Source organism: Scyliorhinus canicula, chromosome 12, assembly GCF_902713615.1.
Source record: "Scyliorhinus canicula chromosome 12, sScyCan1.1, whole genome shotgun sequence".
Classification (NCBI taxonomy): domain Eukaryota; kingdom Metazoa; phylum Chordata; class Chondrichthyes; order Carcharhiniformes; family Scyliorhinidae; genus Scyliorhinus; species Scyliorhinus canicula.
This window is the reverse complement of record NC_052157.1, coordinates 20,965,003-21,109,181: the sequence shown is the minus strand read 5'-3', so window position 1 is coordinate 21,109,181 and position 144,179 is coordinate 20,965,003. Positions and strand designations below refer to the sequence as shown.

General features: G+C 48.2%; 4 protein-coding genes across 8 annotated transcripts in view; 2 read left to right on the top strand and 2 right to left on the bottom strand.

The window, feature by feature from the left end:
• ubap1lb (ubiquitin associated protein 1-like b) overlaps positions 1 to 13,355 on the top strand; it is an 88,703-nt gene extending 75,348 nt beyond the window's left edge. The window contains exon 8 of the mRNA XM_038813281.1: positions 12,768 to 13,355. Within this exon, the coding sequence (XP_038669209.1) occupies positions 12,768 to 12,783 (16 nt within the window). The 3' untranslated portion in view covers positions 12,784 to 13,355. The remainder of the gene's footprint in view (positions 1 to 12,767) is intronic.
• kbtbd13 (kelch repeat and BTB (POZ) domain containing 13) lies at positions 13,167 to 14,924 on the bottom strand. Its single transcript, XM_038813282.1, has one exon. It carries the CDS (start codon positions 14,736 to 14,738, stop codon positions 13,374 to 13,376), a length of 1,365 nt encoding a protein of 454 aa, XP_038669210.1. The 5' UTR covers positions 14,739 to 14,924; the 3' UTR covers positions 13,167 to 13,373.
• A 25,820-nt stretch (positions 14,925 to 40,744) lies between these two features.
• rasl12 (RAS-like, family 12) lies at positions 40,745 to 53,168 on the top strand. The gene is made up of 5 exons (XM_038813283.1): positions 40,745 to 41,283; positions 43,130 to 43,186; positions 46,743 to 46,816; positions 50,899 to 51,089; positions 52,188 to 53,168. Exons 1-5 carry the CDS (start codon positions 41,145 to 41,147, stop codon positions 52,576 to 52,578), a joined length of 852 nt encoding a protein of 283 aa, XP_038669211.1. The 5' UTR covers positions 40,745 to 41,144; the 3' UTR covers positions 52,579 to 53,168.
• An 11,016-nt stretch (positions 53,169 to 64,184) lies between these two features.
• Positions 64,185 to 135,917, bottom strand: si:cabz01068815.1 (solute carrier family 51 subunit beta). 5 transcript variants are annotated; one of them, XM_038813838.1, is made up of 8 exons: positions 135,432 to 135,917; positions 99,782 to 99,885; positions 79,720 to 80,091; positions 78,518 to 78,571; positions 77,618 to 77,767; positions 73,228 to 73,318; positions 69,139 to 69,461; positions 64,185 to 65,800 (listed from the first exon to the last, which is right to left on the bottom strand). In XM_038813838.1, exons 2-7 carry the CDS (start codon positions 99,837 to 99,839, stop codon positions 69,164 to 69,166), a joined length of 1,023 nt encoding a protein of 340 aa, XP_038669766.1. In that variant the 5' UTR covers positions 99,840 to 99,885; positions 135,432 to 135,917; the 3' UTR covers positions 64,185 to 65,800; positions 69,139 to 69,163. The 5 variants fall into 5 exon arrangements, with proteins under 5 accessions (XP_038669766.1, XP_038669767.1, XP_038669768.1 ...); XM_038813839.1 differs by having other exon boundaries at positions 64,185 to 64,792; XM_038813840.1 differs by having other exon boundaries at positions 64,185 to 64,477.
• Between the last annotated feature and the right edge of the window lie 8,262 nt (positions 135,918 to 144,179).

Below are 144,179 nucleotides of genomic sequence, written 5' to 3'. Positions count from 1 at the left end.
TGATTTAAAATTGGGATCTTTTCCAACCGAGCCCAGATGTACCCTGGCATCGAGTTCCCCTTCCCTAAGACCGTATACTGGTAGCCAACCTGGAGCAACTACTCCCCAAAAGCCGGCATAGTGGCACGGTAGAAGAGTGGTTAGCACTGCTGCCTCACCGCGCCGGGGACCTGGGTTCAATTTCGGCTTTTGGTGTCTATCCGTGTGGAGTTTGCACTTTCTCCCTGTGTCTGTGCGGGTTTCCTCCCACAGTTTAAAGATGTGCAGGCTAGGTGGATTGGCCATGATAAAATTGCCCTTAGTGTCCAGGGATGTACAGGTTAGGTGGGGTTATGGGGATAGGGAAGGGGAATGGGCCTAGGTAGGGTGCTCTTTCAGAGGGTTGGCGCAGATTGATGGACCGAATGGCTTTCTTCTGCACTGTAGAGATTCTATGATTCTACAACACCCAAGAATCTGACAATTCTTCTTTTACCCTCCCTGTTCATGCTGATTTGGATTTGGATTTTGTTTATTGGATTTGGATTTTGTTTATTGTCACATGTACCGAGGTACAGTGAAAAGTATTTTTCTGCGAGCAGCTCAACAGATCATTAAGTACATGAAAAGAAAAGGAAATAAAAGAAAATACATAATAGGGCAACACAAGGTACACAATGTAACTACGTAAACACCAGCATCAGGTGAAGCATACAGGGGTGTAGTGTTAATGAGGTCAATCCATAAGAGGGTCTTCTACCCTTATTCCAGTTCAAAATGTAGTTCTCCCTTCCCTCCGTTAATTCTGGCACTCTCCCTTTCACTCCCCCTCAGTTAACACTTTTATTAAAATTAATTTAGAGGATGTACCAGTGCCTTCTGCACAGTAGGGATTCTATGATTCAATGATGTGAGCATCACTGGTTAGGCCAGCATTTATTGCCCATCCGCAGGTGCCCTTGAGAAGGTGTTGGTGAGCTGCCTTCTTGAACCACTGCAGAAGTCCCCGAGGTGCAGGTACATCCACAGTGCTGTTAGGATTTAGACCCAGCAACAGTGAAGGAACGGTGTGTGGCTTGGAGGGGAACTTCTAGGTGCTCTCATATGCCTGCTGCCCTTGTCTTTTTAGATGATAGTCGTCAAGGGTTTGGAAGGTGCTGTCTAACGATTTCTCGTGAGTTCCCACAGGCCGTCTTGGAGATGGTACACACGATTGGCACTGTGTATTGATGGTGGAGGGAGTGAATGTTTGTGAATGGGTGCCAGTCAAGTGGGCTGCTTTATCCTGGATGGTATCATTCTTATAGAGTGTTGTTCATCCAGGGAATGGAAGGGTATTCCATCAGATTCCTGACTTGTGCCTTGTAGATGGTGGACAGGCTTTGGGGAATCAGGAGGTGTGTTTCTCAACACAGGATCCTAGCCTCTGACCACCTCTGGTAATCACAGTATTTATATGGCTAGTCCAGTTGGACTCTGGTAAGCAGCGCCGGCCCTAGGGTTGCTGGCGCCCTGGGCAAGCTGAACTTTGGCGCCCTTGGGGGCGGGGGGGGGGGGGGGGGGGGGGGGGCCAAGGGGGGGACGGGGGGGGGGCATGGGGGGATGGGGGGGGCGGGTGGGGGCGGACCCGAGGGGGGGAGCGGACCGAGCGGGGGGGGGGGGAGCGGACCGAGCGGGGGGGGGGGGGGGGGGGCGCCCGAGGGGGGGACCGCCCTGGGGGAGGGCGGCCACCGCGCATGCGCTGGTTGGCACCGGCCCAACTGCGCATGCGCGGGACCCGAGTCTCTGGCGCCCTCTAGCACATGGCGCCCCGGGCGACTGCCCGAGTTGCCGGTGCCTTGAGCCGGCCCTGCTGGTCAGTGGTAGCTCCAGGATGTTGACAGTGGGGGGATTCAGCAATGTTAATGCCCTGTTTAGCACACTGGGCTAAATCGCTGGCTTTGAAAGCAGACCAAGGCAGGCCAGCAGCATGCTTCGATTCCCGTAACAGCCTCCCCGAACAGGAGCCGGAATGTGGCGACTAGGGGCTTTTCACAGTAACTTCATTGAAGCTTACTCGTGACAATAAGCGATTTTCATTTCATTCATTCATTAAGCATCAAGGGGTGATGGCTAGATTCTCTCTTCTTTGAGATGGGCAGAGCCTGGCACCTGTGTGGTGTAAATGGTGTGGTCTGGATGAGGGGGTTTGTTGGGCCTCGAGGACAGGAGATCTAGGCTTTGTAGTTCTGCCAGATCTGGACAGGTGTTGCTCTGGCCATCTCATTGTCTTTGCATTTCAGGTAGACTTTGCAGTCAGAGGAATAGATTTACAGATGAGTGACCAGCTCTGGCGGCATGTCAATGCTACTCTCTTTGTGGAAACTCTTTTCCAAGATGGTTAGATTCAGGGACGTTATCACTGTTGACTTCAGGAAGCAAACTACTGTTCACATCTCTGTCTATATCAACGGGGCCGAGGTGGAGAAGGTTAACAGCTTCAGATTCCAAGGTGTGCACATCACTAACAATCTGTCCTGGTCCACCCACGTCGACGCTACGACAAAGAAAGCACAACAGCGCCGATACATTCTCAGGAAACTAAGGAAATTCAGCATGCCCACATTGACTCTTACCAACTTATACAGATGCACCATAGGAAGCATCCTTTCTGGCTACATCACAGCCTGGTATGGCAACTGCTCGGCCCATGACTGTGAGGAACTACAGAGAGTCGTGAACACCGCCCAGCCCATCACACAAACCCGCCTCCCATCCATTAACTGTGTCTACACCTCTCGCTGCCTTGGGAAAGTGGGCAGCATAATCAAATACCCCTCCCAATGGTCCCAATGTTGCCTGTGCTAGCGTGGCCCCTTTAAGGAGACAAGCTCCATTGACCATGTGACCGGCTCAGGGCCAATCGCACGGGAGTGCATGAACCCTGGCCAATGGGGTTTGCACAGGGCCCTGGAATCAGGGAGCTAAAGAGTAAAGAGCTGTTGTATAATGTTCTGTGCCTGTTGTCTATCTGCCTTTGCCTTTCATCAATTAAACCCCTTTTGTTACTACTGGAAGCCTCCAGTGTATGTCTCCAGCCACCACATTGGCGACGAGAAAAACATTTGATCGCAGCCGACAATCGTCGTGAAACGAGGAGGGAAGGAAGGAACGGTTGAGAAACAAAGAAGCTCCAGCAAGAGTTGGAATCACTTAAACCATGAGTCGAAATGCCCATCATTGGGAAACTAGATCCATTTGACCAAGGGGTTGAGTTATGGAGCCAGTACAATGAATGACTCAATTTCTTCTTGACCACGAGCGAGGTCACAGGCGAGAAGTGATACTTTTGATAGTTTGCGGGCCCCAGATCTACAATTTGATAAGGAACCTCATGTTGCTGGAGGCACCCGACTCGAATACCTTTGACCAGATAGAGAAATTGGTGAAAGAACATTAAAACCCAAGGTCCTCGATTATTCTCCAATGAGGGACCACGAAGAGTCTGTCTCAGCTTTCATAGCCAGATTTCACAGTCTGACTGAGCACTGAGTTTGGACCCTGCTCAGTGACACGTTGCATGATCGGCCGGTTTATGGGACCCAGAACCTTAATATCCAGATGGTTCTGGTGGGGGACCACATTTACGTTGGAAAAAGCAATATAGGTAGGTCAGGCGACAGAGTGCTCCGAAAAAGGCACCACCAAAGCGTGGCTGAAGGGGAGGTTAACCAAGTTTGGGGTGGTATGGCCGTGAGGTCGGCAGCGCAATCAACAGACACAGCTCAGAGTCAAACATGATCCACGGGACAGGATCGGAACCCAAGTAGCTGGAAGGAATCAGGGCTTCAAAGAGAATCAGAGGTGGACTGCTGTCATTGTTTGGGGGGGGGGGGGGGGGGGGGGGCACCAGGAGGAGTTGATGAGGAGGCAAACCCCTACACCCTTTGCTTTGCCTGATGATGTCATCTGGTCCGCCTGATGAATTGAGAAGCTTTCAGTTTATATGGCACAGTCCAGTGAGGCAGGGAGAGCAGTGACGTGGCAATGCCGGCGTTGGACTAATCTGTGAAACAGAGCACACAGCAGCCTCTTACTCCCCTCTGAGAAGTAAGTCCAGCATTAAGTTCGTCCAGCTTGTTTTCGATCGCTTGGACGTTTGTCAGGAGTATGCTTGGGCCGAATTAAGGGCATAAAAACCAAGATATATGTAAATCCAGATTCAAAATCCAAGTTGTTTAGAGCCAGGCCAATGCCATATGTGCTGCATCAGAAGGTTGAAGCAGAGCTAAAGAGATTGGAAGAGTTAAGTGTAATCATAGTTTTTGGACCTCTTGGACACTAAGGATCAATTTATCATGGCCAATCCACCTAACCTGCACATCTTTGGACTGTGGGAGGAAACCGGAGCACCCGGAGGAAACCCACGCAGACACGAGAAGAAAGTGCAAACTCCACATAGACAGACACCCGAGGCTGGAATTGAACCCAGGACCCTGGAGCTGTGAGGCAGCAGTACTAACCACTGTACCACCGTGCCGCCCAATCAAGCTGGTGCAGTTCTCAGAGTGGGCGCCGCCGATAGTCCCTATCCTTAAACCTGATCAGTCAATAAGGTTTTGTGGGGATTATAAAATGACAATAAACCAAGCTTACCGGGTCGATAGGTATCCAATTCGTCGAATTGAAGACCTCCATGCAAAGCTGGCGGGGGGCATCACATATTCAAAATTGGACCTCAGTCACGTTTATGGATTGCACAGTGGCACAGCAGTTAGCCTACTGCTGCACAGCGCCATGGACAAAAATGTCAGCCACTTGAAGTTCTTTCTCGGTATGGTCAATTACAATGGAAGGTGTATTTGAAATGTAGCCAGAACATTGGCACCATTGCACCTGCTGCTAAGGAAGAATCAGTGGTGGCAATGGAAGGAGCCTCAAAAATAAGCCTTCTGAATTGTGAAGTAAGCTATGCTCAGATTGAGAAGGAGAGCTTAGCGGTTAAACTTGATGTGAAGAAATTCCACCAGTATGTTTACCGTCGATGGTTCGACACAGTGATTGACCACAAGTTTTTGCTGGACTTGTTAAGTGAAGATAAACACACACCACCCATAGTGTAAGGGTCTTTCCTGTCGATTCCCTTGTTTCCTCTATCTTTATTTTTGCTGTTATAATTTTAGTCCAATGATGCTTAACGGACATATATCTTCAAGCAGGAGAAGTGAGGAATTCAAGAGTCACAAAAGAGAACACTGGTAGCTTTGAACGGCAGAGCTCAGACTTTGTGGCACCCAAGAGATCGGTGGGACTCGGTTCGATGGTTGGCTGGACACCAATGGAATTGGCAAAAAGGCCGTGTTGTGCCAGATAAGAAACGGTGATTGGGTCTGCCTGAGTGGGATGATTTTTAGAGAGCCAGGGGAATCCTGGACGCTCAGAGGAAAGAAATTGCCCTCTCTCCCCTTGTGTTTTCTCAAAAAAGCTTCATAGCTGTACACAGAATTGGCATGAATCTACAGTGAAAACCTCAAATTGGAAGCCTAGATTGAAGTGAAGGAACATGTGCTCTAAGACAACTATCTGAAACAAATCCCTTTAATTTATTATTTTACCCCCTCTTCTCCTCTCTGTTTTGTCTGTCTTGTGTGCGTGTAGAGCAGTGTTTTTCAAACTTTTTTTCCAGGGACCCAATTTTACCAACCAGCCAACCTTCGGAACCCATGCCGGCTGACCTTCGCAACCCACGCCTGCCGACCTTCGCAACCCACGCCTGCCGACCTTCGCAACCCACGCCGGCCGACATTCACGACCCACCATTTTCTCTTACCTTTAATGCGAGAGGTGAGCCTGCTTGGTTCTCATTTGCTTATTTGCTGCTGACAAAATGGAGGATTCGCAATCATGCTCAAAGCATGTGACGTCAGCGTTCGGGGGGCGTGACCTTCTCACTGCCTCGCTTCAGGCAGGAAGATTACAATGAATTAAAACAAAATTAAAACCGATAAGCAGGCACGCATGCGCAGTGCGCCAGCATTTTTTATATGGTTGTGGCCCTTATTTTAAAAGCCGCTCGCAGCCGGCATTGATAAAAGCCAGCTACTGCGGCTGTTGCGCACAAATTCACGCGATCGGGAACGCTGTGACGGGCGGCTCCGCGACCCTCCCGACATCTGCCTGGCCTAGAGGGTGGGACAAGTTTAAGTGGGGAGAGGGTTAGGAAATAAGATAATAGTCAACCTGTTGTGTTTGCTGCATATTTAATTATAGTTATTGTTTAAAATTAACATAATTGTGTTTAAATTTACAAACTTGGTGACTGGAGTTATTGGGTCGCCAAGGGCTGTTTTTCTAAGAATTATTTCTTAATTTCAATTGTGTTGCGACTCAGGGTCTGATGGGGCTGGAATGGACTAGACCAGGGTAACAATAGACTCAGCGAGGTTGCAGCGTTGGGCCCTGCTGTTGGCGCCACACACATATGTTTTTCAGCACCGGCCTGAGACACAAATTGTTAATGTGGATGCATTAAGTCGCCTGCCCCTATTGAAGAGCATTGCGACACTACCAGTACCCCAGGAAATCTTTCTAACCCTAAAGTTCCTCGACACCAGGGCAGCACGGTAGCATCGTGGTTAGCACAATTGCTTCACAGCGCCAGGGTCCCAGGTTCGATTCCCGGCTTGGGCCACTGTCTGTGCGGAGTCTGCACACTCTCCCCGTGTGTGCGTGGGTTTCCTCCGGGTGCTCCGGTTTCCTCCCACAGTCCAAAGATGTGCAGGTTAGGTGGATTTGCCATGATAAATTGCCTTTGGTGTCCAAAATTGCCCTTGGTGTTGGGTGGGGTGACTGGGTTATGGGGATAGGGTGGAGGTGTTGACCTTGGGTAGGGTGCTCTTTCAAAGAGCCGGTGCAGACTCAATGGGCCGAATGGCCTCCTTCTGCACTGTAAATTCTATGATAACAAAGCAGCTTCACTTGACTGCAAATACCTTTGTGACAGAAGAGACCCAACAAAGTGAACAAGCCCACCTGTGTTGATATTGGCTCCTCCTATTTCCAGCTGCTGCCACCTAACCTTCAATTATTAAGTTACAGACTGTATGTCTTCTGATGTGAGGGAGCGATGGAATTAAAAACATGATAATAGGTTTGTGAAAAGTGCTTTCATTTTGACCAATTCCCTTGCCCTAGATTCCAGAGGAAGTGAATGTTAAGTATTTTGCTTTACCATGGTGAGATTCTAGCCTTGCTTCCCTTTTCTGTAATTTAACGTTCCCTTGATGATTGCCACCTCCTCCCAAAGCAAATTGAATCAGGTTAGGTGGATTGGCCATGTTAAATTGCCCTTATTGTCCAAAAATTGCCCTGAGTGTTGGGTGGGGTTACTGGGTTATGGGGATAGGGTGGGGTGTGGGTGGGGTGTGGGCTTGGGTGGGGTGCTCTTTCAAGAGCCGGTGCAGACTTGATGGGCCAAATGGACTCCTTCTGCACTGTAAATTAAATGAAATCTATAAATTCTATGAAACCCTGCCAGTGTCTGCAGGGCACATCCGCAGTTGGACTCAAAGGTCAAATGAATGATACAATCTGGCTGGAGATACAAGTCTGATCTTCTGAGGCCTGACTTCACTCGTTAAGACAAGTTGACATGTGAAGACGGCGTGATTCTTTGTGGATCACAGGTGGTCATCCTGCCCCAGGCTCGGAGGCCTCTACTTCAAGAGTTACACAGTGCCCACTCAGGGCAGACAAAGAATCATAGATCATAGAGTTTACAGTGCAGAAAAAGACCATTCGGCCCATCAAGTCTGCACAGGCCCTTGGAAAGAGCACCCTACTTAAGCCCCCACCTCCATCCTATCCCTGTAACCCAGTAACCCCACTCAACCTTTTGGACCCTAATTCAGCATGGCCAATCCACCTAACCTGCACATCCTTGGACTAAGAGGAAACCGGATCACCTGGAGAAAACCCACGCAGACACAGGGAGAAAATGCAAACTCCACCCAGACAGTCGCCTAAGGCCGTATTGAACCCAGGTCCCTGGAGCTGTGATGCAGCAGTGCTAACCACTGTGTCACGGTGCTGCCCCATGAAAATGTTGGTGCATAGTTTGATCAGGTGGCCAGGAATAGACAAGGCCATTCAAGTGCTCGTACAACTATGTCACCCTTGCCAAATGCAGCAATCTTTGCTGCCTTCTGCCATATTTCACCCTTGGGAATGGCCAGGGTCCACGTGGATTATGTGGGCCCATTTTTGGCGCTGCTAGACGCTCACTCCAGGTGGTTATCGGTCCAGGAGCTGGGGACCACTACCTCGGCGGCCACAGTCGAGGCAATGTGTTTGCCATTCATGGGCGTCCAATGGCTTCACTTCACCGGTGATTATTTCCAGCATTTTGAGAGAGGAAATTGCATACAAGACACGAGAATAGTCCCCTATCATCCAGCATCGAAGTGGCTGGCTGAGCTGACTGTTCAAACTTTCAAGAACTCCATGAAAAAGAAGTCAGATAAACCACTGTTTTACAACTCAGCCCCTCATTCAGCCACAAGCTGAAGTTGCTCGTGGGCCATGAGTACCGATTTGATCTCTTATTTGCAAATTTGGCAGGGATGTTGGAGGCACGTCTGGCCTCTCAGAAGAGTCAGTAGTCAGAGCAGAGAGAGGACAGGTCATTCTGGGTGGGAGACCTGGTTTGGGGCAGTCATTGCACAGCAGGTTTGCCGGGTTGTGGCCTGGTGTCTTATGTGGTCGATGTTAACGGGAAGTCCGTTAAGAAGCACATCGACCACCTGAGTCGAGAGGTGGTTACCCCAGCGTGGAGTCAACGTGTTCTACGGACACCATGAATACTCCTGTAACTTGGTCCAGGTAAGGGGAGCCAGGGGCTGCCACTTCTGTTCAACCAACTGTTTCTGTCGAAGGCGGCGGGGCTAGTTCGCACCTTGTGGAAGTGATCCTGTCAGAGGTGGCATCAAATGTGGACCACCCAATCACCCAAAGGAGTGCCAAGCCTGTGGCTGGTCTTTCAAGGTCCGGGAGAACCTGGAAGTCTCCAAAAAGATTGACTTTTTGATGGACTCATTTTCCTCGGTTGTCCCTGTTAACAATTATGACTGTTGTACATAGATATGGGGAAACGTAAAGGAGGGGGGGGAATGCAATAGTGTGGCATCTTTAAGGGGGTAAGTGCCACTGACCACATGACCGGCTTGGGGCCAATCACACGGGAGTGCATGAACCCCGGCCAATGGGGTGTTTGAGTGGGGCCCTGGGAGTAGGACCCAGTGTGGACCACGGAACTGAAGAGTAAAGTCCTGCTGTATCGTGTTCTGTGCCTGTTGTCTATCTCCCTTTGCCATTCATCAATAAACCCCTTTTATTTACTCCTGGAAGCCTGCAGTGTATGTCTCCAGCCACCATGTTGTCAAAGTTAAAGGGCCCTTTCAATCGACTTGAAATGAGAAACATGTCTTATAGAATAATACATCAAGTTACGGAGCACGCTAACAATTCTTACCGAAATCAGAGGCTATAAATTGAAGGTAAATGGTAATTAGACCCCAAAGCCAACAGAACCATCCTAAAAAAAACCCTCTAAACAAACAAATACCAGCTGATGCGATGAGGAGTGTTGACACTTCATTTTCCAAGATGCAAGAAACGTACTGCCCATTCCGCAAAGACTGAATCATCATGGAAAAAGCCAATGGCCCCATCACAATTAAAACAAAAAGTTTGTGGAACTGGAGCAGATGGTCTATAATTAGAATTTTAACATTGGCGAGTCGGCAGGGGAGAGACAACATCACCGGCACCTTCGCCTTCAATCTGTTCAGCGTTGCTAGTCAGATTCTTAAATTATCACGGGAAACAAACAGCCCTCCCAAAAAAATCCAGGGCTGAGATCCAGCTCATTTGGCAAGCCCGACAAAGATCTATATATGGAGATATTCTCCTCGAGCTAGTGGAGAAATGGGAAGCATAAAGGATTTGAACAGGATCAAACAAGGGCTATGAAGAAAGCATCCACTACGGCACTCAGTCCACCTCAGTCCAAAGAGACGGCACAACATTTAGCACGATTCAGGAAACTGCTTTTTCTTTCTGTTTTTGTTTTCTTCACTCAAAGGAAGTGTTGCATTTTATTTTTTTTAATTTTATTTTTTAAAATAAATTTTAGAGCACCCAATTAATTTTTTTCCAATTAAGAGACAAATTAGCGCGGCCAATTCACCGAGCCTGCACATCTTTGGGTTGTGAGGGCGAAACCCACGCAAACACGGGGAGAATGCGCAAACTCCGCACGGACAGTGACCCAGAGCCGGGATCGAACCTGGGACTTCGGCGCCTGAGGCAGCTGTGCTAACCACTGCGCCACCATGCTGTCCATTTTGTTGCATTTTCTGACCACAACATTAACAGGCAGAGATAATCTGATGAATTACAATCTGAGAGAATATCAAATATTAACACATTTGCTTCATGGAAGGAAGACTCCTCAGCACAACTGAATGACTGGAAAACCAGGTTGTACTTTTATGTTAAATAAAATAGGCAAGATTATGCAGGTCTGTACCGGGGTGTTTCTTTAATGCATTAATATTTACTCCTTACAACAAAGTTTCGAAAGATATTTATTTTTCTTGCTGTCTTGAGAGGTGCTTTAAATATATTCCTTCTACCATTTGACTAACAATCAACTACCAATTAGAGCATTATTATTAACCCGATATCACATATGAACATACAGATTAGGAGCAGGAGTGAGCCACTCAGCCCATCGAGCCTGCACTGCCATTCAATAAGATCATGACTGCTGACCGCCAATAATCTTTCACCCCCTTGTTAATCAAGAAACTATCAAACTCTGCCTCAAAGACATTCAAAGGCTCTGCTTTCACTGCCCTTTGAAAAAAAGAGTTCCAAAGACTCATGAGCCTCTGGGAGAAACAAATTCTCCTCTTAAATGGATGCCTTCTAATTTTTGAACAGTGATCCCTAATTCTCAATTCTCCCACAAGAGGAAACAGCCTCTCCACATCCACCCTGTCAATACCCCTCAGGATCTTAAAGGTTTCAATAAAGTCACCTCTTACTCTTCTCAACTCCAGCGGATACAAGCATAGCCTGCCCAACCTTTCCTCATAAGGCAGCCCTCTCATTCCAGCTAATATTGTAGTAAACCTGCTTTTAACTACTTCCAACAAATTTTACATCCTACCTTAACTAGCGAGACCAGAACTGGACACAGTACTCCAGATGCAGTCTCACCGATGCCCTGTATAACTGAAGCATAACCTCCCTACTTTTGTATTACTTAAGAAGAATGCTCAGAACCATGTTTGGAGCAAATTGAGGTGCGACAGAAATTAAAATGAAAATCGCTTATTGTCACGAGTAGGCTTCAAATGAAGTTACTGTGAAAAGCCCCTAGTCGCCACATTCCGGCGCCTGTTCGGGGAGGCTGTTACAGGAATTGAACCGTGCTGCTGGCCTGCTTGGTCTGCTTTCAAAGCCAGCGATTTAGCCCAGTGTGCTAAACAGCCCCAGAAATAAACCAGATGCAATGGTTCCAGATAGAAAATGTAAAAATCTTAATGGATGTGATGCAGAGTGTGAATGAACAATGGCCAGAAATGTTTTTTCTTTCTTAAGATAAATACTAAGGGCGGAACTTTCTCTTTTTTTCACAATATGTCAAGTCAGGCGGGAAGAGCAGGCTGTAGGCCATTGGCCCCACTACCGGCTTTTCCCACCTTATTTTCTGACCATTGTCAGAATGGAGGCAGGTCCCACAACATCACGTTGGTGGGGGTGGCTCTGATTGAGCCCCCCCCCCCCCCCCCCCCCCCACCCCCCACCCCCACCAGCAACCTCAGCCCCTGACAGTTTAAGGCACCTTCTTTAAAGGGTGCCCCAATCTGAAATAAGCAAAAATTTTTAAAAAGGATCCCCCATGGTCATGGGCCACCCCCACGGACACAGGACCCCTCCCATGGGTATGGGACCACCCCCCAGAGAATCACACCATCCCCAAGGAATCCCCCGCCCCAAACTTCCCCAAAGGAAGCCCTCCATGCAGTGCCCCCTGACTGTTCTATTTTTAAAAACTGCCATGGGACAGTGCCAGGGTACTGCACAGACATGCGCCCCCCCCCCCCCCCCCCCCCCCAACCCCGGGCCCAGGACCGCTCGCACGTGGGGATAATCCAGCCCGGGATTCGCACTAATGACTTTTAATGAATGATAATGAGGTTCCCGACCTTTCATAGCGGGAACCCCATTATGTCATGGATGGGGTGGGACAATGTTAACAGGAAGTTCCGTCAGCATAAAAACCATTGGGGACTCCCATTGTATTCTCAGCCCTCCCTTCAACTTTCCTGCCTGCCAAAAATGGGGGCAGGTAATGGCCCCCTAAGAGTGGGACCTTCTGTCTCATTAACACCATACACTTATCGGGGGATGCAATGGATATATGCAAAAGCAAAAATAGGCTGGAATTCTCCGGCCGTTGGGATTCTATTTTCCCACTGGCAGCACATCCCCGCCCGCAGGTTTCCCTGCAGCTTAGGGTGTCTTCAATGGGAAATATCATTGACAAGCGAAGGGAAGAGAAAATCCCGCCACCAGCAAATGGCGAGAAACACGCGGCTGGGGACCAGAGAAGTTGTTTTGTGAGCAATTAGGGAATCTCTCTGGCATTACTCACAGGTTATTCTGCTGATGAGCTACAACAGTGTTTAATTAACCTTCCCCCTTAAAGGCACAATGCATAATTGCTTTTATGTCCTCAGGTCGATTAGAGGCTGATTATTGTTGGTGAAGGAAGTTAATCGAATCAGCGAGTGGCTCTGAATTCCCTGCTCCAAGTCAGAAGGAAGCATCATGAAAATGACTTACTTTGTTTCTCTTTCTACTTTGGAGCAACGTTTGAAGTGTGTCGGGCTGGTGCTGAAATGCAGTCCTGCACAAACTACTATTCTTTAATTTTGCGTCTGTGTGCGTGATCTTAGTTTTCACAACAATCGCCTAGCATTCCCGTTCCTAAAGAGAAGAAAACCACGGGGCCACGATTGTAAACGGAGGCAATCGTGAACTTGGGATTCCGAAGACTTGCGGCGTGAATTACCTTCTGACCCCATGAACCATGGTTTAATTCAGTAAAAAAGAAATGGTCTGATTCCTCTCTCAGATCATTGCAGAACCACTTTAATGTCTGTACAGGTCAATGAAGAAAATCATGAGAGCAATCCGAGAGATGAACTTAAACAATTGATTGAGTCCTTTTTAACTGAATGCCATTTCTCCATTCCAACCCAATCTGTGTATAAGTTTCTAGAATTAAAGGTACATGGGGAGCATTATAAATGACTTTAAACTTTTGTTTTTATATCGAGTGGTCAGTTTTGTTGTCGAGTTGTCAGTCTATTCTTTGGCAGCCTAAGTAAAAAGGTATACATAGAACCACTGCGAGGAAATCCAGCCCCTTCCTTAGCTGGCTTCCATTTGTCTTCTTGTATATTATACATCAAAGTTAACATTCTGTTTACTGTAAAAACTGTATCTCCTCTGATGGCCGCTGTAAAAAGTGCCCCTTTGCTGTTTACATACTGACCAGCTAAAGCAGTCCATTGCTGCCTGGTGAGGTTGAAGCAATCTATCATGCACCTCAAGAAATCATCTGCCGGTCCGTTTCTCATGACATACAGATTGTCCTGATGTGCTACCATACAATGGCCGTAGCTTTGTTGCCGTTTTAGCGTGGTTACAAGCAGCCATTCATCTTTAAGGGTCCTGTACTCGTAGACATCTGTGGTATCCAATGGCAACCAAAGGCAAACAAAGATCCTGCCCATAGTGCATGCACACGCTATGCCTGCTCCAGGTCTAGGCAGATGTGCGGCGAAGGACCATGTCTTGGATGCCACATGGTACTTTTCCACAGTTGCAAGAACTGTATTCTTGCACATTCCTCCCATGGCGAAGAGACAACCATCTTGCCCTGTCAACGTTAGGTTGTAACGAAGATCCTGAAGACTTGAGAATTCGCTCCAGCTATCCCTTTCAGCATTGTAGCAAAAACTAGGCTTTACTATCTGCTTGTTCAGTCCATCAACCCCTCCGACGATATAGATATTGTTGTCCAGCACAGTAATGCCTGCGAGACATGTGCTGGCTTTACCTGGTAATGAAGTCAAGGTTGCCCAATGATTTTCTGCCTCATCCAAATAACAGACAGTTCTAGAAATGTCATCCACGTAACCAGCGGAAGGGGAGTGAGTGGTCATGGCCACAAATGTAGCAGGAGACAGGGATTCGATATAATCCAACTGATCTTCAGACAAAAAGCTCAAATCTTCCCTTACGTTAGTGTAAACATCCCTGATAAACTGAGCTGCGGCATGCATCAAGTCAAACACCCCATATGTGTCTGCAGCCTGGAGCATTAGAATGCAGTTATCTGAACTGATGATATAAATAAGGTGCCTCGTGAGAGGCTTCACCAGTAGAAAGGCTGCACATTCAATGGCATCGAGGATTTCGTCGCTGTCCAGGACAGGTTGGCCTTCTTTTAGGACATTCAGCATGATGCTAAATCCCTGGGCCGGTAACCCTTGAAGCTGGATCTCCACCTGAGTGCACTCCCTCATGCCAGACTCAAAGAGAGCCCTGAAGTAGTCGCTGCTTTCAATCAGCATGTTCTTCTCAACTGTGAAAAGCTTGTCCTCCACTTTTACATCCACGCAGCCAACTGCTGGCTGCATCGCTGCCCTGCTTGGATCCTTCGATTATCAACCACTCGCTTCAAATTCTTGGAATTGTAGTCCGGAACAGTATTGAGGGCTCATTCAAAATTGAGCTGATAAGCAAGTAAAGTCAATCCAAGCCTCTGTACCTTTCAGTTTTAAGTTGCTTGTTTACAAAGTCTTTTCAACCACTAATTGCAACCACAGCATTTGCCATCAAGTTATTAATATCTCAGGCTATAGATAGCTGACCTTGCCTGCCACGTGTCTCACACAGTAGGTATTCTTAGGAGAACCCTGAATATCAAAGATTGCACTGCTGACCACGACCTCCACTGGTCTTAATGAAGTTGAATGGTTTTAATTCTGTTTTGCTTCACAGGACAATTTTACCCCAGATAATCACCCTCAATGTCGAGAAAAACATCATCCAAATAGATCATCGCAAGTCTTTACTTGTACGAGCAGGGCTTGCCAGGCTGGTTTTGATGATATTGTGGGATTTCTTTGCCTAAATTTAAGTCAAAGGTTCACAAGCGATATTTTAGATGGAAGAATTTCAGGTAGAAATTGGGCTAGGCTCATTTTGGGCTCCCTATTTTTGTTACAGGCACCCCCAAAAGGAATTCAATTGCACAGTACCCATGTGGTGAGTACTAAAGAGGAAATGTACATTTTTCGAATAGGGGATATGTCACCAACCATACTGGCATAGGCAAAAAGAGTGAAGACCGAGGCCCTATACCTGGTGCATCTAGGGCCCACACATTCTGATGCGGTGATCATTACCTGCCCCTGGTTTTTGTTGGCATTCACCATTTTGCGTGTTTTGCACACATAAAGCAAGGGCAAAAAGGCCTAATTTCTCCCTTCTCAACATTTCTACTGCAGAGGGAGTCATTAGATAGGGTGCTGCTGCATGCAAAGTCCTGTCGGTGGGGTGAATCCTCAGACTGTTTCAACCTACCTCTCCGGGGGGTCAGAATAAAGTTTCAAAATTTAGTGTTTCAAACCCCTCTTCGTGTAGTGCATTCAGATTTAGTCACAAGATGCAGAATCACTATTGGCCTGCCAACAAAAACATTTTCCCCGTGTTTGCGTAGGGTAGGTGGATTGGCCACGCTAAATTGCCCCTTAATTGGAAAAAAATGAATTGGGTACTCTACATTTATTCCCCCCCCCCCAATTTTTTTTCAAAATCAAAATTAAAGGGCGAAATCTTCTTGCTGTTCACATCGGTGGGATCTTCTAGTTCCGATGTCGGCGCAGCCCCACTGTGCATTTCCTGGCAGTGTTGGGTGGATTTATTATTAATAATAATAATAATAATAATCTTTATTATTGTCGCAAGTAGGCTTACATTAACACTGTAATGAAGTTACTGTGAAAATCCCCTTGTCGCCACACTTCGGTGCCTGTTCGGATACACTGAGGGAGAATTCAGAACGTCCAATTCACCTAACCTGCACATCTTTGGACTGCGGGAGGAAACCGGAGCACCCGGAGGAAACACGGGGAGAACGTGCAGACTCCGCACAAACAGTAACCCAAGCCGGGAATCGAACCCAGGTCCCTGGCTCTGTGAAGCAACAATGCTAACCACTGTGCTACCGTGCCATGGATTCAATGGGAAATCCCGCAGCCAGTCAACTGCGCGCCGCTTCCTGCTGCCGGGAAACACGTCGCGGGGAGGCTGGACAATCTCACCCATAGTTAGTGAACAGTAAATTGAAAAGATATTTTCGGAAAACCACCTTTACTCAAGCGGTCCCCAATGTATAGAACAACCCACTAAGCAGGACTGCATTTGTTACTGTTAAATTAGAGATCCAATTCCCTTTTGAAAGTAACCATTAAATCTGCTTCTTCTACCTGTCAGTTTAACAAAAAAAGTGCATCTTGTCAGAATGGGCCACGTGAACTAAATGGCCCTTTTTCATGCCCAAATGTTCTTTGATGATTTTGCTGCCAAATTCACACTGGCATCTGCAAATGATGCCTCAATCATACTCGTGCCTGGAGGCACTGTGCCCACCATACAACACAATAACTCCCACCCATACACTCGGCTTGTTTTACTGAAACAGCCTGTGTCACTGTGGGGGACACTGCATGCATCATCAAATATAGAACTTGCCATACCATGTGGGAGGCAGAATAAACTGGCTTAAAAGGCAGAATGAACAAAAGAAACTAGGCCACAAACATCTCAAACATTGTGTATGTTTTATTTATTTATTTTTATAAATTTAGAGTACCCAATTCGTTTTTTTCCCAATTATGGGGAAATTTGGCATGGCCAATCCACCTGCCCTGCACATCTTTTTTGGGTTTTGGGGGTGAGACCCACGCAGACATGGGGAGAATGTGCAAACTCCACATGGACAGGGGGCCGGGTCCTTGGCGCCGTGAGGCAGCAGTGCTAACCACTGCGCCGCCATGCCACTGTCAGTCATTGTGTACGTGATACATGTGGAATTAAGCTCGGGGGAAGAATTAGGCGTCTTATTTCAAGCGATGGTGCCAAGTGACTATTTTTTGTTTTGATGAATTCAGAGTTTGGGGTGGCTCTCAGAATGGCAGATGATCTGAAAGAAGACATTTTGAGGTTCAATGGTTCAGGAAAGGAAAGCTATATTGAGCATCTTTCAGGTTTTACTTGGTGGATGAACGGAACTGTTAGTTTTGAAGTGGAAAACAAAAAACTTCATTTATTGCAAAGCAATGATACTTACAATATACATCAGATCCCAGCCAGGTCTGCTCCGTCGGTTCCATACTTGGCCAACTTTATACAGGTCTCGATCATGAATGTCCTCGGCCTCCTCGCCCCCTTAGCGAGGGAGCTCGTAATCTCAGTACGTTTCCCGTAACCTTTGGGATATGGTACAGGCCGGCAACGCTCCAACGTTTAGTCTGGTGTACTCACGTAAGCTTCTATGGGTGTTTATACAGTAGTGATGGATTTACGGGAAGCAGGGTCTAATTCTAACTGCAAATATACATGGCTCATATCGAGTTTCATAAAGGAGTGTCCACCGGCCAGTTTTGAGTATAGATCTGTGAATGCACGACATTGGGTAATGATCCAGCCGGGAAGCCCTGTTGACCATCCCCATGCAGTCTGATCATCTTATCGGGTTTGAGCACGGGACCACTGGCGCTGCACAATCGACAAAACGCACCGGTCTAATAATCCCAAGGCCTTTGAGATAGCTGAGTTCAGATTCAATTTTTGCGAACAAAGCATAAGGGACCTGGCAAGCCCTGAAGTACCTTTTTGTGTGCATCAGAGTTGACCTGAATTTTTGCCATGGCCCCTTTTATTTCTCCAGTCTGTTGGAAAACCTCAGGGTATTTTCCTAGTACTTCGAATAAGCTCTTGGATCCTATTTGAAACATTTGCTGCCAGTCCAGTTGTCAACGTTATAGCCAACCACAGCCTAGCGGGCTGTGACCATGTCCCTTGACTATGATCAACGGAAGTCGCACTGACCGTTGTCCGTAAACTACCGGGTTCATTGTGGTTCCTGCAATGGCTAATAGTTTGCCGGTGAACCTCGCTAATCTTGCCTCGGTGTCCCACAGATCTAACTCCTGTACCCCTGTCTACATTCTGTCAAAGATTTGCTTTCCAATAACTGAAACTGGAGGTGGTAGAGGCTGGCATGAAAGCGTCATTTAAGATGTATCTAGACAGATACATGAATGGGCAGAAAGCCGAGGGATACAGATCCTTAGAAAATAGGCGACAGTTTTAGGTAGAGGATCTGGGTCGGCGCAGGCTTGGAGGGCCGAAGGGCCTGTTCCTGTGCTGTAATTTTTCTTTGTTCTTTGTTCTTTGTATCACTTGCGCTACTTTCACCTAATAAACTATACAGCACTATACGGCACTTAGTAAACTATACAGCACAACAACCACTACACGGCATCTAAGAGCGGTATGGACAGGGTCAGCAACTGTGTTACTCCTTAACCAATCAGAATGAATTGCTAATGAATAGCGAAGAGTCTAAACCACCCAGTGACAGGTACTTTTGGCTCAGATGAACGTGAGGTCAGGTGTACAGCCTGAATCTAGTATATCTGTCTTGTGGAGACCATGAATTGGATTCAATTTGAATTGGTTTTGGAGCAGGCAAGGACCTGGATTAGAGGTTCGCCCCTGTCCACACTCTGAGCTCTGGCTTTGTAACTCTGATAAAGTAATAAAAAAAGAACCGTGAATTCAGTGCTAAATGAGAAACAGAAAGTGAAATAAAGAGAGAGAAAGGTAGACTTGATTAAAAAAGGGAAAGCAAAGCGAGTAAACAACATTTTTCTTTAGTTGTCAACAACAATTCTAGACAAAAAAAACAGGACTGTACACTTCGCTGATTTTTGAAATTGTTCCATGGGTTTCTTCGTGTGTAGCTGGGAGGACAGGGGCTCATGTCACTAATTCATCTGAAGTACCACGCCTGAACCAATGCTGGACTCCTTCAGTATGACATAGGAGTGCCCACCTTTGTTTTGTGCTCGAGCCTGTGGAGCAGGCCTTGATTCAAAACCTTCTGATTAAGAGGGTGAGAATGCTATCACTGGGCTACAGAATTCATAAAGCGATGGCATCCAAAACCATTCGCTTTTAGCTTGTAGTCGCTTTCGTGTTATGATTTGGTTATTTTTGTGAGAAGTGAAGTGTTATCGCGTGAGAAAAACATGTTAATTTGACACCAAGGATCCACATGTCTTCCGAGGGGTATTTCATCCTGGCTACCAGTCAGACGAGTATCTGCAGCACAGTTAGGCAGCGTGCAGTTTACATTGCCTGGTGCCTGGCTGACTAGAACTTTAACTGCCCTGTTTAGGAGGAAGCTCTGCCAATCTCTAGATACATGAATGAGGAGAGCTCAATCCTGAAAATGAGAAATGTAAATTGGGTCCTATCCCCAGTTTAACAATGCCTGATTAGCATTGCGAGAAGCTGGGGTCATTCTGCACTCTAAACACGTCCGTAAACCCTCGCAGCTTTCCTGAGGTAAATGGCAATGCGCTTGGAGAACTAGTGGAGCTGCTAGTTTAATTTCCTCTGTTATTTTGATGACTTTCATAAAATATTTGATTCCAGTAAAATTCAACACTTTTTCCCCCCAAAAATATCTTATTCATTAAATTTGAGGAAAATACATTCCCAACATTTCAAATTGAACATGACAGAAAGTGCAATAGAATTCAACTTTTCTCCACATAGCAGGTTCCATCCTGGGGTGCCTCAGGGCAATTGCAATGACTTGACATTTACAATCTACAATCTCTGTCAAACCCAAGGGCAAAACATTTCAAGTTGAATATTACAGAAAGTGCAACAGTAATCAACTTTTCTTCCTGCACCATGTTCCATTCTGAGGTGCCTCAGTACAATTTCAATACTCTTGATATTTACAATCTACATTCAGTGTCAAGCATACAGCCCAAGGGGTCCTACACCGTTTCAAGCCCCTCGATGCACTGTGCTAGAAAGGCCTTACACTGTGGCCTTTCCCCATTCCGCCTCAGTGGTGGCTGTGCAAAGCTTTAGTGCATCTCTTAGCATGTGGTCCTGGAGCCTGGAATGTGCCAGTCTGTAACACTTGGTCAGGGGGCAACTCTTTACGCTGGTGTGGTAGTATAACTAGGGGTATTACGGTACCTCAGAAGTGAGCTGCTATTGGTGCAGAGGACTTGCTGCCCATTGGCCCGGGTAAGTCATGTGCCTCTCAGCCGATTGGCTGAGAGGTAGGTAGCTCCGCCTACAAGGCGGGATATAAGAACCCGTGTTCCCCGGCAGTCGGCCATTCTTCTGTACGACTGCTGCCGGGCACACATCTTGTGCATTAAAGCCTTTTGTTTGGATCACATCTTCGTCTCGTGTCCAATTGATGGTGCATCAATTTAATGCACAAGTTTTAAAAGATGGAGCTTTGTATCAAGCTGGAGTGCCTTCGACTCAGCCCGCACGCAGCAAATGCAACAGCAGCATTTAAACACTGGCTGGCGTGTTTCAATAGTTTTGAGCACAGCCGAAAACCGCCCGACGAGGCAACAAAAACTACATATCCTCCACTCGTACGTGAGCACCGCCGTGTACACGCTCATAGAGGGCACAACAGACTATGACGCAGCTATGGACTTGCTAAAGGGACATTTCATCCGGCCGGTGAATCAGGTCCACGCACGGCACTTGCTGGCCACGAGCCAGCAATTCCCTGGTGAGTCTTTAGACAAATTCTACCAGACCCTCCTTGTTCTGGGGAGAAACTGCGCCTGCCCACAAGTTTCTGCGGCCGAGCACACCAAACTTTTAATTAGAGACTCTTTCGTGGCGGGTATTCAATCTTCCCAGATCCGCCAGAGACTCTTGGAGAAAGAAACTTTAAGTCTCGCTGAGGCACAGGCCCTCGCCCCCTCTCTCGATATCACTAAACACAACGCCCGCGTGTACGCTCCCAACCGCACGGCGGCCCCCTGGGCAGCATGAAATGCGACCCCCCCTCACATCCGCAGATTCTGACCCCCCTCAGGCCTGCGCCACAGGGCACCCCGATAAACCCATGGGGCCGCGCTGCTACCTTTGCGGCCAGGCCAAGCACCCCGCGCCAGCGCTGCCCAGCCCGCACCGCAACCTGTAAAAGCTACGGCAAAAAGGGACATTTTGCGGCCGTTTGCCAGTCCAAGGAGGTCGCTGCAGTCCCGAGCAGCGACCGCGGGTCCCCCCGCACTCCTCACGTGCCCCGCGTGGCCCGCGGACCTCCCTGCCCCCATCCCCCACCGCCATGAGTGATTAGCGGGCGCCGCCATTTTGGGCTCCCGACACCACGTGCGACCCCCGGGCACCGCCATTTTGTTCACCCCCCCCCCCCCCACTCACCACGTGTGGCTGACGGGCGCCGCCATCTTGGATCGGCACAGAAGACCCCGCAAGTGATCACTCACTGCCGGATGACGATTCGGAGTTCCTGCCACGACTCGCCTCAGTAACGTTGGATCAGTCACGGCCCCGCAAGCTTTCCACGGCGACCATGAAGATCTTCCTCAACAATCACGGACGAGCTGCCTGTTGGACTCCGGGAGCACGGAAAGTTACTTATACCCCGCCACAGTAAGACGCTGCGCACTTCCCGTTTATTCCGGTAAAACAAAGAATCGCTCTGGCCTCCGGTTCGCACTCGGTCCAGATCACAGGGTGCTGCATAGCGAACCTCACGGTCCAGGGGAGGAAGTTTAAAAACTATAAGCTCTTCATCCTTCCTCACCTCTGCGCGGCAGCACTCCTGGGGTAAGATTTCCAGTGCAACCTCCAGAGTTTAACATTCAAATTCGGGGGCCCTATGCCTCCCCCTTACTGTCTGCAGCCTCGTGTCCCTCAAGGTCGATCCCCCATCCTTGTTTGCAAACTTCACCCCGGATTGCAAACCCATCGCCACCAGGAGCAGACGGTACAGTGCCCAGGACCAGACCTTCATCGGGTCCGAAGTCCAAAGGCTTCTGAAGGAAGGGGTTATCGAGGCTAGCAACAGCCCTGGCGAGCTGGTGGTTAAGACCGGGAAGAAATATCGGATGGTCATAGACTACAGTCAGACCATCAACAGGTTTATACAGCTGGACGCGTATCCTCTCCCACGTATCTCCGACCTGGTCAACAGGATCGCGCAGTACAAGGCTTTTTTCCACGGTGGACCTTAAGTCCGCCTACCACCAGCTCCCCATCTGCACGAGTGCCCGAAAGTACACTGCATTCGAAGAGGATGGGTGACTCTACCACTTTTTAAGGGTTCCTTTCGGTGTCACGAATGGGGTCTCGGTCTTCCAAAGGGAGGTGGACCGAATGGTCGACCAACACGGTTTACGGGCAACCTTCCGTATCTCGACAATGTCACCATCTGCGGCCACGACCAGCAGGACCACGACGCCAACCTCCGCAAATTCCCCCGTACCGCAAAACTCCTTAACCTGACCTACAATAAGGATAAGTGCGTGTTTAGCACCGACCGACTAGCCATCCTCGGCTACGTAGTGCGTAACGGAGTGATAGGCCCCAACCCCGAACGCATGCACCCCCTGATGGAGCTTCCCCTCCCCCACTCCCTCAAAGCCCTCAAGCGCTGTTTGGGCTTCTTTTCATATTACGCCCAGTGGGTCCCCAATTACGCCGATAAAGCCCGTCCCCTCATCCAGTCCACCACGTTTCCCCTGTCGATGGAGGCCCGCCAGGCCTTTAGCCGCATCAAAGCGGATATCGCAAAGGCCACGATGCGCGCTATCGACGAGTCCCTCCCCTTTCAGGTCGAGAGCGATGCGTCTGATGTTGCTCTGGCGGCCACCCTCAACCAAGCGGGCAGACCCATGGTCTCCTTCTCCCGTACCCTCCACGCTTCCGAAATCCGCCACTCCTCGGTCGAGAAGGAAGCACAGGCCATAGTTGAAGCTGTGCGACATTGGAGGCACTACCTGCCGGTAGGAGGTTTACCCTCCTCACAGACCAACGGTCAATAGCTTTCATGTTTGATAATGCACAGAGGGGCAAGATAAAGAACGATAAAATTTTGCGGTGGAGGATTGAGTTGTCCACGTACAACTACGTCATCTTGTATCGCCCTGGGAAGCTAAACGAGCCTCCCGATGCCCTGTCCCGCGGCACCTGTGTCAACGCACAAGTGGATCGCCTCCGAACCCTCCACACGGACCTCTGCCACCCCGGGGTCACCCGCTTTTTCCATTTCATAAAGACCCACAACCTGCCCTACTCCATCGAGGAGGTTAGGACAGTGACCAGGGACTGCCACATCTGCGCGGAGTTCAAGCTGCACTTCTACCGCCCTGAACGAGCGCACCTGATAAAGGCGTCCCGCCCCTTTGAACGTCTCAGCATGGACTTCAAAGGTCCCCTCCCCTCCAACAACCACAACACGTACTTCCTCAACATGATTGACGGGTACTCCTGTTTCCCTTTCGCCATCCCCTGCCCCGACATGACCACAACCACCATTATCAAAGCCCTGCACACCATCTTCTCCCTGTTCGGTTACCCCGCATACATTCATAGCGATTGGGGGTCCTCATTTATGAGCGACGAGCTGCGGCAATTCCTGCTCAGCAGGGGCATCGCCTCCAGCAGGACGACCAGTTAAAACCCCCGGGGCAATGGACAGGTTGATGGAACCATCAATTCTACGGACACGTGCCTGTAGGATTAGAATAGCGGTTTTAATATACTTACAACAGAGCCAGCCTGTTCGCCGTTGAACTTTCGATGAACTGGTTGACTGACTCTGTGGCACGGATCTTTATACAGCAGCTCCAGGGGGAGGAGTTCTGGGCGGAGCCAAGGGGGGAGCCCAGTACAAACTCTTGAGTACTCCCAGAACTACTCCCCCTTGTGGTCAGGTAGTGCAACTGCACTTACAATATCGGTACATATATACAATGGGAACAGAGTGACATTGGTAACTTATAATACCTTGTGAATCTCATTCACCGCATTCACCCCCTGCAAAAAAATCAAGTCCGGTGGGGGTGGTGGCTCACAAAGTTAGTCTGTCCGGTGGACGAATTGTTCGTTGCGATCTGCGGAGCACTGGGGTTGCAGCCTCTTGCGGTGGCTGGGTGGGTGTTGAGAGCTGGGGTACGATGGCAGATTCCGGAGCGGGTCTCGTCCAAACTTCAGACACCTCTGGCTCGACCGGAGACTGGGGGCGCTGGGGGCGGGCTGGTGCTGGCGCGTGGAACAGGTGGGGCAAGCTTGCGGGATTGGGGGTGCGAGGGGGCGGCAGCATAGGGAGCGAGGTAAGGGGTTCCTCAGTGGGGTTAGGGGGGGAGCTGGATCCGGCAGGTGCCAGGTCCCGAAGGGATACTGTGTCCTGGCGACAGTCCAGGAACACCACGAATGCATACTGGGGGTTGGAATGGAGGAGGTGCACCTTTTCAACAAGGGGGTCAGTTTTCTGCGCCCTGACGTGCTTCCTCAGGAGAACCGGGCCTGGTGTCCTCAGCCACGCCGGAAGTGAGACCCCCGTGGTAGTGCGCCTAGAAAAAATGAAGAGCCGCTCGTGAAGGGTTTGATTGGTCGCTCTACAGAGGAGGGATCTGATTGTGTGGAGCGCGTGTGGGAGGACTTCTTGCCATTGGGAGACTTGGAGTTTTCTAGACCGGAGGGTCAGTAGGACGGTCTTCCAGACCGTCGCGTTCTCCCTCTCCACCTGCCTGTTCCCCCTGGGGTTGTAGCTGGTAGTCCTGCTCGAGGCCCTTGTCGAGCAGGTACTGACGCAGCCCGTCGCTCATAAAGGACGAACCCCGGTCGCTGTGCACGTAGCTGGGGAAACCGAACACTGTGCAGGGCCCTAATGACTGTGTGGGAGGTCATGTCGGGGCACGGGATGGCAAAAGGGAATCGGGAGAACTCGTCTATGATGTTGAGGAAATAAATGTTCTTGTTAGTGGAGGGGAGTGGCCCTTTGAAATCGATCGCAAGGCGGTTCAAAGGGCCTAGAAGCCTTGACCAGGTGGGCCCTGTCTGGTCTATAGAAGTGCGGTTTGCACTCTGCACAGATCGGGCAGTCCCTGGTGACCGCTTTTACCTCCTCGTTGGAGAAAGGCAGGTTTCGGGCTCTGATGTAGTGGGCGAGCCGGGTGACCTGGATGGCAGAGGTCATCGTGGATGGCTTTCAGATGGCTGATCTGCGCGCTGGCGCATGTCCCGCGGGATAGGGCATCCGAGGGCTCTTTGAGCTTCCCCGGTCGATATTTAATATCGTAACTATAGGTGGAGAGTTCGATCCTCCACCAAAGGATTTTATCGTTTTTTATTTTGCCCCTTTGTGAGTTGTCAAACATAAAGGCAACCAATCGTTGGTCGGTTATGAGGGTGAACCTCCTACCTGCGAGCTAGTGCCTCCAGTGACAAACAGCCTCCACGATGGCTTGTGCTTCCTTCTCGACTGAGGAGTGTCGGAGTTCTGAAGCGGATAGGGTACGGGAGAAAAATTCAACGGGCCTCCCTACCTGATTTAAAGTGGCTGCTAGAGCTACCTCTGAGGCGTTGCTCTCAACCTGAAAGGGAGTGGATTCATCCACCGCCCGCATGGCTGCTTTGACGATGTCCTCCTTGATGCAGCTGAAGGCCTGGCGCGCCTCAGCTGACAGGGGAAATCGTGTGGCCTTAATGAGTGGGCGAGCTTTGTCCGCATATTGAGGGACCCACTGGGCGTAGTATGAAAAGAACCCCAAGCACAGTTTGAGGGCCTTGGGGCAATGTGGGAGGGGGAGTTCTAAGAGGGGGCGCATACGGTCCGGGTCTGGGCCCAGGACTCCGTTCTCCACGACGTAGCCGAGGATGGCTAGTCTGGTTGTGCAGAAAACGCATTTCTCCTTGTTTCAGCGACGCTGGCTTTTGCCAGGTAGGCCTTAAAACATCTCAGCGAGTGGGAGAAAATTTCTTTAGCCTCTGCATCCTGCGGGTCGAGTTCTAGGCATCCGAGCTTGAGGGCTGCTTCCATGATTTACTTTGACTGTTTCGTAAGTATATTAAATTGATGGAACCATCAATTCTACGGACACGTGCTTGTAGGATTAGAATAGTGGTTTTAATATACTTACAACAGAGGCAGCCTGTTCCCCGTTGAACTTTCGATGAACTGGCTGGCTGGCTCTGTGGCACGGATCTTTATACAGCAGCTCCAGGGGGGAGGAGTTCTGGGCGGAGCCAAGGGGGAGCCCAGTACAAACTCTCGAGTACTCCCAGAGCTACTCCCCCTGATGGTCAGGTAGTGAAACTGCACTTACAATATCGGTACATATATACAATGGGAACAGAGTGACATTGGTAACTTATAATACCGTGTGAATCTCATTCACCACACAGGTCGAGAGGGAGAACGGTATGGTCTGGAAGACCGTCCTGCTGGCCCTACGGTCCAGAAATCTACCAGTCTCCCACTGGCAAGAGGTCCTCCCAGACGCCCTCCACTCAATCCGGTCAGTTCCTGGTACCGCCACTAACCAAACGCCTCACGAACGTCTTCTTGATTTTCCCAGGACGTATTCCTCAGGGACCCGCTCCCGACCTGGCTGGCTACCCCCAGGCCCATTCTGCTCCGGAAACACGTGCGGGTGCACAAGTCGGACCCGTTGGTCGAATGAGTCCAGCTACGCCACGCGAATCCGCAATACACGTATGTGGAGTATCCCGACGGCCGACAGGACACGGTCTCCCTCCGGGACCTAGCACCCGCCGGATCTCGGCCACACCCCCCAGTACCAGCCACCCCCCCCCCCCCCCCCCCCCCCCCCCGATACCCACTGTCCCCAGCAACGACGCACCCACAGCTCAGCGGACAGGGATCCCCTCCCCCAGCCTGGCCCCCGCTAGCTCCGACCAGGGGTACGGACACAGAAACAAGATCATCGCTTCCGGAATCACGGACGACCACTGCTCCGACATCGCCGGCACCACTACGCAGGTCAAGCAGGACATCGAAGGCACCCACTCGACTGATTGAATCGATGTGACCTACAGGTGGCCTTCTGCCTGCGGATGGACTCTTGTGATTTTTTTTGTTCTTTACCTGTTCACCCATTCCCCCCACCCCCCCCTGATTATGCACACTGTACATGGTTGTTTTTTTCTCCTCTGGCACATTAGTTACGGGTCAGTGGGCAGCCATCGATGCAACGGTACGGCCTAAACATATCTAGTCATACTACCAGTCTCACGCACTCACGGGTCACCACCCCCACCCCCCATCATGCCCGCGTCCCCCCCCCCCCAGCTTCCTTTTCAACAAGGGGTGAATGTGGTAGTATGACTAGGGGTATTACGGTACCTCATAAGTGAGCGCTATTGGTGCAGAGAACTCGTTGCCCATTGGCCCGGGTAAGTCATGTGCCTCTCAGCCGATTGGCTGAGAGGTAGGTAGCTCCGCCTACAAGGCGGGATATAAGAACCCGTGTTCCCCGGCAGTCGGCCATTCTTCTGTACGTCTGCTGCCGGGCACACATAAGAACATAAGAACTAGGAGCAGGAGTAGGCCACCTGGCCCCTCGAGCCTGCTCCGCCATTCAATGAGATCATGGCTGATCTTTTGTGGACTCAGCTCCACTTTCCGGCCCGAACACCATAACCCTTAATCCCTTTATTCTTCAAAAAACGATCTATCTTTACCTTAAAAACATTTAATGAAGGAGCCTCAACTGCTTCACTGGGCAAGGAATTCCATAGATTCACAACCCTTTGGGTGAAGAAGTTCCTCCTAAATTCAGTCCTAAATCTACTTCCCCTTATTTTGAGGCTATGTCCCCTAGTTCTGCTTTCACCCGCCAGTGGAAACAACCTGCCTGCATCTATCCTATCTATTCCCTTCATAATTTTAAATGTTTCTATAAGATCCCTCCTCATCCTTCTAAATTCCAATGAGTACAGTCCCAGTCTACTCAACCTCTCCTCGTAATCCAACCCCTTCAGGTCTGGGATTAACCTAGTGAATCTCCTCTGCACACCCTCCAGTGCCAGTATGTCCTTTCTCAAGTAAGGAGACAAAAACTGAACACAATACTCCAGGTGTGGCCTCACTAACACCTTATACAATTGCAACATAACCTCCCTAGTCTTAAACTCCATCCCTCTAGCAACGAAGGACAATATTTTGTGTGGCACCTTGTCAAAGGCTTTCTGGAAATCCAGATATACCACATCCATTGGCTCCCCGTTATCTACTGCACTGGTAATGTCCTCAAAAAATTCCACTAAAGTAGTTAGGCACGACCTGCCCTTTATGAACCCATGCTGCGCCTGCCCAATGGGACAATTTCTATCCAGATGCCTCGCTATTTCTTCCTTGATGATAGATTCCAGCATCTTCCCTACTACCGAAGTTAAGCTCACTGGCCTATAATTTCCTGCTCTCTGCCTACCTCCTTTTTTAAACAGTGGTGTCACATTTGCTAATTTCCAATCCACCGGGACCACCCCAGAGTCTAGTGAATTTTGGTAAATCATCATTAGTGCATCTGCATTTACCCTAGCCATCTCTTTTAGCACTCCGGAATGCATTCCATCAGGACCAGGAGACTTGTCTACCTTTAGCCCCATTAGCTTGCCCATCACTACCTCCTTAGTGATAACAATCCTCTCAAGGTCCTCACCTGTCATAGCCTCATTTCTATCAGTCGCTGGCATGTTATTTGTGTCTTCCACTGTGAAGACCGACCCAAAAAACCTGTTCAGTTCCTCAGCCATTTCCTCATCTCCCATTATTAAAACTCCCTTCTCATCCTCTAAAGGACCAATATTTACCTTAGCCACGTTTTTTTGTTTTATATATTTGTAGAAACTTTTACTGTCTTTTTTTATATTCTGAGCAAGTTTACTCTCATACTCTATCTTACTCTTCTTTATAGCTTTTTTAGTAACTTTCTGTTGCCCCCTAAAGATTTCCCAGTCCTCTAGTCTCCCACAAATCTTTGCCACTTAATATGCTTTTTCCTTCAATTTGATACTCTCCCTTATTTCCTGAGATATCCACGGTCGAGTTTCCCTCTTTCTACCGTCCTTCCTTTTTGTGGGTGTAAACCTTTGCTGAGCACTGTGAAAAATCGCTTGGAAGGTTCTCCACTGTTCCTCAACTGTTCCAACATAAAGTCTTAGCTCCAAGTCTACCTTAGCTAGTTCTTCTCTCATCCCATTGTAATCTCCGTTGTTTAAACACAAAACGCTAGTATTTGATTTTACTTTCTCACCCTCCATCTGTATTTTAAATTCCACCATATTGTGATCGCTCCTTCCGAAAGGATCCCTAACTATGAGATCATGAATCAATCCTGTCTCATTACACAGGACAAGATCTAGGACCGCTTGTTCCCTCGTAGGTTCCATTACATACTGTTCTAGGAAACTATCGCGGATACATTCTATAAACTCCTCCTCAAGGTTGCCTTGACCGACCTGGTTAAAGAAATCGACATGTAGATTAAAATCCCCCATGATAACTGCTGTACCATTTCTACATGCATCAGTTATTTCTTTGTTTCTTGCCTGCCCCACCATAACGTTACTATTTGGTGGCCGATAGACTACTCCTATCAGTGACTTTTTCACCCTACTATTCCTGATTTCCACCCAAATGGATTCAACCTTATCTTCCATAGCACCGATGTCATCCCTTACTATTCCCCGGATGTCATCCTTCAATAACAGAGCAACACCACCTCCCTTGCCATCCACTCTGTCCTTCCGAATAGTTTGATACCCTCGGATATTTAACTCCCTTTAACCATGTTTCAGTAATGGCCACTAAATCATAGTCATTCAAGATGATTTGTGCCAGCAACTCATTTACTTTATTCCGAATACTACGAGCATTCAGGTAAAGTACACTTATGTTGGTTTTTTTACTTCTGTTTTGAATCTTAACATCTCCAGTTTTATTCCTTTTAGTATTACTGGGCCTATTCACTGAGGTCCCCTCAGTCATTGTACCTTGTACTGTCGCCCTTTTTGATTTTTGACTATGTCTTCTCTGCCTTGCACTTTTCCCCTTACTTCCTTTTGCTTCTGTCCCTGTTTTACTACCTTCCAACTTCCTGCATCAGTTCCCATCCGCCTGCCACATTAGTTTAAACCCTCCCCAACAGCTCTAGCAAACACATCGGTTCCAGTCCTGCCCAGGTGCAGACCGCCCGGTTTGTACTGGTCCCACCTCCCCCAGAACCGGTCCCAATGCCCCAGGAATTTGAATCCCTCCCTCTTGCACCATCTCTCGAGCCACGCATTCATCCTATCTATCCTGACATTCCTACTCTTACTAGCTCGTGGCACTGGTAGCAATCCTGAGATTACTACCTTTGATGTACTACTTTTTAGTTTAACCCCTAACTCCCTGAATTCCGCTTGTAGGACCTCATCCCGTTTTTTTACCTATATCGTTGGTGCCTATGTGCACCACGACAGCTGGCTGTTCCCCCTCTCCCCCCCCCCCCCCCCCCCTCAGAATGTCCTGCAGCCACTCCGAGACATCCTTGACCCTTGCACCAGGGAGGCAACATACCATCCTGGAGTCTTGATTGTGTCCACAGAACTGCCTGTGCATTCCCCTTACGATCGAGTCCCCTATCACTATAGACCTGCCATTTTTCTTCCTGCCCTGCTGTGCAGCAGAGCCAGCCACGGTGCCATGAACCTTGCTGCTGCTGCCTTCCCCTAGTGAGGCATCTCCCCCAACAGTTTCCAAAGCGGTATATCTGTTTTGCAGGGAGCTGACTACAGGGGACACCTGCACTGCCTTCCTACTCTTACTCTCTGTCTTTTGGTCACCCATTTGCTATCTCCCTCAGTAACTTTCACCTGCGGTGTGACCAACTCGCTAAATGTGCTATCCATGACCTCCTCAGCATCGCGGATGCTCCAAAGTGAGTCCATCCGCATTTCCAGAGCCGTCAAACGGTCTAACAGGAGCTGCAACTGAACACACTTCTTGCACGTGAAAGAGCCAGGGACAGTGGACGTGTCCCTGAGCTCCCACATCGCACACGAGGAGCATGACTCGGGTCTGGGATCTCCTGCCTTGTCTTAAACCTTAGGTAAACTTATACAACTACAATTTCAAAATAAAAATAAATAAATTAGACAATGAAAAGAAAAACTACTTACCAGTCACTTATCAGGGTTAAAAAGCACCTCCGAAAAAGCACCTTCTCTCACTCTGCACCGAATTACCAAGTTGCAATTCCCACTCTGGATGTGCTTCACTCACTCAGGCTGTGTCTCCTTGACAAGCGCAAGCTTACTGAGTGCGCTTTCTGTCTGTCTTTTATGCAGATCTCAGCTAACCGATGACTCAAAAATACCTAAACTTCAAAGAGAAAAATACAGTATGCCCTTTGTGCCCCTAAACAGGCCTCAGGTGACTGACAGATAACTGCCTCTCAGCAATTAGGGTGGGGGCAGCTTCAGCCAATCAGACACTAAGCTACACACTGCACTTTTAACTGAAAAACAGCAGAATTAGATTTACCACTTACCTTTCCTGATTACCTCACTGCACCAAATTACCAAGTTGCAATTCCCACTCTGCATGTACCTCACTCCGGCTGTGTCTCCTTGACATCGTGTACATTAAAGCCTTTTGTTTGGATCACATCTTCGTCTCGTGTCCAATTGATGGTGCATCAGCTGGAAGACCAACACATTTCGAACAGACCAAGGAGCATCTTTCACCGAGTTGATGGTCCTCCAGAAGCAATTGATATTTATCCTCGGCGTGCTTCTCTGAGAACAACCGATAGAGTTCAGAGATGCACCCAAAGATGCACAGATAAATTACCACGCCAGGTAGCCATTGATTGACTTGGCAAGCAAGAAGCCTCAATATTTGGTAAGATGGCGCCGTAAATTACAATGTTTAATCCATTTTACTAACCTGATCAAAAGCTTAACTGCTAAAGTTGCATTTTCAGCATCTGAGGCAGGATTTCAGAAATAAGAACATGAGAGGACATGAAGTGACCATTTCCAGCTTGTGCCAAATGTGTACAGAAATGCACCGAGACATTACCTGACAGCACAGGAACAACAACCCTGAATGATTAATGGACTCTGTTAGCGAACACTGGGTACGGTATTACAACTAAGAACATGCAGATCATGAATGCTGGTACATAAGCCTGTTTCGAAAAATACTTGTCATTTTTTTCAAGCTTTTTCACCAACTGATAATTGCTGAGGCTGGATTCAAGAATGTTAAATACGTGATTGCATTTGGTTTGTGGTCTGTTTGTGGAATGTTACTGGCCAACTATTATGAAGTAGTGAAGCTTAAGCAAAGTTCGCAAAACATAATTCCCTGGACAGTGTTAAAATGTGTAACAGAACTTCTTTCTATACCTTTCAGCAGTGTTTACAAATCCTGCATGGGGAATAGAGGTGGGGTGCACCGGGAATCAATGTAGCATTACATCAAAGTAAGCTAGAATGATGATCTGAGAGGAGAGGTGAGGGCTGGAATAAAGCATAGCTACAGAGGCAAAACATAACACTAAAGCGTTCTTTCAATACAATAGCACAAGAAGAGGTGGAAACATTAAAAGATGGAAACTGGGGCGGCACGGTGGCACAGTGGTTAGCATTGCTGCCTACGGCGCTGAGGACCCGGGTTCGAATCCCGGCCCTGGGTCACTGTCTGTGAGGAGTTTGCACATTCTCCCCGTGTCTGCGTGGGTTTCACCCCCACAACCCAAAGATGTGCAGGCTAGGTGGATTGGCCACGTTAAATTGCCCCTTAATTGGAAAAAATGAATTGGATATTCTAAATTTATAAAAAAAAAAAAAAAAAAGATGGAAACTGGCTTGAAACCCGTCACAAGATAGCGAAAGGTTTACCTCTTCCCAAATAGAGAGCCAGGACAAAATTCAGGACATCGATATCAATTGGGCTGAAAATCGAGTCAAGCTAAAAGGTCAAAAAGCAAATCTCTAGGGTTAAACGGTGCTGATCCCCATGACAAACAGCCAACACCATGACAGATGTGCATATTCGGCCTGACCAAATTTCTGGATTTTTCTGGAGGAAGTGTCAAACCAGGTCACCTGCAAGAAACCCTACGACATTATGTATTTAGTTAAAGAAAATCTACCAATTAAGTTCAATGCTTGGGGATTCAGTACACATCTTAGGTATTTGCGGGGGGGGCTGTTCAAAAAGGAGAAGGTAGGAGTGCAGGTTAATGATGAGCAATTTAAACAGTTTGGGGGGCGTGGGGTGCCTCAGGAAGGGTTAGTAAAGTTTCCAGAATGAGTAATAGAACAGAGAGCATGAAAAGCAGCAGGAATCTAACTTCACGCACAGCGGGTAAGGAGACAAATATGAGAAGAGGGGCAGTCAATGCAGGACTGAGGGTGTTGGTTCTCAATGCTTGCAGTATACGAAACAAGGTAGACGAGCTGGCAGCGCACATTGAAATTGGCAGGTACGATGTTGTGGGCATCGCAGAGACATGGCTGCAAGGGATTCAGCACGCCATGCCTCTTTGACTCCGGGAGCACCGAGAGTTTCATACACCCAGAGCTGGTAAGACGCTGTTCACTTCCTATTTTTCCTGTGAGCCAAACTATCGCCCTCGCTTCAGGCTCCCACTCAGTCCAAATCCAAAGACGCACCGTCGCTACGCTCACAATTCGAGGCGCTAGTTATTCGAAATTTAAACTTTATGTCCTGCCTGACCTCTGCGCACCACTCTTATTAGGCCTGGATTTCCAGTGCAACCTCAAGAGCCTCACCCTCAGCTTCGGGGGGCCCCTGCCCCCACTCACTAGCTGCAGCCTAGCCACGCTGTGCATCTCCCCCCCCCTCCTCTCTTCGCCAATCTCACTCCAGATTGCAAACCAGTAGCTACTCGCAGCAGGCGATACAGCCTACAGGATAGGGTATTTATCCGATCGGCGGTCCGACGGCTGCTCAGTGAGTGGATCATAGAGGCCAGTAATAGTCCCTGGAGAGCTCAGGTGGTGGTCATCAAGACCGGGGAAAAATTTTGCGTGGTCGTCGACTATAGCCAGACAATAAATCGCTTTACGCTCCTAGACGCGTATCCCCTCCCCAGAATTGCAGACATGGTTAACCAGATCGCCCAATATCGGCTATTTTCCACAGTGGATCTTAAGTCTGCATACCACCAGCTCCCAATCCGCCCGGAGGACCGCCACTACACGGCGTTTGAGGCCGATGGCCGCCTCTTCCATTTCCTCCGGGTTCCCTTTGGCATCACTAACGGGATTTCGGTGTTCCAACGAGCAATGGACCGAATGGTAGACCAGTACCGGCTGCGGGCCACGTTTCCGTATCTGGCCAATGTTACCATCTGCGGCTATGACCAGCAGGACCACGACGCCAACCTCCACCGATTTCTCCAAACGGCACAGAAATTAAACCTCACTTATAACAAGGAGAAATGCGTTTTCCGCACAAACATACTGGCCATCCTCGGCTACGTCGTGGAGAACGGACTCCTGGGCCCAGACCCGGACCGTATGTGCCCCCTCTTAGAACTCCCCCTTCCTCATTGCCCCAAGTCCCTCAAACTGTGCTTGGGGTTCTTTTCATACTACGCCCAGTGGGTCCCTCAATATGCGGACAAAGCCCGCCCACTCTTTAAGGCCACACAATTTCCCCTGTCAGCTGAGGCGCGCCAGGCCTTCAGCTGCATCAAGGAGGACATCGCCAAAGCAGCCATGCGGGCGGTGGATGAATCCACTCCCTTTCAGGTTGAGAGCGACGCCTCAGAGGTAGCTCTTGCAGCCACTTTAAGTCAGGCCGGGAGGCCCGTTGCATTTTTCTCCCGTACCCTATCCGCTTCAGAACTCTGACACTCCTCAGTCGAGAAGGAAGCACAAACCATCGTGTAGGCTGTTCATCACTGGAGGCACTACCTCGCAGGTAGGAGGTTCACCCTCATCACCGACCAACAATCGGTTGCCTTTATGTTTGACAACTCGCAAAAGGGCAAAATAAAAAACGATAAAATCCTTTGGTGGAGGATCGAACTCTCCACCTATAGTTACAATATTAAATATCAACGAGCCCTCGGATGCCCTATCCCGTGGGACATGCGCCAGCGCGCAGATCAGCCGTCTGAAAGCCATCCACGATGACCTCTGCCATCCAGGGGTCACCCGGCTCGCCCACTACATCAGAGCCTGAAACCTGCCTTTCTCCAACGAGGAGGTAAAAGCGGTCACCAGGGACTGCCCGATCTGTGTGGAGTGAAAACCGCACTTCTATAGACCAGACAGGGCCCACCTGGTCAAGGCTTCTGGGCCCTTTGAACGCCTTGCGAACGATTTAAAAGGGCCACCCCCCCTCCACTAACAAGAACATTTATTTCCTCAACATCATAGACGAGTTCTCCCGATTCCCTTTTGCCATCCCGTGCCCCGACATGACCTCCCACACAGTCATTAGGGTCCTGCATAGTGTCTTCACCCTGTTTGGTTTCCCCAGCTACGTGCACAGCGACCGGGGTTCGTCCTTTATGAGCGACGAGCTGTGTCAGTACCTGCTCGACAAGGGCATCGCTTCGAGCAGGAGTACCAGCTACAACCCTAGGGGGAACGGGCAGGTGGAGAGGGAGAACGCAACGGTCTGGAAGACCGACCTACTGACCCTCCGATCTAGAAAACTCCAAGTCTCCCAATGGCAAGAAGTCCTCCCAGACGCGCTCCACGCAATTAGATCCCTCCTCTGTACAGCGACCAATCAAATCCCTCACGAGCGGCTCTTCATTTTTTATAGGGGCACTACCACGGGGGTCTCACTTCCAGCATGGCTGAGGACACCAGGCCCGGTTCTCCTGAGGAAGCACGTCAGGGCGCACAAAACCGACCCCCTTGTTGAAAAGGTGCGCCTCCTCCATTCTAACCCCCAGTACGCATTCGTGGAGTTCCCGGACGGTCGCCAGGACACAGTAGCCCTTCGGGACCTGGCACCCGCTGGATCCAGCCCCCCCCACCCCCACTGAGGAACCCCTTACCCCGTTCCCTATGCTGCCGCCCCCTCGCGCCCCCGATCCCGCAAGCTCGCCCCACCTGTTCCACACGCCAGCACCAGCCCACCCCCAGCGCCCCCAGTCTCCGGTCGAGCCAGAGGTGTATGAAGTTTGGACGAGACCCGCCCCGGAGTCTGTCATCGTACCCCAGCTCTCAACACCCACCCAGCCACCGCAAGAGGCTGCAACCCCGGTGCTCCGCAGATCGCAACGAACAATTCGTCCACTGGACAGACTAACTCTGTGAGCCACCACCCCCGCCGGACTTGATGTTTTTCACAGGGGGTGAATGTGGTGAATGAGATTCACATGGTATTATAAGTTACCAATGTCACTCTGTTCCCATTGTATATATGTACCGATATTGTAAGTGCAGTTGCACTACCTGACCACCAGGGGGAGTAGCTCTGGGAGTACTCGAGAGTTTGTACTGGGCTCCCCCCTTGGCTCCGCCCAGAACTCCTCCCCTGGAGCTTCTGTATAAAGATCCGTGCCACAGGGCCAGCCAGCCAGTTCATCGAAAGTTCAACGGCTAACAGGTTGGCTCTGTTGTAAGTATATTAAAACCGCTATTCTAATCCTACAAGCACGTGTCCGTAGAATTGATGGTTCCATCGGTTTATTTATGATACAAAGATAGGTAGAGTGATGGATAGTTTTGAGGAAACAGAGAGCCTGCCGAAGGACTTGGACAGGCTAGGAGAGTGGGCAAAGAAGTGGCAGATGGAATACAATGTGGAAAAGTGTGACGTTGTATACTTTGTTCGGAAGGATAGAGACGTAGACTATTTTGTAAATGGGGAAAGGCCTCCCCGTGTTTGCCTGGGTCTCACCCCCACAACCCTAAGGTGTGCAGGGTAGGTGAATTGGGCACACTAAATTGCGCCTTTATTAGAAAAAAAATTGGGTACTCTAAACTTTTTTTTTTTAAATAATGAAATAAATGGGAAACGGCTTTGGAAATCTGAAGCACAAAGATACTTAGGAGTCCGAGTTCGGTATTCTCTTAAGGAAACGTACAAGTTCAGTTGGCAGTGAGGAAGGCAAATTACAATATTAGCATTCATTTTGAGAGGGCTAGAATACAAGACCAGGGGTGTACTGCTGAGGTTGTCTGAAGCTCTGGTCAGACCCCATTTGGAATATTGTGAGCAGTTTTGGGCCCTGTATCTAAGGAAGGATGTGCTGGCCTTGGAAAGGATCCAGAGGAGGTTCACAAGAATGATCCCAGGAATGAAGGGTTTGTCGTATGAGTTGCGTTTGAAGATACTGGGTCTGTGGGCATAGTGTGTCATTGTGTTCCAATGACCTGTTGGATGGTCACTGAATTATAAGTATTTGGTACATATGGGTTTGGGTGGAGTAGAAAATATGCTTGTGATCATAGAATTTACGGTGCAGAAGGAGGCCATTCGGTCCATCGAGTCTGCACCGGCCCTTGGAAAGAGCAACCTACTTAAGCCCTTGAATTTAGTGCAATGATCCAAACAGCAAATTGCAATCTTGTTTCCATTGCCATGAGGATCAGTGACAAGGGGGCAACAGAAATCAGGGTAATAGGGATTGAAAGCCCAAAGGGAAGTGAGATTTTTTTTGAAGCTGCTGTGATCTGGAATGAACTGAGTGAAAGAACAGTGGAAGAAGATTCAATACTGACTTTCACAAGGGAATGGGATTTATATTTGAGAAAGGAAGATTCTGGGGGAAATGCAGAGGGATGGAATTAATTGGACAGCTCTTTCAAAGATGATGGGCCGAATGGCCAACCCCTGCGCTGTATCCTTCTATGGGTGGAATTGTGTTGAGGCCTCGGGGATCTTGCTGGCTGAAGAGTCAGTGAGCGACCTGCGTTGTCTCTTTTCAGGAAGGGCCGCTGAACCAATTCTCCCAATGTTCCCTCCTATTCCTAACCTTCTATTCTGGCCCACTTCCTCCACCCTCCCCCCATTATATAATCCATCACATTTAATAATAACTTATTGTCACAAGTAGGCTTCAATGAAGTTACTGTGAAAAGCCCCTAGTCGCCACATTCCGTCACCTGTTCCTGGAACGGGAATTGAACCCGTGGTGGAACCATCAATTCACCAGACACCTGTTTCCGATGTGAATCTAGGCTTTAATCGACTTACTTCAGAGCCAGCCTGTTACCTGTCGATGAACTCGTAGTGACCCAGGCTGACTCTGGACACGGATACTTATACAGCTGCACTAGGGGAGGAGTCGTGGGCGGAACCAAGGGTGGAGCCCAGTACAAGTTCATAAGTGCTCCCAGCGCTACTCCCCCTAGTGGTAGGACGGCACTATTGCGCTTACAATAACAGTATGAATTAGCCATGATGTGGAGATGCCGGCGTTGGACTGGGGTGAGCACAGTAAGAAGTCTTACAACACCAGGTTAAAGTCCAACAGGTTTGTTTCAAACACGAGCTTTCGGAGCACGGCTCCTTCTTCAGGTGAATGGAAAGGCTTGTTCCAGAAATGTTTATATAGACACAGTCAGAGATGCCCCGGAATGCGAGCACCTGCAGGCAATCAAATCATCAAAGATGCAGAGAGAGAGGTAACTCCAGGTTAAAGAGGTGTGAATTGTCCCAAGCCAGTTCAGTCGGTAGGCCTCTGCAAGTCCAGGCTTGTTGGTGGGGGCCGAATGTAATGCGACATGAATCCCAGATCCCGGTTGAGTCCGCATTCATGCGTGCGGAACTTAGCTATAAGTTTTGCTCAGCAATTTTGCGTTGTCGCGTCTCCTGAAGGCCTCCTTGTAGAATGCTGACCCGGAGATCAGAGGCTGAATGTCCTTGACTGCTGAAGTGTTCCCCAACTGGAAGGGAACAGTCCTGCCTGTTGATAGTCGCACGATGCCCGTTTATTCGTTGTCGCAGTGTCTGCATGGTCTCGCCAATGTACCACGCTTCGGGACATCCTTTCCTGCAGCGTATGAGGTAGACTACATTGGTCGAGTCGCACGAGTATGCGCCGCGTACCTGGTGGGTGGTGTTTCCACGTGTAATGGTGGTGTCCATGTCGATGATCTGGCATGTCTTGCAGAGATTACCCTGGCAGGGTTTTGTGGTGTTGTGGTTGCTGTTCTGAAGGCTGGGTATTTGCTGCAAACAATGGTTTGTTTGAGGTTGCGCGGTTGTTTGAAGGCCAGTAGTGGGGGTGTGGGGATGGCCAATGGCCCTCGTACGAACGGGATATGGCGCTCGACTCATTGATCGACAGTTCCACCGCACCACAGCAAAAAACCGCACCGACCTCCTCAGAAGACAAACACGGGGACACCACTGACAGAGTACCCTTCGTCGTCCAGTACTTTCCTGGGGCGGAGAAACTACGACATCTTCTTCGCAGCCTCCAACACATCATCAGCGAGGATGGACATCTTGCCAAGGCCATCCACCACACCCCCACTACTGGCCTTCAAACAACCGCGCAACCTCAAACAAACCATTGTTTGCAGCAAATACCCAGCCTTCAGAACAGCAACCACAACACCACAAAACCCTGCCAGGGTAATCTCTGCAAGACATGCCAGATCATCGACATGGACACCACCATTACACGTGGAAACACCACCCACCAGGTACGCGGCGCATACTCGTGCGACTCGACCAATGTAGTCTACCTCATACGCTGCAGGAAGGATGTCCCGAAGCGTGGTACATTGGCGAGACCATGCAGACACTGCGACAACGAATAAACGGGCATCGTGCGACTATCAACAGGCAGGACTGTTCCCTTCCAGTTGGGGAACACTTCAGCAGTCAAGGACATTCAGCCTCTGATCTCCGGGTCAGCATTCTACAAGGAGGCCTTCAGGAGACGCGACAACGCAAAATTGCTGAGCAAAAACTGTATAGCTAAGTTCCGCACGCATGAATGCGGACTCAACCGGGATCTGGGATTCATGTCGCATTACATTCGGCCCCCACCAACAAGCCTGGACTTGCAGAGGCCTACCGACTGAACTTGGCTTGGGACAATTCACACCTCTTTAATATATATATTCATTTCTTACATTCACCACAACCCGCGCTGCTGGCCTTGTTTTAATTACAAGCCAGCTGTCTTGGCCCACTGTGCTAAACCAGCCCCTGGTTTCTATCCCTCCTCAGTTCTGAAGAAGGGCCATACGGATTTGAAACGTTAACTCTATTTCTCGGTGACCTGCTGAGTTGATCCATAGGCTTGATTTCAGACATCCAGCATCTGCAGCATTTTGCTTTTATGGAGATGGAAATAGAGCTTGTTGAGAAAAAATCTGATGGGAAAGATCTCCTCAGTTCAATAGCACCCCCATCCCAATAGAAACGTGTTGGTACTCAGCTCTTGGTTGGAAGGAAGGGGTGGCAAGAATTCTCCTGCCCAGTGAGTGACATGGGGAGGGGACCATTGCTGGAGGAGAATTTCTGATTTAAGGAAGTCACTGCAAATTGTTCGGAGGTAATTGTTCAGAAAGATTTGAGGGAGTGAGGCAGTCACCACATCTCAAGGGCTGAGCGTGTTGCTTCTGCTGCTGGTTTAATGTGTTGAAGGCGGGCTGGGGGCGGCTCACTTTGATGTGGAAAGCCTCCATTTACAGAGCAGCTGCTGATTAAATTCTCTTTGTTCTGCACATGTTCACAGAAAGGAGAAAGTGGCCACTTCCTTACAAGGAATGTGGCTGCGGTTCGAAGACTCCTGGCAAAACTTGAACCCATCCCACCACCGCCTCCGTAACCCGCGGTAACGACCCTCCCCTCCCCGCAGATCGACTGCGGGGGGCGTCACTCTTGTCTCCTCCCGGGTGTTGGGTGTGAGGAGTGCGGGGATTCGGCTGGAGGTTGCGATGTGTTAGAGCCACTCGCTCGGGGAAATAAACCGGAGATTATGTCCTCGATGTTCGGTAAAGTGCGGGGCGGGGGTGTCGCCGCTCTGACCGCCGCCTCGGAGCGGGAGCGGGCTGTCCAGGCGGCCACCCCGGAGTGCAACATCGGAGTGCTCGGCTGCCCCGGCTCCGGCAAATCGGGTAAGTACTCCCCCAGCCCAACCCCATCCTCATCCCCCACACCCACCCATCCTCATCCCCCAACCCAACCCCCACCCATCCTCATCCCCCACACCCACCCATCCTCATCCCCCACACCCACCCATCCTCATCCCCCACACCCACCCATCCTCATCCCCCACACCCACCCATCCTCATCCCCCACACCCACCCATCCTCATCCCCCACACCCACCCATCCTCATCCCCCAACCCAACCCCATCCTCATCCCAAACCCCCACCCATCCTCATCCCCCACACCCACCCATCCTCGTCCCCCACACCCACCCATCCTCGTCCCCCACACCCACCCATCCTCGTCCCCCACACCCACCCATCCTCGTCCCCCACACCCACCCATCCTCGTCCCCCACACCCACCCATCCTCGTCCCCCACACCCACCCATCCTCGTCCCCCACACCCACCCATCCTCGTCCCCCACACCCACCCATCCTCGTCCCCCACACCCACCCATCCTCGTCCCCCACACCCACCCATCCTCGTCCCCCACACCCACCCATCCTCGTCCCCCACACCCACCCATCCTCGTCCCCCACACCCACCCATCCTCGTCCCCACACCCACCCATCCTCGTCCCCCACACCCACCCATCCTCGTCCCCCACACCCACCCATCCTCGTCCCCCACACCCACCCATCCTCGTCCCCCACACCCACCCATCCTCGTCCCCCACCCCACCCATCCTCGTCCCCCACACCCACCCATCCTCGTCCCCCACACCCACCCATCCTCGTCCCCCACACCCACCCATCCTCGTCCCCCACACCCACCCATCCTCGTCCCCCACACCCACCCATCCTCGTCCCCCACACCCACCCCTCCTCGTCCCCCACACCCACCCATCCTCGTCCCCCACACCCACCCATCCTCGTCCCCCACACCCACCCATCCTCGTCCCCCACACCCACCCATCCTCATCCCCCACACCCACATCCTCATCCCCCCCACCCACATCCTCATCCCCCCCCCCCCCCATCCTCATCCCCCCCCACCCACATCCTCATCCCCCCCCCCCACATCCTCATCCCCCCCACCCACATCCTCATCCCCCCCACCCACATCCTCATCCCCCACCCACATCCTCATCCCCCACCACATCCTCATCCCCCACCCCATCCTCATCCCCCCCCACACACCTCCCATCCCCCCCCACCCACACCTCATCCCCCCCACCCACATCCTCTTCCTCCCACCCACATCCTTCCTCCCCACCCCCATCCTCATCCCCCCCACCCCCATTCTCATCCCCCCCACCCCATCCTCATCCCCCCCACCACATCCTCATCCCCCCCACCCCATCCTCATCCCCCCCACCACATCCTCATCCCCCCACCCACATCCTCATTCCCCCCCACCCACATCCTCATCCCCCACCCACATCCATCCCCCCCCACCCACATCCTCATCCCCCCACCCACATCCTCATCCCCCCCACCCACATCCTCATTCCCCCTCACATCCCCAGCACCCCCCCCCCCCTCATTCCCCAGTCATCACCCCAACCCACCCTCATCCCTCACCAGCCCAGCCTTATCCCCAAAATCCCCACTGCAAGCTATCCAGGTGGGTAAAATCTCACTTGGCCGCTATTAGTGAACGTGACCATTTCCCTGAGAAATTTGGGAGGGGCCGGGGCATCGTTCGGTAACCAAGTTCAGAGAGGGGGATTTTACACATCACCACTGAAATGTGCAACTTTTGAATTACAGGGAATATTATTGAAAGTTCTCAACCGTTAGTTAGTCTAATTCTTGTTATGTTTGAAGCATTCGAATGAGACTGAACACCAATGTTTTCTTCCTTTAGCTCTGACTGTGAAATTTCTCACTAAAAGATTCATAAGCGAATACGACCCTTACCTGGGTAAGTGCCATAGATTTCTTTTTCACCCTACCCCCAATGTCCAACTTTTCAATCTGTACCTATTTTTTAAAATATAAATTTAGAGTACCCAATTATTTTTTTTCCAATTAAGTGGCAGATGGTTAGAGCGGGGTGCTAATAATGCCAAGGTCGCGGGTTCAATCCCCGTATTGGCCAACAATGCTAACCTGTCACGGAATCACATCTCCTCTCGTACCTTTTCCCCCCGAACGTTGGTACTGAGGGGAGGGCACCCTGTTTCTCCAACGCAAAATTAGTGTTTGTACCGTTTGGCTTTGTATAAATTATCTTAACAAAAAGACATGGCCAATCCACCTACGCTGCACATCTTTCGGTTGTGGGGGTGAGACCCACGCAGACACGGGGAGAATGTGCAAACTCCACACGGACAGTGACCCAGAGCCGGGATCGAATCTGAGACCTCGGCGCCGTGAGGCAGCAGTGCTAACCACTGCGCCAACATGCCGCCCCAATCTGTTCCTATTTTAATTTCAACCCACCTCTTGAAGTCCGCCTGGGGTGGAAGCCAGTTACTTCCGTGACACTGAGTACCCCCCCCCCCCCGGTCATTCTCTGCCGGCCTATGTGGGTCGGTTTGGGACGACCAGAATCCCCATTAGAACACTTGAGGATTGGTTAAAGGAGATATTCTGTACGCTGGAGTCAAAACTATTTTATGGAACTTGAAGATCCAGGGAAACAAGATCAAATTAACTGAGGGACAAATTAAAGGGACAGTCCCAAATGGAAACTGCCATGAACAAAATATGAATCACAAAGGAAACTTTAAGACATTAAGTCAAAATGATATTAACCGGGTTAATAAGCAACCCAGTACCTGGAAGGTCTCTATGGTGCCCGTGGATGCCTCATACTCCCCTCTCCAGGGACACCCGGCCTTGAAGGTAGCCGCAGAAGAGGGGCAGGCAGCCAGCCAGGCCGGACAACCCCTTGATCGCAAACTGCCTGAACCTGTTGGTGGCGAGCTTTGCCAGGCCCAGGAGCAGGTTCACGAGAAGGCCGTCCTCCCGCCCCTCCACCCCATGTGCCTGTAGATCAGGAGAGTGGGGCCGAAGTGCAAACAAACCTGCAACAAAATGTTTTTTAAATAATGAAACGGGGAGTGCAGTCTGTCACGGCTCACATAAACATGGCCCATGGACTCTACAAGGCCACAAAAAAGGGCAGGTATCTTGGGAGTCCGTGAACCGGTGCATCCTACAGTTGTGTGATACTTCTGCATGCGACACCCTCCACCTCAGGTCCCCGACGTTAAGGTGGAGGACTTCTTCATCGAGGGTCCTCTGCCGCCAGATGGCAGCAAGGCATGCCAAGGTGTGTCCGGGCAAGGGCAAGGAAGTAAAGGGTGAGCAGCAGCAGTCCATACAAGAAACCCCTCTGTGCAGTATGAAAGGGTACGGGGGGCATTTCCGCGACGTGATTCAAGCTGTGGTTCCATGCAGTTTAACTGTCCTGTCACGTGTTATGCCCTCACCCAATCTCGATTATTGTGACTATAAACCTCTTTGAGACATTCTATGCCAGTGATAATATGACTGTGACTGTGTGTGGAGTTTGCAAGTTCTCCCCATGTCTGCGTGGGTTTCCTCCCACAGTCCAAAGTTGTGCAGGTTAGGTGGATTGGCCATGGGCAATGCTGATGATCATGGTTACGGGAAAGGGTGGGGGAGTGGGCATAGGTGGGGTGCTCTGGTCAGTGAGACCCGCTGGGCCGAATGGCCTCCTTCCACAATCTAGGGATTCTGTGGATGGGGCAGGACAGGAAAGATGGAATTGGGATAGCGTAGGAAGAGGGGGTGGAATGGAGGTTGGAACAGGAGTCATAGAGGATGAAAGCACTGGGATGGCATGGGAAAGTTGCCATGGGATGAATATAGCAACAAAGATAGTAATTTCACTCCAAATCTATTGAGGGTCTTTGCCAGTTTATTTATTGATGATCTTGAGGGATATTGACAGGGTAGATGTGGAGAGGATGTTTCCTCTTGTGGGAGAATCTAAAACCAGGGGTCACTATTTAAAAATAAACCCCTTATTTTTAAATCATTTAAGACAGATGAGGGGATTTTTTTCTCTGAGGGTCGTGGTTTCTGCAACTCTGTTCCTCACAAGGCAGTGGAAGCAGAATCTTTGAATAATTTCAAGGCGGAGTTAGATAGATACTTGATACTCAAGGGCGTGAAAGGTGAGGGTGGACAAGAATGTGGGGTTGAGGTTACACTCAGATCATCCATGATCTTAATGAATGGTGGAGCAGGCTCGATGGGCTGAGTGGCCTTTTCCTGCTCTTAATTCATATAATGGTATTTATAAAAAGTCATCAGTAATTAATTCGATAACAAACATTTATTAACCACCTGATTCACCAGGATAGGTGACGAGAATGTGGAACTTGCTGCCACATGGATTGGTTGAAGCAGAGAGTACTGATACCTTTTAAGATGAGGCTTGATACATAAGGAGAAGGGGAATCGTGGGTACAATGAGAGGAGGTAATCGTAGTGAGAGAAGCTGGTGTGGAGTCTGAACACCAAGACCGATCAGTCGGGCCGACTGTATCTATGCTGTCGATTCTATTTAAATGTTCTGACAAATTTAAAATGGCAATTGTCTTGGACACTGTTGCAAAGCAGGGGTTTTGAAACACAAACACTTCAGTACTTCAGAATATTCAGTGTACAAAAATACCACAACTAAACTGATTACAGCCGATAATCTATCGGACGTTTTACAAAAGGAAGTGGCCGCGTATTTTGCAATGGCTTATAGTTCACCTTATCTCTGCCAGTGAGTTACAGAACTGCTTCGATGCTATACCAGGAGTAGCTGGTAATGCCAACACTTTCTTTTGAGGTTTTTAATAATACATTATTAGTCTATCTAATTTTGACACTCTTATCCATTACTGCAAAATTACAGCAGTGATTCAACTCACAAGCATCCATTTGGAGTTCTCCCCTATTTGGTTTGAAGAATATATTTGGAGTACCCAATCATTTTTTTTTACAACTAAGAGGTAATTTAGCATGGCCAATCCACCTACCCTGCGCATCTTTGGGCTGTGGGGGTGAAACCCAAGCAGACACGGGGAAAATGTGCAAACTCCACACGGACAGTGACCCGGGGCCGGGATTGTACCTGGGTCCTCAGCGCCGTGAGGCAGCAGTGCTAACCACTGTACCCCATGCCGCCCTTCCCTGTGTATTTGTGTATTAAATATTTATTTTCTTTTGAGTGTGTGAAAAGAGTTGGTCGGTGATAGGGATGATGCAGGAAATTACCCAGGTGTTCATTAGAAGTCTATCATTTCTCAAAGTTATCACTAAGATAAATTGTTAACTTGTCAGCATTCCTCAACAAAGACTTTTGCAATCTAGATTAAAATGAAGACTAGAGGGATGGATTATATGCTATTCGCATAATTGCTATTCTGTTTTCGAAGTTCCCGATGTGTTTTGCTTGATATTGGTGATTTGAAGGACTGTTCGTTGCTGACAATATTATTCTGTTCCAGAGGATACCTACACCACTGAAGAAACTGTAGATCACCAGTCAGTCCTCTTAAAAATAATGGACACAGCCGATCAGGTAACGAAGGCTTACGCAGTGCAAGGAGGGTAAATGCTGGATCCGGTAGCTGCAATAACAAAATATCCAGACCACTAAAGCAAAATTTTATACTGATTCAAATAACCTAAATCTTTCATTTCTAGGCATCTACAGAGTTAATAATAAATGGTGCTCGAGTAGACAGTTAATGAGTGAACCATTGGACTTTTAAATACCTAGTTTTTGCTGAGCTATTTAATATAAAACTTAGTAACTTGGCTACAAGGCTACACTTCTGCCCTTTCTGACCAAATACATTACACAAGACATGTCTAAAACCAATGGGCGAGATTCTCCCATATGGGGAGAAATCGTAAGGCTGGCGTCAAATCCGGGCGGGTTTGACGCCAGCCCCCCCCTTCCCGACCGGGAACCGATTCTGGTCCCCGGTCGGGGCTAGCATCCCGACGCCGTAAACTCCGGCATCGCGGGCTTAACGAATTTCGTTAAGCTCGCTTGCCAGAGTTAGCGCCGGCTGACGCGTCATATGACGTCAGCCGCGCATGCGCGGATTGGAAGACTCCAACCCGCGCATACGCGGATGACGTCATCGCGCATTTGCGCGAAACCTGCGCATGCGCGGGCCAGGATGCCCCTCAGCCGCCCCGCGAATGGATACTGCGGGGCGGCGGAAGGACAAAGAGTGCGCGGGCATCGGGCCCGCTGCCCGCGATCGGTGCCCACCGATCGCGGGCCCATGGCACCAATCGGTGCTATGGTTTTAAAAATCGAGAGTTTACGGCCGTTTTTACGAACGGCCAGACCAGGTGTGTTTGCCGTTCGTAAAAACAGCCGTAAAGGGCTGGGAACTCGGCCCATCGATCAGCTGAGAATCGCTGCCGGTCGTAAAAAAACGGCGGCAGCGATTCGTATCGGGAGTCGGGCGTGGGGGGGGGGGGGGGGGAGAATAGCGGGAGGGCGTCGGAACAGCGTGGCCGTAAAATTTTACGAGCCACGCTATTCTCCGCACCGTCGGGAGTGCGGAGAATCTCGCCCAATGTTTTTTTTTAATTTAGAGTACCCAATTCATTTTTTTCCAATTAAGGGGCAATTTAGCATGGCCAATTTACCTAGCCTGCGGATCTTTGGGTTGTGAGGGCAAAACCCACGCAAACACGGGGAGAATGTGCAAACTCCACACGGACAGTGACCCAGAGGCGGGAAAGAACCTGGAACCCTCTGCGCCACCGTGCTGCCCTTTCTAAGACCAATGCTAATAGAGTTTTAAAATACCAAGGTAAATAGAGTGACACTTTTCTAAGAGTTGGCTGTTCAGTAACAGTAAACAGACGAGGTAATGTTTTCCTCTACTTTATAGGACGAATGTACAGTTGCATTTTGTCTATATTCTTCATCAGCTATTATATGTTTGAGAAGCTGTATCCCTTCCAGTTCCGTTTTCTTTTTCAAAACAAATAAACTATAAGCTCTTGTCAATTAAGATACCGTTTAACAAAGATTGCAAAAATAAATATGGCACAGATGTGCATTTAAGTTAAAGGGTTTTGTTATAAACCTCAGTTATTGGTAATCGTATACATATTACGCAAATGCCTTTTGCACTACACATTTTTAACTGATAAATGACTGTGGGAACGTTAATAACCCTGGTGAGACTAAAGGAAAGTATTAATTTTAACTTCGGGACTAGGGCAACACGGCGCAGTGGGTTAGCCCTGCTGCCTCACGGAGCCAAGGTCCCAGGTTCGATCCCAACTCTGGGTCACTGTCCGTGTGGAGTTTGCATATTCTCCCCGTGTTTGCGCGAGTTTCGCCCCCACAACCCAAAAATGTGCAGGCTAGGTGGATTGGCCATGCTAAATTGCCCCTTAATTGGAAAAAATGAATTGGGTACTCTAAATTTTTTTTAAAAATTTAACTTCGGGACTCAACGTTGAGTTCAGCAACTTTAGATTGTGACCTTTCTCTTCCACCTTAAACCCTTTAAAAAAAATATTTCATGCATGTATTGCCTCAATGTATAGGGCAGCACGGTAGCAGTGGTTAGCTCAGTTGCTTCACAGCTCCGGGGTCCCAGGTTCGATTCCCGGCTTGGGTCACTGTCTGTGCGGAGTCTGTACTTTCTCCTTGTGTCTGCGTGGATTTCCTCCGGGTGCTCGTTTCCTTCCACAGTCCAAAGACATGCAGATAAGTTGCATTGGCCATGATAAATTTCCCTTGGTGTCCAAAAAAGTTGTATGGGGTTACTGGGTTACGTGGTTACGGGGATAGGGTGGAGGCGTGGGCTTAAGTGGGAGTGCTCTTTCAGGGGTCGGTGTAGACTCGATGGGCCAAATGGCCGCCTCCTGCACTGTAAATTCGATGAATTCGATGAATCAATGCAAACCCCGCCATTCCCACTCCCACACCAGGCCATCTGTCTTTTGTTCTTAAAATTGCTACATTTGTTTGCAATCTCTCACAGCTACATAGTTCTGATGAAGAGCCAAAAGGACTCGAAACATTGACTCTGCTTTCTCTCCTTACAGATGCTGCCAGGCCTGCTGAGTTTCTCCAGCATCCTCTGTCCTTGTTTCAGATTCCAGCATCTGCAGCATTTTGCTTAAATACATTTTAAGTTTCTTATTGAATCTGCATTATGCTCCATGTGTTATGGTTTCCTGCCTTGTTGGCTTTCTATTTTTAGCTATCACATTTTTACCCTGTTATGGAAGACATTTCAATTTTAAAATTAAACTCACAAGCCTTGTGACAGGGAGAACAATATATTTTGTGGACGGCACGGTGCGGACGGCATGGTGACAGAGGTTCAATTCCAGCCTCGGGTCACTGTCTGTAGAGTTTGCGTGTCTGTGTGGGTTTCCCTCGGATGCTCTGACTTCCTCCCACAGTGCAAAGCGGTGCAGGTTAGGTGGATTGGCCATGCTAAATTACCCTTTAGTGCCCAGGAATGTGCAGGTCGGGTTATGGGGATTGGATGGGGAGTGGACATGGGCAGACTGCTCATTCGAAGAGGTCGATTCAGACTCGATGGGCCAAATGGCCTGCTTCAGCATTATGGGGATTTTATGATTCTAAAGTTTTCTCACTGGCCAATCAGTCTCAACAGTGAATGAATGTAGGATAGAATAGGTGTAATTAAACCTAAATGCTTTTTTTTCTAAATCAAAGAACATTGTGAGTACAATCGGTAATATTTTCTTATGCTTTAATTGTAGTAAAATGGTAATTCTTTCAAATGCGGTTTTGTCAAAAATAACAGATCTCCACAAATATTATTGCACATAGCAATCAGTGAAATTCTACACCTGTACTTTTGCTGAACATGAGAATATTTGCATCTCTAAAGATAGTAAAATAGTTTGTTAAGGAATAATAAAAGGTGTTGTTTCCACTAACTGTGGAACGCGAAACTGAACTCGAGATAAATAAACAATAAATACAAATTTGGGGGGGGGGGGTGGGTGGGTGTGGGGGGGACGACTGTCTGATACGAGCAGAGGTGAGACCATGAAGAATGAGATACTGAACTAAACAAGAACTTTTAATGAAGCATGCATGTCGTTTATCCCACCAATCTGTTATCAGGTACCCTGGAGGAGAGTCTTTATGGCCTTATCAGCCTATGTTGTTACTGTGCAGTGATTTATGTATCCGTGCTCCTAGATTTCTTTGCCCCTGTGCCCATTTTGACCCCCATTGTTAATGAGATGTGTATCAGCTGCGGAATGATCATAGCTTCTGAGCAGATTCCCTGCAAAATTTGTAAGTCGCATTCACGTAAAACGTATTTCTGTTTTTTATTATGTTTTAACCGACCCAGTGACCAGCCAATAACTTTGATTCCACAGTATATCTTATTTAAATAGCAAGATAAAGTTACAGTATTCCATGGTGTTCAATATTTGCTTGCCAGATTGTATTGTGCTGCCTGTAAATATGTATGATGTGTATTATATCAGTGCTTATACTTTGCTCAGGTGCGTGTGCCTGTGTGTGTGTGTGTTTGCTCTTAAAAGCATTTTTCAGATAACTCCCTAATTTAGCAATGTGCCTATGACTTCATAACGGTGAACAATAATTTTTATTTTGAAAACTAGGACAAACCAGCGAACTCTGAACGTTATCTGACCTGGGCAAATGCATTCATTGTCGTCTACAGTATCGATAATCGGAAGAGCTTTGAAGGGTGCCTCCATTATCTAAATGCAATTTCTACTCATGCTAAAGGACTGCCACATGATTTTCCAATAATTTTGCTGGGCAATAAATTGGACATGGAGCGATACAGGTAAGAATACCATATGACAGTGAATGACTTAGGTCTGTAGGAATTTGAAGGGCTTAGTGGTTCAATTGCCACTCAGTCTGTACATAATCTCCTGCACTAAAAGAGATTTGTGCTTGTGAATTTCCTCGAGTTAAAAAGGACTATTGGAACGAGAGTAATCTATTCAGCCTCTCAAGTCTGTACCGCCATTCAGTTGGAGCATGGCTGATCTGTAATTTAATTCGGTTCACCCACATTACTTTCATCTCCCCCGTGCCACTGTAACCAGCTATCTCTGTTGCAGGCAGCACAACCCTGCTCTGCAAAGAAAAGTGTAGCCTACAGTGAGACAGCAATAGAGACCAATAATCCGGGATGCTACAGGTGCACCCCTATATTCCCCCATTTTATAGGGCAGTATTTTTTTAATGATGCTTTTTCAAACAGCTCTGACAAGAGTTCCACTCTTTAAATTAATTTGAAGCGTATTCCTTATTTATGTTGCAAACTTGGATAGAACTGATGCCCCATTCAGCATGAAATATATACTTGAATTCAAAATGCTCGTTACTCGTTATCTACTATGAGGCAACCTTTGGTGTATTTTTTTTCAGATGGCAAAAAGAAATAAATGTTGGTTTGTGTCTTCACCTTCTCTAGCATGTTTATTTGAAATTATTAAAGCACGTTTGTGTCCTTGCAAGTAATATTAGAATGCAAATTTGTTTCATTCCAAGATCTGTAATTCAGACAACTCTATCATAGAACTATAGAATCCTTACAGTGCAGAAGGTGGCCATTTGGCCCATCAAGCCTGCACTGACCCTCTGAAAGGGCACCCTACCTAGGCACATTCCCCTGCCTTATCCCTGTAACTCCAGCTGACCTGCACATCTTTGGACTGTGGGAGTAAACCGGAGCGCCCGGAGGAAATGCATGCGGACACGGGGAGAACGTGCAAACTCCACACAGTCACACAAGGCTGGAATTGAACCCAAGTCCCTGGTGCTGTGAGGCAGCAGTGCTAACCACTGTACATCTCAAAGTATTTTAGATATTTGCCACTTATTAATTATGCATATTAACATATTTTGGAAACAATCTATTTTCTGTTTTCAGACAGGTAAGCAAGTCTGATGGACTGTCACTGGCATCCAAATATAACTGTTCATTTTATGAAGTGTCTGCTAGTTTGGATTTTGAGTCTGTGCAGAATGTGTTCCACGAACTGATTCGGGAGGTGAGGCGCGAGACTGAACGTCATCTTCCTGTCAGGCCTCTCTTCATTTCCGAGGACAAACCCGTGTTGGGCATTGCCCACCCACCTGCCTTTGCCCACGCTGTTAAACACCACCCGCCTATATTTGGAACGCAACGTCTGTCCACTGCCACCTACAAGGAAATTCCCACCATCACGTCAGCTAAACTAGTCACTGTGAAGTCAGCAAGGGCACAAAGCAAGCGGAGAACTCCCACACTAACCTTACTTAAAGGATTTAAAATATTTTAAAATAGTAATCATTGCATTGAATGCCAAAGCTCCGCGTAACTTTCTTCTATCAAGTTAGGTTAAAAATTCTCTTCTGGCTAGCGACTATGGAACTAAGACTATCGCAATACTTGATCATTATCAACCTAACTAACTGAACATCAAAGGACTTCATCTGGTATTAGTCTGATCTTTCGTGAAACTTTGGATTTGGGATTGGACAAATGGACCGCCAGGTGTAGCAGTGTGACCGTTGTCAATTGCTGGCTGAAGCCTCTTTTAGGAAAGGATATTTATTTGTTGCAGTGTCTGCTACAGGAATGAAGCCAAAAAAGGAAATGTATCTGTTCCAGTAACCTGAAGGCTGTCATCACGTGAAGACATATTCCTCAATATGTTTAAGATGATAATGGGGAGTCAAACGTTGATTGCAGCACATTTCGGAGGTTAAAAAGAATGAACATTTTTCAAGAGCTAACATTGGACGGAGTGTTTACGTTTCAATTTTAAGAAGTGTTCATTAGATTACATAAGGTTTTGCATATTTTATAAGGAAGAGGAATGCACAGAGACTCAATAAACTTGCACACAGAATGCTTTCTGCAATCTTTTATCTGGTTATGAAATTTCTTTTGCAAATGATAGATTGACACATTAGTCCTTGAGAATGGGCACTGTCCTTCTGAGTCGAAACCAGGTTAGCTAAGGTGATCATCGTCCTTTCTCTCTTCTCACCTTTCCTGCCACCTGCACTGATATGGGTGGCATGGTAGCACAGTGCCTCCGTGTACCCAAACAGATGCCGGAATGTGGCGACTAGGGGCTTTTCACAGTAACTTCATTAGAGTGTTAATGTAAGTCTACTTGTGACAATAAAGATTATAATTAAATAATGGGCAGCATGGTGGCACAGTGGTTAGCACTGTTGCTTCACAACACCAGGGTCCCAGGTTTGATTCCAGATGGGTCACTGTCTGTGCGGAGTCTGCACGTTCCCCCTGTGTCTGCGTGGGTTTCCTCCGGGTGCTCCAGTTTCCTCCCACAAGTCACGAAAGACATGGTGTTAGGTGGATTGGACATTCTGAATTCTCTCTCTGTGTACCCGAACAGGTGCCGGAGTATGGCGACTAGGGGATTTTCACAGTAACTTCATTGCAGTGTTAATGTAAGTCTACTTGTGACAATAATAAAGATTATCATTTATCATCATTATTATCATTATTATTATCACTTGTTGCCATACAAAGTGTATTTGGGCATTTGCAAATTTTCCATTTGGGTATGGGATTCTAACATGACTAAAGAGTCCATACGTTGACCTGAATTAACCATCTCACTCCAAGATGATGGGGATGGCCAGTGTGAAGGATTGAAATGTTCAGACTGCTGCACTGGGATGTACTGAACTATGTTTGGACTTAAAAAGTATGTTCGGATGTTGAGTAAAGTTGTCAATTATGGCCTGTGAGTAATTGTTGACTGAAGATCTAAATAAAATTTTAAAAATCCCTGATATTCACGGCCAGGCAACCATTGAAAATGAACCAATAAATAAATATTAAAATCACAGGATAATACAGCGCAGAAGAGGCCCTTCAGCCCATCGAATCTGCACCAATGCTTGAAAAACACCTGACCTGCCTACCTAACCCCATTTGCCAGCACTTGGCCCAGGACCTTGAATGTTTTGACGAAATACAAAAACGTGTTCGCATTACGGTTACATCACTTGCTGCAAAACCCCAGCTATCTGTTACCTATCAGGCAAATGGCGTCATTTCTGGTTTTATTTCCAGCATATTGGAATATATAAGCTTCTTATTTGTAGGGGAGAAAAGCACTGGGCTAGATTCTCCGCCGGTGGGCTTCTCCGTTGCGCCGGCAGCAAACCCACACCCGTGGGTTTCCCGACTGCATGGCGTGGCCAGAATGGGAAATCCCATTGGCAGGTAGCAGGAACAGAGAATCCCGCTGGCCAGGAAAACGCGGCTGGTGGACCTGAGATTCCCGCCTATGATCTTTCAAAATTTATCTCTGATTGTTCATTGGATTGCAAGATTCCGAATCGGAAGCTAATTTTGTGACTTAGTACTTGTGAATAATGTTGGATTAATAAATATCCAAAGTAATGTTCCAATTTTTCTTTTTCTCCCACACATTTTATTGCCCTTGTAGCCTCTTAACTGTGCACAATTCTTTGTCAAACATAGTAGCCCATGTGAGGAAATGCCCACAACCAATGTACAGAGATCCCAAATAGTCAATTGTGTCATTACAATCAAAAAAGCGGGCCATTTGGTCCATCAAGTCCATGCCGGCTCTCTGTAGAGCAATTCAATCAGTTCTCATTCCCGCTGAAGCCTGGCAAGTTCATTTCACTTGCGCGCATCCAGTTTCCATTTGAAATCATCGGGCGGGGTGGGATGGGGGTGGAATTTTGCACCTGGGTTCACCCTGAGTGCAAATAACAATGCGAGCGCAAAATCCCACGAGGGCTGACAAAGGAAAATCTTGCCAGCAAGATCTAGTTTTCAAATTTTTCCTGCCATTTATGTGATGAATGTATTGCTGTAACAATTCACCATGTGCTTATCTGTTTTACTCTGTTGCACATATGGGCTCCACCTCTGGACCATTGTATGGTATTACCTATAATGTAGCATGCTGGGGCCTGTGTGGGCTCCGCCCCTTGAGGGGAGGTATAAAGAGCAGTCGCCCTGTAGGCGGCTCCCACTAACAGATCAGTCACAGGCAGGCACTGTTCTAGTTGATTAAAGCCACACTTTACTTCTACTCCAGGTTTCGTGTGAATTGATGGTCGCATCACCTTACTCCCAAGAAGGGCCAAAATGTCATTGTATTAACATATCATTAGCAGGCTTCCCCACTGTACCATTTCCCCCCCCACATTAAGGACTCCTCCCTCGCTGCATGACGTGATGTCAGCAAGATTTACAACTGGCTTTTTAAAAACGAACCAGGTGATGCGTGCACAGGTAGGTACAGCCCCTGTGGGGGGAGTTGGATGTGCTGGGTGCAGTGGCAGGGTGCCAGAAGGCAGTGCCAAGTTGCCAAGGGGCAATGCTGGGAGAGGGGGGGCTTCAGTTGGGGAGGTCCGTGGGGCAGGGAGGGGTCTCCCCCATCCCATGTCTCAGTACCATGGGGGGAGGGGGGGTTTCCCTGGTTGAGAGGGTGGGATGCATGTGCATGGTGGGTGTCTATCTCCATGGGCAGGATCTTCCTTTTTATTAAGATCAGGACGCCTTTTTATAAAAGGATTGCTGGAGAGCCAACCTTGCCCGGCCAGCGTGAGATATGATTCCAGCATTTCCTTTTAACAAAGTGCTGCACAATAGAGAGAGAAAGGCTGACAGTGCAGTGGGTGAGCCGTGGATCTGATTTCTCACCTGGTCCAGCACTTAGGGAAAAAAAGGAAAATGCCGCCCATTGTCTCAGTTTCCACTACCCTTGTAGGCAAAGAGTTCCAGGTTATTCTCATGCGTGGTTTAAAAAAAAACCTTCCTCGCACCCCTTCTGTATCTTAAATCTGTGTCCTCTTGCCCGGTATCATCAGCTAATGGCAACAATTTTTCTTTGTCTGCATTATCCAAATCTGCCGTAATCCTGCACACCGCTATCCGATCTCCTCTCAATTTCCTTTGCTCCAAACTGAATAATCCCAGCTTCTCCATAACTTTGGAATCCCCCACACCTGGAACCACTCGGGCAAATCTCTGCACCCTATGCAGGACGCCTCGACATCCTTCCCAAAGTGTGATGACCAGAACTGTACGCAATACTCCAGTTGTGGTCGAACCAGAGCTTTATCAAGGTTCTGCATTGCTTCCCTGCTTTTGTACTCAATACATCCTTTTAGGAAGCTTAAAATCCCACATATGTTTGATGCACGATCAATTGCACAAAGACTCAGATTGGATACAACTGTGGCTTTATTGCAGTCGGATGTGTGTCCTCCTGCTGCAGCTGGCGAAATGGCAGATCAGTGGAGGACACGAATATTTATACAGCTCCTAGTGGGCGGAGCCAGCAGGCAGGGGCTACCGGCGAACCTGTAGTACAGGTCCTACCTTACATCCCCTAATACAGATGTACACAGTGGTTCACCACATTCACCCCCTGTTAAAAATGAGTCTGGCGGGAGTGGTGTGGAACTATATACGGTGTTGAGAATTATGTGTCTTAGAAAATGAGTGGGGAAGAAAAACAAAATGTCCATTTTGACGGTCTGGTGCCCGTCAGAGGTTCAGTCGATCCGGTGCTTTGACGATTCGCTGGGAGCGACGTAACGGTGGCGGCGCTGGCGGTGCTGGTGTCACCGATGTTGGTGCTGGTGGTGCTGGTGCTGGCCTGCAGTCAGATGACCCCGGTGAGCGTGCCGAAATCTTCTTCGTCCTCTTGCGTGGGCAGGGGAAGGTGGGATGGATCTGTTGGGGTTAATGTTGGGAGCGCTGGGGGAGGGGAGGGTGGCGCATGGGTGGGGAAGTGTGTTTGGCTGGAACCTGACGGTGCCAGGTCCCCGAGGGAGACAGTATCTTGGCAGCCGTCGGGGAACTCCACGTAGGCATACTTGGGCCTCTTTTTCGACGGATGAGTGCCAAATTTCAGTGGCATGAAGGGTGCGGGAAAAGAATGCCACGGGTCTGCCTGCCTGATTTAGAGTGGCAGCAAGGGCGACATCTGAAGCGTCGCTTTCTACTTGAAAGGGCAGTGTCTCGTCTATTGCGTGCATACCGGCCTTGGCTATGTCTGCTCTGATATGGGCGAAGGCATGTTGTGCCTCGGCCGCGAGGGGAAATTGAGTGGACTGTATGAGTGGGCGGACCTTGTCCGCATAGTTTGGGACCCACTGGGCGTAGTACGAAAAGAACCCCAGGCAGCATTTGTGGGCCTTGGGGCAGTGGGGGAGGAGGAGCTCCATGAGGGGGCGCATGCGGTCGGGATCGGGCCCCAGAAGTCCGTTTTGGACTACATAGCTGAGGGTGGCTAAGCGGGTCGTACTGAACATACACTTCTCTTTATTATACGTAAGGTTGAGAAGAGTGGCGGTGCGGAGGAATTTAGCGAGGTTGGCATCGTGGTCCTGCTGATCATGGCCGCTGATGGTGACATTATTTAAGTACGGAAACGTGGCCCGCAAACCGTACCCGTCGACCATTCGGCCCATCTCCCTTTGGAAGACCGAGACGCCGTTAGTGACGCCGAAGGGAACCCTAAGAAAGTGATAGAGTCGACCGTCTGCTGCGAAGGCAGTGTATGGACGGTCCGATTTACGGATGGTGAGCTGGCGGTAGGCGGATTTCAGGTCAATTGTTGAGAAGACCCGGTACTGCGTGATCTGATTGACCATATCAGATATGCGTGGGAGGGGGTACGCGTCGAGCTGCGTGTACCGATTGATGGTCTGGTTGTAGTCCACGACCATTCTGTGTTTGTCCCCAGTTTTAACTACTACCACTTGGGCTCTCCAGGGGCTGTTGCTGGCCTCGATGATACCCTCCCGAAGCAGCCGCTGGACCTCGGACCTGATGAAGGCCTTGTCCTGGGTGCTGTACTGTCTGCTCCTGGTGACAACAGGTTTGCAATCCGAAGTTAGATTGGCAAAGAGGGAGGGGGGTCAACCTTGAGGGTCGTGAGGTCGCAAACGGTGAGTGGAGGTAGGGGCCTGCCGAATTTGAGGGTGAGGCTCTGGAGATTGCACTGGAAATCCAGGCCCAGCAATAGTGTAGTGCAGAGGTTGGGGAGGACGTAGAGACGGAAAGCGCTGAATTCTACGCCCTGGACTGTGAGAGTGACCGTACAGAATGCTCGGATCGGGACAGAGTGGGATCCGGAGGCCAGGGAGATCCGCTGGTTGGCAGGGTAGACCGCGAGGGAGCAGTGCCTTACCGTATCCAGTGTATGAAGCTTTCGGTGCTCCCGGAGTCCAGCAGGCAAGAGGTCACATGGCCATTGATTTTCACCGTTGTCGAAGCGGTGGACAAGTTGTGTGGACGAGACTGGTCCAGTGTCATCGAGGCAAGCTGCGGGTGGTCGCCAGAGGTTTCGGATGGAGATAGTCGGCGGCCCAGGTCGTGGGATGTCGGTGGCGTTCCTGCCTCATGGGGAAGACAAGATGGCGGCGTCCGGAGGTCCTGTAGGGAACAAAATGGCGGCGCCCATGGGGCGCACATTGCGGGGGTGGGACAAGATGGTGGCACCCATGGGCCGCACGTGGACTGAGGGGGAGGAGATGGCGGCACCCACTGGCCGCACGTAGCCCCGGGTGGAGAAGATGGTGGCGCCCATTGTGCGTTTGGCAGGGGGGAGGGGCGATAGCAGCGAATGCGCGGGCCTGGCACACTGCTGCGAAGTGGCCCTTTTTGCTACAAGACGTGCAAGTGGCGGCGCAGGCTGGACAGTGTTGGCATGGGTGCTTCTGTTGGCCGCAGAAGTAGCAGCGGGGACCCCCGGGGTGCACAGATTGGCGTGCGGCGCAAGCATATTGGCTAGGCAGGGCCCCAGCTGGGGGGGTCATTTGCGGGGTCCAGGAAGGATAGAACGGGTGGGCCGCGTGGCGAGGGGGGTAGGCCTGAACATTACAGGATGCAACCGTCATGGAGAGCGCTAAAGTTTTTGTCTCCACTAGGTCGAGCGTGGCCCCTTCCAGCAGTCGTTGTCGGATGGGGTCCGACCCAATCCCCGTTACGAACGCATCTCGCATGAGGAGATTAGAATGTTTGGTGGCTGTAACGGCCTGACAGTCACAATCCTGGACAAGTGGGATTAGGGCCCGCCAGAAGTCTTCGATGGACTCACCAGGGAGTTGAGAGCGAGTGGCGAGTACGTGCCTGGCGAAGAGCGTGTTCGCTTTGTGCGCATAGTTTTTTTTTTAGGAGTGCCATCGCTTCCGCGTAATTCGGGGCGTCCTGGATCAACGGGAGCACGCTGGAGCTCAACCTGGAATACAAGACCTGTATCTTCTGAGCCTCCGTCGGTGTGGGGGTCGCTGCATTGATGTAAGCCTTGAAACAAGCTAGCCAGTGATTAAAGTCCTTTCTGGCATCGGGCGAGTGCGGATCCAGCTGCAGGCGATCTGGTTTGATTCTGATATCCAGCTTGTTGAAAATCTGACTGCAATAAATTGATGCACGATCAGTTGCACAAAAGACTCAGATTGGATACAACTGTGGCTTTATTGCAGTCAGATGCGTGGCCTCCTGCTGCAGCTGGCAAAATGGTAGATCAGTGGAGGACAAGCATATTTATACACCTCCTAGTGGGCGGAGCCAGCTGGCAGGGGCTACCAGAAAACCTGTAGTGCAGGTCCTACCTTACATCCCCTAATACGGGCAGCACGGTAGCATTGTGGATAGCACAATCGCTTCACAGCTCCAGGGTCCCAGGTTCGATTCCGGCTTGGGTCACTGTCTGTGCGGAGTCTGCACATTCTCCCCGTGTGTGCGTGGGTTTCCTCCGGGTGTTCCGGTTTCCTCCCACAGTCCAAAGATGTGCAGGTTAGGTGGATTGGCCATGATAAATTTCCCTTAGTGTCCAAAATTGCCCTTAGTGTTGGGTGAGGTTACTGGGTTATGGGGATAGGGTGGAGGTGTTAACCTTGGGTAGGGTGCTCTTTCCAGGAGCCGGTGCAGACTCGATGGGCCGAATGGCCTCTTTCTGCACTGTAAATTCTATGTAAAAATAAAATACAGGTGCACACAGTGGTTCACCACAATGTTACTGCTCACTCTCTCAATATATACCTTCAAAATCATTGCACATCATTCGCCAGGTCCTCTGTCCCTGCTCTCTCCTGGGGCCGAGTTTTCACTTTGAAGTGGGAAATGGTTGTCAAAACTGTTTTGGGATCCAAACGCTGCCTCGGGTGGGAGCAATTACACATTCAGATTTTAACTGGAGCACCCTCTTAATTGGCATGGAGACCGGGGGCGGAATTCTCCGACCCCCCGCAAGGTCGGAGAATCACCCGGGGCCGCCGTAAATCCCGCCGTGGCCGGAATTCTCCGCCACCCGGGAATTGGCGGGAGTGGGCCGCGATAGGCCGAAGTTCCGCCGCTAACAGGCCAATCCCGCTGACGTGGTTTAAACCATCTCTGGTGCCGGCGGGATTGGCGGCGTGAGCGGGCTCCCGGGGGGGGGGGGGGGTGCGATCAGACCCCGGGGGGTGCCCCCACGGTGGCCAGGCCTGCGATCGGGGCCCACCAATCGGCGGGCGGACCAGTGCCGTGGGGACACTCTTTTTCTTCTGCCGCCGCCACGGCCTCCACCATGGCGGAGGCAGAAGAGGCCCCCCCTACCATGCATGCGCCGGTGGTGACGTCAGCGGCCGCTGACGCACCGACAGATGCGCTGACCGGCAAAGGCCTTTCGGCCAGCCCCGACGCCGGGCGGCGAAGCGCCAAAGGCCGTTGGCGCCGGTTTTCGTGCCACCGGCGGAGCGGAAATCACTCCGGCGCGGGCCTAACCCCTGAAGGTGTGGAGAATTCCGCCCGGTTCTCTGTCTAAATTAAGAATGGCAGGCAGGCTCTTGAAGCTAGAGGGCCTAGCAGAGACTTTCCAACTTCGGAGAAGCAGGAACCTGCAAGAAAGGGTCAATAACTGAGAGGGTGCTTCCACGTGAAGGTGCCTCTTACCCATTCCAGATCAGAGAACTTATAGTGCAGAAGGACGCCATTTGGCCCATCAGGTCTGCAGCGGCCCTTAGAAAGCACTCTTCTTCAGCCCATGCCTCCACCCTATCCCCGTAACCCGGTTTCACCAGAAATCACACAGTAAAAGAAACCAGGCCACCATTGAGGGGGGAGGTGGAGGGGGACGGGGTGGGATGTCCTTCTCCCAGTGTGGCCTTTGGCTATAAGCAAGCAACGTGGTTCTCTCAACCTGCCTGGCGGAAGTGGCACCTCAGCCTGTCATTGGGTCTCCATGGCCAGCTAGCTAACCTCCCCCCCCCCCACCCCCCTTTCCCCCGTCGCACGGAGAAACTGAAGGCCAACTGGAAAATCCCAGTCAGCCCCCTTTAAGAGCCCTTGCCATGTTGAGTGTGAGCTTTCTGTACATTAAACAAAAGTGAGTTAGTGATTTTATGGCAGACCGGCACCATAACTTTAGAACATTCCCTCAGAGAAAGAGACCAATGAATCTGTATTTGCTGCACGAGGTGGCAGCCTTTTCCAAACATTAACAATATTAATGCTGTATTCCCACTGTAGTGACAGGTCTGAGGTTCCACTCAGGCAGTCATCCATTTACGCTGCACATGAGGAGCTCTTTGCACACATGGTTACATCGGCAAATACCATTCCCTCCATGTGGCTAAATTTAAGGCAGCAAAATACCTGGATTGGGAAAGGGTGAAAAGGGAGTTTTTGAACTTGAGGGCTAAGAATTTGGGCTGGAATACAGTGGAATTTTCTGGCCCATCCTGCCTGCGGAATCTTCCGGTCTTGCCCAAGGTGACCCCTGTAACGGGGTTCCCGGCAGTCAGGCCTGTGAGCAACGACAATGGGCATTGACTTCTGCGGGTCGGGAATTCAACGCCGCTGGAATACACACAGGGTAGGGGCTGGTCAATCTCAGCCACCCTCTTTCATGGAATCCACAGTGCAGAAGGAGGCCATCCGGCCCATCTAGTCTGCACCAGCTCTTGGAAAGAGCACCCTACCCAAGCCCACACCCCCACCCCACCCCCATAACCGAGCAACCCCACCCAACACTAAAGGCAATTTTGGACTAAGGGCCATTTAGCATGGCCAACCCACCTAACCTGCACATCTTTGGACTGTGGGAGGAAACCGGAGGAAACCCACGCAGACACGGGGAGGATGTGCAGACTCCGCACAGACAGTGACCCAGCCGGAAATCGAACCTGGGACCCTGGAGCTGTGAAGCAACAGTGCTAACCACTATGCTACCATGCTGCCCATAACTGAGAGGGTGCTTCCACATGAAGGTGCCTCTCACCCATTGAGGATCATAGAATTTATATTGCAGAAGGACGCCATTCGGCCCATCAGGTCTGCAGCGGCCCTCAGAAAGCACTCTTCTTCAGCCCATGCTGAGACCCCCCCCCCCCTAGAATTGCAGTGGTAGGGTGAAGAAGACCCGTTTTCAATCTACGGCAGAATTTCTCCCTCTACCGTATAACGTATTTACAAACTCCAACCAGCTGAGAACTAATCTGAGGCACCATGGAGACACTTGAGAAGACCCCAAGAGGTCCCCGGAGGAAGAATGTTATTCTCGGACTGGATTGATTACTTTTAGGTGATTCCCTTTGGAAACCGCTCCCTTTGGAGCTAGCTACAAAACTACTGGTATCTTGCCTTTGGCCTGGGATTGGGACTCACCACCCCAACCTTGTTGAAGCCTCTAGGAACCCTCCCCCTCCAATTGGTAAGTCCCTCCCCCCCCACTCCCATCCATCCGCCCCCCCATGGACCCAGCCGAACCGTGGCACTGCAAACCTTTTTTAAAATATAAATTTAGAGTACTCAATTATTTTTTTCCAATTAAGGGGCAGTTTAGCATGACCAATCCACCTACCCTGCACATCTTTGGGTTGTGGGGTTGAAACCCACGCAGACACGGGGAGAATGTGCAAACTGCACACGGACAGTGACCCAGGGCCGGGATTCGAACCCGGGTCCTCAGTGCTGCAGTCCAAGTGCTAATTACTGCACCATGTGCGCCCATCTGGCACTGCAAACCTGGCTCACGGGTACCCTGGTCATTAGGCTCATTTAAATACGGTAGCACAGTGGTTAGCACTGGTGCTTCACAGCATCAGGAACCCGGGTCCGTTTCCCGGCTTGGGTCACTGTTTGCATGGAGTCTGCATGTTCTCCCTGCGTGAGTTTCCTCCGGGTGCTCCGGTTTCCTCCCACATGTCCCGAAAGACATGCTTGTTAGGTGAATTGGACATTCTGAATTCTCCCTCTGTGTACCGAAATGTGGCGACTAGGGGATTTTCACAGTAACTTCATTGCAGTGTTAATGTAAGCCTACTTGTGATATTAAGAAAGATTATCATTATTATACACGCAGATCTGTATCTTGCCTAGTGAGCGCGAGATCTGGATCGTGCCGGGCGGAGAGAGATGGTTAACTCGCAATCGGCCTGACCTGACCCCAATTTGGGGTTCTCGCACGAATCATCCGTTGTGTCCTGATCTCCGCATCAGTCACTCCATTGTCCACCTACTGGCAGAAATCTTGAAAAACATAATTCTTCAAAAATCTGTTTGCTGGATGATGCCATTCCTGAAGATGTCCGCACAAAACCCACAAATTCCAGTAAGTTGGGGTGGCAAGGTGGCGCTGTGGTCAGCACTGCTGCCTCACTGCGCTAAGGACCTGGGTTCAATCCTGGCCCCAGGTCACTGTCCGTGTGGAGTTTTCACATTCTCCCCATGTCTGCGTGGGTCTCACCCTCACAACCCAAAGATGTGCAGGGTAGGTGGATTGGCCAAGCTAAATTACCCTTAATTGGAAAAAGAATTAAAAAGCAAATTTTAGTAAGTCATTTTTTTGCATTCTGTAACTAATAAGGATTTCATAGAATTGGAACATTCTCTTCCTGGACCTGGTACATAGTTCAAGTAAAAGTACAACCAGCTCTATGTTGTTTTATTCAAATAAACCTTTCGACAAATGTTTCTTTCAGTTCAAATGGTACTTTTTGATATTGCAAACATAAAACTATGCAGGAATTTCACTAAATAAACAGAAAATTCAAAGAACAAAAGTTGGGAGTGGATATAAAAGCATCTTCACTTTTTAAAGTTGTTTTCAGCTGATATTAAATCAGTGTCTTATCAGAGTCCACTTGCCAATAATTCCACACTCTCTTCTCATTAGGTATAAATTGTTGTTTCCTTTACATTCGGTATTCATGCAAATTGTCCTGATGGGTGCAAGACGAGAAGCTTTGACAACATATGCTTTTTTTCAGCAATATTTGTGTTATGATATTGTTATTTCAACAGTTATCCTGGTGTAAGGGTCCTGTGACTTTAGATGCATTCCAGGGTGAGATTCCCTTTTTGCTGTGCCAATTTCTGCTGAGTTAGCATACCAAGCTTACACTGAAACACACTGGCTCAGCAGCTTCTAGTCTGGCCTGTAAGCTGGTGCAAAGGGTCCATTGCCACAGATGTGAATCGAGTTTCTTTGTGAATATTCAAAGACTACCTCATTGACAACTGAAAATGGTAGGTTTCTGTGGTGGGAGATAGATGCAAATCCATTGGTGTAATTTCCAAACACAAGAATAAAAGATAAATGATTCTTTCTTGTACATAGAGGCTTAACAAAAAAAAGTGCAATATTACTGAAAAAAGATTCTTCAACTCTCTGCACAAAGCAAAATATACCTCAATCCTTTCATAGTTTTGCATCGGGAGAGACAGTAAGTACTTTGTGCTAAAACCTATCCTTCCAACCTTTGCTTGTCCATCAACTGATGTTATTTATTCGAAACAAACCTGTTGGACTTTAACCTGGTGTTGTAAGATTTCTTATTGTGCTCACCCCAGTCCAACGCTGGCATCTCCGCATCGATGTTTTTTATATTCTTGGATAACGTTCTTTTATTAATGCAATGAATCAATTCTATATGCATCATTACAATAGCCAGTAGCCAGTTGAGAAGCTGTAAGGGGCTGGATCTTGCTGGATCGAGGCATCTTGTGGCATAGGATGTTATGTAGACATTGTTTTGCACTATGATTTTCTGGAAGTGCGGGTTGATAACAGCATGGTGCTGGCAAGGGGTACACAGACTTTTCTGGTACTTAGGGAGGAACAGCCTTTCTCCTCCATCAATGACAATTAACGATTGGGAAAATAACGGAGGAACAACTAAGAAGTTTTCAAAAATTAATTTTACAGGATGTGGGCATCGCTGGCTCGGCCAGCAAATATTGCCCATCCCTAGTTGCCCTTGAGATGGTGTGGTGACTTCTTGGACCACTGTGGTGCCTGAGGTGTAGGTACACCCACAGTGCAGTTAGGGAGGGCATTCCAGCATTTTGACCCAGCGGCAGTGAAGGAACGACCGATATATTTCCAAGTCAGGATGGTGAGTGACTTGGAGGGAAACTTCCAGGTGGTGGGGTTCCCATGTGTCTGCTGCCCTTGTCTTTCTAGATGGTAGTGGTCGCAGTTTTGGAAGGTGCTGTCTCAGGAACCTTGGTGAGTTCCTGCAGCGTCTCTTGTAGATGGTAACCTGAATTAGAATCAGGTAAAGAAAAAGAAAGTGTGAGTGAAATAAATAATGTATTAAACTGCAGTAAAGGGACAGAGTGGAAAAGAAAATAATTAAATGTGTTAATTTTAAAATGTTCTAACATGAAGATTGAATATGTTCTTATTCCCTTTCTGGAGCAGAGAAGTTGATGTTAGCAATTAAATTATTATTTCATGGGGTATCAGCATCGCTGGCAAAGCCAGCATTTTTTGCCCATCCCTAATTGCCCTTGAACTGACTAGACCATTTCAGTGGGCAGTTAAGAGTCAACCATTTTGCTCTGGGTCTGGAGTCACATGTGGGCACAACAGGCTGAAGATAGCAGATTTTCTTCCCTGAAGGGCAGGTGGGTTTTTAATGACAATTGATGACAAATTTTATTTCTTTTTTAAATTTAGAGTACCCAATTCATTTTTTCCAATTAAGGGACAATTTAGCGTGGCCAATCCACCTGCACATCTTTGGGTTGCGGAGGCAAAACCCACGTAAACACGGGGCAAATGTGCAAACTCCACACGGACAGTGACCCAGAGCTTGGATCGAACCTGGGACCTCGACACGGGGAAGCAGCCTCACACACAAAGCAAAAGTCAAAGCAGCACAAATCAACCCGCAAAATGCTGGAGCTTCCTAACTCACAGTGTGTCCCTTAATCCCCTGAATTTGCAGGTTGATTGCGTTGTTAGTACACGATCATTTTTCCATCAAGATGCAGCCTTGAATCAGCAATGGCCACCCAGAGATCGACAGGTAAAGTGGAGGCAGACAGCCTGGAGGCAGGCAGGCTCTCTGGACACAGATCATCTGTAGGGGTGGCTTTAGCACAGTGGGCTAAACAGCTGACTTGTAATGCAGAACAAGGCCAGCAGCGGAGGTTCAATTCCTGTACTGGCCTCCTGAACAGGTGGTGGAATGTGGTGACTAGGGGCTTTCACAGTATCTTCATTGAAGCCTACTTGTGACAATAAGCGATTATTATTATCTGGGAGGAATCTGTTGATGGAATCCGTCATAAACTGGAGATATACTGTTACTGCAGGTTAGTTACAACTCTGGAAACAGCCTTGAAAATTCTATGGACTGTTTAAACAGATGTCAACGATGATTTTTTAAGTAAAGTACTTAGCACAAAAGAGATTATCTCCCTTCTTTACGTGCAGCAAGCCCACACACATGGGTTAATTGTCTCCATAGGAAACTTGCCCAGATTTATGACTTAGTGTTTACACCACAACTGGCTATTCTACCCACCTGATCTCTGGCAGCCCTTGGTCTCACACGAGCCTCCTCGCACTCCTCTTATCTATCCACATATCCATCTATTCCTTTCTCCCTTTAACTGCAACTGCCTAATATAATCACCTCAACCTTTCCTTGAGGTAGTGAGCTCCATGTAGCTACTACTCTTTGAATAAAAACATTTCTCACAAATTCACTGTTGGATTTTTAGAGACTCTTTTGTATTTTGGTCTCTCCCATCGTTGGAAACATCTCTGTGCCGACGCTATCAGACAGGCACTTTAATAATTTCAAGGTGTGGCTTAACCAAGGTTCGCTGCATGTTTAGCGTAACAGGCTCGATTCAACTAATTGGGAACAAAGTCCCATTGCGAGCGCGTTTAGCCACGTGTTTCCCAGTGTTCAACGCGGCCGCACACAGCCCCGTTTTGTACACTGGGGAGCTCAGCTCGCCAGAACTCCCCAGTGATCGACAGGACACAAAAAACTGCCAGCTTGGCACCTTGGTCTCCCAGCTTTTACCGGCCTCACTGCGACGAGGCGAGCTGCTTTTCAGGTGCAGCGTGGCTGCTGGATCACACCCCCAGTCTCACTTTTTAAATTCTATCCCTCAAGATTAAACCTTACTAAGCTGTGTCACTACATAGATCTCTTTGCTCCTCTAACCCATTTAAACCTTTTTTTTTCGAGCAGTGTGTGACCTCCTTATTCTTCCTACCAAAATATCATACCTCACACTTATATGTACTGAAATTAATTTTACAATTACATTCTGCAGGTTTGTTACCATCCTCTTTTATCTGGTCGAAGTCTTCCACAGTCTTATTTTTTTCAATATAAATTTAGACTACCCAATTCATTTTATTTTTCAATTAAGGGGCAATTTAGCGTGGCCAATCTACTTACGCTGCACATCTTTGGGTTTGTGGGGGTGGGACCCCATGCAGACACGGGGAGGATGTGCAAACTCCACATGGACAGTGACCCAGGGCTGGGATCAAACCCGGGTCCTCAGCACCGTGAGGCAGCAGTGCTAACCACTGCATCACCGTTACGCCCCATCTTCCATAGCCTTAAACTATACTTTAATACTTACTATCATCCACAAATTGCGAAATTGTACATCTGATTCCCAAGAATTTTGATTATTCTTTCATGGGATGCAGGCATTATTTGCTAGGCCACATTGCTTATCCCTAATTGCCCTGAAGATGGTGAAGACTCGCCTTCTTGAACTGCTTTGTGGGCAGCACGGTAGCACAAGTGGATAGCACTGTGGCTTCACAGCGCCAGGGTCCCAGGTTCAATTCCCCGCTGGGTCACTGTCTGTGCGGAGTCTGTACGTTCTCCCCGTGTCTGCGTGGGTTTCCTCCGGGTGCTCCAGTTTCCTCCCACAGTCCAAAGATGTGGCGGTTAGGTAGATTGGCCATGATAAATTGCCCTTAGTGACCAAAAAGGTTAGGAGGGGTTATTGGGTTACAGGTGGAAGTGAGGGCTTAAGTGGGTTGGTGCAGACCTGATGGGCCGAATGGCCTCCTTCAGCACTGTATGTTCTATGCTGAAGGCCATTTGATGCTGGTACACTCAAAGTGCTGTTAGAGAGCGAATTCCTGGATTTTGACCCAACGGTGAAGGAATGGCCGATATATTATGGTGTGTGGCTTGGAGAGGAGCTTTCAGGTGGTGGTAGACCCATGCATCTGCTGCCCTTGTCTTTCTAGATGGTAGAGGTTGTGGGTTTGGAAGAAGGAGCCTTGGTGAGTTATTGCAGTGCATATTGCAGCTGGTACACGTGGCAGCCACTGGCAGTCAATGGTGGAGGGAGTGAATGTTTAAAGGGGTGGCTGGGGTGTCAATCAGGAGCCCATAGCGTTTATGTGAATTATGAACAATTGTGGTCCCAGCACCATTTCTTGCGGAATTCTATTTTCCACCTTTTGCCTGTCTAAATAACTATCCATAACCACTTAGTATCATTTCCATTCTGTATCAGCCTGCTATCCATTTCGCCTTTTATTTGCTGAAAGTATTTTTACAAAAATCAATTATTTTAATCTTAAAAATAAATTCTTTATCACCAGCTCAGTCCTGTAACTTGGGCGTCTACACATCGTCTTCCTTTGCGTCCATGAAAAGGGAACTTATATTTCCATCCTTCCACTCGATCATAATCTCCCCAGGTTTGGGTGAGATTTTGGGGGATGACCTGTATGGCGCCTGGTCCATGAAAATGTAGGCTTGTTTGTTGGCCTGCAACATCTGGTCAGTCTCTGCAGAGCTGTCAATTTCATCTGCAGAGTTGCCAATTTTATCTGCAGGCTGCGCCACCATCTTCTGGACTGGCTTGCTCGCTGTTGCATTCCTGTTCTCCAGTTCACTCAGTGCCTTAATCTTTTTCTTCCTGCAATATCATGGGGATAAGAAGGGACTGGTGAATTTTGGCCAAGTACAGAGAAAAAGGACTGAGACGAAGATTATTTTCTTCAACAAGAACAACAGAAATGAAACATCCGAAGGTTCGTCACAGGAGCACCAGAGCACAAAGTATGACACCGAGACACAGGAGGAGAGATTAGATCAGAGGACCAAAGACCTGGTCAGAGGTGGGTTTTTAAGGAGAAAAGTGAGATAGGGAGATGGAGATGTGGAGGGGGGGGGGGGGAATTCTGGAGCTTGGGGCCAAGGCAACTGAAGGTATGGCTAATGGTTTAGCTCTCTGGGCTAAATCGCTGGCTTTTAAAGCAGACCAAGCAGGCCAGCAGCACGGTTCGATTCCCGTACCAACCTCCTCGGACAGGGGCCGGAATGTGGCAACTAGGGGCTATTCACAGTAACTTCATTGAAGCCTACTCGTGACAATAAGCGATTTTCATTTCATTTAATTTTCAATGATGGAGCAATTCAAATTGTAGATATAACAAGAGGCCAGACTTATGATAGAGAGGGGTGAGGGTATGGAGGGAGGGGTGAGGGGCATGGAGGGATTTGAAAACAAGGATGGGAATTTTAAAATCAAGATGTTGCGTCACCAGATGCCAGGAGGTCAGCGAACACAGGGGTGATAGGGGAGCGGTCTTTGCTGTGAGTTAACACATGGGCGACAAGAGTTTATGCAGCTGGAATGTGGGAGATCAACCAGAATTGTGTTGGAATAGTCAAGTCTAGAGGTGACAAAGACATGAATGAGGATTTCAGCAGCAGTTCAGCTGAGACAGGGCTGAAGTTAGGGGATGTTAAGGAGTTAGAAATAGGTGGTCAGAGCACGACGACAAAGTCGCAAACACATCTTGTGAATTAAATCTGACACAAAGTTGTGAACAGACTGGTTTAACCTTAGACTGGGAGGGGGCTGGAGTCGGTAGCTAGGCCTATTGTGAACAGTCTTCATGTCTCTATGTATTAGCAAGCGATTCAAACATCTCTATGGTATTCTGTTGCACAATGCTTATCCCGAACATGAAAGGGTTGGGGTACAAGAAGTTTCAAGATGTTGGGGTTCATTACCCTCAATAAGAGGTGACTGTGCATGAATCGGAGAAAGATATACCAGATGGTTAACGATAAAGGTAAGGTTAATCTGGAGCACCATTATGTCAGAATATTCGATCAAATGGGTATAGATGAAACTGGTGAAAGGGCCATTTTGGACAGATGTCAACAAGAAGCTCCTCACACAAAGTGAAGAGCACCTGAACATTTCTCCCATCTAAAAGTTTTTCGCAGGGTATGAGGAGAAGGGAAAAGATTTTAATATTCTGACTAAAATAATCCAAATGCCCTCCCTCATTCATATCCATCTGCCGTATTTGATTCTACACCACTTTACTCGTTAATCATTGCTTTCATCTTCAATTCCTGTTAGGTTTTTAATTGTCATTGCCTGGTTCTCTTTTCCACATAAAATACTTATTCCCAATTAATTGAGCCCATTCAAACAGAAACCTTGTTCAATTAAAGATCAATTTAAAGTCTTTAGCCTATTACTGATAGTTAAAAATTATAGACACTTTTGTTCCACATTTGTGAATTAATTTTTTATACTGCGTTCCTCTAATTTTATCCTTTCGCACATGGTTTTTCAACGCGTGGGTCATGACCCGCGGGTGGGTCCTGGGCAGATGTCAGGAGGGTCGCGGAGCGATCGGTCGCTGCATTCCATTGGTGGTACCAATCACGGGAGAAGCATCCAATGGCTGCTACCGGCATTTAAATTGTGACTAGTGGCCGCTAACGGCTTTTAAATGAGAACGAAAAGAGACTGTTTGCAGTCTTCCAACCATAGGCAGCAGCAGTGAGATGGTCACGCGCCCTGCACATACACTTGATGTCTTGCACCATGTCCGTACATGCGTTTGGCACAAAACCACGGAGGCGAGCTTCTTCCGTTTTCTAGCTGGTAGCAAGTAAGGCAAGGGGACTGTGAAGAAGGATCATTTTGTTATAAGAAAAAAAGGGCCAGAGACACAAATCGGCAGTGTACCCACTGGCCAGGTTCTCATATCTGAATCAGCTGGAGAGAGCTGCACAGGAGAGTCCAGGGCAGGACAGCTTAATGCTCGTGTTGGCTCTATAGAGTGCTCAAGGGCCTCTGAAGAAACTTAAAATCTCGAACAAAGCATGGTTTTGTTAAATGTGCCCATGCAAAGCCCATGTGTGTCATATGCAGGAAACCACGGGCAAATGAGGGGAAAAGTTTCAGATTTTGAAAGAGAAGTAGTGGGTGGAAAATGCCCTTTGTGGTTGTGACCCCAGAGCCAGTTATTAACTTACAGCTGACTCCACATGAAAAGACTATGCTGCAGTACCTGACCTGTGACAGCACATTAAAAATACGCCAAAAGTCCATGAGACTGTCAGCATTCTGGAATAACACCTCCCAGGAGTACCCAGTGCTGAGTAAAACAAGTAGTTTGTTGCTATTGCCCTTCACGATAACATACATGTGGAGGTTAGACATTCTATTCTCACAAAGGTGAAGACAGTACAAAGGAACTGGATGAAGTTTGCACCTGATACGCGCATCACCCTCTCCTCCTGTGAACCTGATTGGACTGAGTTTGTGATGATCAAGCAGGCTCCCCTTTCGCATTAAAGGTAAGGGAACATGACATGGGTCGTGAAGGCCTGCCAGCGCCGGTCGCAAAGGTCGGCCGGTTGGCAAAAGTGGGTTCCGGGAAAATTTGTTTGTCCACCATTGGCCCCTACACCTTCACTGCCTCGGTCCCAAGTCCTGGAAGTCCCTCTCTAACACTCTCCATTTCACTTTTTTTTTAATGGGCTCTTTAAAACCTAGCATTTTGACAAATCTTTTCGCCGTCTGCTCTAACATCCCCTTTTGTTGTTTGGTGTCATATTTTATTTTAAAATGCACCTGTGAATTTTCTGGAGACTTTTTCTTACACTTGAGGCACAATATCAATACAACCACAGGTTGTAGCTGAGGTTGAGGCCAATTCTTGGAACTACCTCCATTATTCCCATTTGCCAGCAATGAAGACTTGCCTTTTATGTAATAGTTCAAACATAGAAAAATGTCACTCAGCGCAACTCCAATCAAGAGTTGGGCAGAGCAGAATTTTCCGGGCTCCATCCGGCTACATGGCCCTGTAATACTTACATATTAAAGAAATATTTTCATACTGTGAGCACGCCAACTAACAGCCCTCAATTAGAAATTACTCTCAACAAATCTTTTCTTCCCAACGACAATTTTAGCATTCATTCTTTTGGTTTCATGCATTTCCTACTCTCGCTAAATAAATAAACGGGACAATTCACCGGGGAACTGGTCTGATTGAACCTTGTAATATTTGGTGGGATTTTCCAGTCTTTCCTGCCAGTGGATTCGTCCGGGCAACCCCTGCCACCGATTTCCCCGGCGGTGGGATGGGCGAGTGGTGAAAATTGCCATTGAATCCGCCGGGACTGGACGATCCCACCAATGTCAAGCTGCCTCCGCTGTGGGAAAACCCTCCATGGGGAGGGGGCTGCATAATTCTGGCCATCGAATACGAGTGTTCCATCGTAAAATTATTTGCAATATAGATTTCAGAATGAACAGTTCTTTCAGTTATCAATCTATTTTACTGCAGAAAACAGAAACATGAGGAACGTTTTACAAAACATCAAGCAATGCACTTGGAAGAAAACGGCAAGGTCTGACTTACTGGTTTGCCCTTGAGCATAGAGCCAGAATGAGGAATCCCAGGAACAGGGCAATGGATGCAAGTGCCAACATAGCATAGTTCCAGTTAGTGGCTGTAAGAGATAGAGGGATTTCAATCAAATTATATAGGCACACGTGCTCAATGGAATGAAAAATTTGTTCCTTGTAGTAACTGGAGACAAAGCAATTTGTAAAGGCTCATGTAGGCATAGACAGCCACAGGACCTTTGTGCAATGTGCCTTGACTAGACAGTCTTAAACTTGGCGGTCACAATCTCAGGATAAGGCGTCAACCATTTGGGACTGAGATGATGAGAAGGATTTCTTATGTTCTTGTGACCACATTGCCAAGCACGGCCAATTCTGCTCAGTACATGGTCACTGACGTTGCTGAAGAATAGTCCGAGGTGACTATCCCTCATACATTCCCTTCTTCCTTTGCGACCAGACCTTCATTTAGCATCTCCCCACAATGCACGGATGACCAGATGGCATCAGGTGAACACTGTGGGGACAGGCTGGTCTTTTGACCGTGCGGCATTTTGCAGGACACTGAACTACCAAGAAATTGTTTCAAACATTCTTCATTAATGCGGCACCCATAAACCACATCACAACCTTGAGAGCACAAATTTTTAAAAAGTACAAATTCTGGGAATATTCTGTAGGTCTGCTAGCATTAGGGGCGGCACGGTGACACAGTTAACGCTGCTGCCTCACAGCGCCAGGGACTGACCTCGGGTGACTGTGGAGTTTGCACATTCTCCCCGTGGTCTGTATGGGTTTCATCAAGGTGCTCTGGTTTCCTCCCGCAGTCCAAAAGATATACAGGTTAGGTGGATTGGGCATGCTAAATTGCCCCTTGGTTCACAAAGATGTGTTGGTTACGTGAGGTTACAGGGACAGGGTGGGAGAACGCTCCTTCGGAGGGTCAGTGCAGACTTGATGGGCCAAATGGCCTCCTTTTGCATTATAAGGATTCTGTGATCATTTTGACTGAGTCCAATCTCAATGCTACAGCAGTATAATGACTATGCCACGGGACTGGCACTCATGGGAAAATAAAGTTAAACCAGACATAGCAGCTTGAGATCCTCGAATTATGTTTAAGAATAAAATCTGGGAATAAGAAGCTGATGTCAGTAACTTTGATATTGAAGCTGTTAGATTGTTGTAGCAGCTCAACTTCCTGGTTCACTAATGTCCTTTGGGAAAGGAAAACCCCACTGCTCTAACCTGGTTCGGCCTACACCTTCCGTCCGACACCAACGTGATTGATGCTTAACTCCTCTCTGAGGGGGTCTAGCAACAGGACCATCACCCTCTTCTCAGGCCAACCTGTGGTGGGCAATAAATACTGCCCTTGAACGAATGAAATAAATTAACTCTCCATTTCTGCAATGGAGATGGCTGCCCCATTTCATATTGTTCACTTCAATGGCCTTCCCAGGTAATTAATGGGCGGCCCAGTGGTACAGTGGTTAGCACTGCTGCCTCACAGCTCCAGAGACCCGGGTTCTTTTCCGACCTTGGGTAACTGTCTGAACTGTCTGTGTGGAGTTTGCACTTTCGGCCCGTGTCTGCGCGGGTTTCCTCCGAGTGCTCTGGTTTCCTCCCACCGTCCAAAGACGTGCAGGTGAAAAAAAATGAAATGAAAATCGCTTATTGTCACAAGTACATTTCAAATGAAGTTACTGTGAAAAGCCCCTAGTCGCCACATTCTGGGGACTGTTCGGGGCGGCTGGTACAGGAATTGAACCGTGCTGCTGGCCTGCCTTGGTCTGTTTTAAAAGCCAGTTCTTTAGCCCTGGGCTAAACCAGCCCCTAGGTAGATGGATTGCCCATTGTAAAATTGCCCCTTAAGTGTTGAAAAGGTTAGGTGGGATTACAGGGATAGGGTGGAGGCGTGACTTAAGTAAGGTGCTCTTTCCAAGGGCCAGTGCAGATTTGATGGGCCGAATGGTCTCCTTCTGCACTGTCCTTGTTCACTAATGTCTTTTGGGAAAGAAAAACTCCACTGCTCTAACCTGGTGCGGCCTAAACCTTCCGTCCGACACCAACATGACAATTCCATTAGTAGCACCACCCAGATGAACAATTCTTATTCCTAACTTTTAAAATTATAACTTGTAATTTACTTAACCCTCATTTCTCTTCCCTTATAGACTTCAACAAGCATCTGGATATATAGAATAATATTGTGTTAAACTGCTCATCTCCCGAGAATTGTAGATGTGTTGCTGATGTTGACTATGAATATATATATATATGTTTTTTTATTCATTCATGGCTTTTGGGCGTCGTTGGATGGGTTGGCTCATCCTTAATTGCCCTTGAACGGAGTGGCTTGTTAGGTCTTTCTAAGGGCATTTAAGAGTCAACCACATTGCTGTGGGTCTGGAGTCACATGTAGGCCAGACCAGGTAAGGACGGCAGATTTCCTTCCCGAAAGGACATTAGTGAATAAAATGGTTTTTTACAACAATTGACAATGGTTTGATGGTCATCATTAGACTTTTTTATTCCAGATTTTTACTGAATTCAAATTTCACCATCTGCCATGGCGGGATTTGAACCCAGGCCCCCCTGGGTCTCTGGAGAAAAAAAACAGTTAATGTTTCAAGTTCGTACATTAATTATGTTTCTCTCCCTACAGATGCTGCCAGACCTACTGAGTTTATCCAACATTCTCTGTTTTTGTTTCAGAGTTTCAGCACCTGCAGTATTTTGCTTTTGTTTTCATGCTCTGGGGGCAGGGGTTCAAATCCCACCTTGGAAGCTGGTGAAATACATATAACAAATATAACATATAACAAATCTGGAATGTAAAGCTAGTCTCCGTAATGACCGTGAAACTATCGTCAGTTGTTCACTGAATCCCTACAGTGCTGAAGGGGGCCATTTAGCCCATCGTGTTTGCACCGACCATTCGAAAGAGCCCCCTACCTAGGCCCAATCCCCTGCTCTATCCCGTAACCCCCACCGAACCTTTCGACACGAAAGGAAAATTTATCACGGCCAATCCACCGAGCCTGCGCAACTTTGGACTGCAGGAGGAAAGCAGAACACCCGGGGGAAACCCACAAGGACACGGGGAGAAAGTGCAAACTCCACACTGGCAGTTAGCCAAGGCCGGAATTGAACCCGGATCCCTGGTGCTGTGCCACTATACCATCCAAAGAAAAGGAGGAGCCAATGAGCCCCTCATTTTCAAAAAAATTTATGTTGTCACTGGATCTATTGACATTACAGTCTAACCCATGTTCAGATGCCAGAGTCGAATTTGAAAAAAAAAAAAAAATTTAGAGTATCCATTTTTAAATTTCCTACGAAGGGGCAATTTAGCATAACTAATCGACCTACCCTACACATCGTTTTGGGTTGTGGGGGTGAGACCCACGCAGACACGGGGAGAAAATGTTCGAACTCCACATGGACAGTGACCCGGGCTGGGATGGAACCCGGGACCTTGGCGCCATGAGGCAGCAGTGCTAACCACTGCGCCACCGTGCTGCCCATGCCATAGTAGAACTTTGTGTTTGTATCCAAACAGTTGTGGGTATGGATCCTTTGCAATGGGCAAAGAAGGGGCATGAATTCTGTTCAATCATTTAGATCTGCTGTTCCTGGGTCACTCTCTGCTGGTGCCATTCGCAGTGTAGTGTAACAAGCCGATGTTTATATCTCAGTTTCAGAAACTGTGGAACTGATCAGGTTAACTTACTGGAGAAAGAAATGACCTCCATGAACATTCCTCCTCAAATTTTTTAAGTGACCTTGAACGGTCTGAATCACCAAACTTTAACAATGTTACATAATTAATGAATTGGTTTGTGATGTGCAAGATATGTCCACATCATCCAATCTTGAAACATTAACTGTTTCTCTCTCTATTTCTCTCTCCACAGAATCATAGAATCCCTGCAGTGCAGAAGGAGGCCATTCAGCCCATCGAGCCTGCACCGACCAATCAAAATAGCACTCGACCTAGGTCCACCCACCCGTCCATACTGCCCTATCACTGTAACCCATTGCCTAACCTGCACGTCCCTGGACACTAAGGGACATTCTTAGCATGGCCAATCCACCCAACCCCATCTTTGGACTGTGGGAAGAAACCGGAGCACCCGGCGGAAACCCACACAGACACGGGGAGAATGCACAAACTTCACACAGACAGTGACCCAAGGCCGTAATTGAACCCGGTCATTGGCACCGTGAGGCAGCAGTGCTAACTACTGTGCCACCGTGCCACCCTGCTAAGTTTTTCCAGCATTTTGTTTTAATTTCAGATTTCCAGCACCTGCAGTATTTTGCTTTTATCCACACGATCAAAGTTTTAAAATCAAGGGACATATATTAAAAAGAAAATAATAAAGTACACTACGTACAATCCTCCATTGGATGAAGTAGTTGCTTGGCTGTGGTAGTTTCTTCCATTTTCGTTTCATTCTGCCTTACGTCACTGATGGTCCCACCAACCTTTTCTTTAAATTCCGTTGACAACATTTGAGTCTTTGCTAATGTTATCTCTAGGTTTCCTGTTCAATGCAATTAGGAAATATTCGTTAAGGATTTATCTTTACACAGAATCCAAAAGCCACAACACCGCCCATTGCAAATCAACGTCATCAGTGGTTCAAGATAGCCCGAGACAGAAAGGCGTAGGTTTAAATCGCGCTCCGAAAAACTGCAGAACAAAATCAGGGCTGATAATCCAGTGTGGTACCGAGGGAGGTCAACGCAGTCGGTGGCGCTTTCCATTGATGAGGTGTTAAACCACCAATAATAATAATAATCGCTTATTGTCACAAGAAGGCTGCAATGAAGTTACTGTGAAAAGCCCCCCATTCCGTTGCCTGTTCACTGCCCTCGCAGGTGAAAGGAACAATTTGTGGCACTTTTTCAAGGAAATTTTGGGAAGTCCTCTCCTGCTGTCCTGATCAACCCGTCATCATGAGAAAACAGATTATCTGGTCATTTTCACCTTGTCTGTGGGACTTTGATATATGCATAATGGGTGTAGTATTTTCAACAAGTACTTCATTAGCTGTAAAGTATTTCGAGATCTCCTGAGGTTGTGAAAGGGACGATATAAAGGCAAGCCATTTATTGTTCTCTGACCACCCGAAACTGGGACAGTTCACTTGATAAGTGTGGAACTCAGCAGAGGCCCCAAGGTCAGTTCCCAGGCTGTGGCGAGTGGCGTTACTATCGGACTCAGCGCCCCGAGGTTTGCAAGCGAAGAGAGAAGGAAAATCATCGACTTAAAATGAAGGCTTCAGTTTCACCTTTTGAAGCCTCGGTCTTTCTGCACTTCGTTGGTTCTTGCTGGACTCTCAGTACTGTTGAGGTGAAAGAATTTCATCAGCATTTGACGAGCATGTGACTTACGACCTGAGGGGTACAGCTCAAGTCGATTGGATTGCAAGTAAGCATTTGGCCCGACACGGTTTAATCAGCTAACAGACAGCTTGAATATACTATAGCTCAGTGGCCTTCTACTCTCAGAGCAGTTGATATTTTAAAGCTGGATTTTCCAAATATATTTGATTTATGAGTTTCAGCTTGTCACAGCTCTGCTTTACAGGCGATAAGGGTTACAATCTGCTTACAGAAAATGTCAAATCAGAAAATGGCTCAAAAGAACCTCAAACAGTGGCAAATATAACAGTCTCATCAATTCCATTATGGCACAAAGTTAAACACAGTTAAATCATATCTTGCACCAGTCCCGATCATTTGATCCCAACTGGGTTCAAAAGAGGTCTGGGGCTAAGAATAAATACGCTCATTCAAAGAGCCAACATTTAAAAAAAATAATTTACAGGATGTGGGCATCACTGGCTAAGCCAGCATTTATTGCCCATCCCTAGTTGCCCTTGAGAAGGTGGTAATCTGTCTTCTCAAACAACTGCAATCCCTGTGGTGTTGGTACATGCACAGTACACAGTACCTATTTACACAGAGGTAGTGGGTGCCTGGAACTCGCTGCCGGAGGAGGTGGTGGAAGCAGGGACGATAGTGACATTTAAGGGGCATCTTGACAAATACATGAATAGGATGGGAATAGAGGGATATGGACCCCGGAAGTGTAAAAGATTTTAGTTTAGACGGGCAGCATGGTCGGCACAGGCTTGGAGGGCTGAAGGGCCTGTTCCAGTGCTGTACTTTTCTTTGTTCTTTGTTTGTTTTGTACGGTTAGGGAGGAAGAAATTTGACCCAGTGACAGTGAAGGAACTTAGATATATTTCTAAGTTACGATGGTGAGTGGCTTGGAGAGGAACGTCCAGGTGGCGAGGTTTCCAGGTAACTGCTGCCCAGGATAGGCACAATGGGCTGAATGGCCTTTTACTCTGCTGCAGGTTTCTAAGATTGCTAACACGTCAGTCAATCAGCTGGTGTGCTGGTAGGGTCTCAAAATACCATAAAATATGGGACCGGAATTTCCTTGCTGTGTAGCTCACGATCCAATCTGCTCTCCTGGTCTTACCCTGAAATGGTTTTGCGCAAATGCTTGTACCGTTCATTGAGCTCCACTTGGAATTTTTCTTCCTTTCTTTGGAAATGAACACTATGTTTTCGTCAGCGATCAGATACATTGTCCTGGCTACGTGGACAAGTCGACGTTTGGTGCAGATCCACGTTAGGCCAATGGTATTCTCACAGGCTGCAGTCTTCACAATGAGAGTCTGGCCTGCAGAAAGGCACCTGCGGCTCCCTTGGTTGAAGAGCCGGTTTTGTTTCCACACCCAGTCTTGGAGTAGCGAGTCAGGATTGCATTTGACTGTCAGCACCTGATTACCCTCTAAGGAGGCTTCCAGGCATTTATTGCCAGAATTCTTTATTATAAAGTCTTGCACTCCTGTAAGTGTTTTAGCACAAGCACAAAAAACAGTTGTAATCTTTATGATGTAAAACTGCACAATACTTGCATTTGGAATAGAAACGGAGCATGATTATTTTCTTCAACACAAAAGCACAGGTTTAAATGATTGATCCAGTCACTGACATTCTAGCCTAGAATTCTGCTCCTTCTCGGGACAGAGAGGAATGGGGGGGGGGGGGGGGGGGGGGGGGGTGTGGGGGGGGGGTGTTAGATGGGGAAGAACGCAGCCCCAAGGTAGGATCAGCTGACCGATATTCTGGGAGAGAGGGAGTTTGGTGTTCTCTGGACGTCTCTTGTCATCAGTTTGGAAGAATTTCTGGGGAATCTCCCAGCTAGGTTACCCCAACAATCCCTCGGGAAATGTTGCTTAGATGGCCTAACAGTACCAGCGTCAGCAGAGAGAGAGGATGTCAATGCCGTTCCGGGCCACGTGTGGACTGTGCAGAGAAAATTCCCAACTGCGGTCGATCCTTTGGGATGTAATGCCATTCCAAAATTGGCTCACTTTTGATGGAGTGGCTTCGAGAAGAACGCTGACCCTCCGATGGCTTCAGCCGCTGTGGTTAGTTTATAGTGGACTGGGTCATCTAGGAATCATGTGAAAATCCAAGAAGAAAGGTGGGACGGGTATCCCTGTAAGTGCCAGTCCTGGCAGGAATGCCCACCACATTATGGTATTAAACCTTCTCTCAGATTTGGAAGAGGGCAAAGTGGCAGGAGACGTTCTGCCCAACTGTGCTTCCTATGGAACTGATGCTCTCGGAATTTCTACCATCTATGCCCATTAATGAGGAGGCCCTGTGGTGCAGTGGTAACGTCACTGCCTCTGAGGCAGAGCATCTGGGTGTGTGTGCCACCCCAGGACTTGATGTTCAAGGGAGCTACTTTCATAACATGGCCAAATGGGTTGTGTCAACCTGCAAACCCTTCCAACGCACCAATGCTGGTGATAAGAGGGGGAGAGACTCGCAGTCAGCCATGTTTGATGTGGAGTGGTCCGTCCTCAAGCTAAAAGCCCCTATGGACAGACGAGCGACCTGTTGCAGGAATTACTAGCTATGGAAACAGATGAATGCCTCGGTGCACCACGAGGTGCGGGAAGAGACTTGGAATACCCATTACTGTGATGTGATACAACAGATAAAACCAGGGGTTCATTCATAATCCAGTCACTTTCACCATTAATGATCACTGTTCCCATTTATATATGACTAGGATTCAAACAATCTCAGCTCTTTTCAATATGGACAAGACTTCATGAATGCAACTGGCTGGATGTGATAGGTAGGTTCAGCTTGGCATTGAAATCTGGCTAATGGAAGAACGTCCTGATGAAGCAATGACCAGGGACCCTTCCAATTTGGTAGAACCCCAAAACCAATTTCTGCGCTAACTCCAACCAAATACTACAACAAAGAATCTGTTTTAAATTTATCCCGGTTTTGGCGATATCTCAATCTGATAAATATTTAAAATGTACAGTTTTTCAAACAGAACAAAGCACGTTAAATTGTTGTTCAGAAAGATATTTTCTGCAGATAAATGAAATAAATCATTTTTAAAAAGGCTGGTCTCTCAGGCTCCACAGTAATGGCTGCCACTTAACCTTTCAAAAAAGATTTGACTCCTTTCCCAGAGTTACAAAGCAATTACACCCAATCTCGGCTTGACCCCACGCTGACCTTTGTCAAAAGGCAACAGCAATGGCAGCCACTTAACCTTTCAGCAATTTCAAAGTGACGATTTTCACCCAACCAGGTAGTTACATGTCAAGTACTAGGTAACTATATCGAATACACCAGTACCTCAGGCTGTCAGCTGACACCAATCTACTAAACTCCATCGATTTGCAGTTTGTAAACTTCATATTTTGCACCCTTACCTGTCAACTGGCATCAGTTTCTGCCAAGTCATTTGATGAAGAAAGTAAAATCTCTGAGATCACAGTAATCCTCTTTGCATTTCACACCTTCATTACACAAGGATTGAAAGATTGATTTGGAATCAGAACACTCGGTGGGCTTGGCACTGGAAGCTGGCCTCCATTTTAGATGTTGCTTCAGTCGGATCTAGTCTACTGGTGGAGATCCACGGTCATTGGCTCAGTGGGCTGCTCCCGAGTCCCCAATACATCTTAGAAGCCTTTATCACCCAACTTTGTAGCACTCAAACCTGGGATCAAGCAGACCCATACATTGGGGAAGTAGCATGTCCTCAGCTCAGGCAGGGCCCTAAGCCGCGGTATTAGTTGTCATTCCCACACGCACTGTGTTAGAACCACAATGGGCATCATGAAGTGGGGCCAGCAATGGTCAATCTAACTGACCCGGGATGGCCAGCTTGCTCCAAACACTAAACCAGAGACTTCCAAGAAAGAAAATTTCACCAGTGAATTAAATAATTTTGGGTACCGCGGGGAGATGAGAGAGAAATTGCCGATCTGTACAGGGCACAAAACGCAACCGAGCTCAAGGACGTGAATGTGTCAGATTGCAGCCACTGCATTCAGCACAAGTGCATCTGTGGCGAATAGTCTGGATCTGGCTGGTCTAGACAAGTGTTTTTTCAAAGTGGCGTTCGCGACCGTGGGATGGTGTAAAATGGGTCGCCCAATGGTCACCAAAATTGATCATAAAGACTGCCTGACCATTTTGTCTCTGGGCAAATTCTGGCTGCAGTACAGGGTACAGCCTACAGGGTACAGGGTACATGAGGCTGATGTAGAGGTTGCTGCCGTGGACTTTCTTGCCTCCCAGGGTCACTGTTACAGTCACCGCCACCAACACAGCCTCCCTAGGACTGATGAGTTTAAAAGAAAAATCAATTCTCTTAAAATTTCTTTCCTGAAGTTACTCCTTCTCCAGAGTTAGTTTCTAGTGTGCTCCGCGCTCCTTTTTGCCAGCCGTGCATTTCCCACCCAAAACTAAATGACTGCTGACTGGAATATATTTCCACAAGTACCCGAGTCAGCAACTCGCAGCCAGAGGACTAGGAAGGCAAATGCAATGTTAGCATTCATTTCGAGAGGGCTGGAGTACAAGAGCTGGGATGTACTGCTGAGGCTGTATAAGGCTCTGGTCAGACCCCATTTGGAATATTGTGAGCAATTTTGGACCCTGTATCTAAGAAAGGATATGCTGGCCTTGGAGGAGTTCCACAGGAGGTTCACAGGAATGAAGGGATAAAGAGCTTGCCATATGAGGAGCGGCTGAGGACTCTGGGCCTGTACTCGATGGAAGTTCAGAAGGATGAGAGGGGATCTCATTGATACTTACAGAATACTGAGAGGCCTAGATAGAGTGAACATGGCGAGGGTGTTTCCACAAGTAAGAGAGACTAGAACCTGAGGGCACAGCCTCAGAATGATGGGACAATTCTTTAAAACAGAGATGTGGAAGAATTTCTTCAGCCAAAGGACGGTGAAGCTGTGGAACGCAGTGCCGTAGGAGGCTGTGGAGGCCACGTCGCTGAGTGTCTTTAAGACAGATAGATAAATGAGACTTCCAGCGGCAGCTATGAGGTGAGCAGTCACACACAAGGTATTTTCCACTTGGAATCTTGGTGTTTGGCCCTTTTTGCCCGGTTTATGGGAGCAGTGAAGGAGTGGAAGAGAAAATGGCGGAGCCCTCCGTGTCGTCGATGTCCTCCCAATGAACAACGGGGAAGTTAATGGAGTTCCTGATGGGGGAATTCCAGAAGTAAAGACGGGCAATGTTGGAGGATCAATCCAAAGTGATTGAGGTGGCGACGGTAGCCACTCACATGACTTTGGATAGTGTGGAGAAGGGTCAGAATCGCAGGGCACGACGATTCGGAGGTGGAGGAGGCAGTCTCAGAACGCAGTGACCGGATTGGCTCTTTGGAGGCAGAAGTGGCATTGTTGGGGGTGACCCAAAAGGAATTGAAGGTCAAGGTGGATGGCCAGGAGAATCGGGCCAGGAGCCAGAACCTGAAGATTGTCGTGCAACCAGAGGGCATTGAAAGTATGAACGCCACGGGGTACGTGGCCAAGATGTTCGGGATGTTGGTGGGCGGTTTGGGTATTTGCGAACCCTCCCGTGGTGGACCGGGCCTATCGGTCATTGCATCAGAAGCCCAGATCCAGGGATCCACCATGGGCGGTCATAGTCCATGTTCATGGGTATCCAGACAAGGAGCAGATTTGAAAGTGGGTGAAGGTCAGGCGAGAGAGTAGATGGGAGGGGCATCCCATCCGGGTTTATCAAGATATTCGGGCAGAACTGGCAAAACGACAAACTAGGTTCAACAAGCTGTACAAGAGCAAGGTGCGGTTCTGAGTGCTGGACCCGGCTCGATGATGGGTCACGTTCAAGGACAGAGATCGTTATTTTAAAACGCTGGAGGAGGCAAATTACTTTGTGAGGAGAAATGGACTGGGAGAGATCTGACTGTAGTTGTTGGATGTTATGGAGTTTTGAATTTTACATGGTCATGTTTCTTGCCTCTTTGCATTTTTTAATTATGTTTTTGCGTTTTCTTTCCCCTTCCCATGGTGGTATGGGGTTGCTTGTTTCAAAGGGGGATATGGGTTCTATATTCCCAGTACGTGCGATTTTTGAATGAGGGATTGGGGAAAGCGGGTGTTTGTTCTTTTTCTTGTTTGGTTCTGTTTTTGTTCCCCAAGTGGGGGTCACCTGCTCGGAGGTATGTTAGTTAACGGGAGCGGATGGGGGGGGGGGGGGGGCTGCGGCTGGTTGCTGGGGAGGGGATGCGTTTTTTGTTTTGTTTGGGGGGTAAGTTAAAGGGCTTAGGCTAGTTGGGTTTTCCTTGTTTGGGGTGGGGGAGGGCGCTTTTTGGAGCTGGGTGGGTTTGTTGGCTGAAGTTTGAAGGGGGGGGGGAGGGCGGAAAGGCAGTCTTTGGTTGACTCCATTCTGAAGGTGGATTGACAAAATCCACGGCCCCGATGGCAGAGTTGCTGGTGGAGAGGAAGAGGCTACAGGTGGAGTTTGAGCTTGTATCGATGGGGAAGGCGGTGAGCCAGCTTTATCGTTCATGTGGGGCATTTTAGGAGTAAGATAAGAAGGGGGGGGGGGGGTGGGTGGGTGCGTTGCCAGTGGAAAAAGAGAGTCCCAGTGGCCGGATAATTCTGGCCACTATCAGCCAGAAATAAGATAGAACTTGCTGAGGATTTGGTCATCGAAGAGAAGTGGTAGGAGAGCTCAAAAAACATGTCCATCAAATGAATGTCATTCTTAGGAACAGTTAGCAAGCATAATTGGAAGCAGCTGAAAACGATGATTGTGCAATATTCAGCACCTGGGTCATAAAAAAGACTTGACATAATTTACGACAAATTTACGAAAGGGCAATACTTTCTTGTGCCCAAGTCTCCAAAGTATTTAGTTCCTGTTGTAAACTGGTTTAGCTCACCAGGTTAAATCGCTGGCTTTTAAAGCAGACCAAGCAGGCCAGCAGCACGGTTCGATTCCCATACCAGCCTCCCCGGACAGGTGCCGGAATGTGGCAACTAGGGGCTTTTCACAGTAACTTCATTGAAGCCTACTCGTGACAATAAGTGATTTTCATTTCATTGTGACATAACTGCATTTTAAAACACCAGCATATGGTTTCAGCTGGGATTTATGAAAATGTAATTGCACTGTAATGGCCACTTGGGGGAGAAAGTTTCCTGCCTATTCAGCGAGAAGGAAGTTGGCAAACCTAAGGTGTAACGGTCTGTTCGGTTGTTTCCTCATTACAGACTTGAACATCTGACCTAACTTCTCTGCTAATCCGTTCAAGGCCGGGTGGTAGGGAGCTATGCGGTTTGCGGTTTGTTTTTTCGAAGTGCTGAAGTTCCTCTCCGGTAAATGCAGTGCCATCGTCAGACATCAACGCCTCAGGGAGGCGCTGGGAAGCGAACATTTGACGCAGGGTGTCAATGATGGTTGCTGACGTTGTCTTCCCCATTTCCCGAACATCCAACCACTTGGGACTGGGCGTCCACTAGTATCAGGAACATTCTTCCCGGGAAAGGGCCTGCAAAATAAATATGTAACCTCGTCCACGGTCCATCAGGCCCCCCCCCCCCCCCCCCCCCATGGCTGCAGGTGGGTGGCAAGATTCGCGGTGTCAGATCCTGGCCAACATTTTCATCTAGGTCTGGCCAGGGTGTGCACGGTACAACTCCTGCAGCACTGGCTCTCTTGCTGGGGGGGTTAATATTTTCTGACGCGGTAGGGTCAGAGCTGATCTGACTGGTCATGGTGCCATCCGGCCAAGACCATTTGTTTCACTTTGGAAAAGACTAGATCACTTTGAGTCCAGTTTTTGATGTGGGGTGACGAGACCGTGGGGTGTCTGGAAAGTTTAATGCCAGGACAATCTCTTGTGGGACAGGTGGCAGTGTCAGATTTTGGGGAAAGCGGGAGCCGACAGAGAGCATTGGCGTATGAGATCTGAGTCCCCGACCGATGCTGGAAAATTTAGTTATTGGCGGGTAACAACAAAGCCCACCGCTGTTTTCCGGCGGAAGCAATCGGAGGAATAGGCTTGTCCTCACGGAGGAGCCCCAGCAGTGGTTTGTGGTCTATTATAATAGCGACACTGGGGCCGTATACGTATTGGTGAAACTTCTTGACACCGTAAATTACAGTGAGGCCTTCTTTCTCAATCTGTGCATACTTCCATTCGGCGTCAGTGAGAGTCTGAGAGGCGAAAGCAATGGGCCTCTCTGAGTCGTCCTCCGTCCTATGGGACAGGAACATCCCGATACTATAAGGTGAAGTGTCACAGGTCAAGATGTTTTGTTTACCTGGGATTGAGATGGACCAACAAGTTGAATGACGGTCGGGCCAGTTTAATGTGGCGGAATGCCTGTTCCTGTGACTCTTTAAAAGGAGATGTAGCGGTGCCAACGTACTTTCCAAACTGGGGATGAACCGACCATTGATGTTTACCATCCCGAAAAAGGATTTAAGCTCTGTAACATTTGTTTGACGTAGGGTCTTCTATAATGGTCCTCATGTTGTTGTCAAGGGGGTGCAGGCACTTTTAAGTCCACTTTGAACCCTAGGTATGTGACCTCGCTGGCTTGGAATGTACATTTCTATCACTTCAATCTGATGCCAGCATCTCCGACTGTTCTTGGAACTTCTTCTAAGCTAGCTAGGTGCCATTCCTGTCACTGAAACATCATTCAGGTAAACTACGGCCTTTGGGATGCTATGGAGTAGGTTTCCCATTGTGCTCTGTAATATTGCACATACTAAAAGGTAACCTGATGTACTGGAAGGCCTTTTTGCGTATTAATGTTCGCATACATCCGGGTATCCTCGTCCAGTTCCAATTGAAAATAAACCTGATTTTGGTCAGGTTTTGAGTACATTCAGCTCCCCCCAAGTTTCCATCTATTCTATGCAAATATTTGTCAAATTGGGCCACTTGATTCATTGTACGCTTGTAGTCCCTGCAGATTCTGACTGAGCAAACAGGCTTTAAAACAGGGACGATTGGGGTTGCCCATTCAGAAAATTGAAATGGGCTTATAATTCCCAAATCTTTCAAGTGCTTTAAATCGGCCTCAACATATTGGTGCAAGAGACGGCCTCACCCTGAAGAATTCTGGGTTGATATAAATCTCGGACTTTACTCTTCAAATCTGACCGAGCGTGTTCCAAAACACATCTTTTAAATTGTATCGGACTTCCTGGAATACACCATCTGATATTTTGAAAATCTCAGTTCAGCTAACTTTGGCACAGCCAATCCCACCCCATGAGATTCGGCCATTGGCTCTCTAGGATGATCAAGGGTAACTGGGCATCCTGTTGCTGATACAGTATGACAATGACATCATCATTGTCCTCAATGTCTCCCCTCTGTACCTCTTCAACTTGGCGACTATACTGCTCAGCCTCTAAGGCTGAACCCCTCCACAAAAGGTATTTGAAAGTTTGTCTGCCCATCACCATGGCCAACGCACTTTTGTCAACCTCCGTGCTTAATGATTGCCCATTCTTGATTAATAAAGGGATCAGGGGTTATTATGGGAAGGCAGGAGAATGGGGATGAGAAAAATATCAGCCATGATTGAATGATGGAGCAGACACGATGGGCCAAATGGTCTACTTCTGCTCCTATGTCTTATGGTTAACCATGAGGACTATTTCCATTGGGGCTGTTTTGCTCACTTTAACCACATTCAGCCTGTATATTTCTGACTTGGAGTTCTTCTCCACTTTATTCATTGGCGTCACTATTTATTTATTTTTTTAAAAATTTGCCGTGCCCTGCTTGGCGCGGCAACGTGTCCGAATGCGGCCCTTTCTATTGCACCCAAATTAAATAAATTCTCTTCAATGATACGCTTGTCATCTCCCCCACCCCCGCATCTACAGTGTTTGTCAAAATTCCTAGGTTGATGGCCCGTCTTCTGTCCTGACCTCTGGCTACGATCCTGCTCCTGGGACCATGGCTGAACTTCCTCAGTGCCTGTCGATCAGGGTGCGTGCTTTGCAACCACACTGCTCCACAGTTGGTTTACCTTCACCCTCTTGCACGCATGGAAGCTCTGATGTGTCCTTTGAAATGCATTCAGCTGCCTGGGCTATTTCAATTGCCTTGTCCAGCAGATTCCTCTGCGCGTTACTGATGTCGCATACTAAGCGGTCACACAGCATGTCGCTCAACACCATGGCAAATTCACAATGTTTGGCCATTTGGCGGAGTCCGGCAACGAAAGCCGAGATCGTCGCTCCCAGTTTCCCAAGAGGCAAATTAAACTTGTTGCACGATGGAGAGTCCGAGGTTGATGTGTACCCTCACAAGTGTCACAATTGGTCGAGCAATTGTGTGATTAAAGGTTCATGGCCTACAAACCGTCAATAAAATAAAATAACTTTTTGTTAGCGTCTCCTATGAAATACCAGAGTCGCTCGATATACTGGCTCCAGGCTTCAACCCCCTGATCTAATGGGTCGTTTGTCCCAATCATAGGCACGGTTCCTTTTTACACTCACTGTTTTCCGACGTAACTCCTTCCCCCACAAGTTCTGAGACTAGCGACCATTGTCCGATTTACCATCATCGCCAATGTGGCGCATTGAGGCAATACTCCGGAGGCTTCTTGAATAACCAAAAGGGATTTATTGAGAAGAAGGCAAAGGACAACTATATACTGGCACAGAGGCCTCTGAAACAGGCCTTCACTCTACGATTCTCGGGCCTATACTGCCCGGGCCTCTGTTTCCAGGGTCCCATGCTTTCTCCCCATTGGTCAAGGTTTGCGCACTCATGCACTGGCCGGCCTCACGGACTGCGAGAGATTGGCCCTTAAAGGGGTTGCATATCCTTTATCGCTGAATCCAAGAACCAAACACATCCAATAACCGCACTTTTTAAAAACCTCATCAACATGTCGCACAGTAAGTTTAGTTGTTCGTCTGCACTGTTTACCTCACATTTTTTGTGGTGAACATGTCAAAAATGTTGACAAATGTGAGGTTATCCATTTTGGTAGGAATAACAGCAAACGGGATTATTATTTAAATGATAAAATATTAAACCATGCCGCTGTGCAGAGAGACCTGGATGTGCTAGTGCATGAGTCACAGAAAGTTGGTTTATAGGTGCAACAGGTGATTAAGAAGGCAAATGGAATTTTGTTCTTCATTGCTAGAGGGATGGAGTTTAAGACTAGGGAGGTTATGTTGCAATTGTATAAGGTGATAGTGAGGCCACACCTGGAGTATTGTGTTCAGTTTTGGTCTCCTTACTTGAGAAAGGACATACTGGCACTGGAGGGTGTGCAGAGGAGATTCACTAGGTTAATCCCAGACCTGAAGGGGTTGGGTTATGAGGAGAGGTTGAGTAGACTGGGACTGTACTCATTGGAATTTAGAAGGATGAGGAGGGATCTTATAGAAACATTTAAAATTATGAAGGGAATAGATAGGATAGATGCGGGCAGGTTGTTTCCACTGGCGGGTGAAAGCAGAACTAGGGGACATAGCCTCAAAATAAGGGGAAGTAGATTTAGGACTGAGTTTAGGAGGAACTTCTTCACCCAAAGGGTTGTGAATCTATGGAATTCCTTGCCCAGTGAAGCAGTTGAGGCTCCTTCATTAAATGTTTTTAAGGTAAAGATAGATAGTTTTTTGAAGAATAAAGGGATCAAGGGTTATGGTGTTCGGGCCGGAAAGTGGAGCTGAGTCCACAAAAGATCAGCCATGATCTCATTGAATGGCGGAGCAGGCACGAGGGGCCAGATGGCCTACTCCTGCTCCTAGTTCTTATGTTCGTATGTTAAAGGAACTTATTACAGGTTCCCTGCATTTATTATTCAGTGATATACCTTACTTTATTTTGTTTACTTTAGACTGTAGCTGGTCTAGGCCTAGCCTATTGCAATGCAAACATATTTGCGGTATCCAAAAACCAAAGTTATCTGAAGTCTGAAACGCAATCGGACCCTAGGGCTTGGGATAAAGGATCCTCAACCTGCACTGAACATCCCTTCCAACACAGTTACTACGGAATATCTTTCTGGGGAAGGAAACAAAGGAGAAAAGTGAAAAGAGAGAAACTTTGCAGTGATCTTAGCAGTCGTAAAGTGCACCGGGGGCATGAAATAACCTCGACCAAGGTTCTTTTGAAGGTCATGTGGTTACATATTTACAGTTTCCCTAATATAAAAGACATTAAAAGAAAATGATTGCCTACATTTTGAGAATGTCTTCTGCATGATGTATAATGAGGCAACAAGTCATTTGATGGAATCAAGAGAAAAACACACGTGGACATTAGGCACGTGGAGAGAAATTGGCACCTCCAGTGGAAGTGGTTAGAGGGAGGGAATCTCGGCAACAATACTGAGAACCACCATCAATCTCAGAGGTCCACTGTTAGGTATCTAGGTTTGGGACTTTGCGAGGAAGGTCTTCCCATATTTTCTGGTGGTGCCACCATCGACGCTGTTGGAAAAGTTTAAGAACATGAGAATATAAGAATCAGGAGCAGGAGTAGGCCATCTGGCCCCTCGAGCCTGCTCCGCCATTCAATTAGATCATGGCTGATCTTTTGTGGACTCAGCTCCACTTACCGGCCTGAATACCATAACCCTTAATCCCTTTATTCTTCAAAAAACTATCTATCTTAAAAACATTTAATGAAGATGCCTCAACTGCTTCACTGGGCAAGGAATTCCATAGATTCACAACCCTTTGGGTGAAGAAGTTCCTCCTAAACTCAGTCCTAAATCTACTTCCCCTTATTTTGAGGCTATGCCCCCTAGTTCTGCTTTCACCCACCAGTGGAAACAACCTGCCTGCATCTATCCTATCTATTCCCTTCATAATTTTATATGTTTCTATAAGATCCCCCCTCATCCTTCTAAATTCCAATGAGTACAGTCCCAGACTACTCAACCTCTCCTCGTAATCCAACCCCTTCAGGTCTGGGATTAACCTAGTGAATCTCCTCTGCACACCCTCCAGTGCCAGTACGTCCATTCTCAGGTAAGGAGACCAAAACTGAACACAATACTCCAAGTGTGGCCTCACTATCACCTTATACAATTGCAGCATAACCTCCCTCGTCTTAAACTCCATCCCTCGAGCAATGAAGGACAACATTCCATTTGCCTTCTTAATCACCTGTTGCACCTGTAAACCATTTTTTTGTGACTCATGCAGTAGCACACCCATATCTCTCTGCACAGCAGCATGTTCTAATATTTTGCCATTTAAATAATAATCCCTTTTGCTGTTATTCCTACCAAAATGGAGAAGCTCACATTTGTCAAAATTGTATTCCATCTGCCAGACCCTAGCCTATTCACTTAACCTATCCAAATCCCTCTGCAGACTTCCAGTATCCTCTGCACTTTTTGCTTTACCACTCATCTTAGTGTCGTCTGATCCCTGAGGGACACCACTAGCTACTGATTGCCAACCAGAGGAACACCCATTAATCCCCACTCTTTTCTTTCTATTAATTAACCAATCCTCTATCCATGGTACTACTTTACCCTTAATGCCATGCATCTTTATCTGATGCAGCAACCTTTTGTGTGGCACCTTGTCAAAGGCTTTCTGGAAATCCAGATATACCACATCCATTGGCTCCCCGTTATCTACTGCAATGGTAATGTCCTGAAAAAATTCCACTAAATTAGTTAGGCACGACCTACCCTTTATGAACCCTTGCTGCATCTGCCCAATGGGACAATTTCCATCCAGATGCCTCGCTATTTCTTTCTTGATGATAGATTCCAGCATCTTCCCTACTACCAAAGTTAAGCTCACTGGCCTATAATTACCCGCTTTCTGCTTACCTCCTTTTTTAAACAGTGGTGTCACGCTTGCTAATTTCCAATCCGCCGGGACTACCCCAGAGTCTAGTGAATTTTGGTAAATTACCACGAGTGCATTTGCAATTTCCCAAGCCATCTCTTTTAGCATTCTGGGATGCATTCCATCAGGGCCAGGAGACTTGTCTACCTTTAGCCCCATTAGCTTGCCCATCACTACCTCCTTAGTGATAACAATCATCTCAAGGTCCTCACCTGTCATAGCCTCATTTCTATCAGTCACTGGCATGTTATTTGTGTCTTCCATTGTGAAGACCGACCCAATAAACCTGTTTAGTTCCTCAGCCATTTCCTTATCTCCCATTATTAAATCTCCCTTCTCATCCTCTAAAGGACCAATATTTACCCTAGCCATCTCTTTTTTGTTTTATATATTTGTAGAAACTTTTACTATCTGTTTTTATATTCTGAGCAAGTTTACTCTCATAATCTATCTTACTCTTCTTTATAGCTTTTTTAGTAGCTTTCTGTTGCCCCCTAAAGATTTCCCAGTCCTCTAGTCTCTCACTAATCGTTGCCACTTTATATGCTTTTTCCTTCAATTTGATACTCTCCCTTATTTCCTTAGATATCCACTGTCGATTTTCCCTCTTTCTACCGTCCTTCCTTTTTGTTGGTATAAAACTTTGCTGAGCACTGTGAAAAATCGCTTGGAAGGTTTTCCACTGTTCCTCAACTGTTTCACCATAAAGTCTTTGCTCCTAGTCTACCTTAGCTAGTTCTTCTCTCGTCCCATTGTAATCTCCTTTGTTTAAGCACAAAACACTTGTGTTTGATTTTACCTTCTCACCCTCCATCTGTATTTTAAATTCCACCATATTGTGATCGCTCCTTCCGAGAGGATCCCTAACTATGAGATCATTAATCAATCCTGTTTCATTACACAGGACCAGATCTAGGACCGCTTGTTCCCTCGTAGGTTCCATTACATACTGTTCTAGGAAACTATCGCAGACACATTCTATAAACTCCTCCTCAAGGCTGCCTTGACCAACCTGGTTAAACCAATCGACATGTAGATTAAAATCCCCCATGATAACTGCTGTACCATTTCTACATGCATCAGTTATTTCTTTGTTTATTGCCTGCCCCACCATAATGTTACTATTTGGTGGCCTATAGACTACTCCTATCAGTGACTTTTTCGCCTTACTATTCCTGATTTCCACCCAAATGGATTCAACCTTATCCTCCATAGCACCGATGTCATCCCTTACTATTGCCCGGATGTCATCCTTAAATAACAGAGCTACACCACCTCCCTTACCATCCACTCTGTCCTTCTGAATAGTTTGATACCCTCGGATATTTAACTTCCAGTCGTGACCATCACATGGGAGTGAGTTACAAGTTGCTCTTTTAAATTGGCCTAAGTTGACTACTCCCACCTGCTTTTAGATCAAAGTAGATTAAGGTGACTGACACTTAACTGTCAGCCAGTTATGTTGAGTGGGTGGGGCAGCCCTTGTTCACCTTCACTGCATAATTTTAGATTAATTTAAACTCCTTAAATTTAAAAAGGAACAGTCTTACCGATTGAATTTAATTCAATTCCCACCTAGCTTCAAATTCCCAAACTCACTCTTTGCTGTGTCTCATTCGGGCTGTGTCTTCTGTTTCTGTTGGCCAGGGGAAAGAGAGGTGGCGGGGGTGGGGGGTGGGGGGCGGGGGGAGTACTTCGGGAATTTACAGGAGGATCCTGGTGGAGTATACGGCAACTCTAGAGGGGATTAAGGGGCCAAGTGGGAGGAGGACTTGGGGGGGGGGGGGGGGAGGGTATGCAATATTTGGGCATCTACAGTTTAAAGGTGGTACACTGGGTGCATTTGTTGTGGTCTAGGATGAGTTGGCTGTTTGAGGAAGTAAAGGATAAGTGTGAGCGCTGTGGGAGGGGCCTGGGAAACCAGGTACATATGTTTTGGCCATGTCCTGAGCTGATGAGATTTTGGGTCTCCTTCTTCAGCACCATGTTGGCAATTTTACAAATTGAATTGGAGCCCGACCCCTTCGGGCCATATTTGGGGTTGTCAGATCTTTCGGAGCTGCAGTTGGGTGCGGGGGCGGATAGCTTGACCTTCATCTCATTGTTTGCTCGCAGGCGGGTTCTGTTGGGGGTGGAGGTCAGCTTCTCCACCCAATGCCTCAGTATGGCTGGGGGATCCTATGGAGTTTCTACACCTTGAGGAAATTAAGTACATCATAACGGGTGCAATCGAGGGGTTCTACAGAAGATGGCGGCCATTTGTTTTCTACTTTAAAGAGCTCAGTCACTGTCAGCTGTTGGTGGGGGGCGGGATTCTGGGGGGATGTGGGTGTTATCGTTTTTGGTTTGTTTTCCTGTTTTACACTTCTCAAAAAATGTTCAATAAAAATATACAATTTTTTAAATCTCAGGGGTCCACCAGCCCCCAACAAATGCAATGGGATAACAAGTCACCAAAGCAACAAGGGCCACAGGAATGACGCTCCAGACAAGGAACATCGCCCAGATGAATAGCCAATGTCAAATGCACGAGTTCCATAAATAGACCGGCACAATCCAAAGACGATTTGCGCAATGCATGTGCAGCGACTGACTCGTCGAACAGACAGTGTTCATGCAGAAGAACAGTGGGGGTATAGTGGAAAACCTGGACTCACATTCACACAGGATAATGAACGCAAATTTGTCTTTTGTTCGCTGGAAAAGGGGAATGTTTGTATCTTTAGTTAGACATGAAAGGGGGGGGGGGGATGTTAGATTTTGAAATGTAACCAGTCTGATTGACACCACTGGCTATCCATTGTTATGTCGCTCTGCCATGAGGTTGCCTCTGGAGGCAGACATTTTAAGATTAGTTTCCATAAAGCCTCTGACTGAGACAGACACTGATGAAGACTGCTGTTCTTATACTTGAAATAACAGTGTCATTATTTCATGTCATCACGCGGAAGATAGGCATTTCCTTGGAAATATCAGAAGGATATTTAACCCAACCTACTGCTATAACATTTTTGAGCCACAAACAGAGTAGTGCAAAGGCCTGGGTAAAAGTACTTTACTTACTTACCAGCCATTATAATATAAGATACGGAAGCAGGAATATGCCATTTGGCTCCTCGAGTCTGCTCTGCCATTCAATAAGCTCAAAGTTGCTCATCTTCCTGAGCTATACATTCTTACATTATCTACATGTCCTTAGGTTCCCTTAGCACCTAAACGTCTGCTGCCCTCTGCATTGAAGATAGTCAACAACTGAGCATCCGCTGCTCGCTGGGAATGAGAATCCCAGACTTTCATAACCATTTGAGTAATGAAAATTTTCCTCATCCCAATTACTAAATGGTCAACCCTTATCCTGAGGCTGTGCCCACCAAAGTACCCCCCTCCCCCACTAACTAGTTTTAGACTCCCCAGTCAGGAGAAGCATCTACCCTGTCGAGCCCCCGACGAAAAAAGTAGCCGCCTCTCATTCTTCTAAACTCCAGGGAACATAGGTCCCATCTGTTCACACTAAATTAATGCGTGAATCTGACCATCCAATAGGAGAAGGTTTTGGCGGCAGCACCCACTGAAGTGCCGACCAACAATGCCAGCTATGCTAGATTGTTGGTCTGATTACAGAATACGGAGAGGCTTAGATAGAGAGAACGTGGAGAGGATGTTTCCAGGAGGAGGAGAAACTAGAACCCTAGTGCACAGCCTCAGACTGTGGGGACAATCCTTTAAAATAGAGATAAGGAGGAATTTCTGCAGCCAGAGGGTGGTGAATCTGTGGAACTCTTTACCGCAGAAAGCTATGGAGGCTAAATCACTGAGTGTCTTTAAGACATTGATAGGTTCTTGATTAGTAAGGGGAGCAGTGGTTGTGGGGAGAAGGCGGGAGAATGGTGATGAGAAACATATCATTCCATGATCGATTGGCGGAGTAGGATCGAATGGGCAGAATGGCCTAGTTCTGCTCCTATGTCTTCTAGTCTTATGATTTCAACCCCCACCTACTCCCCCACCTGAGTTCCCAATCATCTTGCACCAAGTGTGTGCAAGCAGTTCCCCAAATAGAATGAAGAGTTATCATATCAGCCCTACACACCTCTCAGTGATAGCAGGATAGTACTGACAGCAAACACTGGAAAAGAGTGGTGGATGGATGGCTGGATGTGGGCAAAATAATTTGGAAAGTAACTTTTCTCAGGGATTTACATGAAAAGGAGCAACGTGGTAATTTAGGAAACGGGACATTTTGAATTCAGGAGTTAATCTTCTGAACAAAAACCACCATTGTATCTTACTCTTCCAAAGCCTGACTGATACCTGAGGCTGCGGTGTTCAGAGGGCTGTGAAAGCTCTTTTTTTGGAGAAGCTGTTGAACTTTCAATTTGCCTGAGACGTCATTGACCAGATTGGATGCTTTGTCATCAAATAAAAGCGAATCAAGTAACCATTCAGATTGACATAACATGACCTTGTCATACATTCAACATAGCTCCATATGTTTTTCATGATTGTTTGTTAAACCAAGCAAGAAACTGCTACAGTTAAACCACCAGTGCAAAACTAACCAATAGTCCCTCTTACCTGACTGAAAATGTGACAGGTTTCCTGAAAAAAATGAACTCTCCGACCTCAGGGTGAATATCATTTCAACATTAGCTATGTAGTTTTATCAGGTAAACATTTTGGGGGTTTAAATGGAACATAGGATCCTGACAGTGCAGAAGGAGGTCATTCAGCCTATTGGGTCTGAAAGAACACCCACCCCATTCCCCCACCCAATTCCCGTGATACTGTAACCCCACCTAACCTGCACACCAAGGGACAATTTTATCATGGCCAATCCACCTAACCTGCACCTCTTTGGACTGTGGGAGGAACTGCTGATGAGGATGTTTTAGTGCAGTACAAATCAAGGGTCTCATTATCATTTCCTTCTATTTTGGACAGATTTAATCTGAGTTGTATCTCCTAACACAGATACGTTGGCAACATCATTGCATGGGAAATGCAATTGTTTTTATTTTTAGAAAATTACTCGAGATCTTCCACTGTGGTGAAAGAAGGTCGTGGAAAAATACAAGTGCTTTGTTTATTTGTTTCTTTTAGTTCCAAGTCCATGGTTACAACCGTCCTTGCTTGACATCCCATCCACTGGCTGACTTGGATGGTGGATATACTCCCAAATAAGCTCTGCACTTCGTCACATCAGCTCTAAAAATAGGAGCCGAAAATCAGTGTAACCTATAAGTTGGCAAAGCACGGCCCCTGCGCGAATGTGTGCACTGTGCAGTTCCGACTCTCAAGGGGCTGGTTTAGCTCACTCAGCTAAATCGCTGGCTTTTAAAGCAGGCCAGCAGCACGGTTCGATTCCCGTACCAGCCTCCCCGGACAGGCGCCGGAATGTGGCGACTAGGGGCTTTTCACAGTAACTTCATTGAAGCCTACTCGTGACAATAAGCGATTTTCATTTCATTTTCAATAGCAGGGAACATCTCAGGGCAGGATTTTCCAGAACTTTCCTTCTGGCAGGGTCTTCCAGTCCCGCCAAAGGCAACTCCCAAGCGGAAGGTTCCCCGGTGCCAGAACGGGCGAGCCACGCAAGGCGCTGTCGACGTTGGTGGGGCAGGAAGGTCCCACTGGCAACCAATTGCGCACCGATGCCAGAAAACACATCACCACGGGGAGAGCCGGAAATACACGCCCTCGGTGCTAGTGAGACAACACCATCTTATATTTATTTAATGCCTTTAACAGAATGAAATATCCCAAGGTGATTCACAGGAACGTTATGAGACAAAGGGCAATAACAAGCTGTGTTAGGATATTTTAGGCTAGATGACCATGGGCTTGGTCAAATGCATAAGGGTAGATTCCGATTCATACGACGGGTGGCACACAAAATCCGATGGACCATTGATAGGTCCGTTGACCTCAGGCGTGAATTTCCAGTCTCGGGTGTGGCTGCGCGAATGTGATGTCGGAACCTCATCTCGGGATTAATCGTGACACCAAGGTCGCGAACAGACTGGCTTAACCTCGGACCTAAATAGAGACAGGCTAACATCCGTTATCTTTGGAAATGGTAGGGGCAGCACGGTGGCGCAGTGGTTAGCACCGCTGCCTCACAGCGCCGAGGTCCCAATTTCGAACCCGGCCCTGGGTCACTTGTCCATATGGAGTTTGCACATTCTCCTCATGTCTGTATGGGTCTCGTCCCCACAACCCAAAGATGTGCAAGATAGGCGGATTGGCCACGCTAAATTGCCCCTTAATTGGGAAAAGAAAATAATTGGATACTCTAGATTTTTTTTTTAAACTTTGGAAATGGTTACGTTATCATTTTGTTTTGGCGGCCAGTTTCCAGTGTGAATTGGCATAAAAAGTAGCAGTTTATTTCATGATTCAGGTCCTGATTTGACGTCCAAGCAATGGGGGATGACCCCTTCCTCAGCAACCCATCTCACGTTCTGGGTTTACACCATGCTGATGTACAAATTCTACCTTGCTGCAACATCTGATAGGCGAATGGGATTACCGGAGAAGTGTTAGACATTGATATGGGTTCTCTTCAATCCCGGGAAAAAGTAGGCACTCCAGCCCATGTTTTGCTCACATTAAAAACAGGCCTCTGAGGAACGGAGGAAAGTTTGCTTATTGTGCAATGGAGCCAACAGATCTCAATCTCATGACAGGAATAGGAGTACAATAACAGCATACATACATTTCTAAGGAATTTATGAACTTAAGGCACTTAGATGCAATGAGATATTGGGTTACCAACCTGATTTGGATTGGACAAACATGTTAATGATTTATCACAATATAAAGTGCATGGTTATATTTAGCCCATATTTCTCATTTGTGACAACAATAGAGCCAAGTCAGATATGTTTCAAATTCCTTTACAGCTAATAGGCACCACTTTTCTGCCTGCACCCCCCCCCCCCCCCCCCCCCCCCCCCGAATGGTCTACCCAAAATCACTTTCTCGTCCTACCTCCCTCACTATCTTCAAAAGCCTCCTAAAAAAGGGGAATTGCAGATACGAACCTGAAAATGAAAATATTACTGGGCAATGGGGAAAGAGCGGGGTAGTGGCACTGCATTGGACGTTGAAATAACAAAAGGACAATGAACTGAATGTCCTCCTTCCATGTGATACGATTATACGGGGGAAAAAATCATATCTGTCCCACTCTGCAGTCTCTCACCAAAAATGCTTCGTCCTGTTTTACTTGTTGTCCTCTGCAACTGTAAAGTACTCTGAGGTGTAATTTCCATGAGGGACAGGCAACGCAGACGCAAATTGTTTACGAATGTTTCAGACACTCTCCCTCTCAAGACATCAGTAGTTATTACCTTGCAGGAGCACACACAGGATAAGCCAACCAAAAGGGTCTCTTTTCAACTCAAACATGTTGTTTTCTATATTTCAATTCGTGCCAAGTCCAATTTATCGAGACCTATGGGGGAAAAAAGAGAAGAATCGCGATAACATAACTCGTATATAGCCTGCAATCCTTCTTCTCACAAAAACAGTGCTTTATTCAATCAAAGTAATGAAGGACGTGGGGTTTTTTTTTGCGGGGGGGGGGGGGGGGGGGGGTTCATGAACCATAGCTGCAGACTGCTGTTAAATTTATCACTCAAAGCTGTAACTTATTAATCTAATTAACCATTTCCATCATTAGCTGGCAAATATGAACCAGAAGTAATATGGCCACCTGGAGAAATGGATGGCTGGTCATCTATTTCTGTTGATGCAGTTCACAGAAAGCCTCATTATGACTGCTTGGCTGGGCTCCAAGGCTCACCAATGGAGTCACTCAGTAGAAGTATGTTTTTAAGGGTGGAAGTGAATTACTTGCTTTGAAATCTTTATGAAGTTTAATAAGTTATTCTTTGAACTGTTTTTGCAATCTCTATATGTTTATTTAGACAAGATTAAGAGGTGCAAAGTGAAGGAAAGCTTCCGTTATCAATATTAAAATGGCTCTGTCTGATTGGCACTTTTAAAAAGTAAATTTAGAGTACCCAATTTTCCACCCCAATTAATGGGTAATTTAGTGTGGCCAATCCACCTACCCTGCACACATATGGGTTGTGGGGGTGAGACCCACACAGTCATGGAGAGAATGTGCAAACTCCACACGGACAGTGACCTGGGGAGAGCTGGGATCGAACTCGGGTCCTCGGCGCCATGAGGTAGCAGTGCTAACCACTGCGCCAACATGCCACCCCTCTGATTGGTACTTTTATAGGGTTGTAAGAGTAGCAGTAATTTCATAGCAAATTTTTAGGTGTTTTTTAAGTGCACTTCAAGACTTGCTCTTGTTTTTATATGGGTCTTTGGCTCTACTGTGTATATTGAGCGAGTGAGCGCAAAGGATGGAGGAGATGCATGGGGCATGGATGTGGCATGGAGAGAGGGTGACAAAGCCCCAGAGAACCCATGCAGCCTTCTAACCAACCCGCTTTGACATTTGCCCACTTCCATGGCTGCATCAGAACTGCTTCCAGCATTGGCTTTCCAACTTGATCTTGTCCCGCCTTCCCAGAGTGAATATATTGCATGTGGAGGACAGTTTGATGGAGATGAGTCTGTTGAGTTGTGGAAATTTCCTGTACATCTTGATGGCATAACAGCTGTAATTATCACTTCACATTGTAATTACCCTGCAAGATTTTATGCTTGGTAAATACCTAGATAGAAATAAGAGGTACAACGCTAAGCTTGTATAGCCAGTCCTCAAAGATTTGTTGATCTTATTTTTTATCTGAAGGTATTCATTTCCATTATAGCATTTAAGATAGCAATAAAAATGCGCAGCAAATCTAAAACATTGGGTTTTACTTTCTAGGTAGAAAATTGCAGTGTCGAAAACATACAAGGGGCTTATACGAGGGCAGCACGGTAGCATGGTGGTTAGCATAAATGCTTCACAGCTCCAGGGTCCCAGGTTCGATTCCCGGCTGGGTCACTGTCTGTGCGGAGTCTGCACGTCCTCCCCGTGTGTGCGTGGGTTTCCTCCGGGTGCTCCGGTTTCCTCCCACAGTCCAAAGATGTGCGGGTTAGGTGGATTGGCCATGCTAAATTGCCCGTAGTGTCCTTAAAAAGTAAGGTTAAGGGGGGGGTTGTTGGGTTACGAGTATAGGGTGGATACGTGGGTTTGAGTAGGGTGATCATTGCTCGGCACAACATCGAGGGCCGAAGGGCCTGTTCTGTGCTGTACTGTTCTATGTTCTATATATATATATAACAGAGTATCTGGAAAGCTTATATCAACCATACTCACTGGTCTATCTTCTAAGAATGGTAAAAAGACTTTCAGTGGACTTTATTTTCCCCCTGTTTATAAAGTTAACGTCAATCTGATGAACTTTTTGGTGCATTCTGATAACTTAATAAAATACTTATTTCTTACAAAGAGGAAAATATGCTCTGCAACTCAGGGTTAAGTTGAAAGGGATCTAAAGTTATTAGTAGACATGACCTGTGCATAGATTCAGCCGAATGATCTTTCTGGATGGACAAAATAAAATAGGTCATGTGACTGTCTTCATTTATCCTGTGCATGAGGTTTAAAATAAGGCTTCTGAACATAAAATCCAGCTATAGTACTTATAATAATAATAATAGTCTTTTTTGTCACAAGTAGGCTTACTGCAATTAAGTTACTGTGAAAAGCCCCTAGTCGCCACATTTCGGCGTCTGTTCGGGTACACCGAGGGAGAATTCAGAAGGTACAAATTACCTGACAGCACATCTTTCGGGGCTTGTGGGAGGAAACCGGAGCACCCGAAGGAAACTCACGCAGACAGGGGGAGAACGTGCAGACTCCGCACAGACAGTGACCCAAGCCGGGAATCTAACCCAGGACCCTGGCGCTGTGAAACAGCAGTGCTAACCACTGTGCTACCGTGCTGCCCATGCTTGAATATACACTGAAGAGGTAGCATACAGTCATGCTTAATAATGATCTGGTCTGGTTTGGGGATTCAAGTGAGTTTGAGCTCAATATCTTGGGTCTTTAGAAATACAAATACTCATCACAAACTTTCCTCTCTTTACAATGTTGAATGTGAAAAGCCATGCTTAATTTAATCATCCCTGGTGACCACGGACTTCTGGGCAGGCCCATGGTAATACTTGGCAAGGTACTGCAATAGCTTTTCCGTTATTTTGGCAGATTCTCTCCCACTCTCACCACCTGCCATGCATATCAGAAGGATTTACATATTGACAGTGAACCAGTTTGGCCGCATTGTGACACACTCTCTGAACCGGCATCAAGTCCTGAAGTGGGACTTGAAACAAGAGGTAGGGATGCTACCACTGCGTTACTAGACCTCCCCCATTACCCACCAGTTTTTATACATTTCTCTCACTTGTGACAGTCCACATCATTCTATGTTAAGTTGAAAATACAACTCTGTAAAACAAGAATTCTATTGACTTATTCCTTATCAGTAACTTTATTTCTGTTGTGTATTCATAGCGTTTTTAACGTTTCCTCACAAGGAGCCTTGTAGCTGAAGAGGGGCATTTTAAGAGAACGATTCGGTATTGTCTCGCCCATTTGCGCGGGAAAATGAGTAGTCTAACATGGCAGTCTAAAGTGTTGACATTTTCGAAATTAAGCTCTATGTTTTGGTTGAAACTCCAAGGCCTACAAACCCAATTTTGAATCCACCACATAAAAACTGGTGACGTGGTAAGTGAACAGCATTTAATATAAAATCCCTACAATGCAGAAGGAGACCATTCAGCCCATCCAGTCTGCACTGACCCTCGGAAAGAGCACCCAAACCCCCACCCTGTTCCCGTAACCCCACCAAGGAGCAATTTTACCTCAGCCAATTCACCTCAACTGCACATCTTTGGACTGTGGGAGAAAATCGGAGCAGCCAGAGGAAACCCAGGCGGACACGGGAAGAATGTGTAAACTCCAGACAGACGGTTACCCGAGGTCGGAACTGAACCCGGGTCTCTAGCGCTATGAGGCAGCAGCGCTAACCACTGCGCCACCCTGCCTCAAGTAGGCATACAAAAAAACATCGAGCAGAATCTGTAGGCACGCAAAGAAATAAGAAATAATTTAAATTGTCGACACATAAAAGCTGGCGACTGGGGAGCTAGGCAAAGGGGTGCAGCCACAGAGGAAATGAAAAATCACTGAAAAAGCCGAAGAAAACAATCTTGGAGAAAAGCCCGCCACAACTACAAACTCTGAGCCGGGAGTGTTGCAAAACACAAAGGGAAACAAGTTGAGCTCGGACTGTGCTTTGTTCTGGGGAGAAAGGAAGCAAGGTAGTGCTAAAAGGATTCATGGCAGATTGAACACAGACAGATCCTTCCAAATGGCATGGGACTGTTTAATGAGAATAGGGAGCGATGGAGCTCCTATACAGAAAGATTTGACAATTTCTTTTCAGAACATACAGTGCAGAAGGAGGCCATTTGGCCCATCGAGTATGCACCGACCTACTTAAGCCCTCACTTCCACCCTATCACCATAACCCAATAACCCCTCCTGACCTTTTTGGTCACTAAGGGCAATTTATCATGGCCAATCCACCTAACCTGCACATCTTTGGACTGCGGGAGGAAACTGGAGCAGCCGGAGGAAACCCACGCAGACACAGGGAGAACGTGCATACTCCACACAGACAGTGACCCAGCAGGGAATTGAACCTGGGACCCTGGCGCTGTGAAGCCACAGTGCTATCCACTTGTGCTACCGTGCTGCCCATTTTCTTCAAACTAACAAGATAGCAACTGAACGATTAAACAGTTTGTAGCTACCCTGAAAAGGTTGGCTGAACACTGCGAATTCGGGGATGTGTTAAACGATGCCATCAGAGATAGATTAGCCTGCGGTTTAAAGAAAGAAGCTATTCAAAAGCATTTGTTAACCAAAAGCAACCCGAAAGCACCCTGACCTTAAAGAGAGTTTTGGAAGTTTGTGTATCCATGGAATTAACAGCCAAAGAAACCCAGCAGTTGAGCTCATGCACAAGAATTCACAAGATGTCGGCTGAAACGCAAACCCAAACATAGATTCGTATTTGCCATAGGGGTGCAGAAATTGGGCACTCAGCAGCAGATTGTTGTTGCAAAGACATCGTGTGCAGAAATTGTGGAAGAAAGGACCGCATTGCTTGTTGGGAAAAAAAAACTTCAGCCAAAAGTTGCAAGAAGCAAGAACTGAGTAAAACAAATAGTAAGCTGAATCAGGGGGAAAAGTGTCCACGTGTTACATAAAGCAGGTGAAAAGGAACTCGATTCACATTCCAAAGACAAACTGTCATTAAAGGTACCAACTATTGCTGGGGGAACAAACCGATATTGGGTCATTCCGCCAGTGAACTGCCAGCCAGTGAAGTTGGAGGTGGACACTGGGGCAGTGTCTCGCTGGTGCCAGCAACTGTTCATCAAGAAAAACGGCAACATATTTCTCGGCAGCCTTTGAAGATAGTGTTAAAAACCTACATTGGCGAAGTGGTTCCGTTGCAGGGCCGTATTGATATAACAGTGCATTTAAATGGACAGACAGCAGATTTGCCCTTGCACATAGTCAAAGAAATTATTTGCAAGAACTTGGCTGGAAAAGATCAGATAAATTGGGTGGAGGTAAATCTCATAACATATTCCAAATCACCCAAAACCTTGAAGAAACATGTCATTGTCTTCAACAGTGAGCTGGGAAGCATGAAGGCTATCTCAGTAAAGCTGAAGATAAGGATGAAAGGCGGGCGAGATGCTTAACGGCTAGATCAGTGCCGTATTCAATCAGACCCAAGGTAGAATTGGAAAGGCTGGTCAGAACAGGAGCCCTTGAACCTGTTAATGTGAGTCATTGTGCTCTGCTGACTGTACCAGTGATGAAAAAAGGAGGATCAGTGCGTGTTTGTGGCAATTTTAAAGTCACTATTAATCATGTATCGTGTGCAGAGCAGTGCCTTCTACCCCTGATTGATGACCTATTTGCTGGGTTGGCTGCAGACCAACACTTCAGTAAAATTAACCTCATTTGTGCGTATCTTCAAATGAACGTGGATCAGGATTCACAATAGTTATTGATGACTGTGACACACAAAAGGTTATTTTGATGCGAAAGGTTACTATTTGGCATCACTTCCGCACCAATGTTGTTCCAACAAGCTATTGCCGAAATTGTAAGCGGATTAGATGGAGTCCAATGTTACCTAGATGACATCTTGGTTACTGGGAAGAATGAGGAAAAACATCTCTGCAACCTAGATGCCACACTCCAAAGATTAGAACATTATGTATTAAGAGTATGAAAGGACAAATGAGAATTTTTCCAATCTTCAATCAAATATCTGGGACATGTCATCAACGCCAAGGGACTGCATAAGTCGCCTTTGAAAGTCAAAGCCATTACCGAGGCAGCTGCACCTCAGAATGTGAACTTCAATCATTTGGTTTATTAAATTATGGAAGGTTTGTCCCTAATCTGGCGTCTATTCTAAAACCCTTGCACAATGTGTCAAAATAAAAAGTGGGCATGATGGGGGGGGGGGTCAATTTAAGAGACCATGGGCGGGATTCTCCGAACCCCCGCCGGGTCGGAGAAACGCCGGGGGGGGGGGGGGGGGGGGGGGGGGGGTGAATCCCGCCCCCGCCGAATCTCCGGTGCCGGAGCATTCGGCGGGGGCGGGAATCGCGCCGTGGCTGTCGGAGGCCGCTCGCAGCTGCCCCCCCTGCAATTCTCCCACGATGGGCCGAAGTCCCGCTGGTTCTTTGCCAGTCCCGCCGGCGTAGATTAGACTAGGTCCCTTACCAGCGGGACCTGGCGGCGCGGGCAGGCTCCGGGGTCCTGGGGGGGGGGTGGCGCAGGGCGATCTGGCCCCGGGGGGTGCCCCCACGGTGGCCTGGCCCGCGATCGGGGCCCACCAATCCACGGGCGGGCCTGTGCCGTGGGAGCACTTTTCCTACGCGTCGACTGTGTCAGCCTCCGCGATGGCCGACGTGTAGGTGAACCCCCAATGCGCATGCGCGGGGATGATGTCAGCAGCCGCTGATGCTCCCGCACATGCGTGGACCCACGCCAGTCGGCTGGGTCCCTTCAGCCCTGGCTGGCATGGCACCAAAGGCCTTCCACGCCGGCCGGCAGGGCGCAAACCACTCAGGCACCGGCCTAGCCCCTGAAGGTATGGAGGATTCTGCACCTTTGGGGCTGGCCAACGCCGGAGTGGTTCACGCCACTCCGTCCCGCCGGGAGCCCCCGCCCCGCCAGGTATGGGAGAATCCCACCCCATTCGTGCAAGCTGAAGAGCTAGTCCAGTGAGAAGTCCTGACACATTTTGATCCAAATTTACCCCTGCAACTGGCAAGTGACACATAATTTTATGGGGTAAGGGAGGTGGTTTTCGAGATAATGCCCACAGGTGAAGAGAAGCCAATAAAAAAAACCCTGTGTCAAACACCTTGGATAAAGCCAAAAGCAATTATGCGCAGATAGAGTTTCTACCGATTCCTGTGTGGAAGGAAATCCAATTTAATGACTCACCATCGTCCACTGACAATATTTGGTCCTCTTATCAAAATTCCATCACTGCTGGAGAGTATAGTGCAGGGAAGGGCATTGCTCTTGTCAACACATACATACACGATCAAGCACCGTCAGTCAAACCTTCATGGGAACGCAGATAGACTCTCCCGACTACCCTTACCAAATGGTTCATTGGTATGCAGTTCATTTGGAAACATTTTCTACATCAAGCAAGTAAATAACGCTCCTGTAACCGCAGGACAGGTGAAGACGCATACCAGAAATGATCCAGTACTGTCAGAGGTTATAGACATGGTGCTTCAAGGCAAGTTTGGCCGTATTCCACCCAAAGACTTGAGTTATCTGTATAGACAGGCTGTTGTGGAATTGTGAGGATGAACGAGATAGCCATGAGCTATTATTGGTTGCCGGAGCTGGGCGCTGAAATCAAGGAGAAGGCGGGAATGTGTTTGTCTTGTGTAAAAGTGAGGAACCTGTCACCATTAGCCCCGTTGCACCTGTGGCACTGGCCAGAAGAGACCTGGGTACATGCTGATTACGTCAGACCGTTTGAAGGGCACATGTTTCTCATTCTAGTCAATGCTCACTCAAAATGGCCAGAGGGTGCCATCATGAAGTCAACATTATCAGAGAAATCGGTGAAATCTTCAGCCGATTCAGTTACTCTGAACAGCTGATGAGTGACAATGGGACGCAATTCACATCTCAAGAGTTCATAAACTACTTGAAGAAGAACGGAATTCGGCACATCCAGTCCGCTCCTCATCACCCTTCCACAAATGGGCTGGCAGAACGTTTTGTAGAGATGACGAAATATTAAAGCTAACCAGAGAACAAGGTTCATTGTCTAAAAGCGTCAGCAATTCCTGCTATACAGCGCACTCAACAACTCTTTTCCAGCCTTGCTAATTGTTAAACGTCAACTACGCAGGGTTCGATTTGCTTCAACCAACCAAGGACAATAAATAGTCGAGAAAAAGCAGCAGGATGAGGTCATACGGTGAGAGAACAAGGCAAAATCTTGTTTTTCACCAGTGTCAAGAGGTTCTGGCAAGAAATTATACCACAAATGAAAAGTGGATTCCTGCCACCAGCTTCGCACAAACAGAACCGGTCTCCTACTCCGTAAAAACCTCCGAGACGATGTAACATGGAGAAGGCAGGCAGATCGGCCACAGGAACCAACTCTGCCAGAGGCAGAATGAACAGAGAGTTCAAATCCAGCTGTGCCAAGAGACGACCTGGACGTTGCCGACCCAACTGGAGAAAACAGCACATCAATTGTGGATCAAACACCGAGTCAACCTCAGATCACTACTTAGACTCCAGTTAAGATAGCCACTGCCCACACTCACACCAAGCCAAGGAGGTTAATCAGATGGCTGAGGTTATGCGACAACCACGCAGAGAACAGCACAGTAGCACAGTGGTTAGCACAATTGCTTCACAGCTCCAGGGTCCCAGGTTCGATTCCTGACTTGGGTCACTGTCTGTGCGGAGTCTGCACGCTTTCCTCATGTGCACGTGGGTTTCCTCCAGGTGCCCCGGGTTCCTCCCATAGTCCAAAGATGTGTACGTTAGGTGGATTGGCCATGATAAATTGCCTTTAGTGTCCAAAAAGGTTACGCGGGGTTATTGGGTTATGGGGACAGTGTGGAAGTGAGGGCTTAATGTGGGTCGGTGCAGACTCAATGGGCTGAATGGCCTCCTTCTCCATTGTATGTTCTATTATTTTAATATATTTTAAACTGACTGCTAAGGGTGGCCCTGATCCATCATTCAGGGATCACTGCAAAGAGATTTGTGTTTGGGACCACGACATAGATGTGAAGGTAAGCCAGGAGGACTGGGGTGGGGCGGGGAATGGTCTGACCAGTATTTAGATCATTCTGAAGAGGTGGGAGTAGCTGCACTGAAGGGCGCGATTATCTGGCCCCATTACGCTCTCGCTTAAACGAAACGAGGCCGGTGAGTAGCGGGAGAGGCCAAAAACAAGAATTGCGGCAGGTGCCAAACAGATGGCGATGCAACCGGCCCGCTCCCACAGGTGAAATTGGGATCTTGCCGCAGCGGGTCCAGAAACCAATTACCACCACTTAGCCACATTTCCAGACAATTAATGGGAGCCACCCCATATCCAACGAACTCCTGGCATTCAGCGGCCTCCCCAGCAAGTGGTCACGTTGGCGCCAATTAGCACTCCTTTTTAAAAACGTGAACCTGGCGGAAAAGCTTCTGTGGGGAGCCGAGGTAGTGAGCCGCCATCTTTGCTCACAGGCAAAGAGCCCGGGGGCGCTGGGCTTACTGCCCCAGTGTTTGGCGGAGGGTAAGGGGACCCTCGGAGGAGGGTGGGGGACTGTCTGCTGGGGGGGGGTTGGGGCAGGGAGGAGAGCCCCATTTGGGGTGGGCTGTCATTCGGGGGGGGGGGAGGGGATGTGCTGGGGGGTGGGCAGCCGCTCACGGCACCACCATGACAACTCCTGGATCAGCAGAAGGCAGCAGAGCTACTGATTGGCTGTTCCGGGGAGATTTGCATACGTGCAGTGCAGTCAGCCTAATTTGAAGGTGTACCTGCGAAAGAGACCCGAGGAGTTTGAGTGAAGGCAAGCATCCAGCAGAGGGCAGCAGAGCAGAGCTACTGATTGGCTGTTCCGGGGAGATTTGCATACGTGCAGTGCGGTCAGCCTAATTTGAAGGTGTACCTGCGAAAGAGACCCGAGGAGTTTGAGTGAAGGCAAGCATGTCCTGGGGGGGTGTTTGCTAGAGCTGTTGGGGAGGGTTTAAATTAATGTGGCAGGGGGATGGGAACCGATGCAGGAAGTTGGAAGGTAGTAAAACAGGGACAGAAGCAAAAGGAAGTAAGGGGGAAAGTGCAAGGCAGAGAAGACATCGTCAAAAATCAAAAAGGGCAACAGTACAAGGTACAGTGACTGAGGGGAGCTCAGTGAATAGGCCCAGTAATACTAAAAGGAGTAAAACTGGAGATGTTAAGATTCAAAACAGATGTAAAAAAACCAACATAAGTGTACTTTACCTGAATGCTCGTAGTATTCGGAATAAAGTAAATGAGTTGATGGCGCAAATCATCGTGAATGACTATGATTTAGTGGCCATTACTGAAACATGGTTAAAGGATGGTCATGACTGGGAGTTAAATATCCGAGGGTATCAAACTATTCGGAAGGACAGAGTGGATGGTAAGTGAGGTCTTGTAGCTCTGTTATTTAAGGATGACATCCGGGCAATAGTTAGGGATGATATCGGTGCTATGGAGGATAAGGTTGAATCCATTTGGGTGGAAATCAGGAATTGTAAGGCGAAAAAGTCACTGATAGGAGTAGTCTATCGGCCACCAAATAGTAACGTTATGGTGGGGCAGGCAATAAACAAAGAGATAACTGATGCATGTAGAAATGGTACAGCAGTTATCATGGGGGATTTTAATCTACATGTCGATTGGTTTAACCAGGTTGGTCAAGGCAACCTTGAGGAGGAGTTTATAGAATGTATCCGCGATAGTTTCCTAGAACAGTATGTAATAGAACATACGAGGGAACAAGCGGTCCTACATCTTGTCCTGTGTAATGAAACAGGATTGATTCATGATCTCATAGTTAGGGATCCTCTCAGAAGGAGCGATCACAATATGGTGGAATTTAAAATACAGATGGAGGGTGAGAAGGTAAAATCAAACACGAGTGTCTTGTGCTTAAACAAAGGAGATTACAATGGGATGAGAGAAGAACTAGCTAAGGTAGACTGGGAGCAAAGACTTTATGGTGAAACAGTTGAGGAACAGTGGAAAACCTTCCAAGCGATTTTTCACAGTGCTCAGCAAAGGTTCATACCAACAAAAAGGAAGGACGGTAGAAAGAGGGAAAATCGACCGTGGATATCTAAGGAAATAAGGGAGAGTTTCAAATTGAAGGAAAAAGCATACAAAGTGGCAAAGATTGGTGGGAGACTAGAGGACCGGGAAATATTTAAGGGGCAACAGAAAGCTACTAAAAAATCTATAAAGAAGAGTAAGATAGAGTATGAGAGTAAACTTGCTCAGAATATACAAACAGACAGCAAAAGTTTTTACAAATATATAAAGCAAAAAAGAGTGGCTAAGGTAAATATTGGTCCTTTAGAGGATGAGAAGGGAGTTTTAATAATGGGAAATGAGGAAATGGCTGAGGAACTGAACAGGTTTTTTGGGTCGGTCTTCACAGTGGAAGACACAAATAACATGCCAGTGACTGATAGAAATGAGGTTATGACAGGTGATGACCTTGAGAGGATTGTTATCACTAAGGAGGTAGTGATGGGCAAGCTAATGGGGCTAAAGGTAGACAAGTCTCCTGGCCCTGTGGAATGCATCCCAGAGTGCTAAAAGAGATGGCTAGGGAAATTGCAGATGCACTAGTGATGATTTACCAAAATTCACTAGGCTCTGGGGTGGTACCGGTGGATTGGAAATTAGCAAACGTGACACCACTGTTTAAAAAAGGAGGCAGGCAGAGAGCAGGAAATTATAGGCCAGTGAGCTTAACTTCGGTATGAGGGAAGATGCTGGGATCTAACATCAAAGAAGAAATAGCGAGACATCTGGATAGAAATTGTCCCATTGGGCAGACGCAGCATGGGTTCATAAAGGGCAGGTCGTGCCTAACTAATTTAGTGGAATTTTTTGAAGACATTACCAGTGCAGTAGATAACGGGAAGCCAATGGATGTGGTATATCTGGATTTCCAGAAAGCTTTTGACAAGGTGCCACACAAAAGGCTGCTGCATAAGATAAAGATGCATGGCATTAAGGGTAAAGTAGTATCATGGATAGAGGATTGGTTAATTCATAGAAAGCAAAGAGTGGGGATTAATGGGTGCTTCTCTGGTTGGCGATCAGTAGCTAGTGGTGTCCCTCAGGGATCCGTGTTGGGCCCACAATTGTTCACAATCTACATAGATGATTTAGAGTTGGGGACCAAGGGCAATGTGTCCAAGTTTGCAGATGACACTAAGATGAGTGGTAAAGCGAAAAGTGCAGAGGATACTGGAAGTCTGCAGGGGATTTGGATAGGTTAAGTGAATGGGCTAGGGTCTGGCAAATAGAATACAATGTTGACAAATGTGAGGTTATCCATTTTGGTAGGAATAACAGCAAACAGGATTATTATTTAAACAATGAAATATTAAAGCATGCTGCTGTGCAGAGAGACCTGGGTGTGCTAGTGCATGAGTCACAGAAAGTTGGTTTACAGGTGCAACAGGTGATTAAGAAGGCAAATGGAATTTTGTCCTTCATTGCTAGAGGGATGGAGTTTAAGACTAGTGAGGTTATGCTGCAATTGTATAAGGTGTTAGTGAGGCCACACCTGGAGTATTGTGTTCATTTTTCGTCTCCTTACTTGAGAAAGGACGTACTGGCACTGGAGGGTGTGCAGAGGAGATTCACGAGGTTAATCCCAGAGCTGAAGGGGTTAGATTACGAGGAGAGGTTGAGTAGACTGGGACTGTACTCGTTGGAATTTAGAAGGATGAGGGGGGATCTTATAGAAACATTTAAAATTATGAAGGGAATAGATAGGATAGATGCGGGCAGGTTGTTTCCACTGGCGGGTGAAAGCAGAACTAGGGAGCATAGCCTCAAAATAAGGGGAAGTAGATTTAGGACTGAGTTTAGGAGGAACTTCTTCACTGCACAGTTGCTTCACAGCTCCAGGTTCCATTACCGGCTGGGTCACTGTCTGTGCGGAGTCTGCACGTTCTCCCCATGTCTGCATGGGTTTCCTCCGGGTGCTCCGGTTTCCTCCCACAGTCCAAGGATATGCAGGTTAGGTGGATTGGCCATGCTAAATTGCCCTTAGTATCCAAAAAAAGGTGGGGTGGGGCTATAGGGATAGGGTGGAGGTGTGGGCTAGGGTAGGGTGGTCTTTCCAAGGGTCGGTGCAGACTCGATGGGCCAAATGGCCTCCTTCTGCACTGTAAGTTCTATGATTCTGTGTCACTGGGCAGCAACGAGTAAAGGGGGTAAGGTAACTTCATTGCAGTGCTAATGTAAGCCTACTTGTGACAAAAAAGATTATTATTGAAGGAACCAGAGGCTGAATGGGTAAGAATGGAGGAGAGCTCCTGCACAGGCATCCTTCCAGACCCTGGCCACAGCAGCGCTACTTTCCCCACCGAATAGATACTCAATGAGCCCAGTAGTGATAGCCACACTCCGGCTGAGGACTCGACTATGATGGCTCTTTAATCTAACCCAGATGTACATTAAGGCAACAACCATAGGTTCGCGCCAGCCAAAATGGACGCCACCAACAAAAGGTGGAGACAGGACGGGGGGGGGGGGGACGCTGACAGTTAGGGACTTCTCCACAGACAACAGACTGACAACACTAGAGGGACTGACAGAGATGTTCCAAATGACCGGGGAAACAAATTAAGATACATTCAAGTTAAAAACTTCTTACGTCGGGAAACAAAGACATACCCATGGCCTCCGCTACAATTGCTATTAGAGGACCTACTGGACGTGGACATCCTAGGGAGGGGAAACTGCGGGGGTCTGTGTGGAGGACTGCTGTGATACGCACGCTCTCCACTGGGCGAGTCAAGGGAAAAATGGGAAGAGGACTTGGGGTTTGAAATAGGGTGGGGACTCTGGAGGGAAGTACTGCATAGGGTCAACTCCACCTCCACTTGTGCAAGGCTAAGCCTAATGCACTTAAAAGTGGGTCACAGAGCCCACTTAACCAGAATCCGAATGAGCAGTTTCTTCCCGGAGTTGGAGGACAGATGTAAACGGTGTCAAGGAGGCCCGGCCAACCACGACCACATGTTCTGGTCACGTCCCAGACTTGTCGGTTCTGGGTAGCCTTCTTCAAGGTGATGTTCAAGGTGGTGGGGATGAGGGTAGAGCCATGCCCGAGAGTGGCAGTCTTCAGAGTACCAGAGCAGCCAGATCTCTTCATGGGGAGGTGGGCGGACGCCCTTGCCTTTGCCTTCCTGATCGCCCGCCGGAGAATCCTGCTCTGCTGGCGATCAGCAGCACCACCCAAAGCTGCAGACTGGCTGACCGACCTCTCGGAATTTCTCCAAATGGAGAAAATCAAATTCACCATCCAGGGGTCAGAAGACGGCTTCCACAAAACGTGGGAACCATTCACCCAACTGTTGCAAGACCTATTTGTGACCAACAGCCAATAAGCCAGAGGGAGGACAGATCCACAGAAATAAACAAAAAGAGAGGGAGGGTGGGGGGGGGGGGGGGGGGAGGCAGGGGGGAAGGCGGGAGGTAACAAAGAGGCACAGAATTCAACCACACCTAACATGAAACCGCCTACGTAGCACCGTGCTACCCCAACAGGTCCAGCTCGGAAGCGCCAACAAACAAAGACACACCAGGCAGTAAGAAGGGGAGTGAGATCGGGAAGAAAGGGGGGGGGAGTTGGGATCAGGAGGCCAAGTTAAAACTAGGCACTTTCAGAGAAATATGAATTGTTACCAATACATATAGTTTCTATGTATGTACACTTTCATCAGCGTTTTGTATAAAAAGAAAAACCCTGATAAAAATATTTTTTTAAAACATTGACTCGACATCTACCCTATTAAATTCCTTCATTGGTTTAATGGTTTAATTTATTGGTATAACTGTGTTATAATACCCTCAATATACCCTTTTCTGGTGAAAAAAGCCCCTGCTTGTTCAGTCTTTCTTGACAGTAATAACCTTTTGGTTGCTGAACTGTTAAACATGTTATGGGAAATGTTTATCTGAGGTCAATAATCTTTTGTTTGATGCCAAGTGTGAATGCACTCTGCAACTGGGAGTATCAGAGATTGATGCAAAATCAACAGGCGCGATTCTCGGAAAGATTTCTAAGTGTTGTAGCGAGCGGGGTTTGCCATGAGCTTCCTGGTGCTCGGCCCAGCGAGGCCGGCAAAGCTATTCAATGTGAATTGGTCCACTTTATGAGGCCTCACGTCTTCTCATCACAAATGAAGGCTCGCCAGCACAGTGCCCACCCGACCCCCCCCCCCCCCCCCCCCCCCCCCCGCCGCTAACAAGGTCATGCAGCACTTAAACAGCACTTGCTCAGCCTGTAGTGATCTGTATATATACAAGGGCAGGGGTGGGCAAACTGCGGCCCACGGGCCGCATGCGGCCCGCCAGAGGTCTTTATGCGGCCCACCAAGATCAAGTCATAAAAAAAAATTTTTTTTTTTTAATTTTTAATATTTTTTTTATAAGGTTAATGGGGGGGGGGGGCTGTTGGGTTACTGGTATAGGGTGGATACGTTGACTTGAGTAGGTTGATCATTGCTCGGCACAACATCGAGGGCCGAAGGGCCTGTTCTGTGCTGTACTGTTCTATGTTCTATATGAGGCGCCCAGAATCATAACCGGGTGAAGCGCCATTTTTGAAAAGTAGAGAAAAAGAGGGCTAAAGGCAGGATGCCGCCGGCGGAAGCGCTGAGGTATATGCCGTACGCTAATTGGTTACAACCGGGACTATTAATTTACTATGTGGCCCTTTAAAATTGTGAATTTCTGAATGTGGCCCTTGCACGGAAAAGTTTGCCCACCCCTGTACAAGGGGGTCAATGTAGATGCAATACAACTGAGCAAGCACTAGAGGGAGCACGGGAGAGGTATAAATAGAGACAGACAGGAAGTTAGAGGGCACTTCACAGGAACGGCAACTGGGAGCAGGATACAGACAGGCAGCACAGATGTAAATAGTTTAAGCGCTGGAGAGAGAACAAACTCAAAATAAAGCATCTACTACAACTGTAAGACTACGAGCTTTATTCAGACACAAGGAACAACACACAGCCAACCTCAGTAAGCTTGCAACAATAACGCCCAGGCCCCAAGATTCGGGGCACTGACCTGGGTAGACTGCTAGACGCTGTGGAGGCCAGGAGGGATATTCCCCCAAGGGTTCAGGAGGGTCAGCCAGAGAGCAGCCAAAGCTGCCTGGGACAAGGTGATGGTGGCTGTGAGTGCTGGGAGTGTGACCAGGCGGACTGGCCTCCTGCGGAGGAAAAAGGTCAACGACCTACACCGGGCAGCACAAGCGAGTAGACACCAATGCATCCCCCCCCCCCCCCCCCCCCCCCCCCCCCCCCCCCCCCCCCCGTGACCTTTCAGGCCCCACGTGAATCTCCTCCCCAACTCTTCATCCTACCTCCAAACCTCCCTCCACCCTCTTCCTCTTTAATCCCCCAATCCTTCCTTCAGCCCCCACCCTCCCTTCGCACACCCCTCCCACCACTGTAAACCACACGTGTGGCTAACGATGCCCTCTGTGTCTCCTCAGGAAAAGCTCTCCCACAATTGTCAGGAGAGGGCCCAGACTGGCAGTGAGATGCCAGACATCAAGGGCAGGAATCTCTAAACCCGGGCCAGAGAATCCCCGGGGGTTGGCGCGAATCCCGCCCCGACGCCGGCTGCCGTATTCTCCAGCGCGGTTTTCGGGCGGGGGCCGATGGCAGCGGCCCCCCCTGCAATTCTCCGGGCCACGATGGGCCGAGCGGCCGTCCATTTCTGGCCAGTCCCGCCGGCGTGGATTAGACATGCTGCAGGACCTGGCAGTTAATTCAGCTGGTGTGGGTCCTCGGGGAGGCAAGGGGGGATCCGACCCCGGGGGTGGGCCCCCACGGTGGCCTGGCCCGCGATCGAGGCCCACCGATCTGCGGGCGGGTCTGTGCCGAGGTGGCACTCCTTACTTCCGTGCTGGGCCCGTAAGGCTCTGCCACGGCCGGCGCGGAGAAGACAACCCCTTGCGCATGCGCCAGAACACGCCGGGCGGTCTGCGCATGCGCGAGATCTCCCCGGCCCTTCAGCGCATGCGCTAACTCACGCAGTCCCTTCAACTCTGGCTGGCGTGGCGCCAACCCCTCGGCCATCCACCTAGCCCATGGAAGTGTGGAGAGTTCCGCACTTTCGGGGGCTGTTGACGCCGGAGTGGTTCGCACTGGTTTTCCTGCCGGCGTGGGGATTTGGTCCTCGCACAGGAGAATCCCGCCTCAGAATCCTCACCACCTTTGAGGAGTGTGCCCTGGAGGTGACCGGTGTGGCCAAGGATAGGGTGGTCACCAACATGATGGCTGGTGGACGCGCAGGTGTGGAACCACGGGGCTCCACCCGGAGGACCTGTTAAACGTGAGTTGTTATTGCCTTACTGACTGACCCATTCCGCCCGCTGACTACATGTCCATTCTCCCGCAGGTCCTCCAGCCGACAGCGCCGGCATTTCCAGTCTCCCATGAGACCACCTCAGAGGAGAGCTCCGAGGTTGCCACCGTAATAGTCACGTCACGGCTGTCATCCCCACCCTCCACCAGCGCAGATACACACACCTCGGTGGGAAATGTTAGTGGTCAGGCTTCTGGGGCACAATCTGGTGAGAACCACACTCCTGATGATGTACATCAGGTGGATCCCAGGACCCAGCTGGGTGCCAGCCTGATGCTGAGCCTGTGGAAGAGGTTTACCCGGAACTGATGGAGACGTTAGGGTATGGTCGGAACATTCAGAGGGAGATGTCCTTGTCTTCCAGCAGATCCATAGCTGCTTGGAAGAGTCCCAGAGGCTACAGGCGCTGGAGATGTCACCGGCAATGCGTGGCACTGAGGCCAATACTGCTAGGGGTGGTTGTGATGACCACAGTGGAGAGCCTGGAGCACGATGTCGGCACCATTAGTGAAGGTGTCCAAGCCGTCGCACAGCCGGTGACGACCATGGCTTGAGGGTTTCGGCAGTATGTCTGCCCCGCTGGGGGATGTCACCCAGTAACAGGCTGACCTTGATGAGGTTCTGCAGGACATGTCAGATGGGCATGGCCGAGCAGCTTGTCCCAGTCGCAGGTGGGCATTGCCGAGTCACTGCAGAGCACATCCCAGTCACTGTGGAGCATCGCCCAGGGCATCGACACGATGGTGCAGCCCGTGGGACAGCCGGGCCTCACACCAGCTGCCCCTCCATCTCAAGCTGAACCACAGGGCCCTAGGGGGATCAACCAGGAGGAGGGGGCGCTGGGGGCCAACCCAGACCCGTACCATGGAGAGGCTGCAGAAAGAAGACTCTGGGTCTTTTCACTGGGCCGTTAAATAATATAATAATAATAATAATCACGTATTGTCACGAGTAGGCTACAGTGAAGTTACTGTGAAAAGTCCCTCGTTGCCACATTCTCTCCCCTTCGCTCGCTATCTGGTTTCCTCTCCTGCCATCCTCCTCACCCTCTCCTGTGCCCCGCTGCCCTTAATCCTTCCTTCCTACGCTTTAGTTCCCATATTCAACGCAAGGCAGTGCGGTCCTGCGCAAAGTGTCTCTCAGGTTGATTAAAGTCCTTTTGGGTGACCTCACTGCCGTCTCTGCTGCTGTTTTCCCAGCCCATTTTCCGGGACAAGTCTGTCCACACTGCAGGGGTCGTGAAGAAAAACTCCGCATCCTAGAATGTGACCCAGCGTTCAGCCAGTCACAGCATCCCAAATTTTACTTTGCTTTTGCACAGGGCCGCCTTCGCCCTGTTAAACTCCGCCCAGCGCTTGTCCAGGTCTTCCCCAATGTCTTAGTGGATCCTGATCTGGTGCCCTTCCCAATTGCAGGTCCTTGCCTATTTGGCCAGCGCAGGATTCTTTCCCGGTCCCAGCACTGGTGCATTTTGAGGATTATCGCCCTCGGCTGCTCTCCAGCCTTTGGTTTTGACCGTAGCAACCTGTGGGCTCTATTTATGGCAAGTTGGGGAAGCTGTCCCTTCCCACCACATTTCCCAGTATTTGACCACATAGTCTGTGGGGTCCCTGCCTTCAATCCTTCCACAGTGACCGGTTCTCCTAGTCCTCTAATTTCCCCTTCAGACTTCCCTGCATCACAACCAACCTCGCTATTTCCATCTCAAGGGCGATGGTCCAGGTTGCTCTGTTCTGTTGAGGCTTTTTCTAATTCTTGGATGGTGTTCCCCAGGTCCTCCAGACACCTCTCTGCCTTGTCCAGGGCCACCTGCATGGTTGCCAGGGCCTCCGCCACCGCCAACTTAACCGCAGCTTGAATATCGATCTTTATCTCTCCCCTTAAGCTCCCTTAGGTCCCTGGAGAGGAACTTCCTCCATCTGCCCTCCGCTGAGGCGAAACCCCGTGTGCGGTTTGCCGGTCTTTCTTGCTCTGGTGTGGCCGGCACTTTGTCGCCTTCTGCGCCTGCCGTTTCAGCCGCTTATTTTCCTGGTTTCTTCTGTTTCTTGTCTCCTTACGGCTTCTGGAGTTACTGTTGTTTGGCTTCATTTCTTGTATTATTGTTAGCTAGGGTAAGGGAATACTTTTTTCCCGGTTTTAGCGGGCCACTTTGGGTAAAAGAGACTTTTTGGGTTCGTAGGAGGAAAGCCACCTGAGGTGTGACTACTCAGCACTTCCCCGTCACTGGATGTCGAGTAGATGTTTTTATTCTTTCACGCTGTGGGCATTACTGGCTGGGCCAGCATTTATTGCCCATCCCTAATTACCCTTGAGAAGGTGGTGGTGATCCAACTTCTTGAACCGCAGCTGCGCGTGTGGTGTAGGTACACCCGCGGTGCTGTTAGGGAGGGTGTTCCAGGGCTTTGATCCACGACAGGGAAGAGACGGCGATATCGTTCCAAGTCAGGATGGTGAGCGGCGTGGAAGGGAAGTTGCGGGTGGTGCTGTTCCCATGGGTCTGCCGCCAGGGTCCTTCTAGGTTGAAGAGGTTGTGGGTTTGAAAGGTGCTGTTTGGAGGCTTGGCGAGTTGTTGCTGTGCATCTTGTGTATGCTGTCATTGTCAATGATGTGGAGATGCCGGCGTTGGACTGGGGTGAGCACAGTAAGAAGTCTTACAACACCAGGTTAAAGTCCAACAGGTTTGTTTCAAACACGAGCTTTCGGAGCACGGCTCCTTCTTCAGGTGAATGGAAAGGCTTGTTCCAGAAATGTTTATATAGACACAGTCAGAGATGCCCCGGAATGCGAGCACCTGCAGGCAATCAAATCATCAAAGATGCAGAGAGAGAGGTAACTCCAGGTTAAAGAGGTGTGAATTGTCCCAAGCCAGTTCAGTCGGTAGGCCTCTGCAAGTCCAGGCTTGTTGGTGGGGGCCGAATGTAATGCGACATGAATCCCAGATCCCGGTTGAGTCCGCATTCATGCGTGCGGAACTTAGCTATAAGTTTTTGCTCAGCAATTTTGCGTTGTCGCGTCTCCTGAAGGCCTCCTTGTAGAATGCTGACCCGGAGATCAGAGGCTGAATGTCCTTGACTGCTGAAGTGTTCCCCAACTGGAAGGGAACAGTCCTGCCTGTTGATAGTCGCACGATGCCCGTTTATTCGTTGTCGTTGTCATTGTCAATGGTGGAGGGCGGGAATGGTGAATGGGTTGCCAATCAAGTGGGCTGCTTTGTCCAAGATAGTGTTGCGTTTCTGGAGTTTTGTTAGAACTGCCCTAATCCAGGCAATTGGACAGTGTTTCCACTGGTGGGGACTCCATAACTAGGGTCACCCTATAGGCAAGGGCATTAGCGTCGGTATGTGAGCAGGTGGAGGGTTTTACATCTGAGAGATAAAGAATTACACTTCTCATGGCTCCTCATCAATCTCATACTAGAATTGACTATTTCTTTGTGCCTAGGGCAATCCTACATTTGGTATCCTCCTGTTCCATAGGTAGCATCGTGATCTCTTACCATGCTCTCATCTTCCTTGAGTTTTCACTCGAGGGCTTGCGCCTCCTCCCCATCCCCACCCCACAAAATGTGAAGAATGCTGGAAAGCCAGTGTTGGTTGGAGGCTAAATTGGTTGAAGTGGTGGATGAATATAGGAGGAATCCTAGCTGGCAGTTGTTGAGGGAGGTTAATACAACTTGCTGACCCAGTGGGCTGAGAGGAGTCTAAAGTTTGAGAAGCACAAATTGTACAAATTTGGGAACAAGCCGAGTTTATACTTGCTTTAAAGAGGGCTTATCCTAGGGCTATCCCCTCTGTGCACAATTCTAGGGGTAGCAGATTAATTAAAACCAAATACATTAATAGGACATTTCGGGAGTTTTATGATGAACTGCATAAGTTGGGCCAGTCTGGAGATGTGGTAACACGCATGAAGTGCTCCTTCTCTTCCTTCGAGATTCCTGAAGCTTCAGAGGATCAACGTTCGGCCCTTACTGCTGTGGCCATCAGAGTTCCAAATGGGCAAGGCCTCTGGGCTGGATTGTTTTTGGTGAGAGTTTTACAGGTAATTTAAGGACCTGTTAATTGATCCATTAGTTGGTATGTACTGCCATCCATTAGTTGGTATGTACTGTCATCCATTAGTCGGTATGTACTGCCATCCATTAGTCGGTATGTACTGCCATCCATTAGTCGGTATGTACTGCCATCCATTAGTCGGTATGTACTGCCATCCATTAGTCGGTATGTACTGCCATCCATTCGTCTGACAGGTCTGCTACCACTGGCGTTCCAGGTGGCAAACATGTCACTGATTTTGAAGACGGGCAAGACCCTGGAGTGTGCCTCCTATTGGCCAATCTCGCTTTTGAATGTTGATTTGAAATTGTTGTCTAAGGTGTTGGTACCTCAATTAGAGGGACTTTCCCGAGGATCTCCAGGAGGACCAGACTGGGTTGATAAAGGCTCTGTTTTGTAGTAATGTCAGGGGGGGCTACTGAATGCGGCCGTTGGATGGGTTAGTGATCGCCTCGAGTGCAGACAGTGTGGTATGGAATGGAATTACTTAATTTATATGTGGCAGAGGTTTGGGCTGGGTGAAGATTCTGTCAACTGGATTCAGGTGTAGGTAAAGTGATGGAGAGGCTATTTGACAAGGCCTTAGACTTGGATCATTTCTTCCTAATTCCTAGCTCTTCCAGATCGGAGAATTGGCGATGTTAATGAAAAAACCCTTGCGGCTCATAAAAATATCCTGTGCTCCTGGATTAGTGACAAGTATCATTCAATTCAAAATTGGCATTAAATAGCCATGGAATGTACCCCGATGGAATTCTTGACGTCTTTGATCTGTTCTAAGTTGGATACATTCCGTAGTGTTTTATTTTATTCATTTACGGGATGTGCACATCGCTGGTGTGGCCAACATTTATTGCCTATCCCTAGTTGCCCTTCAGAAGGTGGTGGTGAGTTGCCTTCTTGAACTGCTGCAGTCCTTGAGGCGTAGGTACCCCGCTGTGCTGTTAGGGAGGACATTCCAGGATGTTGGTCCAGTGACAGTGATGGAACGGGGATATATTTCCAAGTCAGGATGGTGAGTGACCACTCAAGGTATAGGGACCCTATCTTAAATTTGTAGGCTCCGCTTTGTCTGACCTGGTATGCTCTCGCTCAAGCACAACGAGGCCGGCGAATAGCAGGAGAGGCTGAAAATGAGAACCGCGCCGGCACTAAACCATTGATGGGGGTTCTGCGGGACATGTCCCGCTCTCAGATGGGAATGGCTGAGGCACTGCAGAGCAGGAGCACACGAGAATGACAGGGAGTGGGATAGCTTGATCTTGGTTTCGGACAATGCTCGGCACAACATCGAGGGCCGAAGGGCCTGTTCTGGGCTGTACTGTTCTATGTTCTATGTCTTCTATCATGTTTATTTGGCCGTATCCTATTCCACGCCCCCCCCCCCGCCATTTTCTGATTGATTTGGTCTGTAAATAGAGACACCAGTTCATAAGAATTGTTATTTTGAATTTATCCTGTCTATCCTGCAGAAATGTTTGTTCTGTGCTGTTCCAGCGGTGCTTTGAAAAGTTTGTTGCGTATTCTGTAAAACAAAATGCTAAAGCTCTGATAAAGCTATATATTTTTTTTAATGATGCATTTAAGGGAAAGAGGGAGAGGAACGGAGCCAGATGTTGAAAGGGTTAGATGAAGGTCTGAATGGCCTCCTTCTGCACTGTAGGGATTCTCTGATTCAAAGTAGGGTGGAAGGAGGCTCATGTGGAGCAGAGACGCTGATTTAGACCATTGGGCAGATTGGCCAGGATCTGCACTGTAAATGCAACATGACTATGTGTAACAAGCTGAATCACACAGAGCTTCTCCATGTATTTTGACGTACTAAATATGTTCTGTTAAACACTTGCTTTTTCATTCATTTAAAGCACAGATCACAATGGCAGGAAATGGAGAACTTAGACTTGCTGAGAATTTTTCAAAGTTTACATATTTACCGTTTTTATGTTTTAGTATTTAAAGATGAGTTAAATACAAAAATAAATGCCAAAATCACAACCGTGGCAGTATTTATAACCTGTGCGCTTTATATAATTGGCTAAAGTAATTCAATCTCAGATATGCAATTTTACAATGTTCTCGTAAATCTGGTTGCAATAAACATTTGTTTTGATAATAGTCCTGCGGGACAATCTGTGCTCTTGTTTCCCTGGCTCGTACTATCCACGGTGTCACAACAAGATACTGTTGCACATAACTATTCAGCTTCTGTTTCCATAGAAATTAATAGGAGAAAATCCAGGTTTTAGATTAATGTACTAAAAGACTTTATGGAATTAATTTTTACATAATGTCTGAAACACAACATTGTTACCCCTTCAGCTGCAAGTGATTTACAGGATTACAGATCTCAGAATACACCGGATGTACTTGAACTTAATTTGGCCCCAGGAAAGTGGATTCTAACTGATTTGAGGAAAAACACCAAGCATTGGCTTTGACACTTACAAATTGCTGTATTCCCCAACTCATCGTTAAGTAATGCCAAATGGGATTCACTACTTGAAAGAAAAAAACTTACTATGGTGTTGCCAAAAAATATGGAAGAATGAATATGTCACATTGGTAGAATTAAACTAGTGACTGTTTTACTTTTAAAGACATTGATGCAAGTGCAAAAGCAATTATTGTGTCCTACTTATGCATATTGATCAAAGTAGTAGCAGAATACATTCTGATATTAGCAACATTCATTCCTCCCCATTGTATCGTTCGCTGTCATACCTTTTTAAACACTGCCATGTTGATTGCAACAGAAGATGGATATGTATGAAATTCACGCAGGGTAATGACATTGCTCATGTTAGTCTTGCATTAATTAGCCAAAGTCAAAAAATGTGGCCTCCAACTCTGTTGTAACATTGAGGTCAATGACATCACCAAAGCCAACAACCTCAACTGGCATGTATCCTTCAAACTGCTTCAAAAAAATTCAACTGAATCAAAGGTCAGTGTTTATCATCACGTAATTATACAAGGGTTAGCATTGTTCCCTCAGAGCGCCAGGGACCCAGGTTTGATTCTGGCCTCGGGTGACTGCGTGGGGTTTGCATGTTCTTCCAATGTCTGCGTGGGTTTCCTCCGGGTGCTCCGGTTTCCCCCCACAGTCACAAAGATGTGCAGGTTAGGTGGACTGGCCATGCTAAAATGTCCCCTTGGTGTCTAAAAGGTGTGCAGACTAGGTGGGGTTATGCAGTTCCCGGGGATGGGGCGGTGGAATGGGTCTAGGTAGGGTGCTCTATCAGAGGGTCGGTGCATGCATGATGGGCTGAATGGCCTCCTTATGCACTAGAGATTCTCATAGTCTCTTTCAGTGTGTTTGCTGTTTCCGCTCCCAGAGAATGCACAGATTTAACAAGCTCAACGTAGCTGTTTTGTGAAGTGCAAGTGGAGGTGTCACTACAATGCCCTGGAGATTTCTCAAGCTCCCCTCCACTGGCATGAGTGTGGTGGAGTGGGACCGATGCCTCAGCAAGAGTTATGGAGGGAACCTCTGTCACAATTCAAATATACACGTCATTTAAAGAATGCTGGTGGGATAAGGAAAGGTGTCCCACAGGCAGGGATGACTGGGGAAGCCCAAATATTTGGCAGTGGACCAGAACAAGGACACAAATTTTCTTGGAGTACATCGGAACAGGAGTAGGCCATTCAGCCCCTCATGCCTGTCCTGCCATTCAATGAGATCATGGTTGATCTGTGGCCTCACTCCATATACCTGCCTTTGGACGATATCCCTTAATATCTTTGCTGAACAAAAACCTATCTATCTCAGGTTTAAAATGAACAACCGTTCTAGCTTTAATTGCTGTCTTAGGGAGAGAGTTCAAAACCTCTACACCACCCTTTGACTGCAGAAGTGCTTCCTAATGTCTCTCATGAATATTCTGGCTCTAATTTTTCTGGCCCTAATGTTTAGACTATGGTCCCTAGTTTCAGAATCTCCAACCAGTGGAACCAGTTTATCTTTATCTACACCGTCTTTCGCTGTTCATAACTTGAATACTTTGATCCAATCACCCCTTAACTATCTAAAATCCAGCGAAAACAGGACTAGTTTGTGTAATCTCACCTCATAATATAACCTTTGTAATTCAGGTATCATTTTTGTAAACCTATGTTGCACTCCCTCCAAGGCTAATATATCCTTCCTCAGGTGTGGCACCCAGAGCTGCTCACAATACCTCCATGCAGTTAAACGGCTGAGTAGGCTGTTGAACGAGGGACTAAAATGGCAGCGGTTGTGGAAAAATCTTTGGATTGGATTTGTTTATTGTCACGTGTACTGAGGTACAGTGCAAAGTATTTTTCTGCGAGCAGCTCACAGATCATTAAGTGCACGAAAAGAAAAGGAAATAAAAGAAAATACATAATAGAGCAATACAAGATACAGAAAGTGGGCAGCACGGTAGCATGGTGGTTAGCATAAATGCTTCACAGCTCCAGGGTCCCAGGTTCGATTCCCGGCTGGGTCACTGTCTGTGCGGAGTCTGCACATCCTCCCCGTGTTTTTTTAACTGAAATTTATACAAAGTAATAAATTAATTAACTAATCAGAGATGGCTGGGCAGGTGATGTGCTGTAGCTGTATGATGTGGGAGCTGGCTGTTCCCCTTGTGAATGGCAATGACCACATCTGCAGCAAGTGTTGGTTGCTGGAAGATCTCCGGCTCAGAATTGATGATCTGGAGTCTGAGCTTCAAACACTGCGGCACATCCGGGAGGGGGAGAGTTACCTGGACACTTTGTTTCAGGAGGCAGTCACACCTGGGAGATTAAGTAATTCACATTCAGTAACTGATCAGGGACATCAGAGTGTGACTGTAAGTGAGGCAGGCAGAGGGAACCTGAGTTCAGGAGTGCAGGAGCCTCAGCCCTTGACCTTGTCCAACAGGTATGAGACTCTTGCTCCCTGTATGGATGAGGAAAGGGGCTCTGGACAGGATGAGCCAACTGACCACGGTACCATGGTGCAGAAGGCCATTCAAGAGGGGGGAGTAAAAAGACAAGTAGTTGTTATAGGGGATTCTATAATTAGGGGGACAGATAGTATCCTATGCAAGCCGGATCGGGAGTCTCGCATGGTGTGTTGCCTGCCCGGTGCCAGGGTGCGGGACATCTCTGACCGGCTTGAAAGGATACTGGAGCGGGAGGGGGAGGATCCAGTTGTTGTGGTCCACGTTGGGACTAACAACATAGGTAAAGCTAGGGTGGAGGACCTGTTCGGGGACTATCAAGCACTAGGAAGAAAATTGAAGTACAGGTCCTCAAGGGTCATAATCTCTGGATTACTGCCCGAGCCACGTGCCAATTGGCATAGGGATAGGAAAATTAGGGAAGTAAACACGTGGCTAAGGGATTGGTGTGGGAAAGAGGGATTACACTTCATGGGACATTGGCATCAGTTTTGGAACCGGGGGGATCTGTACCGTTGGGACGGTCTCCACCTGAACCGATCTGGAACCAGTGTTCTAGCGAAGAGGATAAATAGGGTGGTCAGTAGGACTTTAAACTTCTGAGTTGGGGGGAAGGGAAAGTGAAAGCGACAGGGAGCAGGGAGTTAAATGGCAAGATACGCAGGAGGATAACATGTAGGCAGGTGGATTTAAGCTTGAGGCTGACTAGGAATGCAACAAAAAGGAAGGATAACTTTGGACATCTTAGGACTTCCAATATCTGTACTGATAAGAAAGTTAACATTAAGGCACTTTACCTGAATGCTCGTAGCATTTGTAACAAAGTAGATGAACTAATGGCACAGATCATCGTGAATGATTATGATGTGGTAGGCATCACAGAGACATGGCTGCAGGGGGTTCAGGACTGGCAGTTAAACATCCAAGGATATACAACCTATCGAAAAGACAGGGAGGTGGGCCGAGGGGGTGGGGTTGCCTTGTTAGTTAAGAACAAAATTAAATCTATGGCACTAAACGACATAGGGTCGGATGATGTGGAGTCTGTGTGGGTAGAATTGAGGAACCACAAAGGCAAAAAAACCATAATGGGAGTTATGTACAGACCGCCTAACAGTGGTCAGGACCAGGGGCGCAACATGTACCGGGAAATAGAAAAGGCATGTCAGAAAGGCAAGGTCACAGTGATCATGGGGGACTTCAATATGCAGGTGGATTGGGTAAATAATGTAGCCAGTGGATCCAAAGAAAAGGAATTCATGGAATGCTTACAAGATGGCTTTTTGGAACAGCTTGTCATGGAGCCCACAAGGGAGCAGGCTATTCTGGACCTAGTGCTATGTAATGAACCAGACTTTATTAAAGATCTTAAAGTAAGGGAACACTCAGGAAGCAGCGATCATAATATGGTTGAGTTCAGTCTGCAGTTTGAAAGAGAGAAGGCAAAATCGGATGTAATGGTGTTACAGTTAAATAAAGGTAATTACGAGGGCATGAGAGAGGAACTGGTGAAAATCAACTGGAAGCAGACCCTAGCAGGGAAGACAGTAGAGCAAAAATGGCAGGAGTTTGTATGCATAATTGAGGACACTGTACAGAGGTTCATCCCCAAGAAAAGAAAGATTATCCAGGGAGGGATTAGACAGCCATGGCTGACAAAGGAGGTCAGGAAATGTATCAAAGAAAAAGAGAGATCCTATAAAGTGGCCAAAAGCACCGGGAAATCAGAAGATTGGGAAGGCTACAAAAACAAACAGAGGTTAACAAAGAGACAAATAAGGAAGGAGAGGATCAAATATGAAGGCAGGCTAGCCAGTAATATAAGAAATGATAGTAAAAGTTTCTTTCAATACATAAGAAACAAACGTCAGGCCAAAGTAGACATTGGGCCAATTCAAACTGATTCTGGAAGGCTAGTGATGGGAGATGAGGAAATGGCTGGAGAACTTAATAAGTACTTTGCGTCTGTCTTCACAGTGGAAGACGTTAGTAATATCCCAAAAATTATAAAGGGTCAGGGGGCTGAGTTGAGTATGGTTGCCATTACAAAAGAGATGGTGCTAAAAAAGCTAAAAGGTCTTAAAATTGACAAATCTCCTGGCCCCGATGGGCTACATCCTAGAGTTCTGAGGGAGGTGGCTGAAGAAATAGCGGAAGCGTTGGTTGAGATCTTTCAAAAATCACTGGAGTCAGGGAAAGTCCCGGACGATTGGAAGATCGCTGTTGTAACCCCCTTGTTCAAGAAAGGATCAAGACAAAAGATGGAAAATTATAGGCCAATTAGCCTAACCTCGGTTGTTGGTAAAATTCTAGAATCGATCGTTAAGGATGAGATTTCTAATTTCTTGGAAGAGCAGGGTCGGATTAGAACAAGTCAACATGGATTTAGTAAGGGGAGGTCGTGCCTGACGAACCTGTTAGAATTCTTTGAGGAGGTGACAAGTAGGTTAGACCAGGGAAACCCAGTGGATGTGGTCTATCTGGATTTCCAAAAGGCCTTTGATAAGGTGCCACACAGGAGGCTGCTGAGTAAGGTGAGGGCCCATGGTGTTCGAGGTGAGCTACTGGCATGGGTTGAGGATTGGCTGTCTGACAGAAGGCAGAGAGTTGGGATAAAAGGTTCTTTTTCGGAATGGCAGCCGGTGACCAGCGGTGTCCCACAGGGTTCAGTGTTGGGGCCGCAGCTGTTCACCATATATATTAATGATCTGGATGAAGGGACTGGGGGCATTCTAGCGAAGTTTGCTGATGATACGAAGTTAGGTGGTCAGGCAGGTAGTGCTGAGGAAGTGGGGAGGCTGCAGAAGGATCTAGACCAGGGGTGGGCAAACTACGGCCCGCGGGCCGCATGCGGCCCGCCAAAGGTATTTCTGCGGCCCACCAAGTCATAAAAAAAAAAAAAAAAATTTTTTTTTTTAAATTTTTTTTTTTTAATTTTTTTTTAAGGTTAATGGGGGAGGGGCTGTTGGGTTACTTACTGGTATAGGGTGGATACGTTGACTTGAGTAGGGTGATCATTGCTCGGCACAACGTCGAGGGCCGAAGGGCCTGTTCTGTGCTGTACTGTTCTATGTTCTATATGAGGTGCCCAGAATCATAACCGGGTGAAGTAATTATTTTACTTAATATACTATGCGGCCCTTTGTGAATTGTGAATTTCTGAATGTGGCCCTTGCACGGAAAAGTTTGCCCACCCCTGATCTAGACAGTTTGGGAGAGTGGTGCAGGAAATGGCTGATGCATTTCAACGTGAGAAAATGTGAGGTCTTGCACTTTGGAAAAAAGAATCCAAGCATAGACTACTTTCTAAACGGTGAGAAAATTCATAATGCCAAAGTACAAAGGGATCTGGGAGTGCTAGTCGAGGATTCCCTAAAGGTAAACATGCAGGTTGAATCCGTGATTAAGAAAGCGAATGCTATGTTGTCATTTATCTCAAGAGGGTTGGAATATAAAAGCAGCGATGTGCTACTGAGCCTTTATAAGGCTCTGGTTAGGCCCCATTTGGAGTACTGTGTCCAGTTTTGGGCCCCACATCTCAGGAAGGACATACTGGCACTGGAGCGTGTCCAGCGGAGATTCACACGGATGATCCCTGGAATGGCGGGTCTAGCATATGAGGAACGGCTGGCGTTCCTGGGATTGTATTCATTGGAGTTCAGAAGGTTAAGGGGAGATCTAATAGAAACTTACAAGATAATACATGGCTTAGAAAGGATGGACGCAAAGAAACTGTTTCCGTTAGGCGAGGAGTCGAGGACCCGTGGGCACAGCCTTAGAATTAGAGGGGGTAAATTCAAAACAGAAATGCGGAGACATTTCTTCAGCCAGAGAGTGGTGGGCCTGTGGAATTCATTGCCGCAGAGTGCAGTGGAGGCCGGGACGCTAAATGGCTTCAAGGCAGAGATAGATAAATTCTTGATGTCGCGAGGAATTAAGGGCTATGGGGAGAATGCTGGGAGGTGGAGTTGAAATGCCCATCAGCCATGATTGAATGGCGGAGTGGACTCGATGGGCCGAATGGCCTTACTTCCACTCCTATGTCTTATGGTCTTATGGTCTTATGGTGTGTGCGTGGGTTTCCTCCGGGTGCTCCGGTTTCCTCCCACAGTCCAAAGATGTGCGGGTTAGGTGGATTTGCCATGCTAAATTGCCCGTAGTGTCCTAAAAAGTAAGGTTAAGGGGGGAGTTGTTGGGTTACGGGTATAGGGTGGATATGTGGGTTTGAGTAGGGTGATCATGGCTTGGCACAACATCGAGGGCTGAAGGGCCTGTTCTGTGCTGTACTGTTCTATGTTCTATAAAGTAACTACATAAACACCGGCATCGGATGAAGCATACAGGGTTGTAGTGTTAATGAGGTTAGTCCATAAGAGGGTCGTTTAGGAGTCTGGTAACAGCGGGGAAGAAGCTATTTTTGAGTCTGTTCATGCGTGTTCTCAGACTGTTGTATCTCCTGCCCAATGGAAGGAGTTGGAAGAGTGAGTAAGCTGAGTGGGAGAGGGTCTTTGATTATGCTGCCCGCTTTCCCGGGAGGTGTAGATGGAGTCAATGGATGGGAAGCAGGTGTGTGTGATGGACTGGGCTGTGTTCACGACTCTCTGAAATTTCTTACGGTCCTGGGCCGAGCAGTTGCCATTCCAGGCTGTGAGGCAGCCAGATAGGATGCTTTCAGTAGTGAATCTGTAAAAGTTGGTAAGAGTTTCCCATGCCGAATCCTTAGTTTCCTGCAGATGTATAAGCGCTATGGTGCTTTCTTGGTGGTACGCCAAAGTGGGTGGATCAGGACAGATTTTTGGAGATGTGTACCCCTCGGAATTTGAAACTACTAACCATCTCCACCTCGGCCCCGTTGATGCTGGCAGGGGTGTGTACAGTACTTTGCTTCCTGAAGTCAATGACCAGCTCTTTCGTTTTTCTGGCATTGAGGGGTAGATTGTTTTCGCTGCACCGCTCCACTAGGTTTGACTGGAGACTTCCAAATCATTGCGCTGTTTTTACTGCTAAAGCACTATTATGACTGTCTGACATCCCAGCCTGGTATGCCCCACTAAACCCCAAGGTTCAATCCCTCCCAATTGCCCCCACACATTAAACCTGCCATGAGCCCTGCTGATGCAATGTGTGCCAATGCATGAATTCTCCATGCTCTAAGCACCTCTTCACTCTGGCTCACTCGCCAATTATCCTTAAATTGGTACCTTCTGGTAACCAATCCTCCTGCCATTGGAAGCAGTTTATCCTTATTTACTCTATCAAAATTCTCAATGATTTGGAACACCTCAGTTAAATGTTACCCAAATCTTCATTATTCTAAGTAGAACCATGCTAGCTTCTCAGATCACAAAACAAAAGTTCTTCAGCCCTGGTATCATTCGAGCAAATCTACCCAAGCCCTGACAACTTTCCGAAAAAGCAGCGTCCAGAATTGATAAAAGTTTGAGGGGCACAGATAGAGTGGACAGGAAGAAACTTTTCCCCTTGTTGTAGGGATCAATGACCGGCGCAGACATGATGGGCCATAGTGTCATGTGAGAATACCTTTAAGAAATGGGTGTTTATTACTGCAGTGATGTCAGAGAGGGGGTGGAGCTGGGCTGTCTGTCAACTTTTTACTTTCATTTTAGGATGTTTGCTGCAGGGTGTGTTTTAGTTTCGTTTTCAGAGCTGGATAGCTGCAGTCACAGCCAGAAGGTGTATTCGAGTCTCTCTCTGTAACCTAAAGACTGTAAATCGATCCTAGTGATTTAAAACTAATAACAGTAGTGACTTCTGGTAAAAGGTGTTCTAAGTCTTATGGATATTAAAAGGAAAGCTTAAAGGATTGCTTAGTGTTGTATTCTTTGGGGGTTGTATTTGAATTAATGGTTGCTAAGATGTTCATTGTATGTTTTAAAAAGGTTAACTTGAGTTCATAGAATAAACATTGTTTTGCTTTAAAAAATACTTTTCCATTTCTGCTGTACCACACCTGTAGAGTGGGCCGTGTGCTCCCCATACCACAATCTATTAAATGTTGTGGGTCAGGTGAACGCCATGATACACTTTGGGGTTCTCTAAACCCTGGCCCAGAACAATAGGGCCTTTTCTGTGCTGTACATCTCTTAAGACTACTCTCGCTGAGGCCTAAGAAATGATTTTTATTCTTCGCAGACCATGAGGTCATGTTCTTGTACATGGAAGATTAAATTCAACAGTTCAACAGCTTTCTCCAATGCTTTGTTCAATCTATTCAGTGAATCAAATTGAAGTTTTTGCCTTAACTGTGGTGCTTGCACTGCATTGTTGCAATTACTATGAGCCTGCTGAGCTCAGAGTAAACAATATTGTTGGGCTACATTTTCATTTCAGGGTCAGGCCCTCAATGTCAAGATCACTTCCAGGTTCTGACTCTGCTCTACGTCAACATCCAACATTCGACACATCTTTCAAGGAGGTGGCCAATTAGTGGCCTGATGGCAAGCTCATGTCCAATTAGGGGTGGTGGATATAATGAGGAAGCGAAAATTAGACCTGGCAGGCCTGATTTCAACACCCATATTAAATGCCACCCAACAGCCATGAATGCGTACTCCAGATTATTTGGCTTGGCAGAGAGTGGCTGGCAGGTGGGATAGCCACTCATACCGCGACATCAAGGATAGCCACCATGGGCATCTCAGCCACGGGCATACACATGCAGCAAGCAGCCTGCTTTCACTTCAGTCTCAGCCATGTAGGAGCGGCCATGAGTGCAAGGTGCTGCGTCGGTGGTTTCACTTTGTGGCACAGTCGGGTGACATATGTTATGGTTGTGTTTAGTGTGTGGTGTCACCAGAGGCTGGGTGCTGGAAGGACAGTATTGTCCTGTAATTTCTGGTCAGAAGCTTTCCCTACCAAGATGGTCACAGGAAGTCACATGACAGACTGAGTCAGAATCAGTGCAACGAGGATCAGCTGTGCAGCCTGCCCAGGCTGTATAAGCAGATTACTGAGTACTGCTAGAAGGGAAGCCCATTGGAGAGACTTGCTGTGTGCAGAACTGTGCATCTTGGCATTGCCAGCGAGGCACTCTGGAAGTGCCACCTGGGCGGCATTGCCAGGCTGGCAGTACCGGGGGCTGGGTTCCAGGGGCCTTGAGAAGTTTGGGGGTGGTGAAGGGGGATCCAGAAAGTGGGAGATGGCAGAGATCGGGGCTGCCATTCAAAGTGGTGCCCCGATCTGCGTGGAGCCATTCCTGCTGGCAAGGCCTAAACAACTGGTAAAGTGGCGGAGAATAGCGTGGCAAATCACGGCGCTGCAGCCACAGAGCAACACCCGATGACCACGCCCAAAAGCGGCCTTTCACTTTTTTCCTCTGAACCGCGCCCAGTATAATTAAATGTTTGATGATTGAACCCAAACTTCAGCCACTCCAATGTTTTGATGACATTAACATAGAACATAGAACATGCAGTGCAGAAGGAGGCCATTCAGTCCATCGAGTCTGCACCGACCCACATTAAGCCCTCACTTCCACCCTATCCCTGTAACCCAATAACCAATCCTAACCTTGTTGGACACTAAGGACAATTTAGCATGGCCAATCCACCTAACCTGCACGTCTTTGGACTGTGGGAGGAAACCGGAGCACCCGGAGGAAACCCACGCAGACACGGGAAGAACGTGCAGACTCCTCACAGACAGTGACCCAGCGGAGAATCGAACCTGGGACACTGGCACTGTGAATCCACAGTGCTATCCACTTGTGCTACCGTGCTGCCAAACTGGTGAAGACTGGTGAAGTGGGAGTGCGGTGCAAAGAGTCGCTGTGTTGCCAGTGGCAACTTGCCTTCCAGTTCTGCAGGAGAGAAAGGGCACGTCTGTGTCACAAGCACTTGGATGAGTTTGTTCTTTGCGAGAAAGGTGATTTGTAAACCAAATCCAGGGTCAGGTGGCATTTCTCGCTGGCGACTCCAGCCGGAGCTCTTATGATTTTGAACACCTCTAGGAAATCTCCTCTTCATCTTCACTTCTCCAAGAAGCATAGTTGCAGTGTCTCCAGTCTGTCCATGTGACTGAGGTTCCTCAACCCTGGAATAATTTCCATGAATCTTTTCTCCCACCCCAATGCCTTCCCATCCTTCCTAAATTGGGCTACATGGAACTAGATGCGATTCTCCAGTTGAGGCGGATTCAGTCTGGATTACAAGTTTCTCAGAACTTCCTTTGCTTTAGCTCTCCTTGCCCCTATTTACTTTGATATCCACTTTCCCAACCCTCCACTGCCACCTTTCAATGATACCTCCAGGTCCTGCAGTTTAGGGCAAAGATCTAAAGGTTCCTGGTTCAATCCTGGGTTTTGGCCCATGTTCACTGCTACATCGCCTGGTTTGCACTGTATTCCCTGTAAAGGGAGCATGCGTATCCAAACTCCCCCTTGGAGGCCGCCATGATCGGTGGGCACTGTGGGGGGCTGGGGTGCACTGTCGACCCCTCAGAACCACATTTCAATTTAAAGTTTGAAAAGTTTCCGTTAAGATTTTGTGAGGGGCTTTCGCCTCATTCAATTTGTTAATTAAGGAATTCATTGCCTTCTTGCTCATCTTTAATCTGTTAATTTCACCCTGAGTTTCCACTGTTTTATGCAAATGAATCGCCCCAAATTTAGAAATGTACCTTAGTTTGCACTGCCTCTCCATGCTCTTCATACCAACATGAATCACTTCATTACCAAAAACATCCCTGGGTATTGTGGAGGCAGATTTCTGGGCAATGCTAATCATAGATTATCATAGAATTTACAGTGCAGAAGGAGGCCGTTCGGCCCATCGGGTCTGCACCGGCTCTTGGAAAGAGCACCCTACCCAAGTCCACACCTCCACCCTATCCCCATAACCCCACCCAACGCTAAGGGCAATTTTGGACACTAAGGGCAATTTATTATGGCCAATCCACCTAACCTGCACATCTTTGGACTGTGGGAGGAAACCGGAGCACCCGGAGGAAATCCACGCAGACATGGGGAGAACGCGCAGACTCCGCACAGACAGTGACCCAAGCCGGAATCGAACCTGGGACCCTGGAGATGTGCAGCAATTGTGCTAACCACCATGCTACCCTGCTGCCAAATCTGCCAAACATGCCGCCTGCCCAGTGTGGATATTCAGCCCATTATCAAATTTCTTGACCTGACATTGGAATGCACTTCCAAAGTTAAACAGTCATTAGAATAATTCACTTGACTTGGCCTGGCACCCCTCACTGAAACAACACCATGGCCCAAACATTTGGAAGATTACTCCCCCCTCCTCCCAACCAATAATTCGGGAGACAAAGCGATCTTCTTACCTTTGCTCCTCGTCGGACGGGGCAACGGATCAACTTCCCAAATCCCAGTCCGTCTGCTCCAAACGCTGCTCTGAATCCGCCGCTAACTTCACGCCAGTCTTGCCGTCCGCAGTGAAGGAGGAGACACAGCAGCAGCAGCCCACGGGGAATCGGCGGCGGAAATTCCGGAGTACAATTCCCGGGGCTGGAAGTGGGCGACGGAATGCAAAATGCCCAATCACTCGCCAAGTTTATGTTAATACTTTAAGTGAAAGGTCATTTGATCAAAAAAAAAGAGGTTGCAGAAGTTTGAAACTGACATGACTTCCCTCGTGGACTCTCACTGCCCTCCACCTCGCACAGACCTCAGTCAAGGGGCACTCTTCCCATTTAAACCTTTGTTTCTCGGCCCAGAATCTAGCATCTTGGTGGTGGGGAGACTATTTCACCTGGGCAAGCTCAGCTTGGGTGTCGAATGAAGTTTCTTTGCTGTTCTAGGCGGGGTGCTGGGGTGGGGTCTGGTCTTCCTCCCACGGATCATTATTTTCGTTACGTTTCTCCCACAGTGTCATTGACCTCGCCAGCAGCTTACTGAGTAACTAGAATTCCCTTCGCTCGCCAATCTCGATATTACTCAACGATCGGGACGTATTCAGGAATTATGTAACCCTCTGGAAAAGGACTGGGGCACATCTACACGGCCATCACAACAGAACCCACAAACTTCCAACTCACATTTCACCTTCCCCTCTCCATCAGTGTTTTTCAAACTTTTTTTTGTTACCCGGGAACCATTTTTAACAACTCGGCATTCTTCGGGATCCACCCCGGCCGACCTTCGCCACGCACACTGGGCGGCCATCGCGTCCCACCAGTTTCACTTACCTTTAATGAGCCTGCTGGGTCGTCAGGATCACATTTCATTTAATTATAGAATTCCTACAGTGCAGAAGGAGGCCATTCGTCCCATTGAGTCTGCACCTCCCTCTGAAAGAGCAGCCTACCTAGGCCCAATCCCCTACCCTGGGCGGGATTCTGTAATCCTGAGGCTAAGTGTTGATGCCGTCAGAAACGCCGTCGCTATTCCCGATGGTGTCAACACGGCCTCAGGATCAGTTATTCTGGCCCCCCACAGGGGGGCAGCACAGCACTGGGGCGGTTCATGCCACCCCAGCTGCTGATCCCGGCGTCAAATGGGTGCCTCGGGATCTTGACATGCGCAGTGGCACCGGCGTCAATGCGCGCATGCGCAGTGGCTTCCTTCAACGCGCTCTGCCCCGACGCAACATGGCGCAGCACTACTGGGGCCGGCGCGGAAGAAAGGAGGCCGCCAGCCAGAGAGGCTGGCCCGCCAATTGGTGGGCCCCCAATCGCGAGCCAGGCCAGATTGGTGCCCCCCCCCCACTCCGGGGTCGGACCCCCTCTCCTCCCCACAGGCCACCCCCCGACCCTTCCACGCTGAGTTTCCGGCGGCTGAGAGCAGGTGTGGATGGTGCCCGGCGGGACTCGGCGTTCTTACGATGGCCGCTCGGCCCATCCCAAGCCGAGAATCATGTGCCCACCGTGTAGAGTGGCCCCCGACTGGTACCGCGCCAACCACGCAGGCGCCAATGGGATTCTCTGCTCTGCGGAGCATCACGTGCCGGCTTCGGGGTGGCGTGCTGGGATTTTCCGGCCCGGTCCCGGGCTGAGAGAATCCCACCCCCTATCCCCATACCCCCTCCTCGGGGCAATTTAACATGGCCGGTCTATCTGACCTGCACATCTTTGGACTGTGGAAGACAACATGGAGCACCCGGAGGAAACCCACGCCGACGCGGGGAGAATGTGCAAACTCTACTTTGTTATTCAATGTTACATTTCTGATAATGACTACAGCTGATGAGATCTCACTGCATCGTTGAAAATAGTGAAGATATTTGTCCTTGAACCCCTCCCATGTTCAGTCTTCAAATGTCTTTGATGTTTTGAGGGTTTTAAACTTTCATTTGCCATTGCTTCCCTGCACATGGGCTGGTTTAGCTCACTGGGCTAAATCGCTGGCTTTGAAAGCAAACCAAGCAGGCCAGCAGCACGATTCGATTCCCGTTCCAGCCTCACTGGACAGGCGCTGGAATGTGGCGACTAGGGGCTTTTCACAGTAACTTCATTGAAACCTACTCGTGACAATAAGCGATTTTCATTTTCATTCATTTCATTTCATTTTTCACATGAACTTTGAATCCTGATTTGCACAATTAATAACCCATACCTCAAAAAATCATCTTTATGCTGCTCTGTTCCTGATTTCAGCTTCTTCTTCATGTGTTGTTCACCAGAGGCCCTGGAGCTCACACCAGCCCTGCTGGGTGTTGCAAAATGGAGAAATCTCTCTTGTGCCCAGAACACATGACGTCAGCTCATGTGACCTGCTCTCCGCCACCACTCCAGGCAGGAAAACTCCAGCAATTTTTAGAATCATTGAACCTTGGTCAGCGCACTGACGTCAGTAGGAGGCGTTCTTCCTTGCTGGGCTCTGGGCTTGCGCACTGCTGAGGCGCCGCACATACAGGAACAGCCGGTATTCTGAAAGCCAGTTGCAGCCGGCATTTTGAAATTCCGGTCGTGCCATTGGGCACTACTTTGCACAATCGGGAACGCCGCGGCGCATGGTCCGCGTCCCTTCTGACACCCGCCCTCGACCCACAGGTGGGCCGCAACCCTGAGTTTGAGAATGACTGCTCGACATCACTGCGGCCCAATTCATGATATTTCAGACTGTGAGGTTATATTACGGTGAAAAGTCCCACTCCAGCTCAACTTCCACACAGCAATCAACAATGACTGGCTGGATGTCGTTACAAAGAGCCAGCATGGACTCGATGGGCAGAATGATCTTCTTCTGTGTCATAATATTTCCTGTTAGATATGATTCCGAAATTGGGCTGCACTTGCTGTGCAATCCTGAGTGTGCATTGACAATCAATTTAAGATGATCAGTCAAGCTCGTTAACGCACATGAGAAGTGACGTATGTTCATACACAGGGATCCCCTCTCTATGATGAAAATAAATAGGTTCAAGCCTTGTGCCTTTTCGGAATTACATAGGAGCTTGGGGAACCTATAGTTCCCAGTTGTTTTCTCCATGGCAACACCTTGGCCTATCAGAGTCAACTTGCCAACCAATCACCACCCTTCTCGCCTATGGTATAAATTGTTGTGATCCTTTAAAATTTGGCTTTCTTGCATTTGTCCTTATGCCCGCAAGAAGAACAGGTCAGCAAGCAGGTCTCTCTTTTCGGGGCGGCACGGTGGCACAGTGGTTAGCACCGCTGCCTCACAGCGCTGAGGACCAGGGTTCGAGTCCGCGTGGAGTTTGCACATTCTTCCCATGTCTGCGTGGATTTCAACCCCACAATCCAAAGATGTGCAGGGTAGGTGACTTGGCCATGCTAAATTGCCCCTTAATTGGAAAGAAAAAGAATTGGGTATTCTAAATTTATTTTTAAAAAGTCTCTCTTTTCAACAACACACATTTATACAACATCGCCTAAACTAATAAATCACTAATTCCCATACAATTTTACAATTCTTATCCTCCTGTTCACATCCATCCTTGGCCTGGCTCACTCCCGAACTCTGTTATCCCTGCCAGCTGTACAAATATCTCAGCACTCTGCTTTCCTCCAATTCTGGCCTCTGGTCCATCTCCCAGTTCCATCACCCCACCATTGGTTGCTGTGTCTTCAGTCGTCTGGATCCCAAGCTCCCAAGTTCCTTCCCTAAATCCCTCCAACTCTGCACCGTTCTCCAGCTGTTAAGATGCTCCTTAAAACTTACCTCTTTGACCAAGAAGTGCTACGTGAGCGGATTTCTCTCCCCGAGTGTTTTTGTTAGTACCCAGCGCCTCAAGAGTTGTTGGCTGAGGAGTTTGTTCTGATGACAGCAGAGAACAACATATGGTTCTGATGTCCTGACTTGTAAATCAAACAGTGTGACATTTTTCGCACAAACAAGTTCTCATTCAATCCTCTGATTTCCCCCACTGCCCCAAAAGGGCCAATAATTCCAATATCCCAGTGCTAAACACGGACAGATGTTACACAGCACACACACACACATGTGCCTTGCATGTGTCTTAAAAACTCCCAAAATGGTGAAGGGAAAAGAGTTTTGAAGACCACATAGTCTCATCTTAAGCATTGAAGAGAGAAATATGTCAAACTTCCCGGAGTCGACATTGTAGGGGGAGGATCAATAGCAGTACTCCCAGGAATATGTTCCGCGTGACAGCATTTCTCTGTCTAACTCACACATTTGCTTCCACGTTTTATGCACTATCAATTACTACAAAGACGAGAGTAGTGAATAATCGAGGCTTTATTGAGCAAAGATGTGTGGCCTCCTGTAGCTGCTACCAGAATGGGAGCAGCTCCGGGGAGCACACACATTTATACGCCACCTACTGAGCAGAGCCAGCAGGCAGGGATTTACCCATGTACCTCTAGTACAGGAGCCTTACCGTACTACATCTAATATACAGTTAGTGGTGACTACCACATTCACCCCCTGTTAAAAAAAGAGTCCGGCGGGGGTGGTGGAAACATTTACAAGTTCAGGCAAAATTTACCAAGTTCAGTCGGTCGGGTGCCTTGATCCTCCGTTGTGATCGCCTCGGTCCCAGTGGTGATCCGGGTGCCAACTTGGTCACCTGTGACTCCGGGAGGGTGTTGTCCTTGTCTTTATCGCCCCCGAGTGGAATCAGTGGGAGGATGGATCCTCCTGGGGCGGGGGCTGTGGTTGGTGTGCTGGGGGGAGGGTGAGTGGCGCCGGGGCAACCGGAGAGGGGGGGGGGGGTGTCGGGTGGTGGAACGTGGGTGGGGATCCAGCTGGTGCCAGGTCCCGGAGGAGACTGTGTCCTGGCGCCCGTCGGGGTGCGCCACGTAGGCGTACTGCGGGTTCACGTGCAGTAGTTGTACTCTTTCAACCAGCGGGTCCACCTTATGTGTCCGCACGTGTTTGCGAAGGAGGACGGGTCCAGGAGCTACCAGCCATGTTGGGAGCGAAACCCCGGAGGTGGACTTCCTGGGGAAGGCAAGGAGACGTTCATGGGGAGCTTCGTTAGTTGCAGTGCAGAGGAGTGATCCAATGGAGTGGGGCGCGTCGGGGAGAACATCCTGCCAGCGGGAGACCGGGAGATTTTTAGACTGTGGGGCCAGCAGGATGGCATTCCAGACCGTCCCATTCTCCCTCTCCACCTGCCTGTTTCCCCGGGGGTTGTAGCTGGTCGTCCTGCTTGAGGCAATGCCCTTGCTGAGCAGGAACTGATGCAGCTCATCACTCATAAAGGAGGACCCCGGTCGCTGTGGACGTAAGCGGGGAAACCGAACAGGGCGAAGATGCTGTTGAGCGCTTTAATGCCCGTGGCAGAAGTCACAGTGGGGGAGAGGGTGTTACATGAGGGGGTGCATGCGGTCGGGGTCGGGCCCTAGAACTCCATTTTCCACAGCGTAGCCAAGGATGGCTAACCGGTTGGTGCGGAACACACATTTCTCCTTATTATATGTGAGATTAAGGAGTTTGGCGGTGTGGAGAAATTTGCAAAGGTTAGCATCGTGGTCCTGCTGATCGTGGCCGCAGATGGTGACGTTGTCTCGGTACGGGCAGTCCGTACCGGTCAACCATCCAGTCCATCCCATGTTGGAAGACCGAGACCCCTTAGTGGTGCCGAAGGGAACCCTATGGAACTGATAGAGGTGGCCATCTGCTTCTAACGCAGTGTATGGGTGGTCCTCCTTGTCAATGGGGTGCTGATGGTAGGCAGATTTCAGATCCACTGGAGAAAAGACCCGGTACTGTGCAATCTGATTGACCATATCAGTTATGCGTGGGAGGGGGTACGCGTCGAGCTGCGTGTACCGATCGATGGTCTGCCTGTAGTCAATGACCATCCTGTGTTTCTCCCCAGTCTTTACTGCTACCACATGGGCTCTCCAGGGGCTATTGCTGGCCTCAATGGTGCCTTCCCGCAGGAGCCGCTGGACTGCCAACCTGATGAAGGTCCTGTCCTGGGCACTGTACCATCTGCTCCTGGTGGCGATGGGTTTGCAATCCGGGGTGAGGTTTGCAAACAAGGAAGGTGGATCGTCCTTGAGGGTCGTGAGGCCGCATACGGTGAGGGGGGGTAGGGGTCCGCCGAATTTTAACGTTAAGCTTTGGAGGTTGCATTGGAAGTCCAGACCGAGTAACTGGACAGCGCACAGGTTGGGGAGGACGTAGAGCCTGAGGTTGCTAAACTCTACGCCCTGGACGGTGAGGGTCGCGATGCAGTATCCCTGGATTTCCACGGAATGGCATCCGGAGGCCAGGGAGAGTCTCTGGGTAACAGGGTGTACCGCAAGGGAGCAGCGCCTTACCGTAGTGGGGTGGATGAAGCTTTCCATGCTCCCTGCGTCAAAAAGGCAGGAAATCTTATGCCCATCGATTTTCACCGTGGTCGTTGCGGTTACGAGGTTGTGAGGCCGGGACTAGTCGAGGGTGATTGAGGCGAACTGCGGCTGATGCTGGTAGGCCCCGGGCTGGTCAGCGGCGGTGGCAGGCGATGAGTGGCCAGACGAACCTCCCGACGAGCAGGGGTCCTGTGGCGCAGTCCAAAATGGCAGCGAAGACGGCGGCGCCCGTGGGTGCGCACATGGCGGGCGGCATTAAAGATGGTGGTGCCCATGGGCCGCACATGGCCTGTGGGGAAGAAGATGGTGGCGCCCACGGGCCACAGGTGAAGGTGGCGGCGCACACGGGCCGCACATGGGGTTGTAGGAACGCTGGGTCTAGAAACAGCGGCGATCGACTGGGCCTGGCACACAGCAGCAAAATGTCCCTTCTTTCTGCAGCCCTTGCAGGTTGCGCTCCGCGCCGGGCAGCGCTGCCGGGGGTGTTTGGTCTGCCCGCAGAAATAGCATTTGGGCCCCCCGAGGTTGGCTGGCTGCTGCGCGGCGCTGGCTTGTGGTGGCCTGGGGTCGGTAGCTGGTGCGGTCGGGGGCGTACGACTGGACGTTATGGGAGGCCACTGTTAGCGAGTTTGCGAGCTGCCTGGTTCCCGCAAGGTCAAGCGTACCCCCTTCCAATAGGCGCTGGCAAATGTACGCTGACCCCATGCCCGTAACAAAAGCATCTCTGATTAAAAGTTCTGTATGCTCGACTCCGGAAACTGCCTGGCAGTTACAGTTCGTCGCCAGGATGTACAGGGCACGCTAGAAATTGGGGAGTTGCTGTCTCGTGGACAGGAGGTGCCTGGAGTAGAGTTTGTTAACCGGCCGAATGTAATGTCCTTTCAGGAGCTCCATTGCTTCAGAGTAAGTGGGCGCATCCTGGACGAGAGGATAAATGTCAGGGCTCACCCGAGAACAAAGGACCCGGAGCTTTTGTGCGTCCGAGGGTTGTTCAGTCGTTGTTCGGAGGTAGCTTTCGAAGCAGGCTAGCCAGTGGTCAAAGGCTGAAGTGGCGTTGGCTGCTTGAGGGTGCAGCTGTAGGCAATCAGGCTAGATGCAAAGTTCCATCGTTTTAAAATCTTTGCTCAATAAATTGATGCACTGTCAATTACGACAAAGACGAGAGTAGTGAATAACCGAGGCTTTATTGAGCAAAGATGTGTGGCCTCCTGTATCTGCTACCAGAATTAGAGCAGCTCCGGGGAGCATACACATTTCTACGCCACCTACTGGGCGGAACCAGCAGGCAGGGATTTACCCATGTACCTCTAGTACAGTAGCCTTACCGTACTACATCTAATATACAGTTAGTGGTGACTACCACAACATTAAAGGTGGGGTTACTGGGTAATGGGGATAGGTGGAGGTGTGGGCTTGGGTAGGGTGCTCTTTCCAAGAGCCGATGTAGACTCAATGGGCCGAATGGCCTCCTTCTGCATTGTAAATTCTATGATTCTATGATTCTAAAGGTGAGTTCTCAGGTGACTGAGGAGTCCAATGTGTAACCTGCAGTCTCTGTCACGGATGGGGCAGGTGGTGGTTGGAGGAGTGGGTGGGTGGGTTGTCTGGGTTGGCACGCGCTCCTTTCACATCAGAGAATAGCTGGTTGCCTCGCAGTTTCCAGGGTCTCAGTAGCAACACAACTCCGTCAGCAAAGGCAAAATACTGCAGATGCTAGAAATCTGAAATCAAAACAGAAAATACTGGAAGTAGTCTGCAAGTCAGACAGCATCCATGGAGAGAGATAGAGTTTTTTTTTTCTTTTTTTTAATATAAATTTAGAGTACCCAATTATTTTATTTTCCAATTAAGAGGCAATTTAGCGTGCCCAATCCACCTAATCTGCACATCTTTGGGTTGTGGGGGTGAAACCCACACAGACTTGGGGAGAATGTGCAAACTCCACACGGACAGTGACCCAGAGCCGGGATCGAACCTGGGACCTCAGCGCCGTGAGGCCGCAGTGCTAACCCACTGCACCACCGTGCTGCCCGGAGCGAATTTATCTTGATCTGGGTCATAGGGAGAGGGTAGAATGAGTGGAGAGACCAAGGCTGGTGGATGCGATTTTGACAGTGGATCAGAGGTATTTGGTTGCACCAGAGGAGGGGCTCCTAAAGGAGAGGCAGAGGCTCCAGATGGAGTTTGGGTTGGTGTCCATGAGGAAGGCAGTGGGGCAATCCCAGAGGGCAAGAGGGGCAGTGTCTGAGTATTGGGAAAAGGCAAGTAGGATGTTGGTGTAACATTTGAGGAAGCAGGTAGCGACGAGGAAGATTGGTAGGGTGAGGGATGAGAGGGACA

Excerpts from the sequence above, each read along its gene's own strand:
- kbtbd13 (XM_038813282.1), bottom strand. The coding sequence starts at position 14,738 with ATGCAGCCAGCAGTTGGCTGCGTGGATGTAAAAGTGGAGGACAAGCTT.
- rasl12 (XM_038813283.1), top strand. The coding sequence starts at position 41,145 with ATGTCCTCGATGTTCGGTAAAGTGCGGGGCGGGGGTGTCGCCGCTCTG. Across the intron at positions 41,284-43,129 it reads CCCCGGCTCCGGCAAATCGG|CTCTGACTGTGAAATTTCTC; the intron begins GTAAGTACTCCC and ends TTCTTCCTTTAG. Across the intron at positions 51,090-52,187 it reads TTGGACATGGAGCGATACAG|ACAGGTAAGCAAGTCTGATG; the intron begins GTAAGAATACCA and ends TTCTGTTTTCAG.
- si:cabz01068815.1 (XM_038813838.1), bottom strand. The coding sequence starts at position 99,839 with ATGTTTGAGTTGAAAAGAGACCCTTTTGGTTGGCTTATCCTGTGTGTG. Across the intron at positions 80,092-99,781 it reads CCTGTGTGTGCTCCTGCAAG|GAGTGCAAGACTTTATAATA; the intron begins GTAATAACTACT and ends AAACACTTACAG. Across the intron at positions 69,462-73,227 it reads CTATGCTCAAGGGCAAACCA|GAAGAAAAAGATTAAGGCAC; the intron begins GTAAGTCAGACC and ends ATGATATTGCAG.